The sequence below is a fragment of the Aphelocoma coerulescens genome, chromosome 7, assembly GCF_041296385.1.
Source record: "Aphelocoma coerulescens isolate FSJ_1873_10779 chromosome 7, UR_Acoe_1.0, whole genome shotgun sequence".
NCBI classification, from domain to species: domain Eukaryota; kingdom Metazoa; phylum Chordata; class Aves; order Passeriformes; family Corvidae; genus Aphelocoma; species Aphelocoma coerulescens.
In genome coordinates, this window is record NC_091021.1 from 34,453,618 (window position 1) to 34,597,796 (window position 144,179).

Genomic DNA, 144,179 nt, shown 5'->3' on the forward strand with positions numbered 1-144,179 from the left:
TTCCCACCTTGTAGTGGTATTTTCTCTCTGGCCTCTGCTGACAAAGGGGCTGCTGGTGCTGGATGTCCAGGGCTGTGGAATCCGTGGGAAATCTGCGGAGCAGCCGGTGCTGTCTGAGCGCAGGGAGAGCTTCAACAAGTCCCCACCTGCAAACTCTGCTGAGACACTTACAAGCACAACGAGGTGAAATGCAACAAGCTGAGGCGTGTGGATGTTGGGGTAAAAGGATGCCCTGACCTGCTGCCCATCCCATTTCAGAGCTGGGGAAGTTGTGCTGTTGGTGGTGCTGGGCAAAGCCTGCCTGTCACATCACCAGATCACACTCACCTCTAATTAAATTCAATTCGCTGCTTCTAGAGCTAAGTAGAAACACAACCTCCCAGGAATCACCATTTCTGCTAAAAAGCAAGTCAAAAATCACAAAAGAGTGTAGCTTGGCATGCAAAACAAAAAGACAACTGTACAGACACTGCTTTTTTTCTTTTAAAGAGAAACCAATACACAAGTCTAAAGCAATCACCAAGTTTGTGAAACAAAGTTTGATGGGGTGCAGAGGACCAAGTGCATTGATGTTAAGGATTTCACAATCCCAGGGAGGCATCCCTCGGAGCACTGTAAATGAACTCCCACTCAATCATTGTAGAGGAGACAACAAAACACTCATTTATAACACAGCACAGCATCTGCAGGTAAAACCAGTCTCTGTGAGGACTCTCAACCAAGAACAGATGAGTTACAGCAGCTCTTTCGAAAGAGCAAGAGTGTTTCTGTTGAAGCCACCCAGTGCAGATGAGGCCCGAGGCAATGGCAGTAACACAAGAAAAAGTGGTAACCCAAACCAGTCCATAGAAATTGGTCATCTCCAGTGGTTAGTGCCTATTTCAGAGGAAATAGATTGAGAAGCTGATAATTAATATTCACAAACTAAGTGACAAATCATGACTGCAGTAATTGCTGCCTTCTGAGTAAAGCTATAGATCTACTAATTTGCCCCTTACACAACAATACACTCCTTTGTTAGAGCCTGCACTGGATGAGTCCTGTCAGGCTTAGTACAGGACTGCATCACTACTCTAAGAGGGAGACCCATTTGCTTTAAAGTAATCACAATTAACAAACAGTTACTGTGGGCTGAGAACTGATTTCTCACACATCTGCAATGGGAAACAATGAGCCTTCAGCTGCTTCTAGAATCAGAAGGCTAAAACACAGGCAAGCCCAGGATCTGTACCTGGAACAAAAGCTCAAGCTGGGCAAAAGAATTAGAGCAAAGGGAAGTGTGTCATATTCATCAGCTTTACCCTAAAGATCCTCTTGTTTTCTCTTAAGGCCTATTCCAGTTCCTAACTTGAGAATTTCATTGACTTCACTTGGGCTGCGTGTCAGTTTTTTTCACTTTTACTGCATGACCCAGATTTTAGATACCATGCTCATTAATCTAGTCCAAATACAAGTTAAGCGTATGACAAATTATTTCCTCATGTGTATTCTGTTCTAAAATCAGCCCCAAAACAGCTTAGCAATTCGCATTGTTAGCATGCTTGAAAATTTCTCACTTTTTGTCTTCAGACATTTTTTGCTACTAATACAATTGTCCCTTCAATAAATACACTTATTTAACTAGAAGAGAGATCACTAATAGAAAAAGAAGTTTTAATCCTACACATATCCACATAACTAAGGAAAAGGAAGTAAGGGCCCAAATATATCAATTTTACTTTGAAGGACTTACTAAAAATCATAGACTAAAGAAGCTTATTTTCTTGAAGATGATTTTTTGGTACAGCAATATCTGACATCAGTGTAAGGCCAGCAAAACTTCCTTAGTATGCAGTGAGGTGCCTGGAGTACTGCCGTAATTACACATTTGGCAGGATGCAAACTCCTCTGCATTTGTGAGCAGCCTGTTAGTCAGAGTGCAGAATGTAAGGGGCACAGATCAAAAAGCAGGCTTAAACACCACATGGAAAAAAAAGAAAGCAAGGAAGGAGCGTACATGACTACACCATCAATGGTCGACTGATCCGATCCCTCTGCATGTGGCAGAATAAAATCTGCTGGAGCCAAATCCCTTCCCTAAACTCTCATCATTCTTGAAGCTGTGAATACTCACCAGTGCTAATGTAAATGTTGTCAGGCACCCAACCATCATTTCAAAAAGCACCACTTCTCTCAGAAGTGTGTTCCCCAGGTCTCCCAGCACGCTCTGCACTCTGTCTGTTGTTAGACTGCACACTCCTTGGGCCACCAAGCGTCAGTTTTGCTGCCTCTTACAGCACTAAGCACATTACTGAAGCTTAGCATCCATAACTATGAAAAGCAAAGCAAAATCCCACAAGTTAACTTTGATGTGGTTGCAGATCCCAGTCCTGTTCTGACATCAGGAAATTGGACTCAGGAAGGATTTGGGAAGGCTGTTAGAAAACGTGGTGAAGACATTTAGAGCTCACCTGCTGAGGGACAAATGGGAAACTTGACATAGTTTACTACAGTTTATTTAACTTTGTGAAACCTCTCCATGGGCACTTATAATCAGTGACTTTAACTCGCCTAGGGAGGGTCTCTCCTCATAAATAAGTTGTACACAAACCTGGGCTCCAAATTTCTGAATCTCTAATGGCTCTACATCCGCTTCCAGGTAATGATGATAGCTGAGTCCACTTTAACATATATACATATATATATATAGAGAGAGAGATATATATATAGATATAGATATATATACACACACACACACAAAGCCATGCCCACACAGGGAGTTAGCATGAGGAGAAACAAACAGCATGTCATCAATTCACACTCTGCTGAGCAGCACTCTCAAGTGTCAGATGGTGATGACAACAGTCAGATCTTCAGGGCATGTGTACCTTTGTCATCAAACTTTAATCCAGACATTCTCTGCCACCTCTGAGCCTTCAGATAGCTTTTCTTCCATGTAGCATGGGGAATGTGCAGGCTGGCACAGACTTTTTAATTTCTAGTTTCTATGGGGTGACAGCACTGTACCATCTAAGAAGAGAATTAAAATGCCATCATGCTGGGTGCATGCATAATGCCATAGCGAGAAATTCTGTCTCATCTCCTACCACTGAATATTTATACAGAACAAGTCACTGGATTCCCCAATGAAGTTTGGGGTTCTGCTGTGTTTGTGATTTTTGCATGTCTGTAACAAGTCAATCACAAGCCTAAATTACTTATCTCGTTTGGAGATGACAAAACCCCAGGGAACATCTGCCTCTCATGATCCAAAAGCCACATGACAGCACATTTTATCAACACTGGATACTTCTCTTATAAATAGGTTTTAAGGGAAGCTAGGATTTTTGTTTCAAATTTAACTCTTCCTGGAGTATCCTAGTCACACTCCTTCCTGCCTGTATCAATTTCCAGTGCAGTGGGGAATGTTTTTACTACAGTAAAATCTAGGACTTAAAGGAAAACAAACCATACTCTGGAATGTATTGATAGCTGCATGTAACCAGCAATAACGACTCTGGAACTGATCACTGGATCAGGAATTCATCTTGGCCTTTCAGAATAGAATGTGATGAACTAGGTCCACCCAGGTTTTGTCACCGCTATTTTAAAACAGAAATCACAAAAACACACAGTATCCAATGCGTTCTTAGATAATTCATTCCTTTGGTGAAAGGAAACACCACTGATCTTTTCCTCAGGAGTTATGTTCCCAGTCTTCTTACTAAAAAGCAGAGACCAAGCACTGGTACCAAGTTATATTACATATTCAATCATTCTGTTGGAAGGAGAATGTTTGGATGTACTCTGCCAATTCAATCCAATTCTCAAGCAATACTGTCCTTCCTTGCTATTAAGCATCTCAGCCTCCCAGTTTATAATAAATGGAATTGGAATCCTCTGTCTTTTACCACAGCATTTCCCACTGATTTAATCAGTCTATTCATATTTCTTGCTGACCTGATTTTTCTCCCCTTTCACTTTTAAATCCTCTATTGACTTGAATTAATCTTGCAGAGGGCTTGTATGACTGGGAACTCATTGAGTTTTGAAAGCAAGCTCTGGAAGCTCACAGAAGGCCTTCTCACACATCTATTCTCGAAAAAAAAAAAAGGTTAAATGCCAAGTGAGAGAGGTAGTCAGGTGCCATTGAAAAAAAACACAGCCCAACACACACAAGTAAGAATGAAAGTGATGGTTAAAGCAAATCTGTTCCTGAGAAAAAGCTTCAGTTTGGGTTAAAACTCATTTGGCTGAAGGAGTACAACTTTGCACAGGAAAACTAATGACAGAACTGCTACTAAAATTAAGGCCCAGACAAGTTTGACGTGTACCATACTTGGGTCCTGCAATAAGGTCTCTCACTTCATGCTGTGCCAAAGGCAAAATACAGACAATGCACTGCAAATATCAAAACCTGTAACTAGCTACATTCCCTGTGCCTCAAATAACAACATAATCCATTAAACAGGATCTGATCACAGGCTGATACTTTTGTCCCTATCTTAAAACTGAAGAATATCTACACAACAGCTACCTACCTGTACATACAAGGACACTTCAGTATGATATAGGCTCCTGCTGTGCACCTAATACAACCTCCCTAAATTAAAACTTCTTAGTTAAGGGACTGTGAGCAGAGGCCACTCCAAGCTGCTGCAGTTTCATGTGAAACACACATTTATTTCCTCAGACTAATTGCCCCTTCTTAGCTGCACTCAGCTGAGGAGACAAAGAGGCTGCAATTTTGTGACATAGACTGAACATTTGTTATATAATAAATAAGCACACAAGGAACATAAATTCAAAAAATATTTTGTAATAGTCAGATACAAGCCCATGTATGCTAGGAAAGAACCCATTTTTCTGCAGTGGAAAGTGTGGAAACAAATATTCACTGGTGCCTAGAGAAATATGAAATGGCCCCTCACCTTTTTTTTCCCAGGGTAACACTCATGGCATGGAGTAAAACAGTTCTTCCAAGTACAGTGGTTGTACTTGACACCTCTACTACTATTTTATAGATAAGAAAATTCTCTCAAACTGGGATCAAGAAACAGCATGACACTACAGAGCTGAACAACGTAACACAGCTGTGATAGAGATCCCTACTACTGTTTGCCTTTCATACTGTTCTTTGCTTTTGGGTAGTGGTGCCTGAAGTGTGGTCTGTGGATCACAGCCAGCTAAGTCAAGTCAGGAGATCTGTAGAGCTGCATACTTTGCAGCAAAGAATTGGACAGAAGTGAATGTTTCCCTGAGAAATTTAGAGGCCTAATATTGACCTGTAAATACATGCTCAACACTCAACCCCTCCTCTCAGTTACAGGGGAACATTATCAGAAAGCAGCATTCTCCATGTAAAGAGCAAGGGTTCAGGTTTCAGCTGAAAATAGAAAGGTTATAAATGGCCACAAGCTAAATTTTCAACCAGGGGAAGATACTCATCCGATTACAATAAAACTTCTTGTCCCTTCCTGTGATTAAACCATTTGCCTGCACTATTCATACCACCACAGCAGTATTTTTTTATCTAGAGAGGTAAAAGCCAGCACATGCAAAATGAGCAGCCATTTGGCAAAGGACACAGTGCAAGTTTAAAGGCACAGAAGGAGTCATTTAATAGCAGAAATGTTATTAACAGGTTTTTATCCCATGATTTTTGCTAATTTGTTCTCTTCTTTGTGTTGCATTCATGGTTTTTTGTGATTTTGGTTTTTTTTTAATAGATTGCTAAGAGCTTTGTGAGCTTCTGTCATGAAAAATACTGTGTTACTATTGTGCTAAGACAGAAACAATCAAAAACATTTTTGCTTAGGTGCTTAGATGTAAGGGAAAAGGTAAAGGAGAAAACCATTTCTACTGGATTGACTATTGCATTTAGCAAGTGTGCATGTAAAGATGCTTAGGAAGATGAGTTTCATATTACAATGAAAGTTACAGAATCTTTTTGCCTATGCTGACAATTGTCCCCATTACTACACTATTGCAACAGCTGTTGATAGCAAACTTATGAAAGTAGGAATCACAGAAACTGGTACATTACATCTCATTTTCCTTCTTTATGCTAGTGCTTTGACCTTTGAGAGTTAGTGTAGATTCTTGGACTGATTATATAGCTGTGAGTTTATGTCCAGTATCCACTGAAAGTATTTGCAAGTTTAAAAGAAATAATTTTCACCTTTAATTGCAGCAGTGTCGCGGGTTGAGTTGCTAACCTATGACAAGCAGCAAAACCATTACCTTATTACTATTCTTACTCACATTGAAAGTGCCAAAGCTGCTGTGGCAAACTGCTCCTTGATAAAAAAACTGCACATGAAGCTGCTGAAATAGCCATGCAGTACAGTGTGGGCATTTAAAAATGAAGTAAAAATGTTATTCACACATTCAGATTATGAACAATGAAAAAAATGAACTCTCTCCCAGCCAAAACCAGGACAAGCAATAATGAGCACATATTGGTTTTAAAGGTATTTGGTGAATTAACTCACACAGTTTTTATTTTTTTTTTCACAAAACGATCTCATTGTTTTAAATGTCCTTGAGAGTTCTATGCCATTAGCTATCTGAGAAAACGAGATGCTCTTTTCCATCAATATGTGCATGAAATCCATATCAGATTTTCCTTTGAGAAGCTTATGTCAGTCAATATGGTTTCCATACACCACTGTTTTCTGTACTGTAACAAATTAAAATTAAATATCTGGTGAAGAAGACAAGAGCTGTGCACATGCTTTTCTGACAAAGAACTGTTTGCTGTGTATTATCACCAATTGTCTTCACCAATCTCGGGTCATGGGAGCAAGGGGAACAAGGAGCAGAGGACAACAGAAGTAAGAAGAGGAGAAGGAATACATGCAAAAAAGGATTCAGATAGGCCTGAGCATGGCTTCCACCTCACTGGCAAACTGTCCCTTACAATCTAAATAAGCATTCTCCATGTCCAAGGGTTGCTCCCCTGGAGCTTGAAGAAGACAACTCCTTTCCATGAGCCAGAGCAAATGACAGGTCCCCTGCAAATGCTCCCCTCCAGCAGCATCTCTGCATGGCCACAGCTTTGCTAAGTTTTATAGCAATGCAAACACTGTTGATTGCCCAACCTGACAGCTCCAGTTCCTGGCTGCCACAGTCTGCTTTGCCCTTGAGACAAACACCACAGTCAGGACCATTAGTCACTCTGTTGATCAGAGGAAAAGCCTGGCTGAATTAACACAATGTTAGGATCTAATCCTGCCAGAAGAGTGAAGAGAAATTTCTGGTCAAGCAGATTTGCCACGCTGCATGTCTGTGATTAGCTTCACTTTAGCCTGATATAGTCTAAACAGAAGTGACAGCTAGGAAAGCTGGAAACCCAACCTAAAAGTGAGGGGATGGGCCACCTCCTGAACAGTGATCTTCCCACTATATTAAAGCAATTAATTTAATGTTTGCATTGAATCACAGCAATTACAGTTAACTGAGGGGGAGGATTCCTGTTTTCTGAAGAGCCAAGATATAAATGGTATCCTTCATTCTCCTATGTATTTATTACCTGAGTTGTCAAGAACTCTTGGGTCTATAAAAGAGGTACCATTCGTCCAATTTCTGGTTTTGTTTGAAATGTCTGACTTATTTGGTCCATACTCTATGTCATGCTCAGTCAAAACATCTTGAAAAGAATTAGAGATAATAAATTTATGCTAAGCCTTTGGGTGTTAATTCTTATTAATCAATTTGGCCTGTAGGGAAAAAGCCTGTCCTAAGCCTGAGACCATGAAGATCTCAGGTCTCTCAGATTCTCAACCATGATGACAAGTTAATGCAGACTACATCCACAGCACAAGTTAAAAATCAAATAGCTTCAGTATTACATTTGAGTTGGTGCAGCTAAACTATAACTTATTTGCAATTCCAAATCATTCAAATCACTTAGGGGCAGTTTGGTACAACACTCAGAGTCTGTACAAGAGTCCTGATCACTGCAGAGATGATACAAGAAAGGAACACTTGCTGCTGTAGTGATCATCTCTGGAGGCCATGCCTTTCAGAACTGTACAGCTCCCATTCAGAGCATTTTGCTCGCCACTTGTGTTTCAAAGTGAAAACTGAGCTGCTGGAACACTGAAAAGAAGTCAGAAAAGAACCTTGGCTATTTCTCAGTTTTAGATCCCTATAAGCATACAAATATAATTCACTTTCATATGTTAAATTGGAAAGGGGAAGACTTGAAGTTTCAAAGGCCTATTTATCTTCCTTCTAATCTGCCCTGCTTGTTCCCCGTGCAGTAAAACTCTTCCTGTTATCTGCTCCTGTCTATTATCACATTCTCCAACTCCTCTCAGTGTTTCTGACCTTCACCTGCATGTGCTGCTTCTCTCATCCCAAGCTCCTCCAGGGGATGCCACGTCTGCACTGAAACATGTAGCTACTTTTTTGTAAACTCTTTTTTTTCCTTACAATCCACATCCCCTGCGACATGTGGAAACCATGAGGCGACTAAGGACAGGGCTGCCAAAGGGAATCTGGGAAATATGTGATAGTAGAAAGAACAACAGTAAAATTTATTCTTCATTGATGAGTTTTTTGGGGCATTTCTGCACTGTAAAGTACTACAGCACACAGGATGCCTGAGCTACTGCTGGATGGAGCAGCTCTGAGGGACAGAGCTAATGTGCCTGAGCCCAGTGCCGTGCCAGGAGGGTCACAGAAGGAAGTTAGTGTGTCTTCAAGAGAGCATCCATCAGAGTGTAGAATTTCAGCAGCAATTGAGCAAATGCAATGCCATTAAAGGTAGCAAAACTCACGTGATGCCTTATTTGTAGAGAGTTTTTTTCTTAAGGTCATAGGTGCAGGCAAACAAATGCTTTTTCTAGTAAAAACCCACTGATATTGAACTTCTGTTGGAAAACGGGGAAAGGAATTGACATTTCTTGAAACAACTACAATGCAGCAATTATTCTCTTTTTATGGTCTTTTGACAATACAGAAATTTGTATAACTATAAATTTAAGTTTGAGAGGCCTCCCATCAGTGGAACAGAAAACCTCCCAAGCTGAGCTTCTCTGCGCTCCCAGCTATTCCAGTGAGCTCTGAAGTGCTAATTCCCATCTCAGGAGGCAGAGCAGAGACCTCACTGTGCACTTCAAGGCACCAACTCACTCCATGGGAAGTGACCAGGCACAGAACTTTAGGGATAATGATCCGGGTGTGACCGACTGCCAGCCCTGTCCCAGAGGTCACTCCCACAGGCTCCTGTGCGTGGTCAGCTCTGCAGCATCACAGCTATTTTTGAAAATGTAAAACTCCTACACTGATGGGATTACTTGTAATGCTGTGTAGTGAAATCAAAACATGAATTTTGATTGTCCATGTCCTGAATTTTTTTAGCTAACCAGTGCCATAAACTGCATTTTTATGACATCCTCATCCTTGACATTTTGACTTCTATTTTTGCCAGGTGGGTTTCTTAATGACCAATTTCCAACATGCTCCCAGTGACTCAGGCATCATTTCTGCACTAGTCTGATCACCCTGTCACAAGTTCTCGCTCACACAGAGATCTCTACACCCACCTTCCATCTCAGATTTGGGGCCATATCTTACTGGCTGAACAGCAGGAAAGCATTAGCACTAATTATAAAAATGTTTTTCCTCTGCTCTAATTACAGTGACATCAGCATTCTATTAACCTTTAAATTACTGGTATTTTTCCAGAGAGAACTGTAATGAAAAGCAGTTAAGAAGAGGAGTTCCATGATTTCAGAGCAGAGAAAAGAAACCAGAGGTGCTTTATACTGGTGCCAGTGTAAAACCCTCCTGACAGCGCTCTGGTACTGATGGACACCTCTGCCTCTCACAGGCCAGAGCCTCAGCTTGTGTATATTGGAACAGCCTCACTGGTTCTGGCAGCCTGGTATCCACAGAGCACAGATTTTATTTCTCAGTCTTTAGGTCTCCTGGGCCACCTGGAGCTCAAAGTGGTATTGAAGGTACCTTGCCACTGAAAACAGTGAGGAGTTACTGTCTTGCATGTGTTCCTGGACAGATAGAAATAAGAATTTTTTCTGGATTTACTTCAATAAGAACATAAATCAAATGCTGAAGAATGTGAAAAAGAAATAATTTTCTTTCTTTTGTGACAGTCCAGTTTCATCAGTTATAAAGTTGATTTTATTCCATTGATGAGATTCCTTATTTTTTTTTGCAGCTGGTCTCAGAATGGAAATATCTTTTCAAGAGAAGCTAAGGGAAGAAGAGGTTGGCAGAAAACCAATTTTTTTGGAGCAAGTCAAACGAAGTAACGTATATTTTTGTGTATTCTGAAAATTATGTTTAACATTTTAGTGATGCTTAGTCAGAGGAAATGATTTTTTGTCCCTTTAGGCTTTCCAAACACTTCATTCTTTTAAAGGAAGTCTGTGGAAATACTTCCCATGAGACTATGAATACTCAGGAAAAACAGGCACCATTTATGCTGATATATATTTTTTTATTCAGTTGTTTCTGGCAGAGGTGCCTGTTCCCCAAATACACCTTAGCATCCAGACACACAAAAGCAAGCACTTCTACAGTGATGTAACACAAATTTGTGTTCACAGTAGCATGCACAGAGGTTTGGCACAGGAAGAACAGAAGAGAATCAGTAATGAAATAAAATAACCTTTTTATCTCATGCACAGCTAGAAGGAGCCCAATGCAGTTGATTCTTTATAGAAACAAAATTGTTCTCTTCTTTCAATGACAAGAATTGCTTTTGTAGATGCAGTTCTTACTTCAGTGTAGAACTCTGCTGTGTGTCCTTTGTAAATGTGCTCAGTGTTATCACTTCTAAGTTAAAGTTTCACTAGTTTTCACATTGATTTGTGGCTAACATATTTATGCACATATATTGTGAACTTCACACAATCCACTCCTGAAGAATGAGATCTGGGTAAAAGAGTTCTGACTCACAGAATTTCTTTTTTTTAATTAGAAGGCAAACCTTGTTTCCTTTTCTACTGTGTCTTTCCAAAGAACTCTTCCAGTGCACGTAAATATTAAAAAACATTTGGACCAGGTGAAGGGAGTGCTACGACAATAGATCTCAACTGAGACTCAAATCCTTGACCTGAATCAGGCAGAGAAGGGACCTAAGCCAGCTTTCTTCTCTTGCTGTGTGACAGAGCCACCATGCCAAGGATAATGCTGGGTTGATTCTCTCCCTCCGTGTTTGAAATTCCAGGCAGAATTTCAGAGAATCCTTCATTGACCAAGAATAACTGAAAGTGGCCTTCTCAAAGGAGAAGTTTCAGCCTTTCCACAAAACAGTTCTGTCAACTGAACAAAATACCATGACCAGTGGACTTGTACCATTTCCTAAAACAGCCAAGAGGCTTCAGGACCATGATATTTATTTTCAGAACTTTATACTCTTAGAAACCTTAATCTTACTTCATTTCCTTGAGGGTGAGAACAGTCAGAGTGAATTTACCACAGGTCAGATGAAGATTAGAGAAAGCCAAAGGCAGAGAGGAGCATGGAACCACAGTACAACCCTGATGGCTTTAGGAACGTGGTGTTTTCTGAGCCTTGGCAGAGGTGACTGACTTCAATACAGGAGCTCTTAAATCAGCACACACATTTATTGGAAATGCATGTGCAAAGAATTTCCTCCTAATGAAGCAAGTAAAAAGAACTGAAATTGCTTAGTATATACCTTTAGAAAATCTTACTCATCTTAATATATTGGCACTGCTACAATTAATAGCCTGTTTGAATTTCCCTTACAGTTTCTATTACAGGAGGCTCATAATTCAGTCACAAAAATCTTACTCTAGGCTGAAACTTGTTATTTAGGGTCTGAGCTTGTTTCATGCAGCTTTTCTGCACAACCCAGCTTACCTCCCACCCCCTAAGAGTAACAGAAGGTGCTATGGGGGTTCCTCAACACAACCTGCTGGTAAGGGGTCAGCAAGCTCAGGTGTTAAGTTTGCAAGAGTGCATTTTTAAAAGAAACCACTGGGTCTCTCCAAGAGCAGATGGGGTAAGAGCTCAGGAAGTCGTTCTTCTATCTAAATCTTTAAACACCATCAGAGAATGACCCTGTTCAGGGACAGGTCAAAAAAAGTAGCCAGAGAGAGAATAGAAACAGAATCATGTCTGGTTGAGATTTTTACCATGGTAAAAGGAGTGATGACTTTGGGATTCTTTCCAGATTGGTCATTACTGTTCATTCTGGCTCAGGCTGTGACTGCAAACAGCAAAACCAAATCTCTGCAGGATCAAACCACTTTGCAATATAAATCTGTTCCACACCAGCCACAGATGCAAACTGCACTCCTGTTGAATTATCCAGACCAACGAGGATGCTTAGAAAGGTTTTCTACCATGACACGAAGACAGAACATCTTAACTGGCAAATGCAATCTATGTGAGATGATGGTTTGCAGAGGGAACACAAGACTTTTCTGATCAGGCAACAGGAGTTCAAAATCCTAATTTACTACACCCTCAAATCATTACCCCAAATGAAAGGTGTTGAGTTGCATCCCACTTCGCATTTCCTTTTCCTTGAGGCATTACAGGCTTGCTACACTCTCACTTTTACAACAATTTCTTTGAATGTTTTTGCTAATTTCCTGAAATTTACATTCCCACTCTTTGAACTCTCTTAGGATTTTTGAAAATTCTAAAGAGTCAGAATTAAAAGCTAGTTTTTGGTTGGTTTTTTTTTTTTTTTTTCTGTTTTAATTTTCTGCAAAACACTGCCAGAGTATCCCCTTCTACTATTTTGCAATAAAATTGCATGAAATTGGTAAAGGTGACTTAATACATCATTTATCATACTATTTGCAAACCCACAAGGATAATGACTTTTAAAAAGCAAATCATGGAAAAATGAGTCATAGGGAATGGTCTCCATCTATTAGAGTGGATCTGGCAGTAAAGATCTCCAGTTTCTATTCCCAGCCTTGCCACTTACAGTATCACAATGAAAATCACTTTCCTTCTCTGTTCTGCATCTTCCCCATTTGTAAAACATGAATATCGTGACTGACTTGACAGAGAGCCTCAGTGATTCACTTAATCAAAATGCTTAACTGAAAAATATATATGAACCTTCCCTGAGGAAAAGAAAATAAAACCTGCAGTTGACATATTTCCCAACAAGAAGAATTGCAAGAAGAAAATGAGTTGTAAATGATAATTTTTAAGAACTTTACCAAACTGTAAAGGTTATGACCCATAACATCATGCTAGAACACAGATGACCATAGATGAGCACTGAATAGGCAGCCACCAAGGAAGTTGTGTTTACAGGAATCACTTGATCAGAAAACAGTGTTCTTCTTCAATTTTATATGCACCATGTCAGACCATGATGAGATTCTACCAATTCTTGTGCATTGATGCATGTTCCTCATAAAAAGGAAAATCTCCCAGGCTAAATAAATCCACATACTTTAAGTCAGAGATTGGTTGAGTTTTTCATTAGCCTTAAAATTAACCTGTTTTGTAGGGTCTTACACAAAATTGCTCTCCTTGCATGAGAGACAATAACTTCTCACTTGTACTGGTTTTTTTTTCAGTGAGATCATTGAGCCTGGATTCCAGCTCCCTATGGTATGGATGATCATCTTCAGCCTGGAGCTCCCATTAAAACACACCCTCACTTTGCACTACATTGACCTTTAAATTTTGAAGAAAGAACTAGCATTAAAAATATACTAAAAAGTCAACACTGCAACGCTTGGTTTGGATTGATACAGTTGTCTGGGTAGTTTGTATCTGTATAAGAGTTAGAAGGTGCATTTCTGATATTCAAAGGGAGAGAAAAAACCCAACTGAACTAGAAAGGTTTATAAATTCTTGGATGAAATGATATATTTTTAATTTGAAGGCATGTCTCTACAGCTCAGAAACTTTCCTCTACTGTGACAGATTGGAGAACTCCAGTACAATTTGTCTCTTCAATCTGTCCCTGAAAGAAGATTCTGGGGGAAGATTTTCAAGTGAAGAAACATGTGCTGTCTTCTTTGCTTTTAGCTTATATCCAAGCCACTGAACTGAGAACATTTTATGTTCTGTCAGTTTTAATGTTTGTTAGTCCACTTCTGTAATTGTGTCACTTGTGAGATTCTGTTAGAACAAAGACTGGGGGTTGTAAAAATGTCAGGGTGAACATAACACAGGAATTCACAGAGAGCTTTGTATTCACAAAATTCCCAAACAGAGGAGGTTTGGGAAGCCCTCTGGTTTTCCTGGACAGCTTTGGCAACTCAGGCTTTGGCCTGTCTCTCATGTGGAAAGTGGAACCTGTTCCTTATTCCAGAGCAGTGAATTCTGCCTGCTATTCAATATCAAGGCACAATTTTTCACTATTGTGGCACATGTTCCTTGATTCCCTTGGCCAAATATTTTATTTGCCAAAACACTGAAGAGAACCCAAGTTATTTGTTGTTTTGAGTTACATTTTGTCTAGGTATTAGTCAAAAATATCAGGGAATGAGAGGAGTCAACACATTTTGTAAGAAATATTCTGTGTCTAGGTTACATAATTATTTCATTTTGGTTTTTCATTAGGAAACATTTTAGAAGTCACTTTAAAGTAAACGAAAAAAGCAGAAAAAATTTAACTCAACTTGATTTTAGAAAAAAAGTGGCACATTTCTATGGTAGATCAAGTTAATGGCTCATCTGAGATTTACTCAGCTGTTCCGGGAAGCAGTTTTCCTGGAAGATAGGGTATTTCTGTGACAGTTGCCAAAAAGTTCAGGCAACAATACATCATCTTGTGATGAATGTTTTGATGGGCAGTGCATTGATCCCTCAATGCTGAAGTTCTCTTCTGGTGGTCACGTGTCAGTGGCTTATCAGTGTTGCTGGAACAAGATTGCAGCTCTGCTGCTCAGCCAGAACCCAGGTTGTTACTGGTCTTAAAGCAAAGTGGCAAAATAGCACCCAGGATGTTATTTTCTGGATAAGAAGTGTCCATTTCAAGAATCTAGTCATGCAACTTGTGTTTCTTGGTAGCCTCTGAGGGTACTTGCACGTGCTTCAACTTCCATTTTCTTTAGGGAGCAAACACTGGGATATTTCCTCTGCCCACACAACACTCAGTAATATTTTGGGCTGAGTGTTTTAGCTCCTGCTTTTTGTGTGTTTTCTCTGCCTTAAGAGTCAGTGTCTGCTCTCTCAGACAGTGCCTGCCTACTCTGCTTCCCTGTTCCCTTACCTTGAACTTTTGTGATTGTTCTGCATTAATGGCTATTAAGGTTTTGATCCTTTTCACTCTGAAGCTTCTTTCTGTCTTAGGTCACAGTTCTCACCAGACACTAAATACTTATTCCTGTATTTCAGGCATTATGCCTAGTAACAGGGTCAATCATTTTATGTCCTTGCTTCACAATGGGAAAGCACAGAAATAAAAGAATAAGAAAAATGAAAAACCATTTTATCTTCATTTGTTTTTCCATCCTCAATTTCTGTAGGTGTTGCAGTTCTGCCTTGTTAATTGTATTTCCTGCCATGTTGTGGATGCCATAAATCTGCTCAGTGACATCAAATTTCATCTTGGGAATGCTGAACAGTAACAGCTCAAGCTTTACAACAAAATTGTTCTTTATCTGCTACTTACAGAAATCCCAGAACTGTGGCAAACATCTGAGCCGTGCATTTAGATTTGTACTGTCTGGTCTACACTCTTCTGTCTTTCAACTTGTACTCCTCATCTAAGTGCCATCCAATTTACATGAAAGACTCCTTACAGCACAGGAGTAGAAAAAGCTTCAAATGTTGCAGGTTTTCAGCCATAATTGCTGCTCAACTTTAGCCTTTTTTATTTTATTATATAAATTATGAGTGGTATTAGTGCTTCATGGGTAGCACTAACATCACTCATAATTTCTTTCTTTCAGGTGAGCATGGTCAGCAATAGTTACAAGCAGGGCCTGCACCTCTAAGGTTGTTTGGGACTCAGAAGAGCTAATTAAGGCTTTTTTAACCAGCATGCCATACTATATAACTGCAAATTTGCTACGAATAAACTGTGTAACGTCAGGAGCACAAGTTTTTCCTTTTTCAGCATTGTCCCTAACTGGCCCCAGAACCCATTCTGGCAGTTCTGTGCTATGAAGCCCAGGACCCAAGACCTCAGAGGCTTCCCTTGTCTGTATAAATGAGTTTGCACAAACCCTCTCTCTTCTTGCATTGCTCTGAAAGCCCTGTTGTGGGTGTATCTGCACTCTGTTAGTCTGTGCACGGGGAGACAAACGAGTAACGTTGACCATTCAATAACTAATTCTCTGATAAAGAGGCCAGCTGAATGGAAAACAGCTTTCCATTTATTTCAAAGAAGAGTATTGATAGACTTACCCTTTTAAATAAGAACAGAAACACAATACCACCACCCACGTTTCTCATAAGTAAATATGTTTGGCACTGATGAGGAGCTCTCATGAATCAGTTCTTTAAGCTCCTCTTGTGATTGTTCATTTAGGTAGAAAAGAGCCAAATTCCCAAGCTTTGGTAAAAGCATTTGAGACAAGGTGCCCACAGTTAAGAGATAAGAGCTATCCACCTCCTTGCAAATGAGCAGCCAAAGAACTAGAAACAAGTGTGAGGTGATATTAGCTGAGACCAACAGCTGGAAGTTTCCCTCTCTATTTTTGGGTTCTGAGGTAGCTGTAATTCCAAGGAATTAACATTTGTGAAAGGTCTTCCTTGCATAAATATTTTGAAATAAAAACTAAAAAATCAATCTCAGTAATGGTTGATGAAGCTTTGTCAATGAAGACTGATCAAAGCACTAAAACGAAATCATTCTCTATCCAGATGTTATGGAATTCAGACTCCTTCCTAAAGTGCTGGATGAAAAATTAGAACTGATTTCTAGAACAACAGAATACCAAAGCAGCAAATCAAAAGTATTTCAAAGGCACTTTGATTATCTGGACTACAGTCATGTATTGTACCAATTGATCTCTGCTTCTTTCTTGCCAAGTATTGTTTCTTGTCTCCAGAATAAACTGTCCAAATTCAGGAGTAACCTTAAAATTGCCGTTAGGCAGAGACGACTCAGAGAAAAGCCTCAAGCTATTCCATGCTCATGAGATCACAGCTCCCCATGAATCTCTTCATTTTGAGGAGATGCTGCTGTCATCTTCTCTTCTCTTAGAACTTGCAGGGCCAAACAGGTGGTTTAGGTGACAAATCTGATCCTTGTGTTCTTAGAAGATATTTTTTAGAGTTGCAGCCATGACTGTCAATGACTGTCAATGACTTTGAGATAACACACTTCAAGTTTTGCTGGCACTTAAAGAGAATTCAAGCTAGTTATCCAGAATGATCATATTTAACTGCTTCCTTTTTAATTATCTACCTCATAATACCTTGAAATACTAAAATTCAAAGGACATTCCAGTATTTCATTACTGAACAATTGAAATGCAAGATATCTCTCTGGATTGGTACCTACCTGGTCTTTTTCACCAAGACTCACTAGGGAGCTATTACTTATGTCTTCTGAATTTGAACACAATATCTTGCAATTGTTCCACAGGGAATTCCTGCTTTTTTGATATGACCATTACTGAATCTCCTTCTATATGAATAATTCTGTTGAATTCAATAGAGAGATGCTCAGGCATAAAACAGTCACATTAAAATATCTGATTCTAAACATCAAGTATTTAATTTGAAGTATTCAAAGTATGAAAGAAGAAAGAGTTGAGAGCAATTAGGCACCTGAATTTTGAGTTACAAGGAAGTTTGGCTTTTAATATATGCTTGGGAAGACTATGGCAAATTCTTTTTTAATGAAGAGATACAAAATGAACCCACATGTAAATACAAAAATATCACGTCTTTCCAAATCAACAGTGTCAATAGACTTTTTTTTTAAAAAAAAAAGAAGCTGCTTTCACCTTTTGATATAAGTGGGATTTTGACCTAAGCATAAGGTGCATGGGAGTTTGCTGTATAATATTCAAATATTCATCACTAATTAGCATTTGTGTTATGTAAATTTGGTAAAGCAGTTGAAAGCTGAAATCTCAAATGAAGTTTGCACCCAACTACAGTATTGCAAAAGGATTCTAACACTGTTTTACCACTACATGATCTGATTCAGAAGACCACTGTCTGCCCTAACCTACCTCTTCCTGACCAGCAGTTTTAAGCTGCTGAAGAGACTCCAGCAGATCTCCATCAGTGAGTAATACACTTGTCACACTACATTATTCATCTGAGATTTTGCTCTAGGAATAGGATACTTCCATGCTGGTCTCTTGAATCCCAGAACAAGGGGAAGCTATTCATCTTATGAATCATAATATGTCTAGAGACACTAAATTCTTGCCAGCAAGGAGAAATGAACTGGATGAAAACACCAACAGTGCAAAATCTGTGCTAAGGAGAACTACAGCACTTACAGCACACATAGATATGTAAAAAGGTGTTAAATCTCTATAGATGCCAAAAGAAATAAAAAATAAATAAGAAAAACCTGTATTGTCTTAAAATGAAAAAGTTTGCTTCATCAAAATTTCAAATATCTAGCAGAATTCTGTTAGGAATTACCACAGGGCTGTTCTGTGTCCCCAGCTTGGGGTTTAGCATTTGCATTGGGATCCTTCCAATAATCCTGAAAGTTGTTTGGTTTTTTTTCTGGTGTTCAGAGTACGCCATTTGTCCTTACATCTATTCACAAGGAACGGGGAATCTCTTATGCACATCTCCAATATTTCTTAGAGATGAAATTCAGTGAGCCCATATATTTGCACTAAAATTCAGGAATCATTCTGCTTAGGAGATTTTCCTACAGAAACTCAAACTTATTGCACAGGTTATGTTATTTTGACAATTAAAGATGTTGTTGTACACATATACATCTAATATTGCTTATTATCTAGTGTACATGGTCCAGCAATTTAAAATCAACATTTTTTTGGAAGATAGTCACAGTCTTACACTTTAACTATTTAACTTTATTAAAACCATATGACCAGATTAATTACAGATAATGGTGATGAATCAAGCTGTGTAAATTACGACTTTTGTGGGGATGGTGAAATTGAAAAATTAGAAAAAATAGCCACTAGAATGCTTTCATTTCTCAGAAAATAAATATGAAAAACAATTTATGGTCAAATGAAAATGATACACAGTAAAATCATGTTTCATTAGGGATTAATTAACTTCCTGAAATAACAGAAGCCAAGCCATGTGTAAAATATGAAGGCATGAGCTTTAAATTTAATATTTCTCCCATATGTATGATTTCCTACCCAAAAAATCGTGCAATAAGGAAAAAAAAGAATAAGAAAATACAGGATGTTTTGGTGGAATAAGAACTGAACAAAATAGGCAATTTCATGTGTAACTCATAAATTCATGGGTAAGTTATTGTGCAACAATCAGTAAATATCCAGTTGCCTGTTATGCATATTTCACAGGTCTAAAAATAGGCATTTACTGAAATGACAATGCTGCTTTATTTTAGTTATTATTAAAAGTTATGTATTTAGTGCTCCATGCTAAAAATGTTTGGTTTGCAAAGTATGGCAGAAAAGCTCAGTCCTATAAAATGCTACATTAGAAGGAATATAGGGTTTTTTTACCATGCATAGAGCCAATTAAGCCAAGTCCTGTCATGAAACTGAAGAGAATTTGGGGAATATTAATATTGAAATGTGCTCTTGTGAGCAGTATAATTAAGGACTTTGTTTATCAGCTGGGAAGCAGGAGGCTGTTTTGAGAGGCAACACCACAGAATCTCACAACCAAAAAGGGTGATAAAGTTCAAAACAACTTGTGTTCCTGACAGAACTGAACTGAGGTGTGGCTTTTCCTCTAAATGTGCCTTAGCAGCTTGATCTTCATTCAGTGAAGAATCTGTTGATTCTTCTGAGAGTCTGTTCATAGGCTCTCTGAGCCAACTGAATTGTGTTCAGATGCTGGGCATATCTCCATTTATAAATAATGATGTTTGGGGCTTTCATAAAATTCAGAACTTCTTGTTCTTCTCTCTATGAAAGTTACTTTTAAAGCCATTTTAAAAGCTACTTAGTATTGAAATGAGGAAAAGACTGCATTTGGCTTCATTACCAAATGTATGAGTATAAGCCACAAAGCAAAATTTGCTCTTATTGTTGCTTTCTGGTACAAAAAGAAGTTTCCACACTCTCTGAAGACTGTAGAAGGGAAGACCCTTTGTGTTTCAGCGCTGTTTGGAGAGCAGAAGGAAGTAGAGGAGGACAAATCTGGCATAACATTTAAAACCATGGGGTTTGATTTTACTTTTTTTTTTTTTTTTTTTTTGGAAATGAGAGGAATGCTTATTTGCAAAGAATTTTAAAGAGGTTTTCTCATCCTTTAGCAAGACCTGAAAAGAGTCTATTAATTTCACAAAGCAATAAAAAAAAAAAATCATCTTTCTCTGAAGAAACTATAAAAAAAAATGTTACCATACAAAAATGTCCAGTTGTGGCTGTCAGGCTTGTGATTTATTGAGCACATCAAATAATACCCCTGGTTTGCCATCTCACTTGTGACCCTCAGTGACCCCGCAATGGCAGTGAAGGGAGAGTAAAGGAGAAAAAACCTGGGACACAGCACATGGTTACACAGCCATCATGGTTGTGGAGTTCTGGCAGATATGAATGAAGAAAAACTAAGTACAAAATAAGAATATTTGTTGGGGTGCATAACTGAAAGGAATATGGTTGTTTTTTTGGTTTTTTTTTTGGACAAGAAACTGGTGATAGCACATTAGAAAATACTGAGGAGGAATAAAACAAAGATGGTCAGTGACTTGCAGCTCATCATTCTGCAGAAAAATTATTGTCATGCAGTAAGTTTTCTGCCATTATGAATTAAAGAAATATCCACAGGAAGATAGGATACCTGCTTTGAAGTCCTTATTCTTTATTTTAAGGCATAACAGTGAATAGAGCAAACAGAAAAAGAAACTGAGGGAAAGGAACATGACAACACAAAGCAAATTCTATTTAATAATTCTTTTTTTAACTCTAATAACATATAAGCACCTCATGAAATAAAATATTTTGAAAAACCGACTAAAACTATTTGGGAAACATTTTACTGTCTTATGGAAGTTAGAAAACTGAAATGTTTTCATATTTTGCACGAAAATCTTTTCAGTGTCTATTTATTTGTTTTTAATGGAAGAAGAAAGGGAAGCTCACACCCAGCAGCTGCTGAGCTCAGGCGAAGTTTGGAAGTCCCAAATTCAAGTCTCTGCTAAAACCAGTGTTTGTTTATACAAAGTATAAACAGAGAAGACTTGGTGGTTACAGTAGCTTGGAGGTTTTTATCTGCGGTCAAAGATAGAAGATCAAAATTCACACTGAATCAGGAAAAACAGAGACTTGCCTGTGACTCATCCCCCACTGCCAGGCTCTGTTCCACTGGCAGGAGCACTTCACTCCTCCAATGCCACCCTCCTCTCTCAGGAGAAACTGCATCTTTGCTAAATCCTTCCTGCTACAACTAGCATATATTTCACAGTGAAGAGTACTGGCTTCAAAACACTGACCTTTTCAAGTGAAGACCTATTCTGTTGAAACATTACTGAATAATTTCAGAGCTGTATCACTACCTTGTAGGAAATCAGTTGTTTATTGTGGCTTAACAGTTTTATTCTTTACTTTTCTTTTTCAGAAAGGAAGCCCAGGAAAATATCAAAATAGTTTAAGGTGGAAAAGTCACTCTAAATTAAGTGACATCTTAGTGCCCTGGAATTTTAAATTCCAAAAAGCAATTCAAATCCTGAAGCCACTATATTATAAAAAGACTAAAAACTTCCCTGCTGAAATTTTTCAGTCTTTTAAAACTGCCCATAAAATTGTGATTTATATCAGCTAGATCTGCCTTTGCATTTACTTAATGCAAAGTCACCCATATATCTTGGCAGTACATTTGCAGTGTTGTCTGCTGGCTCTGTTAAAAGTAAATAAATAGGGTTGGTTGAAATAAGATGCTACAGATTTATCATGATTCCTCCAGAAAGTGCTCACATTTGGACAACTGGCTGGAAAAGAAAACAGAAATCATGTGATATAGCCCTCTCTTGGGTTATCTGCCATTAATTCTTCTAGAATACGCTAATAAAATAATTATACTGATTGAGAAAATAGATTAAATCAATATTCCCGTCTTTAATTTTTTCAAAAATGTTATTTTAGTGACACAATCCTGTTGTGGATCTTAAAAACCTATTGCAGCAATGTGCTTACATGCATGTGTATAAATGGCTCCTTTCACCAGAAATATCTCAAAGAGATTTATAATGAATCTGTAATTAGGATATATAATTTCACCATTGAAATGTGACTACTTATTGGGTAGAAAATGACTTCCACTCACAACTGCATTTTGCAAATCATTTCAATTCATGTTTACATATGCAAGTACTTCCCTTAAATCTGTGGGAGTAATACTAAAAACAATCTATTTACAGGCCCTGAGAGTTAACATCACCATGTGCAGCAGCTGAATTCAGCTCACCTCGTATCACAAAGCAAGGGTGAAGAAATCTCATCAATAACCTAGAATAAATTCTCTATTTCACATAGAAGCACAGGAAATATGATGTTTAATATTACAGCAGACAGAATTTGTATTTTGAAGGGTTTATCTAAGGTGAAAGTCCCTACAGCCTGAAACTTGATCACACCCTCTTGCCTGCCCAGACTAGAGCACTTAAAATCTCCAAATACTAATCCTTTTATAGCTGTATGTGAACATGCTTTCTTAATCTTTCTAGGAGAATTCTTAAGTAAAATTATTTTAGAGGTCTTTCACATTAAAAAACCCTTCCCCACACACAAATGTGTGCAATGAGAGTTTTTTTCATAATGAGAAGTGATGGGCAGTCTAAATAGAGGAGTCAGTACTGCTGGCTGTGTGTACAACTAAAAGCAACTACAACAGCCATTGTGCTTTGTTCAGATTTCTTTAGAAATAGTTTCCCAGGCTGTAATTTGGAAACTAAATACATTTAGTGTTAGGTTTTATTTAGGACAATAAACTAACATGGCATCGTTCTATGAAAAGCTTTGGAAAGTATAAATACCACCAAGGTCCTGCCAGAAAATGGTGTATATTGTAAGAATATATTCCTGTGGTCCTCCTGCCTGGCCTGAGGAAGCATGACCAGGGCATTCACTCTGGACCCAGGAAAGTTTTGTCTTCACTCCGGTGTCTGCCAAAACCTTTTTTCTGGAGGTGTGCTTAATGACTGCACCCTGCCTTGTTTTTCTCTACCATTTTCTGTCCTAATTAGATTACAAACTCTGGTTTTGGTAAAACCAGAACGAAGAAACTCTGGCATGAAGGGTCACTTATCTCAATTGACCCACTAAGTGGTGCCAAAATGCAAATCACACTGATGCCTCCTGATGTGACAGAATTCCACCTTAATGTTACATAAGAGGCCAACGCTACATGTGGCACTTCAATTTAGCACTGAGAGGGTGCAAAAACGGGAATCTGCGGGGGAATAGCAGGGAACAGGACTAAGCAGTGGGTGAAAAGCACAGGAAAATAAGTTAAACTTCTGCTAAATCCAAGTGGATACTCCAGATCTGGAAGGTGGTAGTGGCTCTACTTGGTCACAATTTACACAGCCTGCTGTGGCATGTGCCCACACCCCCACAATATTGTATATCTGAGGGTGAGCAAAGGAACTTTTCAGCCCAAGGGATGCGTGAGATGTAATCTCACCTTTTGACTGCTGGCAAATATGCATGTTTTCCACAACTTCTGTTAATGATTCATCTTTGCAGACTTTCTCTGGAGTGGGATTTAAGGGAGATGATGGTTACTAGATACAAAGATTCACTTGACTCACTGTTTTTCTTATGTGCTAAGTTACTCTATTTAAATCCTAAGATTCCCATTGCAGACTCTTCATTTACAACTAGGAATGCATCCCTGATTTCCAGTAAGAGTGACTGAATTCTGCCTTGTGAAAGAATGGACATCTTTCACTTCCCAGTTGCAACAGTGTCTCTAATCACTGAACAGTTCACAACACCAAACATCCTGATACTCTGTGTTCTATTTGTGTTTCTCACAAATGATGAGTGTTTAGTGTTTTCTTCTAAGTAGTGGGGCACATAAAAGCAGCCTGGTCCCCCTGCAAGAATCCTGCTCACTAAATGGAATAAGTCCTGACTGTAGATGTAAAGCTATTTCCTACAAGGCCTGGTGTGAAAGACTCCAAATAAACAAAAAACGCTGAGACATCTGAAAATGCAGTTCAGTGCTGAACAGGTTCCTGAAATAGTTCTGAGAGAACTAGTACTACCAAAGGCAGTATGGCCCTGTCAGTGCAGTTTTTCTCTGCAGGATGAATTATCCAGGGCTCTGAGCCTCACTAATGCAGTTATATCGATTTTGAAACCCCACTAGCCTGGGTATCCTTACACAGCACAATGCTCTGTGTGTGTATTCTTAGAGCTCATTCTCAAGAGAAGCAATTAAGGTGTCACTGGGTCTTAATTGTCTCCATAGAGGATGTTTTCTTTAAAGCCCTGTTTGTTTGAAAAACAAAGCAAAACATACTGCTTAAGTTTTATTTTCAACCCTCCACAGGGAATTTTGCGGTTCTGTGTATGTAATTTACAAATTATCGCACCATTTATTTTTAGAAGCAACTACTTCAATGATGTAGAGAAATTCACCTGGTTCTAAAGGAAACAGATCTGACCAGCAGCTCTCAGAACTGCTGGGTGGTTGAACATGTGAATATGAATGTGTGGAGGGAACAGAAAAGTCCTGGTCAGGGGCTGTGGACTGAAGGGCTTGAAGCCTGTGCCTGTGCCAGCCAGGAGCAGATCTGTGGGCAGGGTGAGAAGCTGAGAGCCCAACACCAGCCCTGTACATGGGGGAGCAGTCACTGAGGACTGGCTCTGCTCCAGCTCCAATACTGGGGAGCAGATGTAGCTCGTGAGTGTCAATTTCAGGTCAACATCATCTGAAAAACAAAACAAGAAATAAATGTCAATACGGAGTCCTCAGAGGAGCCCTGCTGACCCCTTCGAGCAGAGGTCCAGAGGAGGGCAATGAGGATGATTGGGGGACTGGAACATTTCTCTTAAAAGGAAAGGCTGAGGGAGCTGGGCCTGTTAAGCTTGAGAAGCAATAGCTGAGAGGGGACCTCACTAATGTGTATAAATTCCTAAAGGGGGGTACCAAGAAGATGATGCCAGAGTCTTCTTGGTAGTGCCAAGCAACAGAAACATGGAATGGTTTGGGTTGGGAGGCAACCTCGATGATCATCTTGTTCCACCCCCCTGCCATGGGCAGGGACACCTTCCCCTAGACCAAGTTGCTCCAAGTCCTGCCCAACCTGGCCTTGGACACCTGCAGGGATGGGGCAGCCACAGCTTCTCTGGGCAACCTCTGCCAGGGCCTCACTACCTTCAAAATAAATTTTTTCCCTAATATCTGGTCTAAACCTACTCTTTCCATCTGAACTCATTCTCCCTCGTCCTGTCACTACCTGCTCTTGTAAACAGTCCTCCTGACTTCCCAGTAAGTTCCCTTCAAGTACTGCAAGGTCACCCCAAAGCTTCTCTCTTCTCGGCTGCACAATCCCTTTGTCTCAGCCCCTCAGGAGAGGTGCTCCATCCTTCTGGACGGGCAAGAGAACACGAGGCCACGAGAAGGCGCAGGAAGCTCCACCTGAGCACGAGGAAGAACACTTTTCCCGAACAGACTGCCCGGAGAGGGTGCGGAGTCTCCCTCAGCGGAGACATTCCCGACCCATCCGGACGCAGTCCTGCGCCACGTGCTCTGGGATGGCCCTGAGTGCCGCGATGGCCCGCTGCGGTCCCCAGCATCCCGGGAGCGCTCACCCACAGCCCGCGGGCGGCCCAGCCCCGGCCCAGCCCCCGCCCAGCGCCCTCCCCGCCCGCTCCCGCCCCGCCCCGCGCGCGTTCCCGGATGGAAGCGGCGCGTCCCGCGGCCGCGTGACCGCTCCCTCCCGGAAGTGCGGCGGGAGCGGGAGCGGAGCCGTGCGGGAGCCGGGAGGTGCCGAGCGCGGGGCGGGCACGGCCGGGAGCAGCGGGACTCGGCGCGGGCAACGATGCGGCTCCGCCGCCGCCCGGGCTCGCCGCCTTCGCCTCCCGCCGGGCGCCGGTGACCGTCACAGCGTCCCCGCCCCGGCGGAATGAGCCCCGCCGCGCCGCCCCGCCAGCACCGCGATCCGGTACGTGCCGGGCCGGGGCTGCGGGGGGGAAAAGCTTTTGTTGTGCCCTCGGGCCCGGGGCAGCGCCGGGAGGTGCTGCGGGAGGGCCGGGCTGGGCCGCGGCCGCCGGGGCGGGCGGTGTCGGCTCTGCGGGGTCCGGGGATCCAGGGATCCGGCGATCCAGGGATCCGGCGATCGCTGCCTCGGGCTCCCGCAGGCCCGGGGTGAGCGCTGCCCGCCGCTCGGCCGCGGAGAGCCCCGCGGAACAGCGCGGTGTTTTCCGCCCGTGCCCTCATTACCCCCCGGTGCAGTTTGTTTTTGGGAAGTTCGCGTCTTGTAAGAAAGAAAAAAAAGGGGTGTGTGTGGGGGGGGGCCTGGTTGGTCGGAAGGTTGTTTGCCGTCTTTGGGCTGCGGCAAAGTTTGAGGGACGCTGTGGCAGGGAGTGAATGGTGTGTGAGCAGAGCTCCCCTCGATTCACCGGGCTGCGCGCACCATCTTAGACGTGGTCAGGAAGTGAAGTTGACTCAGGCTGGGTTTCACCTGATGATGTCGTCTGCTGAAATTCCCGGGAGTCCGGGGGAATTTGCATCACACCGAGGCTGTTCGAGGGCACAAGTAGGTGAGAAAGACTGTAAAGAATGGAAAGCAGCAAAACAAAGGAAGCAGCGTGGGTGATATGGATGAGCTCTCGGTATTTTTTTTAACTGTAGGGTACTGAAATCAGCAATCAGTTTTAATACTCTTCAGTTCTTTTCTAAAGAGATGCTAAGAGTTATAAAAATAGCGTTTGAACAAAAAGGATTGTTTCGAACCTCCTGCCAGGAAGAACAATCTGTGACAGAGTCAAGCTGGGTCCTTCCTTATTCTTATCAGTTCTGCAGAAAGCATTATTTTGATAGATATCCCATATGGTTACAGGAATTTTTACCACAGTGGTTCTGAGCTAAACCATTTGTATGACTGCCAAGGCATTTTGTTTTAACCACTAGAAAAAAAGGTTTAAAAAAAAAGTCCCTTTTTCTGTTTTTACTAGAAGTTTTATTATTTCTGGAAACAAATATCCCTGTTTAGAGGGGCACTTAGCAGTTACTGTCACTTCTGAAAGTATTTTACCTGGCTTCTCTCTCTGGGCCTTCTGGGATGTGTGGCCAGGACAACCATAAATGTTTGTGAAGGATTTCCAGTGTGTGTCTGTTGCATGGTATTTCCCCCTCACTCTGTAAGGGGATATTTACTCAGGAAAGGGAAAATAATTTTTAAACAATATGCCTTTTGTATATAAAGCTGCAAACTTGTCAGGCTTTGGTACATCAGCTGAAACTGCGTTTAACTCTCTTCTGGAAATCTGAGATTTTAAATATCCAGAAATATCCTTGGTGTTATATTCCCTTGAAACAGCTTTCTGCCAAACTTTTAACTTTGGTACTTTGCAGTCTGCTTTTAAACTGTCAGTGAAAATAAAGAATTACATTCTGTACTTGCATAGGCGGCGCAAGCTACTTGTTGCTATTAAAAACTTGTATATGCTATAGACAAATATAAAATGAATTTGAAAAGCCACCAAGTTTTTTTCCTGGCCCTAGTCACTGGTTTCAACTGTCAGTGCATGCTGTTTACAGTTTTGCATGTTCAACTGAAATTACATATTATAAAACTACTTTTTTTCCTCTTTTTTTCTATAGGTTGTGTTTTGCTGTTGATTTTTGTGCCTTTGAAAGCACTTAAACATAAATATACAGGAGAGAGAATGACACCAGTTGTCATTATCAGCATAAGTTAGAGTGCAGAAGAAATAGCTGAGGACAGCAGTAGGTAACAGTTGGCTTGCACCTAGGTCTCATTGACTTCTCTCTTCATTCATTCCTCCCAGGTTTTCTGTCTGCATTTGCTGTTTTTCCAGCCTTTCATATACAGTCTCTTCACATCTGGTCACGTTTTTTCTCCTTGCATCTCACACCCTTGTAGAAGTGGTGGTAATGAGGAATTTGTGCTGTTGAATGTTTCCAGGCCCACAGCGTAGGCTTCTGTGTGTCTTGCCTTACAAAACTACCTCAGCCTGCTTTTTATGTTATATTTTCCTGTTGATGACAAGTGGATATTTTTGGTGGTTTTTTCTCACAGTTTTTGTGACAGGTTCATATGCTCCTTATGAGCATTTCTATCTCCTTGTCAAAAGCAGTCTGCTTCCTGTGTATTTAGCAAAACCTGGTTGAGACTAAGGAAGTCTAAAGTGAGATTGTTACACTTCCCAGAAGCAGCAACCTGATGTAGTCATAAAATCCTGGGATCTTCAAAATACTGTATTCCCAATCAAAGCATGAAGACCATGCATTTTGTTGTGTATGTCCCGGGCCCTGCATTTTTAGGATGAAATAGAAGACACTTCCCTCAGTGCTTGATTAATGCCTGTCTGTACTCTCCAAGAGGCTCTTGTACCTTGGCTCTTGGCACTGGCACAGGTTGCCCAGAGCAGCTGTGGCTGCCCTATTCCTGGAAGTGTCCAAGGCCATGTTGGATGGGGCTTGGAGGAACCTGGGACAGTAGAAGGTGTCTCTGCCCATGGCAGAGTTGGAATGAAATGATCTTCAAGTTTCCTTCAAACCCAAACCATCCAGTCATTCCACGATTCCCTTTCCCCTCTACAAAATACATGCATATTCACAGGAGACCTTCCTTCCTTTGATTTCTTGAGAAACTTTCCAGTTCATATTCCTGTGACATTCTGTTGCTTCTTTTCCCACTCACATCAAAAGGCTTCCTATTGGAATTGTCCCTTCAAATGGAAGTAGGAAATCTCTCATTCGGTTTGTGCTCGGTACTTAAAAGAGATTTGTTGCAACTCTGTGAGAGGTGGAGGTATTTTAGTGGTGGTAATTTAGATGTTCTTAACTGAGAGAAGATGGTTGCTTGCTTTAGTTCAGTGGGTTTCTTAAGAAGTGTGTGTAACTGTGTTACAGAGAGTGCATAAATGTGGGGGTTTGGTAATGTTTTAGCTATTCAACTTGTGTGGTGGAATTTTGGCAGAAGTGTATGTTCAGTGTTGGAAAGAGCTTAACCTAAAACCCCTCAGCTTTAAACCTCAACTCTGTTGGTTTTATTTTATCCAAGTTTAATAGCTTTCCAGTGTGGTTTTTGGTAGCCTGGTTAAAAATTATTCTTTATCAGCTACAAGGTTTTTTATGTTTTGTACAAGGAATCACTTTGCAACCGTGCATGTATCTGTCAACGTTGTTGTGATGAGTGTTTGCATATAGCGTTTGGGAAATGTAGTGGAAAGTGAGATACTCTTTCAGCTGATTCAGAAAGTCATTGGCATGGAATAACCCAGAGAGCTCACATGCCCAAATTCCCTGAATTAGATTACTTATCCTTGATACTGCCTTGCATCTCCCAGAAACCATTTATCACTTCCTTTTTTGGTGAAAAATATTACACATGCTACTTTTAATTGTAACAGTTTGTGTCAGCTCATCCACCGAGGTTCTCATGACATTTGCTCTTTGCACTATATTGTGACTTGAATTCTTAAGTAGTTCAAAGGTGAAGTATCATTTGATTTGTAATTTACCTGGCTGCTTTATAGGAAGAAGAAGCAATTGTGTGCCAGGAAGAATGCAACAGAGTAGCTCTTGGCTAGGCAGTGCTGCTGCTGGTGGAGTAAATGTCTCCAGCAGTTGGGAAACTTCCAAAGTTCATGGGGTGGGAACCTCTTATTGTTGTGCAGTGGAAAGGATCACTGGGTGAAACTTGGGAGCCAAGCTTTCTCTTGGCCTCCTTCCTAGTTGTTCCTTTAATGTTTGTCCTCTCCCAAGAGCCTCACTTACCAGTTGGTCAAGTCTTTTGCAAAATCGATTCATGAGTAGGGCTGTGAGTGGAGATGAAGGAAATGGGGGGGGTATGACTTGTACTTGATGTCTTTCAAATGCCTTGTTTTCTTGTGTACTGAATGTTCAGCAAATTAATTAGACTTGGGTGTCTCTAAAAGGATTTGGGGTGATTGCCATCAGCGGTTGCTTCCTGAACAACTGAAATTAGGTGTAGGTGCAGAACTCCTCTGGCCTGAGGAACAGCTGGTGTAACTTTCTCCTCTGGTGTCCTACTTTCTAGCTCTCTGTTCCATGTTGACTTTTTCTTTGGAAAACTTCACAAAAGTTTTCATTTTCCTGGCTTTCTTTATTCATATTCGGTTTCTAATTGATGAATCTGGTTTCTCCATCAACATGGCCTGTAGCCTCTGAAGGACAGATGATTTCAATACACAGCATTTAAGTTAAAACTCACTGGCTTAAGTTGAAATAAAATCTAAACACAAGTAATTTGTTGTTCCAAGCGCTTAATATATTAATCTAATTATTCAGATTAGCTAATAATTTCTTTAAATTCTTTAAGAGGAGACACATGTTTACTGTCTTCAGCACAGAACACAATAGGGCTCTGAATTACTTCATCTGTAGACATTACCTCAGCAACAAAACCAGCACTCTTTAGTGGCAGTTTTTCTTAAATTTTAAGGCAGATAGATTCCTTGTTAACTGGGATTAATTTCAGAGTTACTTGTTTGTAATCTAAACTCTTGAAGATAATACCAGAACTGTTTTGAAACGCATATAGATAACAGGTGGTTAATATAGTTTGCTTCAGCTTCAGGGATGGAGCAATATATGAAGAAAATATTGAATTTTAGCTCCTTTTTGTAAGTATCAGATGTACCAGTGGGCATATTGATATTTGCATATCAAATCGAATACCTGTTGCTGTAACAGGACAAAACAGTCATTTTAACTAACGTGTCTGTGCTGTGTGCAAAGTTAATTGCAGCAATTATTTGTGTACATCTGGATTTATTCCTATTTTTAGGTGTTTTTTCATGCATTTGGAAAGTTCCACGTAGAGTCTGCATGAGCTTATTTAAAGTCATATTATTTCAGTTCTGAAAATGTTATTCTGGAGACGAAGTTGTCTGAAATCTCTGGCTGATGTGTGTGGTTGCAGGTTAATGTGATGCATTGCTGTCCTGACTGTCCAAGTGGGTGTGATCTCACTCTTGGGTCTGGCACTGCACTTGGCATATGATGGTTTCAGAGGAATAAAATGTATGAAATCTGTTTTCAGTGGGTTTTTCTGATCTCTGCAGAATATGTCAAGGTAGATTTTTTTCTGTTTACTTACGTGCATATAGCAAACAAATTTAAATAAAAAATGGCAGCAGAATAATTGTGTTGTGATGGGTGATATAGCTTCTAAGAAACTGAAACTTCTTATACTGAAGAAGTTTGCATAAATACATTTTTTGTGAGTTTTGCAAAATCCACGGGGCAGGATCCAGGGGAAAAAATACAGTAAATAAAACCAAAAGATTTGAATTAATACTGTTGCATTTCATGAGAGGCTTGTGATTAGGGGAGTTCCTGACTTGTTTATGGCAAAAAAAATACCTTTTTAGTAACATTCTCTTGAGCTGTCGGTTTTCCCTTAAAAAAAAAAAACCAAAACAGAGGGATGGAGAAGGAAGGCATGATGGAAGTGAAAGAAAATCTTCCATAGGCAGTAACCTGCTCAAAATTTGTGTGTGGCAAACTTTATATCCCGAGTTAGTTGTTATGATTAGTTATATTAATAAGATCATGAAGCAAAATCCACCTTTATTCTGTAGTCGGGGGTTTTGAATATTGTTTTACAGGCCAGGCGTAATTTTTAATGTTTTAAATAGCAGTTGTGTTTGGAAATGTGCCATCCCCTCCAACGAGTGTGAGACTCTGCTCGCTGAGTGCTGAGGGGAAAGATATATGGCAGTAACATCATCAAGTGTTAGTCTGGGTTACTAATAAATTGCAGTGTCTGAGCTTTCAGAGGTTTCCAGAGTCACTTGTAGAGAGAGGCTCAGCACTTGGTGTTGGCTGACTTCTTGATTTCCTGATAGTAAATTGCATTTTTTTCCTTCTGTTTGTTTTAGTGCTCTGGGAGAGCACTTTTCTGTGGCAGCACTGCAGGCACTGCTCTGTGTGTGACGAGATGGCCTCGTTGGGATGATTCACAGCAGGGTTGTGTCTTCTGTGGATGGAGGCAAAGAGCAGCAGACTCAGATCTGCTTCTGGTCTGCCTTGTTTGACAGCACCCAAGATGAAACCAAATCTATTTACTCCACAGCCAAGCCACCCCAACAGGCCTGTGCCAGTCTCTTTGCCTTGCTACTTACTTGGGAAATTTTCTTCTGTCTTGAGCAACTAAGACTGTGCTGTAAGGGGGGAAACTTACAGGGAACTGCCAAACTTTGAATTGCTCTTGTTGTGGAAAAGGATCTTAAACAGATTATGTCTGAATGGTTCTTAAATCCTAAAGTATAAGCAAAACAGTGCCTGGGTGTTTTTTGAACAATAGAATGGTAGAAGGTGTACAATGTACTTGTCTTTGAAATTCAGAAGATAGTTTCTGTTGGACTAATTTGTGAGCTGGACTTGTCCTTCCAACTCAAGATATTCTATGATTCTATGAACTTTTAGGATTTTCTTTGTCTCTGTGGGTCTAAACCAGTTTAGCTGCAGTCCAATTCTGAGAGGTCAAGTTTTGCTTGCATTGATGGCTTTTAGAGGTTCCTGCTTCATACTCACCAAAGCAAGTGTGTGTGCAGCTCTACCTCTTGACCTGCCTGTCTTTCTTAGGATGTGTCTAATCAGCTGTTGTGGATTAGTTCAATTTCAAGACTGTTTGGGCTAATTAGCATCAAATGCAGTTTGGTCCTCTGGCAGAATTGAGTTTTGGGCTTTTTTTTTTCTCGATTTCCTAGCTTAAAAGTATCAGTTCTTTTTTTCTCAAGGTCTGACACTCGGGCATAGAGCAGACCTGAAATGAGCTGTGACTCTGAGAATCTCCAAGATGCAGCTGTGTGCACAAATGTGACCACTGGTTTGCCGTGAGAGGTAACAGGGCAACAAATGGATGATCAGCCCCCCTCCTGACAACATCTGTGAGTATGAGCTTTTGCCTGCTGAAAGCAGTTGTAGCAGTTCGATGTGAGCTTTGCAGGTGATGCCAGTCTGCAGAGGTTAATGAGGAGAACATCGTGCTGCTCTGTACAGCTCCTCTGCAGCAAATGAAAACACCTGTCTCCAAAGAGTGTAGGGCAGTGCTTCTGGCAAACCTTACAAGTTTTAAAAGTAAAGAAAACCAAAACAACCCAAAGCACCCCAGACTAGCTGTGAATCTCCTAGGGAAAGATACTTTCTTGTTTGGTTGAAATCAGCTTTCTGTTGGCTAATACAGACTTCTGTTCCAAGTGCAAAGAAGAAAGTTAAGATTAGCATTTTCAATTTGGTGAACTCTTAATTGTGCGTAACTAAAGCATTTAGGGTAAAAATGTCTTCACTTAATATACTTTCACATGCTAATGATTTGTTGGAGTAAGAGTAATGGAGTGAAACTAAGGAGGGGGAAAGATCAGTTTGGCTGTATACCAGGAAACAAACCCCAACAGCAATAGATTATTTGAATAGAATAGTTTCCCAAGAGGAATCGTGGTGGAAATACCCTTATTTTGGGTCCTGTAAAACTAGACTGGGCAATGAAAATGAAAAATGCTGTAAGAAATAATCTTGCATTTCTTCTCCAGGGAAATGGATGGATGACTGCTGTAGGGAATGGTCTGGGATATCTAATACAGAGCACAGTGGGTTTCCTGTATTACAGAACAATAATGCAAGGCTAATGCTGGGGGATTTTTATCAGTAAGCTTGGCTGATGTAAACTAGACAGCTATAGCTCCAGCTCTGCTGAGCACTTGGGCTTTCTCTCAGCTGAGCTAAAATTCAACTTTATTTTTCAAAGGCTTAGGGTAGGAAAGAAAATTTAGAGAAAAGCCTGAAAATTTTCAGTTTGTACAACTAATAGGTACTATCTTGCTAATTTTGAGCTGCTGACTTCAGTGTTGTCAGCCATAGGTACACCACCACCCTCCTGAAAAGCTGGGCATTTCCCATGTGCTGGGTTTTGCCTTGCTGGGGCTTTTCTGCTGGAACCACCACGGGGATGTGCTTTTAGATTCCGGAGTCTTAGTTGCAGCTATTTTGAGATGTCTGTGACCCCAGCTGCCTGCCCTCTCTTTGCTGGAGTTTACTGTCCCTGGGCAGGGGTGACAGGGTGTATATGGAGTGTATATGTCACAGTCCAGTCCATGGTAGTATTTTTTTCTCACTGGAACAGTGTGGAGAGAGTCATGAATTGGCTCGTGCTGTGGCTGCTGGTTGTGTCTCCTGGCAGAGCACAGGCTTCCAGCAGAGCTGTGGGATGGCAGGGGTGAGATGTTAAGGATGAAGCGCACAGGAGCAGCCAGAGCTTCTGATTTAAGCCCCAGAGCCTGGGTTTGTGTAAACTTGGTTGCTGTTGTGTGGTTCCAGAGCAAACAAATACTTAAATAAGCATTTTTTAATATCATGTTCTAAAAAAGCCTCAAACCTTTGTGACTGTTACGGGCTGCCTCTTCAGTAAGTGTCATAGGGTTTTCCTGTGTGTAGTCCAACTGCTGTTCCCATATTTTGCCCCAAAAAAGGAGAAATTTTTCATGTTAGAAGTACTACAGATAATGTGAAGTGTAGTACATCCTTAACCTATAGGTTTTCTAACTTAGGGATGGATATATGTGATTGCAATTGTGTAAGGATGAGTAATTCTGTTCGCTCAAATGATGCAGTGATAGATGGGGATTAAAATCAATAAATGCTAAACACAGTATTTAAATTTTCTTAGGCATATCTTGAGTCTGTTTTCAGAGAAGATAATAACTGAACAAATTGCAAAACTGCCTGAGCTTAATAGACCTTTCAGACATCTGTTACTGTGTTGTGGATCATCCAGCAGGAAACTTAGTTTAATAGTTAGCTGTTTAGGTAATACAGCAGCAGTTCTTTCAAAAAGATCAATTGTGAAGGGATACAAATCCTCCTAATTAAAAAAAACAATCCTATTTTTTGCAAAGTTCATTTTTTTTTTTTTTTACTTACTAGTAAAAATCTTAGGAATTTATGTAAGCATAATTGGCTTATAAGACAAACTTTTAAACAGAAAAAAAAAAATTTCAAGCCACAGGCATTTTATGCCACTGAATAAGTGTGAGCCAGGTAGTGGGTGGCTGTTACACAAATCCTTCTGTGATCAATCAGAAAGGGACACAGCTTTTTTCACTCTTAAATAGTTTGGCCTTCATAAGCTGATGCTACCTAGAACTGTCATCCAGCTGGAATATTGCTTCACATGGTAGACTGCAGGAGTAACTTTGTCTTGGGCCTTGGAATGTCCACTTCAGACATAACTATTTTGATTGGCTTTGTTTGTTTCCTTCATTTTTATATTCATAAATGTACTCTTTCTCAGCCAAGAAGTGATGATGGCGTTTTTCCCAAGAATTTGCCTTCTCTGTAATTGAAAAAACAAAACTGATTCCCTGAACAAATACTGATAGATAGTTTTACATGTAACACTTACATGCTAATTATATAATACTATGTAATACTTTATTTTCTGGTGATCATTTTATGAGAGGAAATGAAATAAGTATCTCTGTAACTAGACTAGTATCTCTGTAACCGTTTATTTTGAGTGGGTTTTTGGGAGCTGATTTTACTGAATGAAAGACTTACTTCAGATTTTTTTTTTCCCCAAAAAACCAAGCCCTGAAAATTTCACAAACTGTATTTGGTTTTGGAATTATGTATTTACTAGGAATAAAAACTTGGAGGAATGGGGTGTTATTTGTCAGTTCAGCTTTAGAAGGTGATCTTTATTTCAGCCAGTGATAAAATATCAGTATTTCCAGAGAAGGGACAAAAAGTTAATTCATAACAGCTTTGTGTTTTGTGCAATGTTCTGCCCTGCTCAGGAAAAGACTGTCACCATCCAAATGGAATATGCAGTACATGCATGTTTAATTTGTTGATGTGACCCAAGAGGGAACCACTTTGATCCTGGAGGCTCAAGCCCTGGGAAGAAGGGATGCTGGAAGGAAGAGGCTCAGCAGGAACTGATCACCCAGTTCACAATGTGCTTTTCTTCTCGCTCTTGAGGGAGCAGGACAGGGTCACTGATTTGCTTGGAGAACTACCTGTGGGTTGGGTTCTGGCAGGCTGGATTTGACTTTCGGGGTGTGTTGGGTACTCTGCAGAAGACAGTTTGTTTAGCCATTGCTACCAGCAATTTGCTGGCTGCAATCCCTCACTGAAACACCGAGATAAACCATTGCTATGGTCAGTGGTTAATGTGCAACACCTCGTGTGCACCTGCTCCACTGTGACTGCCCTGACACAACTCCTGGGATCTGCTTGTTGCACTGAGCTGCTCCTAGTGAGAGAGCTGGCCCAACATCCTCTTAACAGGGCTGTTCTTGAAACAGGTTTATGAAGTGTTTTGTGGACTTATTATTGGGGGTGTAGAAAATTCTTCTTTGTGTCTTCCTATGTATGTGGTGCTTTCTTAATGAGCTAGTCACTTTTTTCAGTAAAAAAGCTGAGATAATTCCAGCACAAGATGTAAGAGACTGGGAATGTGCTCTTGTCTAGCTCTGAGAGGTTGAAAAGTAACTTTGTTTAGAATAATGTTGATAAATACTCAATTTCAGAGAGGGAAACAAGATAATGTTTTTGAAAGTCATGTTATTGATGTTGGAAGTCACTTTGAATCTTAAGATCTCATTTTAAAAGTTAGGAAAGTAGAGAGCTGATCCAGCTTGTGATGAGAATCTTTGTAAGTACATTTTTTGGAAGGTAGCCTGTGCTTTCTTTACACTGTGTGTGCAGGTAATTAATTAACAATAATCAATTTGAGATGGCTTTAAATTTAGCACAAGTATTTGTTTGACTAGGAGAGCTCTTCAGCTAATTCCTAAATAAAATGTGCTTTGAGAAATCCCCCTTTTTCATCTTATTTCTGCCTACTGCTCACTGTAGGAGGATCAGCTCCTCAAAGATCCTGAGTTAACAGAATCTGGTCTATTTGCAGAACGATTATCAGGTGAAGCCAGTGCCTTCCTTAACAGACCAGTAGAAGAAGTGATAAGCCCATCATGTTTGGGGTCTGGAAGCACAAGCAAAGAACCTTTGACCTTTTCTCCTTTTTTTTTTTTTTTTTTTAAGTAGGACAGTGAACACAAACTGAATTAAATCATCACTGACTGCTGTACAACATTCAGTATGAATATATCACTTCATTAGAAAAAACCCAAACAAAGGAACTTGACACCCTTTAAAAATACATCTTATTTTCCTTTTGAAAACCAGAAACTTCATTTACCCCATCCATTAAAGCTCATTTTCCTGTTCCCAGTGCATGTTTGCCCTGATGGTCAAGACATTTCAGCCTGGCAGAATGGCCACACGGACTGGTTTGTTTAGCCCTGTCCAGACAGGCACAGCACTGCCTGAAAACTCTTGGAGCTATTGTCTGATAATGTTCCATCATTTCTGCTGCTTTGTTCACGATAGCCTGCAGAGTAATAAATGCAGGTTCTAGCATGAAAATTGTCCCTCTAAGTTGTTTCATCCTACAGATAGCAGACCTGTCTTCCTGCCCTTCACTGATTTAATTCCTCCCAGCCATTCTCCGACTGGTTTTGTGAACTGCAGCTCTCTCTGTTCCCAACCATTTGGTCTAATAGGCTGTGATGAGGGGTTGGTACTTGGAAGAACCATTTTGTCAGGGCTGATGACAGTGGCTAATCAATGATTCATAAACAATGTCTTCAAAGTAGTATTTAGTCTCCTCCCCATGCAGAGCACAGTAGAACAAAGGGTGAGTGTGTAGTTGCATCTCTGTTTTCACCTTCAGGGTCCCCTTTGCCCTGGTGACCATTGGTGGCCACTCAGCATGGTCTGACAGTCTGAGGACTGCAAAAGACCTTCTCAAAACATCTCTGCACTTCAGGACAGCATCTTTAAAGCTTGTGTTCTTTCTCACCTTGAAGTTCTGATAAATGTCCCTATGACCTCACCCAAATCCCAATTAACTGATTAAGTAAAGTGAGGGACAGATCTGCTTAACCATTTCCATCCTTCTCCCCGTGTTTTGGTACACGTTAACAGAGCATCAGATGCTCTGTTTATTCCTTCTCCATTATTCAGTTTGTTTTGTTTGGTCCCTTGCTTTTTTTAAGTTGTGTGCCCACGTGTACTAAAAAATACAAACAGCTCCTCAACGCAGACTCCCAGTATCAAGGATTTAAAGTTACTGCTTTCTGCCAGTTTTCTCAGTCTAAAAATGTGATTGGCATAGTAAATCCTTGCAAAAAAAGTGAGGTGGAAATCTGATCCTAAGAGATGTACCAAAAGGTCATGAAAATCAGTTGTCTGGTTCTAGTACTGTAAAGGGGAAACTTTACAAAAAGCTGAGGCTATTCAAAAGGACCTGGGAAGTGTACTTAGGTAAAATCAGGCCTTCCTTAAATAAAGGCCCTGCAGCAGGTGGAAGCAGCCTCTGAAGTAGAGATGCCCTGTGTAGATCAGGTACAGAGACAAGGCAACAGATGGACCTGAAAATAATTGCAAATAACTACCTTTGCTTGGAATTAAATTCTCAGTGAATCAAGATGATTTAGCTGTGAGACAGGAGTGGGCAGATAACTCGTGGTAGCTGGCCCAAGGTCACTGAACACTTTCTTAAAAGAGATTGTGTACAGCAGTTATTTTCAGGCTTTTCCAATTTAGAAACCACTTCAGAGCAAATTTGGCTCAGATCTGCTGTTCCTTCATGGTTACTGGAAGCTGACTGGTCTAATGGACTGAAGAATTGAGGTGCAGATGAGAGACGAGACAGTCCTGTGCATCTCATGCAAATGACAGAATAAGGAATGTGCTGTATTTCTTCTTGCTTTTAGCTTTGGAGAATTGAGGAGCAGCAAGCAGGTTCAGTAAGGCTGAGGTAAGCTGTTCTAACCCTTTCAGGATATGGTTTTTTGTCAAATCTGTTGCGTTTGGGGAACAGCTTCAGTTGTTACCACTGAGTAGGATGTGCTTCCAGAAATAAGAGTAATATAAGTGCTGATATTTGCTTTACGAAAGCGGAAGTGGATATGTATCCTTCCCAGGAATTGTACTCTGGGTGCTTCTGTACAGAGAATCAAAACCAATTGTAAACATGTAAGCAAAAACTCTGTAAATACAACATGCACAATATATGTGTTTCCTGCTTAAAAAAATATGAGGCAAACAAGCTCAGTTATCTTAAATTTAGGGAGCTGTTTGTTTTTCATTTATGGAAAGTACTAATGAAGTACTGAATGCTGCCACAAATACAAGCCTTATTTGGGGAAAACTCATTTATTAAAGACAGCTGAATTGTATGTATGATTAGTTTTCAATGTCTCAGGGATCCATATCTTGCAGGAGACCTATTCAATATTTTGTTTTCACCCTGTCATAGCAGATGTGTTGGTAGAGATTCGTTAAGGGATATGATTATAAAGCATCTGCTTCCTCATCTGGTGAAAACTGAGAATTAGCTTTCTTTTCAAGGTCTTATGTGAATCAGAGCAATCCCCTGTCAGGAGGCTTTGATGTGGAAGGGCCACTTCATACTGTGAGTGAGAAGCAGTACCAGAAAGGCAGGTGGGAAGACATCCAGTGAGGATCATAGCAATTCACACTACAGAATTCTTCCTGTAGGAATAATAAACTTGTTCACATCATGACTGAATTGTACGTGCTCTCGCAGTGTCTTTTTACCAATGTTTGCATAAAACCTTGTTTCTAAGTGTTGCTCCGTCCCTGGAGAGTTCCATCATGATTAGTGATGTGCAATCCCATCTTTTGAGGAAGACAATGAATGCTGTTCTGTCACAGTGAAAAAGAGCTATACAGTGAAGCAGTCAAATGTTGCAGAAAGATGGTTGCTTTTAAGTGATAGCAGGGTATGTTTAAAGAAACTTTCTGTACTAAGAGAAAATGTTTTGTGGCAGAAATAATTGACTTTCTTCTGGTTTGATTAGGGTTCATTTCACTTCTTAGCAGTTTAATGGAGCAGCTTAAGTGAGAGGCTGTGCTTGTGACAGGAACCTGTCTACAGCTGAGAGCAAACCCTCCCTTGAAGGAGAGCCAGCCAGGAAGCCAGAGCTGCCCTCTCATGGGCCCACCTTCTTTCATGAGCCAGGCCCAATGACTGCTCTGTAGCCAGGTGTGAGGGATCTGGGCAAGTGACTCAGTTCCTGATGGGCAGAAGGAGTTGTAGTGCTCTGTTAGGTGGTGATAGTCCATAACTTTATTTGTTGTTGGAAAGTTCTGCAGGGCTGGGGAGTTGACTGAAGCTGTTTTCCAGCTTTGTCCTTTGAGAGGGATCGAGCACATGGTTGATTATAGTTCTTCAGCTGTGTCTGTTGGTGTTAAAGATAGAAGGCACCTGTGAAAGAAAATACTACTTGAAGTGCAGGTTTAATTTCTTACCCTCCATTCAGAAATCTCAGGGTTGTGTGAACCTATTCTACTCCCAGGTGGCTGAGTGTTCTTCTGAATTATGTCTGGGTGGAAAACTAAGGCACTGTACTAATAACTGAGTGCTCTGGGTACTCTGCAAATCAAAGGAGAAGAGCCTGAAGAAAGTTATAACACTTCTGGAGTGGGCAAAGTTGTAATTTGCAAAGGAGGTGTCAAAATAATGTCATTAGTGGTGGCGTGTGCAGAGGTGCTTATTTTTATAAATTGTTGTGTGAGGGCTCAGCCTGCAGGTTTTGAGCTCCAGTGGTTGTTAATGTGTGACACCCAGCAGAGCCATTGTCCTCTTTTCAGGTTTAATTTTCAGATGCATCATGTAGTAAACACAGTAATAGGAGTTTTTGTGTTTCCCACACCTCAAAAAGGATGAACAAAATGTATGAATTACTTTTTTTAGGGGAATTGCTGAAGTTTGGATTGCTCTCTTGATACTATAAACCTGCAATAAGTGGCAATGTCAAGGGTTCCCACCCCACCTCCTCCTGGGGAGATGTCCAGTGGACCTGTGGCTGAAAGCTGGTGTTACACACAGGTAATCTACATAAATTCCAATGGCTTTATTTTCTTTTATTGTCATAATAATTGCTAAGAAAAACCAAATTAAAGTTACTGACATATCGAAAAATTATAGCTGACAGCCTAAGTAGTTCTCATAGTTAATGCTTGGTATGCAAGTTAAATTTTCTTAACATTTTCTGATCTTTTGTTCAGGTTAAAGTAGTAAAATTTTCGTACATGTGGACCATTAATAACTTCAGTTTTTGCCGTGAAGAAATGGGTGAAGTTTTAAAGAGTTCTACATTTTCATCAGGGCCAAATGACAAAATGAAGTGGTAAGGTCTTTATTTGAGCAAGTGCTTTGGTTTTGTTCTGGGTTTTTTTTTACTCACAAAAAATGTAAAGTTAAATTACAAATAAATATTAAAACTTGGACACTTCTTGGAGTTTTACTGTAGGTATGGATTGGTTCTAATTTCAAAGTGTCGGCAATCACAAGGGAAATCTTTATTTCAGTAGCATTTATTACTGTGTCTTGTAAAAGTATTTCTGAATTTATTCTGGGTACCATTTAAAAATTACTATTTCTTCTTTTTTTTCAGGTGCCTGAGAGTGAATCCAAAGGGATTAGATGATGAAAGCAAAGACTATTTGTCATTGTATTTGCTTTTAGTCAGTTGTCCAAAAAGTGAAGTCAGAGCAAAATTCAAATTTTCCCTGCTGAATGCTAAAAGAGAAGAAACGAAAGCCATGGGTAAGGGGATATTAATGTGGTTTTGTAAGAACATCCTGAAGAACATCAGCAATGTAATTTTCTTCAGTTGAGAGCAGAATTTAATACTGAGATAAAATTTAAAAATACCTTTTTTAAATTTCCTTTTAGAAACTTAATTATAAAATCCTGTTCATGTTTCACACGTTTCTGATCACTGAGCTGTGTTCATTCTATCCTGAGCAGTATAAATTACAGCACGTTGCCAACTGCTGTTATTCCAGGTCCTTGTCACTTAGTTTTTCCAGTAGATTATTCTTGCTTCCTGTTAGTAGAGGTGTATTTGCTTGTTTGTAGCTACAGTGGAAGTGTTTGATTTCTATAGTTCATTAGGATAAGCATATGTGGCTGGTTTTTTTAGATGTCCTTTACAATATTTTGGTCTATTTCAGCTGATTTGCACTGTAATCAGTTTAAAAACATGAGCCATGTACCCAAGGAATTAGAAGACTTTGAAATAATTGGTGATTTGATTTAATTGTTGTGTTGATATGAAAAATGTATGGAAAGCTCTTAGTTTCACACAACCTTCATTGGAAATGCTTTTTGGGAAAGCTGGGATTTTTGTGAAAATGAATAATTTAATCCTGATCTGCACTGAATTTGTGCTGCTTCAACTCCTGTCTGTGAAGAATATCTCTTACTTTTCTTCCCTTTTGCTCCAGGACTTAAGAGATGTTTCAGGCCCTGTTTTGTTGCAAGTTCTGCATTTCTTATGAAAAGTCTATAGTTCTGCAGTGTTTATAGCCAAAGTTCATGCTATTTCTCCTTATGTAACTAAGCCCACTTGTAGCCTCTAAATTAAATCCATAGAACTGAGTTCAAATGTTAAAATTAAATTATTGGACTTTTTGGAAGGAAGGCAAATATGTATGTTTCACATGCATGTTTCACTGTATTAATCCTCTTACACTGATGGAGGTGTTTTCTTCAGTCCCTGCAAGCTTCTTGCTTCTGGAGCAAAGCTGCACTTGTGTACATTTGGAGAATCATTTGGAGAGTGTGTACATTTGGACTTGACACAGTCCAGGAGTGGATTGGTGTTTGTAATAAAATGTGAAACTGCATCAAAAACTATTTGGAGATAATGACAGAAGCACAGAATTGTGGAGATTGCACAGGAGCTCTGGAGGCTGGCTGGCCCCAAACCCCTGCTGAAAGCAGGGTCAGCCTGAGCAGTTTGCTTGGACCTGTGGTGCTTTGAGAGCTCCAAGGATGGAGACTCCACAGCTTATCTGGGCAGCCTGTTTTAGTCTTTAGCTATGTCCTGCTTTTCCTTTTTCACCTTATGGGGTTCATTGTGGGTTCTTGTTGATTTGTTGTACCCAGGACCCCCATCTCCAGTGACCTGATTGTTCCTGACCAGTAGGTCTGCAGCAAACACCCAAATCCTGGCCCATCAGCTCTGTTGGTTCATCATCCCCTGCAGTGCTAAAAATCCTATGAGTGGGTGTGTCTTCAGCTTCTGCAATAGTATGTGTGCTGTGTTTGGCACCACAGGAGTTATAAATATCTTTTCACTTTGGAAATTACCAACAGAAGTCTTATTTCTTGGACTCTCCAGCCATTTGCCATCTGCTTCTGTAGATGCTGTGCATTTACTGAGACAGGAAAATGATGCCCCACTTCCAATGTCCCTTGTAAATGGATAATTCATGCATAGGCTGCTGCTTCAAGGGGTGAAGCTATGTATGAAACAGAGAGCAAACTAACATTTTAACTTTATTAGAAGAAAAATACATTTGCACTTTTATGCTGCTCTGTTTTTGCTCTTAATTTTGGGGGTTAACACTGGTTGTTGCTGCTAAGAGTGAAATCTAAGTCCACAGAATAAGGAACTGGGCTGAATCTAAAAAAGAAATTTTTGAATCCTTTTGGAACGTGATTTTCTGAATCTTTTTCATTCAGTTTAATGAGGTTAAAAGTTGGTGAAAATCTGAAAACACTAATCCAGATGCCAAAAAAACCCTAGACAATATTTTTTTAAAACGTGATTTTCTTCTTTGGTATACAGATTTTCAAATGTGAACAGTGTTGTGTGTTTGTTGTGTCGCCCTCAAAGCCCACACTGCACTTCAGTAAGTGCATTTTCCTCTGCTTCTGTGCTCTGTGTGAACAGGGGGGTTGTTGAACTGGGAGTGTGATGAAGTGGCAGTGGTAGAGACCTCACACCTCCTGCAGTGTCAGCTCCCAGGTGGTTCTGCAGTGTATTCTGAAAATACAGTGAAAATCTCGACAGGATATTTTGCTTGATACAATCCTAGTGAAGAGCTGTTGTGAATGTAATTTTTCCAGCTCTTGGTGGTGAGGGCAGTGTGTGACACGTGTGTGTTTTCTGTGGTACGTGGTCAAGTGTGTTCCAGTGATGCTGCCAAGGTCAATAGAGCAGGGAAGTCTGGCTTTGCTGATGGCTTCATTTTGGAGGTTGTAGAAGGAATGATATTTTAACAGATTCTGTCATGAAAAACATGTTGCTTTTATTACAAACTTCTGACTTAAACTTCTAAATTGCTTTTTGGAAGGCTGAAGCATCTCTGCATACAGCAAATGAGATGGTGATGTGTTTTTTGCCCAGCTTTCTTGGAATCAAAGGAAAGTTTTTTCTTAAAGAACTCTTCATGAGATCCCTCCCCACTTCCCTCTATGGTCTTATTTCAGAAGTATTCTTGCTGTCTTAATTTTGAACAATCTTTCTAAATATAATTCAGAATGTGCTTTATCCTGCTTAGATTCTCAAAGCCATTTCCAAATAACCTCTTTCTCCTATTTGAGTTAAAGTATATGGTGCTCTTTCCTGTGGTTTAATTTGCGGAACAAGTGGCCACTTTTCAGTGAGCCAGCCATGTAAAATGTGTGATCTTACTGAATTTACATGTGTTTGCACTGAGATGACTGTGGGAATTCTTTTTTTGGCTGTGAACATTAGAACTGGGAAAAAAAAGTTAAAAAAAAATTCTTGTAACTAGGGCTAAAAGGTAAATATAAGTAATATCTTTTAATGACAAAAAATAGTTAACTACTTGAAATCTTTTATTTCTGTTTTGCTATTTTAATGCTTTTACTGTATTGCAAACTAATTTCAACCTGTGAAACAAGATTTTCCGTTTCAGGAAGAAGTCAAACCACATTGTTATGACAACTGCAGAGCGTTGTCAGGATGGGTTTGTGGTGACAAATTCATTGTAATGGTGCTTCCCTCTGAACAATTCCTGTTTTGACACATTGGCTTTCTTAAACACTCACTGAAAAAACTCCTTGTGCTGGATGGTGCCAGAGAGATCTAAGGAGATGATATGGTTTGAATTGCAAATTGTGCTCTACTAAGTTCTATCAAGTGTTTTATAAAATAACACTATTACAATATTAAAAAGGTTTTAATCCATTCTGTGTTTTCTAGAAACGTGACATGTGATCCAAATGTGTGAAATTGATTCATTTTTTTTATTAACACTTAGCCTTGATGTGGAATGAGGTGTTATTTGTTAATATTTTCCTTTAACTTGCTGTATTTGTGCACAATTTTTTATCAGAAAGCCAAAGAGCGTATCGATTTGTGCAAGGCAAGGACTGGGGGTTTAAGAAATTTATCCGAAGAGATTTTTTACTAGATGAAGCTAATGGTCTTCTACCAGATGACAAGCTTACATTATTTTGTGAGGTGGGTATTCATTTTTCAGTAATAAAATTTTAAATAAAATGTTTTCTGCTCTAATAAGGAGAGATTTATGTTTATTTAAGCAGAACATGCTCTAAAATTGTCTTCTGAAATCTAGAAGCTTGGTAAAATATACACTGCTTTGTCTGCATTGCATTTTGTTCTGTTTTTTGGTGCTTGTACACTGAGGTGTAGAATGTTGAATTGATCACTTTTAAACTGCTGGACTTCTCCATGAACTTGCCCCAGTTACATCAGAATCGACTGTAGAATTATTTATGCCAAAGGTGGCTGGTGTGTGCTGTCCACAGAAATGCTATTTTACTGAGGTCACTTTTATTTAAAGAAGTTGTGTTTGGAATTAGAGGATTGGTTTTCACTGGATAAGCAGGAGGAAATGTTCACATACTGGTTCACATTATAAAAGAAAACCCAACTAATTGTCAGAATCTATATTCCTGTAATATCCTAATTGATGGCTTTAAGCAATGAACAGGTCTTTCCAGTAAACTAAACACTTTATTTTTGGGCTAATTGTTATATTTTGTTTTCTGAGCAAATGCAAGTATCTTCTAGAAGGTGTGTTTGATACTGAAAATTAATATTGAGAGCTGTAGTATAAATTTAACTTCACGGTGTATTGTGGGTCCATTCTTCTATAATGTCATTTATGTTCATAACCTAAATTTTCATATTAAATTTCAGTAAAAAGCTTAGTGTTAAAAATGGAAAGTAGAGAAAGTAGCAGTGTAAGTGGACTGTATGTTGAATATACATTGGCTGGTTATCTGGGCTGCCATAAAGTGATTAGTGACTTAGGAGGATGATAGATGCTCTAACTGCTAATAAGTTTGCTTTGATCTGTGTATTTACAGGAAATGTGTAAAATTGTCTTGGCAAGATTACAATTTAATTATATGTCATTATGCTGGGTAGGAAGAATAATTGAAATGTGGCCCTTGAGACTAAATATTGCAAATATAGTGCATCTTATTTTCACTTAAGACAAGTTAAATTAGCTGCATGATTAATTTGTTTTGAATACAATTATTTGGGTGATAAAAGCAGATATAACAAGTGTTTTATGGTTCTGTAAAGATACTTTTGAGTATTTTCTCTTCTTAAGTTGTCCTCTTAATGAACATTTTGATGTAAATGAGCAGCTCTTAAAAGTAGCATTTGGTTTTGGAATAGATCACTCTAATTTTAGAGATTAAGTTTGTTTAAAAAATGTAAGTAGAAGAAATACTGAATTTTCCACAGAGAACACTGTTATTTAAATTCTGATGCTAATCACTGACAAAATGTCTTGATGTTTTAATGTGAGTGGTTTTTGTGAAATGTTGGACCTACTGTGATTATAAATGTGGAATGAAGTAAAACATTTAGTTGTTCACAGCGAGTGTGTTAAAATAACTTCTGGCTTGTTTCAGGGTGAAGGAAAAACTTGGAAATCCAAATATTTTAAGAATTTCTTTCTTTGGATGTGTGATATCAGCTTTTCAGCTGTCCTTAGAAATGACAGGTGTTGTTTGAAGGACCTGTTTCTATAGACAAGCCTGAAGTTTTTGTCCTTTCACAACTTAACTGTTAAATTCCAATTTCCATGTTTGCCTTCCTACTTGTTTCCTGTTTGGAAAACTGGCTTACCGCTTCTTAAGCCTATATTGCATTTGGCTTGATAAAACTTGTCAGATGTAGCAGGTATTTAGTGAAGGTAACTGATCACTGACTGTTGGTTGGCCCTTCTTCCTGTTGGGTTGCAGGAAGATTATTTGGTTGTCTTTGGCAGCAAAGATACTCATTCTGTGTTGCCAGAGGTTTTCAGGATCATCTGGATATGCCCTTGGATTGGAACCGGAAGGGTTGATAAGTTTAATACTTTGTAAAGTCTGGTGCTGCCACCAACAAGTGACCTAGTGATTAAATACAACCTCAGTGTTTTAGACACACTGTTCTCTGTTTGACTGAATTTCTCCCTTCCCATATAATCCAAAAGTACTGAAGCCTTGCAGATGTTCCATTTGCTAATGGAATAGCATATTCTCTGCTATCACAGATCTCTTACCTGGCTTAGTAGTCTCAGGAATCACTTATATCACCCTTACTATTGGATTACCGCAGATTCAAAATCAAGAAAATCATGGACATTATCCTTGTTAACTGTCATCACACAGAACTTGTTTGAGTTGACAAGTTTTCAGTAGTTATATGGTATTAACTTGGTTGGATTTCAGCTTTATTTAAATTAATTATAAAGAGTAAGAGTATGTGCTTGATTTTAGGCATGCCATCTGGGCAAGTGAGATATGAAATATCAGACCCCTGGAATCCTTTGTATTTAGAATCTTTAAAAGACAATACATGCCAGGCCACTTGGACGGGAGAGAATTGAATTAAAACCTTGCTTGGGTTATATCTTAAAAAGATGATTTGTAATAAATGCTTGTGTTGCACATCTCTCAATAGATACTAGAAACTTTTCTAAAGCAGAAGTTTGGAAGGTCAGAAATCAGTTTAAGTGCACTTAAAGAGTGTGTAGGTGACTTTCCCTAGACACTGCCTGTAGCTAACAGGATGATGCTGTGTGGACAGCTGGGATCATGAACTTTGAGTCAAGGCTCTGGAAAAGCATAACTCTCCTCTGGCAACAGAAGATGAGCTTGGCTAAGCTAAAACTTCTTTTGTGTGTATGAATATGTCCTGAAATCACTGTGTGTATGGAAACTGGGAAATAGCTCTATAGATTTTTTTCTGTTATAAATGTACAGTCTTACTGCGAAAGGGAAATTTTGCTGTGCTTTGGGTTTCTTCTGTTTGTTTTTTTTTTTTTTTTTAAGGTGGAAGAATATAAAGGAATTTCTTATATTCACAAGGGGGTATGAGATGATACAGGGAGTTAGGCAGTGATTCATATCCCCAAGCTGCTGTCATAATTGGATCATCCTCCTCCTCTTCTGGTCTGGAGTTTGGTTTGCAGTGCTCAAACTTTCTGTGAAGCTTAGCTGGGCTGTTTTTGCTTTATCCCAGATTTATTCCAGATGCCTTTGGAAATCAACCAAAGCCCTGATCCTAGCAGTATCAGCAGTATCATCTCTTAATATGTAATCCTAATTTTCTGTATTTGAGAGATGGAGTGATCAAGATGTTGTCGTATGGCTCTTTACAAAGGTTTTATTCTCAGGTTGTGCTCTCAGACAAGAGAAGCAAAACCTGCTTAGCTCTTCTGTTTCCCCAGCACACTGATTAAAAGGACTTAGTATGTGAATATAACTGAAAAAGCAGCAGGGAGTGCTGCTGTCCTGTTTACTTCCTATATGAAAGACTTAAACATGGGAATAATGGCAGAATATTCACTTCAAAAGCACATATTTCAGTTTTCTGAACTGGTTCTGTGCAGAAGCTACATCCTGTGAGCATGCATTTCATTATTGAAGTTACCTACTACATCTTGTATTTTGAAAGTAATGGCTTTTAATCTTGTTTGGAAAACAATTACTTGTGATTCAGGCCTCACCTGGACTAAGTAAAATGAAAAAATGAAGGAGCTGTTACTTGCACTTGGTTTGCATTATCACACTGCAGGTTATGTATAAACGTAACTGTCAGTACAATAGGGATATCGTATTAAAAAATCCGTGGGTTGTTCTTATGAAACTTTTCCGTGACCATGTGATCCTGATGGTCTGTATAAAATTTTATATTGTGTATATTTTGCTCAGATGTGTGTGAAGTGTTGAACTGTTAATTTAACTCTGAAATAGCATTAACTTTTTTGTGTTCCCACTGGTTTTCTAAGAACCCTATCTGTCCTTATTTACTTTGGCATTTCTGTCAGGTGGTATGTGGTATTGTGCTCTTTCTTTTTGTTTTGGTTGGGTAAGTACACAATATTAGAGTCTCTAAGTGAAGCCCTGTTTGTTTAAATGTCACTTAAAAGTAAACTGTAAAGCATTAGCTTATGGTTCTGGCCTAATGCCAGAAGCTTCACTGTTTTTTGCTTTGCTTTGGAATTGTTGGAATTCTAGCAATAGGTACTGTGATTTAATTATTGTTGGCATTCAGTTATGAAGGAGTTGTCTTGCTGTGATTTTCTGTTAGGTAAGCGTGGTCCAAGACTCAGTAAATATATCAGGACAGTCTAATACAAACACTTTGAAGGTACCTGAATGTCGACTAGCAGAAGATTTAGGGAATCTCTGGGAAACAACAAGATTTACAGATTGCAGTTTTTATGTAGGAGGACAAGAATTCAAAGCTCATAAGTCTGTCCTTGCAGGTACTTTCTACTTTTGTATTGCTATTATTTTGTAATTTCAATTGCTGTAAGTTTAACATTTGATTATATTTAATAGTCACTTTTCTTGCTGCAGCACGATCTCCAGTTTTTAATGCAATGTTTGAACATGAAATGGAGGAAAGCAAAAAGGTAAGCATTACTGAAAATGTTACCTGTAAATATTTGTACCTTGTGAAAGAGGAAAACATTGCAGAAAACTTGAGGTAGTGCAGATTGAGGAGGATGAGGGCAAGAGGGACAACTCCTGAACCTCTCCTCATCAGTTCTGAGGGAATTTGTGTAGAAAGAGTGGAGACGTGCTGGAGGATTTGGATTTTTTCAGGTGCTTGTGTCTGCCCTAGATAATGTTTTTAAACATTAGCTACTGGTGCAATTGACCTGAAAATCTCTGCCCCCTTTTTGCCTCAGCTGATTGACTTGACTAAGGTTTTGCTGTAGAGTATTAAAGTGTTTTTTATGGTAACTAAGAAACAAGGGGTGAATTATGACTGGAATTAAGCCCTGAAGCAGTGGAACACTTCTTTTCATTCGCAGCTTCTGCAGGCACTTGACCTGTGTAAGTGTTTTGGATGGGTAGTTACCTAATCAGCAGAGCGCTGCTTCTGCTTTTACGCACTTGATGTCTCCCACAGCGAGGAGCTGTTTGTGTCTTTCTTGAAGAAGCATTATCAAAGATGGGTTGGTTATAGGCAGAATCTATGAAAAGGTGAGGAATTGATCACCTCAGTGAAGGGTTATGATAGGTGATCATTATTTGGTCTTGAAAGCTGCAAGATGTCACTTGTGTGCACAAATACGTCAGGTGAACGTGGTGCTGTGGTATAGCTGAGGGTCACTTCTCTTCACTGAACCTCTCCAGTCTGGAAACTTTCACAGCTGGAATTGGAGCATTTTATTGAGGGTCCTGGGCTGAAAGAAATCCAAGCATGTTTTAGCTTGAATAATGTGCCATGCCAGGCCCTTGCCTTCATGTTAGCAGTGGATCCCCAGTGCAGCCCTACACCTGCATACTGATAGGAAACCAGACCATGTACATGCCTTGTGCCTGGGATTTTTATACTCTGGTGCTTGCTTCTACATCTTTGACATCATTTCCTACTTCATTAGTTGGCTTATAAGGGGGTACTGTTACAGGACAGGTCAAGCCTGCAGTGCCACTGTTAGGGCAATCTTCAGCTGTGTGGTGGCTGTTCGATGTGCTGCTTTGTTTGCTCTTGGATTCTCAGAACAAAACCTGGGCTGTGTTGACTCAATTTAAGTCTAGCCAAGAATGGCTCAGTTTGTTCTGTCTGCTGCTCTGACCTCAGATATTCCAAATACATTGTTGTTTGGTTGGAAACTCAGAAGCGTTTTTAAATATTCCTGAAACTGTGTCTTGATTTTTATGTACAGTCTGTGTGATAGACTCCAGAGTTATGCATTTCTAGGAAAAAAATTGCAATTACTTTGAATTGCTGAAGCTTTTCCAGCTGGTTTCTACCTAACTTTTAAGAGCTTTTTTGATTGCTTTCAGCTTAACATTGTTGAATGTTACCTTAAATTAGTAAGGATTTTGAATGGATGGTGAATGAAGACGTGCAGTGTGCATGCAGATGATACTTGATATTCACTTGGAAATATTCACTTGGAAATTGTAGCTAAATTCCAAAGACTTTTATTGATTCTTCTTCTTTACCAGAATCGTGTAGAAATAAACGATGTAGACCCTGAAGTTTTTAAAGAAATGATGAGATTCATTTACACAGGAAAAGCACCAAACCTTGAAAAAATGGCTGACAATTTGTTGGCAGCTGCAGACAAAGTAAGTAATTGACTCCAAAGTTCCCATACCTGGTGTTTGCTTGGGGAATATTGATCTTAAAAAAAAAAAAAAAAAATCTTATTTTCAGATTGTTTGATACATATTTTGCTTTTTTAAAACATGAGAAGCAGTTCTCATCAGAAATGAAGCTGCTAAAGAACAGACTTTTTTTAGCAATAGAAGGCTGATAAATCTTTTTTTTAAAGAGAAGTGTTTCAGATATTTATTTAGTATCAAATTTTTTTAGAAATTGGAGACCATTAATATGATTTGGAAAATGGGTTTTTGAATAAAAAGTATATTAGTTTTTTGTATTATTCAAGAAGTTTTATCCAAGTTCTTGAATTAACTGTGCTTCCCTAAAGTACTGCTACTTTAGACCTTTCATCTTTTTGTCTTCCCTACGAATGTAATAGTTCTAATCTTTCATCTCTTCTGTGTTGGGATCTTGTCTACTCTTAAAATTGTTGCTCTTTGAAATACTTTTTCTGCTGTGCTTTTTGAGATGAAGGGATTTACAGCAGCTCAGCAATTAAGGTTATTTTTTGAATGCTGGCCTTGATTTAGGGCGTAACTGATAAATGTAGAGACTATTATAAGGTAGAGTTATATGATTGCAATATCAGAAAATAAAAATGAAACCTCTTCAGACTGTGACATCCTTCAAAAAAGAAGCACAGTTTATTTGTGCAAAATATAATGTGGGAATGCAGTTATTTTACATCAGATTTCTTGTAGGCTATATCAAAGGTATGAGGGAAATCAAGAAATTCAGAGATGAGTTGGGACTAAAATTTGTTTTAAACAATGTAGTTTGATGAAACTCCATTGTATCATTTCTTTCCCCTCACTTAGAGATGTGGACCTGCTCAGTGCTGATTTGGTTCCTTGCTCCTCCTCCCTTACCAAGCAGATGTGAAAACAAAAACTTCCAAATGAGTTATTTTTGTTCTTTTAATAAAAATTTTGTCAGCAAGGTATTTAATTAGTTTGTGTCAAGCCTAATGCTTGTGTTACACCTGGGGACTCTTCAGTGCAGCACATTGTGCTTTGCAGTACCTGTGGGGAAGTGATTTGATGTTAAGCTTGGGAGGCACCAAGCCTGGCTGGAACTGTCTTAGGAACTGTCTTAGGAACTGTCTTAGGAACTGTCTTAGGAACTGTCTTAGGAACTGTCTTAGGAACTGTCTTAGGAACTGTCTTAGGAACTGTCTTAGGAACTGTCTTAGGAGCTGTTGGGATGAGGGCAGAAGGAATGAGTTTGAGGAATGATTAGTGCAGTTTTTCTCTCTCTCCAGTATGCACTGGAACGGCTGAAGGTGATGTGTGAGGAAGCACTCTGTAGTAACCTCTCGGTAGAAAACGTTGCTGACATTCTTATCCTCGCAGATTTGCACAGCGCTGAACAGCTAAAAGCACAAGCAATAGACTTTATTAACAGGCAAGTAATGCTCACCAGTCTCTAAATATATTTATGTTTATGCTTGGTGTACTTTTTCAATATTAGCACAATTCTCTCTTGCAGGTGCAGTGTTCTTAGACAACTTGGGTGTAAAGATGGGAAAAACTGGAATAGCAAGTAAGTTTCCCTGCCCCACGATGTTCTGTACAAACACTGCTAAGTAGACTGCAGATCTTAAGAACTGTTGCTTCATTTCCACACTACTGAGGCCTGTCACTGACTGTAAGTAAAGTAGGATTCAGCAGATGCTACCCCAGTTATGATTGTGACTCCCCTTTTAAATGATAGGGAATGTTAACTGCCCTCCAGTGTGAGATCCTAACAATAGCTGGTTTTCATTCCCTCTCCCAGGGGCACAGTGCTGTGAGATGATGGAAGCAGCCTTTATAGAGAAAACCATTCTCTTGAGTACCCAGGTTTGTGCCTGGAGGAGTGATAACCCCAGTGTGGTTTTGAGACTTGCTTGGGTCAGTCTGAGCCTGCAGTATTTCCACAGAAAGGAGGGCAGTTGCTCTCTTTGCCTTCAGGGATGTGTCTGTGCACCTTCCCACATGCCAGCACAAGTGCTCTGGAGGCCACACAACTCGTCAGTCAGGTCCCTCTGATTCTAAGGGCTCCTGCCTACACTGGAAATAGGTTGAGACTGTGTGGCTCAGGCTCTGGCACTGATTGCAGCAGCTCCAGTGAATCACAGAGTGGAAGACAGCCAGCTTCAGGATAGCTGGTAGTAGGTTCAAACAGTGTAAGGGCAGTGGAGCCCTTCTTTCTTACCATCAGAGTCTCCAGAGAACTTAAAGGCTGTATTGTACCACTTCGTTGAAATTATTGCTTCTCCTTGCAATAAAAAAGACTTCACAGGCATAATGATTGATCATGATGTGGAAAAGAAGTGGGGGTGAAAGGTAAATAGTAAAATACCAGTAATAGAGATAAGTCAGGATCATAACCATGTAACTACTTGATGTATTTCTTCTCAAGTGATTTGGAAGTTCCTGAGCTGACTTCTTGTCTTGAATGTTTGCTAGTTAACATGCTGGTCATCTTTGCTTCAGCTGAAACATCTGCAGTAATTCAGGGAAATAATATGAGAGGGCCTGGCTTAATTTACTGACTCTGGGCACCAGGGAGTCTGAACTTTGGTATTGTTTCTCAAGGCCTTTACCTTCACTGACTTGCAGTAGCAGATTAAAGGCTTGCATTAGAAATCTGCCAAAGGTGTTTTAGAGATCATGTGGTGTAGAGGTCAGCTGATAACTTTATGCTTGATAATGATCCTGAAACAGCATGGGGGTGCTCATGAAAGGCTTTTGAAAATGCAGAGCAATAAGAACTTGGGATTGATGCATCAAAGATATTAGTTCCAAATTACAAATTTATCCTGTGTCAGTATGGCATGCATTCCAACCAATGTACTATTTTTCATGTGCAAAGTGAATTTTTTGCCTTTTTTCTATATTATTTCACCAAAAAGTAAATAACACTGACTAAATACATAGTTTTTAATCTCCTGTGTGTCAGTGTGATACTTGCTGAAATCTGTTGTTGCTTTTGTGTTAGTTAAAAATCAACAGTGGCCTTTGACAGTCATTTTGTTGAATGTGGCCCATCATCTGCATTGAAAAAAGAGTGAATATTCTCAGTGTGCTCCACTGGTACTGGCAGTGCAGGCTCCTGGTGAAGGGGTCTGGAGCCAGCCAGCTAATCTGCCTTCATGGCTCTTTCTAGGAGATGAACTACATCCTTTTTGCTGCAGTTACAGCTGATTCAACTTGTCATCCTTCTCTCTCCCCAAATTGAGCATGCCCTTTTATGTAATGAGATTATCGTGTCTTCCCTTGTTTTTTGTCTCTGCACTAGACCTCATTTTCTTCCAGTTTTCCTCTTTATTGTTTTTCCTGAGCAATTTCAAGGTGGTTATTCTGACACAGTTCTCTAGCTGAGCTCTGGCTGGTACTGAGTAGAGCAGAACAAGTACCTTTTGTCCCACGTCTGATTGTATTTCTATACCCAAATTGCAAATGGCTGCTTCTCTCTGTTGGCATCCTCACTAGCACCCACAGTGTGCTCCGCAGTGTTTGACTGCCCTTCTGCAGCACTTCTGCCTTGCCTGCTCTTCTCCACTGTGCATTTGGTTTGTAAAATTGTGTGACTGTTGTTAATGCTTCTGTTTTCAGCCAAGCAACAGACATAATGGAAACAGCAGGCTGGAAGTCCATGATCCACTCCCACCCTCACTTAGTAGCCGAGGCCTTTCGCGCTCTGGCGTCTGCACAGTGTCCACAGTTTGGCATTCCACGCAAACGGCTAAAACAGTCCTGAAATCTTCCATGAACTCTAGAGAAATTGGACTGACTCCACTCCTCCTTGTCCAGAGGTGTTTTCACAAACCATAACAAGAGTTTTTGTTATCCGTGTCCACAGAACAGGAGCTGAAAAAGCCTATTGTTTGCTTTTCAGATGGATAATTTATGGTTTAATCCTCAGCTTTAAATTAGACTGATTACTCTAATTCACTGAAAGGCCTTAAATTATCTTCAATGACTCTCTAGTCCATATAGTCTAATGTATCTTGATTTTTTTATTATTATTTTTTAATGTGCCTTGTCTTTTTGACTAGGCTCTGCAGGATTGCACTAGCTCCATAATGCAGTAAAGTTGATAACTGAAGATTAATTTTTGAAAGGGATCTTCCATTATTTTCAGAAGAAAAAAAAAAAGATTATAGTTTGGTCCTGTGCTAACTGGAAGGTTTTGACTGGCCTCTCATTAAAAGCACTTGAACCAGAGGCACATCATGTACCCTAGGCAAGTGCTAAATATAGAGCCTGTTTACCTTCAGCAAATGCCTACAGGCTATTTATGGCAATATACTGCTTTGAACATAATTTATTTTTCATTGTGGGGGCAAATATGCAATGGTTTGGCCCAAAAATGTATTTTCATTACAGTTTGTAATGCTTATTGTGTGTGTATCAAAGCTGTCCCAGCGGTGAAAAGAAACACAGAATAAACCTCTTGCTTGTGTTTCTTCCCGGTCCATCATTAGTTTACATTTAATGCAGAACTGAACGAGAGGTAAAAGAGTTCAATGTGAAAAGGAATAGTGTTGTATATGGAATAAATATATCCCAGTGTGTGGTTGCATAGAAAAGTCAAGGATGCGTAGAACGACCAAATGTAAATTGAGGAAATGGGCCAAATGGATTCTGAATATGCACTTTTAATGTGTAACTTTTGTATGTTGTGTGGTACATATATATTTTGCTTTTGATGAATTAATGAGGTACAGGTAATTGTGGCTTAACTTTTTAGATACATTTTAAGATGCCCACAGCCACATGGGATTTAGTTTTGTTAGAAAAGAAAGGCATGTCTTTTTAAGACTCAATTGAAGGTGGCTATTGCAAGCTTTCATATTTAAGTAACAGAATATTTTTGCTTATTTGAAAAAGGCATGTGAATGGTGAAAACTTTGAAGGGATTTTTCCCATCTTGACGTACGTGCACAGCATCCACGAACACCTGGGGAGGCTGTGCACACATCGAGGAGTATTTCCCTGAAATGTCAGATGGTATCTGCAAGCAGAGACTTGCTCAGTCTTGCATTTCAGTTATTGTACTAGCATTGTGGATGGTATTGAAATTCTGCATAATGTGAAAAAGATGAAACATTTGTAAACTGCTTGTCACGGGCCAGTTCTTTATTATATGAACCTTAGCTTTAATATCAACATCCTCAGTGTTTGATAGCTTTGTTTACAATTGGGAGGAAAAGTCTGCAGTAGTGCACACTCTAAATGTTCCCTGAGTTCTTGCATTGAGTTTACTGTAATAGTGATAATATGCTGTATTTCTTTCTTTTGGGGGGAGAAGACTTGGGTTTTGCTGTGGGGAACGGGAGATCTTACCTAGCTTATAAACCTCTTTGCATAAGGGTTTGAGTTTGCCTATTAAAAAAAGTCATGCAGGGAGGAAAGAGGAAGAATTTCAGATTGTTTCTCCATCCTCATTTCATTGAGATTCATCTGACTTGCCCTGAATTAAATTTTTAGAGGAAAGAATATATAATTTCATACTTTGGCATCTAGTAAGCCACTTACAAAGGTAATTTGGAAAAAAAAAAGCCCAGTCCCATTTTGAAGACTAAAACCTCTAAATATAAATTTTTTTCTTACTCTCTAACTAAATCTTTATGATGGCTAAAGTGTAAAATTGGAAATTTTAATCATACACAAGGCATCAAATTATATATTTACAGAGATTTATCGATTTTTAAATATTTATCTAAGATAAGGTCTCATAAGCATTCTCCACAACAGGAGGTGAAGGTGTTTATTCCAAAATTATGATGTTGTTGCTGCACTGTATAATGTGTTGGGACTACAGCTCCTCATCCTCATCACTGTAAAACTCACAGCTCTCACGTGCAAAGTGACTTGAATATTTAATGCTGTAATGATTGCCCAGGTCAGCCTGTTCTGAAGTAACAACTTACAGTAATCAGATGGAAAGCTTAAGGATTTCTAGAAATTATTTTTGTTTAAAGCCTAATAGCACACTTTGTACCAAAAAAATGTCAGACTCTGTGCTGTGATGTCATCTGCATCAGAGGGTGTCCCCTCCTCAAGCCAGGCAGTGTGAACCATGTGTTACCCTAACAGGAAAGAGCCCTCTGCTGATCCATCTGTTTAGATTGGACTTTATTTATTTATGTTTTCAAGTTCTGTCCGATCTTGAGAAAAAGGTAAAGCAGTTGCTGTATTCTTAAGTGAGTGCACTAATTATTCACCTCTTTAATTACCCACATGCAGTGTTCTCACTGGAACGGGGCATTGGTAATTACAACCTTCCCCTTGGATTCAGTAGCTCAGTTTCATTCCCCACACCTCAAGAACTTGCCCTTACAGCCTCACTTGGAAGTGCAGCAGATCAGGAAGGATCTGATAATCAATGGTCAGGTTTTTCCAGGCTGAAGTCTTGGGGGTTTTTCCTAGTTTTCCCGCCAGGTTAGGAATATGCTGTATGAAGGTGCCATGTTTTGGCTTGCCAACACTACTCTCAGATAGATGTGAACCACCACTTCCATGCTTTTCTGGGGAGAACCCTGCATGTGTCCTGTGCGTGTGTGACTGTGTGTGTGTGTGTGACTGTGTGGTGTTTTTTGTCAAGGGTGACTTTCTAAAAATAAGGACTCAATTTGCTGTTAAAATGCTATTATGTATTATATATATATTTTTTTTTTTTTCTCCATTCAAACCTCTCCTAAGGAGATGCTTTGGGTGGAAGTTGCTTCAATAAATAATCCTTATTTCCTAGTCCATTTACTGCATGCAGAAGTATGAACACATTGTGCCTTTTTAGGAAACTGTGGCAATGAAGGGAAGATTTAACAGGGTGCAAGGTCTTTGTAAAACATATTTTTAAAGGTGAAGAAGAATGCTCTTTGGTACACAACTGTGATGGAAAAGTTACAAGTTGCATTTGACCTCTGTTGCATGTTGATTCTTGCTTCCTAAATTCAATTTCACCGAGGTACAAACTACACAAACAAGTGGAATAAGTATTACAGATACAAGTTGAGTAATGGTATATTTTTGTGAAATTGTGGTAATTGCTGTTACAAGATAAGTGTATGTTAAAACGTGATAATCATGGATACAAAGTTACTCTAGTTCTGATGTTTTTTCTAAACATTGAGTATTTAGTATAAAATTCACCTTTGCACAGGAGATCAGTAGAAGACCTACATGGAGATTGTATTCCTTTTAAATCCTCACGGCAAGGCTTCTCCCTTGGGAGAATAAAAGCCATGTGCAGTATTTGAAACTGTGTTTCATAGAAGGCAGTGAATTGCAAATGTGAGGTACTGCTACCTGAAATGTTGTCAAATTTTGTCGAATTTTACAGTTGGTTAAAATTCCTAAGCTTAATTGATTTTTTTTTTTTTTTTTTTTTTTTTGTAATTGACAAATGGAATGTTACCTGTCCTCTTTGGTGTTGATAGCATATTTAGTGCAGAGCTCAGCTCTTTAGCTAGCCAGGACACTTAGTCTCATATCTTGGCTTCTGCTTACAGTAAATGGACTATGTTTGTAAAGGGAATTCACTATTTCAAGTGTTTTGCAAGGAACTTCACTGTATTTGTAACCTGGTTTTTGAAGGCTTAAGATCAATGAGTCCTATTTTAGAAGTTAAACCAGTGAAATGACTTGGACCTGTTTTGGGGTGGAAATGATAAAGAGAATTCAGATATGTAAACAGTTGTATCAAACCATCCAGCCTTTTTTTATCAGCTGATGTTAATGGTGAAATACTTTTTGTACCTTGTTGCTGAAAATATTTTTGCGTTTCAGCACATCAAGTTACAATAAAGTTGTTACTTATACAGAATGTGTCTGTCTTTATTTGTTGTGTGTATCTGCATTTGTTCCCAATGGCTGCATTTGCTTTGAGAAAGGTATTTTACCTGCACTGTCAGTCTAGTGTAAAATATGCAGCTGTGCTTTTGGAAGCCTCTTTTGGGGAGGATCATCTTGCAGCCTTGCTCTGATCTCCATTAACTTGGTTATTTTTCTGTTTTGACACCTCAAAGCTGTGAACATCTTAACTTGCCTACCTGAGAAGTGTCTCCCTTTACACAGACTCTGTCAGGACTGGTGGGAAGAAGAGTTGCCACTGTGGTGATGAAGATGGGCTTGGTGGGTTTGAAATCTGCTTTCTTCTTCCACCCGCCTTCAAAACCCCTCATCCTTTGTCCTGCCAAAGAGCACAGGCTGCTGATGAGCACATCCAGCAGGAATGCTGCTGGCATTTGTTACAGGAGGAGTGGTATGTAAGAGTAATCTGTATGGGGAGCTCAGGGGTTTAATATGGTTATAAATACCTTGCAGTGGTATGTGGGACTATTGATAGGCTGCTCTGTGGATGTGACTCTGGGCACGCTGAACTCCTGAAAATGCTGATGTCAAGGTAAGTTATTTTATTAAAAGTGTGTGGCTGGGTAGGTCCATGCAAAATTCTCCAGGTGTGCTTAAAACACATACATCACTTAATTGACTTAAATGATCCAGTCTAAGATTCCTCCTGGGGTTTATATCAACAGTGGCATAACTCACACCCACAGGCAGCTCAGTAACCTCTGAGGGGAACAGGACTGGCTACCACTGTGAGTGGTATCAGAATTATTTCTGCAATCCAAGTGTTTGATCTGAGCTTCAAATTCCAGGTAAAAAAAAATATTAAACTTCATTATTTCTCTTTTTAGAAGGCTCTATTTTTATCCTTTCTGAAGATGGTTTTCTTCAGAGTTGTTTATCTTGCATCATACAAAAGTTTTCTTTGTTATTCAGCAAAATTGATTCAATGAGCATTGATTTAAAAAAACACCTGTTTTCTTTCTATAGTGAATTCCAGTTTTTTGTGTGGAAACTGAGCACGTATAAAAAGCTTTTTCTCCTTTTAGTTGAATATTGTTGAAAGTATTTTACAGTGTTGGTCCAGTCCTGTGTATGTCCTTCTCTTTCTTTGAAAGGGAAAAGCTCAAATATTGAATCTCAAGTGGTGATAGAGGCTGATAGAGTAAAAACCATCTCTTGCTGTACAGAATTGCCTGTCCTGCCACGTGCTGAAGAGCTGCTTTTATATTGAAGTATTTCAGAGTGCAGCCTGAGCAGTCAGGTGAGAAATTAAAGTTGATTAAAGTGAGTCTTTGTGCCATATTCCAAACTTCCTAGTATTAATGGTTTTCTGTGTTTTAGGTGACTTCAGTTACAATTACTATTCAAGGTAGAATATCACCCATTCCACTACAAATTTTACTTACCAGGTTTATTAAGTAAATTGGATTAAAGATCCAGCTGCTTCCACACAAATAACTTTGCTCTTAACATTGTGATAGTGTGCTAACAGAGGAAATGCTCTTAATTGCCACTTAAAATTATTCTTGAACAGTTTATTTTTCTGCAAACTTCTTGGCAATTTTCCACTAGAAGAACGTGTTTTTTATTGTCAGTTTTGAAGATTCCTTCTTTGTACTCTCAGAGAAAGTTGGAAAAAATACAAGGAGCCGAGTGAAGCATTTCAGATGTGTGATGCAAAGGAGTTGCTTTTTCCATTTCCAGCACTGCACCAAGGGAAAAAACCCAACCCAGGCCCAGCTCAGTGAGAATTCTGGAGTGCTTTGGAATGGCATTCCAGGGGGTGTCAATAAGTTATATTTTAAACAGTATGTGAAGCTGGTGCTCTAAGTGTAAAACTGGGTTTCTCATGAGTCATGTACAAAGAGCAGAAACGAGCCTGTGATTTTGAGACTCAGGAGGGAAAAACAACTTTGCAGAATTTGCTTGGCCTTGGCTTATAGAGAAAGTAGCAGGAGTGTTTTGAGCTCTTGGTTGAAGTGTTCTGAAGCAGCCTCAGAGCTGCAGCAATACCTGGTGATCATCATCCCGTCAGGCACGGAGCAGGGGCTTCTTTGAAAATGTTACCTGACACCAACATTTTTGTCTTGCATTCTTAGCAGAGTTTGGGGCATAACAATATTTTCGTGCAGGTGCTGTGTTTCAATCAGGGGTAGGTGTATAATGAGTGGAAATCTCTGCTTTGCCCAACTTATGCATGTTTCATGCGTTGGCAGTGATAGTCATGCAGAAAATAAATTACACCATGTCAGACTTGGTGCTGCTGATCAGAATGGAGGCAACTGGTGCTGCATTTTAAGCAGTTACAGTTTTTGACTTCCCACGTTTCTCCCTGCAGTTGACTGAGCCATTTCAGTTAAAAAAGGTGAATTTTGAAGCGTGTGCAAAAACATTCTAATAGGGTGAAATCCTTAAGCATAGAAGCTCTAACTCCAGGCTGGCCTATAACCTTAATTGCCACATAAACTATTCATATTTTCCATTTTTAAGTTGGTGACTTTTCTGTAAGCTTTGAAATTAATTTTATGTATTATGTATACAATTTTCTAACCCAGCTGTGTTTGTTGAATCTTGAAATTTTAAAACAAACCACCTACTTGCTACTGAAGTGTACAGCTAAAATGTTTGCCTTCTGTGGCCAGCAAAGACTTAATCTTGCCTCTGGTAGTTGTGCCATCCCCAGATAAAGAGCTGTGGTGGTCTTTGTAAAGCCCACACCATATGTTTTTAAATGGAGAAAAAAATGTCAATTAAATGGTGGAACTTGTCCCTGTCACCTCTTGCAGATGGGCTGCTCTTGTCAGACACACACATGAGGGAGTTCTTACACCACCAAGCCCTCATTCCCCCCTCACAGCAGGACTGGGGGTTATCGTGCTGGGTCAAGAGTTTGTACCAACTCAACTCAAATGGGGGAAGATTATTCCAGGACCACAAATAAAGGGACATAAAGTATTTGCATATTTATTGGCTGTTCTCGTCAAGATGAATTTGAGGTGTAGGTATGGAGCAGGGTGGATATTTTTTGAATGCAACTTTTCCTTCAAATGCCTTGCTGTTCATCTCCTGTGGGTTTTTTGAATGTGTGCTGGCACCTCTCAAATAATGTAAATAAATACTAGATATCTGGTGGACCTGCAAGTGCTTTATAGTGAAATTCCAGCAAGTTCAATTTTGCTTTGATTTAAAGAAATGGAGATGCAAATTTCCTTGTGACAGGTCCTTTTAGCAAAAAAATGTGTGGTGTCAGATGTAGTTACTCTCAGGACAAACTATAACAGGGGTTAAATTGTGTACTAGGTTAGGAAAATATGCAGTATTTTACCAGTAGTGCTAGAATAGCAGGCATCTACTTCTGACAAGCTGACAGACCAGAGAATTGAAACTTAATGAATCTTAATGCTTTCTGTCATGTACTTCAATTTTCTCAAATTATTTCTCCAATTAGTTCTAGTCTTTGTGAAAGAATGATTAATGATAATTAATGCATTCTTATAATTTGCATATTCAATCTCCAGTGTTTCAAAAAAAATACAGATTTGTGTATGTGGGTGAGGCTGGTTTGTCTGTTACTTCTTTGGGGCGCTGGGGTTTTTCAGATTTTCAGCTTTGTATTTCCAGTTTACAGGGAGAATATTGTGGATGCATTAGGGAGTTTAATATGGTCTTGCCACATAAATAATTTGGGCTTAACCTAGGTCTTCAATCTTTCCTGTAAAGACATCCTCTCTTTAGTGGATAGGTAGGGAATGTGGGGGTGCATTGGCAGGAGCTCAACTCATCCTTGAGTCTGCATCAGCTTTGGGAAACATTTACATCTGCAGTTTGGCAAAACTGGGTAAATCCTGGAGGGCATCTGCTCTTCTGAGGTTGGTTTGTGTTTGTTTATTTTATTTTATTTTTAGAGTCTCTGTATGCCTCCTCCTTTACGTTGTCATTAAGTTTTGTTCTACCCCTGACACATGCACATGGAGGGATTTATCTGAATGTGTAATCATACGAATTTTGTGTTTAAAATCAGTAGCATGAGATTTTGAAAGTCATTTTGTTTGCATAGGAGCTCAAGCTTTTCAGTGCTGCTCTGCAGGTATCCAATGTTTGACTCATTTAAAAAAACCCAAAACCTGCCCCAGCTCTGGGAGCCTGCAAGAGTGGCAGGGTCACTGTGTCTGGAATTATCATTTCTTTGGGTAGCTCTAGAAATCCTTTTTCTTTAGATACACATCAAAGACATGGAGTGTTGACAGTTTGAGCTACTTTTTAAATCAATTAATACTTCATTCCAGTTGTTTTGCCACTCAGTTAAATATGTGGTGTTTACTGGGGCAGTGTGTCCCAGTTAGATTCACTGCTGAATATTCTGTACAAATTGTAATTGAAGTACTTAAGCAGAGTATAAAAACTGGCTTTATGGAAGAATTACCCTGAAAAAAAATAGTATGGGTGTTCAGAACGTGTTGATTTGGTAACCAAGGTACACACTTAGCAGGGGGCTGCAGTTTTCCAATAAGGTATTGGAATATTCTGGGCAGTTAGAAAAAGAAGCAGAGGTAAAAAGTGCAGGTATTTTATGACTTTTAAGGAGAAAGGTTTAAAGGGCCAGATTTTTTTTTAATAATCAGCTGTTGAGGGTGTTCCATGTGGCATAAAACTCAAAGCATTTTGAAATTGGGCCCATTTTGTGTAACAAATACATATACACTCTTGGTCATAGTCATGCTATGAGGAGTTGTTGTATTTACTTTGTCAGTGCTGTCAAAAGAATCCAAATCTTCCCTTGTTGCTTGCTTGCAGAGAGCAAATGAAACATTTGTTCCTGATTCCTCTGGATAAAAATATGTAGGGGAAGGTGCTGTTGCACTGAGATTGTCTTTAACAATAAACCTGGTTTGTGTTTGCGCATGAATTTCCAAGATGGAAAGAAGTTTTTCCTGGCATGAATATTCTTCTTGATTCTTTAGAAGCGAGAATAAAACCTGGGGCTGGCTCAGCAATGTTCAGTGCCACTGGGGCAGCATCAGTAATAAAAATAAGCTTATTTAGCTGTATGTAGAGATTCTTACCACAGAACCATCAGTAGTGCTGTCATAGTTTTGTAATCTTTACTTCTTGTAGGGCTAAACGTGGTGAGAATTGGCTTCTATTCCTGCAGCTACACGGGGTTTACACAGCTGGGAGGGAAATGCTGCCTTGGAGGGAGGCAAAGGGCTGAGCTGAGGCACCACTGCTCACCTGCCCACAGCTGGTATTTGTGTTTGTGCTTGTCAAAAGCTCTTTATGCTCTTTAAATAGTGAAGCTAGGGGTGAAGTGAAGGAGGGCACTTGTGTTTCCCACACCAGTGCCCTCCTGCAGGGCAGCAGGAACGAGCAGTTGAGCAGCCAGAGGAAAAATGGGGAAATTGCAGTTTGCTTATGTTGTGATTTCCTTTTTCAAGTCTTTGTCAGATATTCAGAACAGAAGATTCATTTAATAATCAATAAGCAGAGGGTGATGAGTGCTTTTATTTCCAGTGAATTTGGGCTGGAGGGACTTGGTGCCCCTTTCACATGGTAGGCCAAGCATTCCTTCCCATTCTTGCCTTGTGGAATTAATGTTGTCCCCCCGTCCTGGGTATCAGCTGCTGGGAGTAGGTGAAGGGAAACAAGAGTGAGAAAGAGCTGCTGGCTGTGCTGTGGGTGCTGGGCTCAGTAACCTGTTCCTGAGTGGGTGGGTGGCAGAGCTACTCTCACTGCTCCTGGGAAGAACTGCAGAAATAATTTGGAAGAGAACAGGATCTTTCTTTGGTCCTTGCCCCCAGAGCTGTGTGCTGACATGATGGGTGTCCTTCTGCAGCCTGGAAAAGGGATTTGAACAAAAACACGTGGAAGAGCCTGGTGTGATGATGGTACAGTTTGTTTTCTGAAAATGTTGGTTTAGCAGAATATTGCCCTTATTGCAGAAATGCCTTAGCCAAATATTGTGCATATTGTGAGCTTTAATGTGCTTCTGTATCCTGCAGTAGATTGAAATGTCAGTCATAGTCTCCATATTTCACAGTCCTCTCAAATCCCCGGGGAAGGTGCACATGTCTTATGTTACTTATGTCCCACCAATAAAACAACCCTCTAGGAGGAAATCTGTGCAGGCCATACAGCAAGATGTCAAATTAATTGCACTGAAATAATGAGTTAGCACCAAATGCTAATTAAATATTGATGGAAGTCATACTTTCAATTATCTTCATTATGGCACAATGTTTTATGTAGACATGAAGTGCTGGCAATGTGGGCATATATTATCATTAATCTTGTCATATAAAAATATTAGTAATTTCTCTTCTCAAAAATCCACTGTAAATGTGCTGGAGGTCCATGTTTGGTATCTTTTTGACAGAGTAGATCTTTAATAAAGTTTTTTGTGTTCACCCCTTTTTCTTTTGAAGGAGCAGGGCTGGAAGGGCCAGCCTTGAGCTCAGGGAGGGCAGGGCTGTAGGGCAGCATAGCAGAGAGAGGAGTCCAAAGTGTGACTGACAGCAGGAGATGGAGCTGAAGCAGAGGGGGACTGGTGAGTGAGATGTGATCCAGGATGTTCTTCTCTTGGGAGAATGGGATGGGCAAGGTCTGCTCCCCTCCTCATGTGCATTAGCACTGAGGAAAAGGCTTTTAAGCCTAAGAAATTAGAGGATTTTTTGAGAAGGACTTTGTTACTCAAAAACAAAAGTCCAGGACTATCTACACTGGTCCCAGGAAGAATCCTACTCAAAACCAGTTTTATATGCAGTTGCCTTTGGGGAAGATGGACAATTTGCCAAAAATTCATGGATCAAACAGGTACTATAGTGTGCCTTGTTCCTCTGAAGTCCCTTTGAGTTCTTCTAGAAAAAGAAAGAAAAATCACAAATGCCATCCTAGAAGTTATTTTTCTTTTAAATGGAATTTCCTTTTCATCCATAAATATACAGCATAAACCCAGGTGAAAATTAATCCTTCCTGCAGATTTTGAGGAAGGGAAAAGCTTGTACAGGACTGCCTTGGTGGGCCTTCTTTTTCAAGCTGGACTGGAAAAGAGGTCTTCTGCCATCTCTGCATGAAGCAATGGTAAATTTGTGCTAGTCTGCAGAAATGCTGTTCTTGTGCCTCTTGGCCATAACTGGCAACTTCTGCAGCAGGTGAGCACGAAGGACACTCACAGCAGTGACTGTGGGATGTGCCCATGTGTGTGCCTGCGTCTCCATGTGGTGGATGGGCAAAAAAAATCCCATTCCCAGGAGTGTGAATGCTCTTTGTCACTTCTGAGAGCACTGAAAGGTTAAGAGTGGAGACAGGTGGGCGACCATAATTAGGGAGGAGGGTGCAAAACTTTTTATTGCAGTGAGTGCAGCCTTAGTGCCATTGTCTAAGTGTAATTTGTTCCTAAAAGATGACTCTGAGATTATTCACCCTGGAATCTTCCTGAAATCCAGGGAGAGGCGTTTTCAAATTGCCAGTGGTGAAGCGTGGCAGAGCAAAAGCAGCACTTGAGCTGAAGAACAGATAATGCCCAGCAGAGCAGAACTGCAGCAGCAGCTGCTGAGGAGGTAATTCTGTGCTATAATGATTCCAACTTCTCCCAAAAACTATCGCTTTGCAAGTATCCCTCACCTAAAGTACAGAGCTTCCCCAGACCATCAGAACAGAATCTCTCCACATCCTGAGCATGTGAAATTAATGACTGAATATTATGCTGAGAGCCATTTAATTAAAAACACTTTCATTAATAATGCAGTTGGAGAGTGTATGTGTGTTATGTAATTAAAGATAGTACATCAGTAAATGATACTATGCAAAACCAATTCAAAAAATTCAAATGAGTTGGTGTAGCATAAGGAACTTAATTCAAGTGGGAATAAAGTCAGTGTGAAATAAGCTCAGAGTTTTTTCCTGGAAGCTGCAATTAATCTGCTTCTGGCAACACAATTCAATACTCGTATCTTAAATAAGGGGCTGCGCTTGTTTTAAAGATAACTGGGGTGGGGAATCAAAATAGATTTCTCTCTCCCCTCTTTTTGCCAAGTATAAGTATCCCTTTAATGTCTGGACACTGATGAGCCTGGCTGGCCTCGAGCCTGAGCAGCCTTGCACACCATTCATCTGTGCTGCTGCTTTTGCTTGGAGCGGTCAGGTTGTGCTTGGCTGTGACAAAAGACTGTGGGCCTGGTATTTGTAGTATTTTTACTTTAAAACCAAGTGATGGAAGTGGAAGAGAGAGGTTATTCCCTCGAGGCAGATCAATCTCCCTGTGTGGCATTGCCTTCAAGAAGCTGGGGTGAGCAGGCATCTTGTTTTCCCCGGGTACTTTGGCTAATCCAAATCTTCCATGATTGAAGTCAGAAATGCCTCAGTTAAATATATCTGACACGAGAAGTGGATTGGAATTAAGTAGCTCTAAGTACTATATAATAAATAGGCTTGCTTATCATCTTCAATATGGCAACTTGAAATGGTTTTTAATCCTTTAGTTTACCTGCTCAGAAATCTGTTAAATATTCTGTGCTGCCAGGTTAGCAGTGCTCAGCATCACCTGCTTCAGACGCACTCTTCCACCACCTCTTCTTCTAAGGAGTTAGAACTACTGGCTTAGAAGAGACTGACAGCTGCTCTCAGAGCAGTTCTCCTGCTAAGCCAGAAACACGTTCTTATGCCCAAGTTAAATGAGCTTGATGTGTTTTGAAAACCTGAACTGATTTTTTTAAAGAGATACTTTTGTCATTCCCTAGAACAGCTCGGGGTGAGTTGCATTTCACCAGGGGCTTTTGAAATGTGGGTGGAAGGGGGTGTAAGTGCTGTGCACCCATCTACAGCCTCATTATTGGGATGTTTCTCTCATGGCTCTTTAGGTGTTTATCATTTCAGTCACAGAACGGTTTGGGTTGGAAGGGACCTTCAAGACCCTTTCATTCCACCCCCTGCTGTGGGCAGGGACACCTGCCCTAGACCAGGTTGCTCCAAGCAGGATCTCTAGCACAAAAGATGCCAAATCTTGTTTCCCAGGAAGCAACACTGACTAGAAGTTCAAAGCAAACACCTTGATAGCTTTAGGTGGGGGTTGTTTTTTTTGGCCATTTTAAACTTCAGGGCTAATCCAAATAACCTCCAAGTCTCATGTGTCACTGTTCTCTTTCCTGCCAGTCTGGAACCGATTATAATGGATCACCTTTCAGGAAGATCAGCAGCTTATTTGGAGCTGTTAAGATAAGGTAGCCAAGGCTTAACTGGCTCGTAATGATGAAAGAGCCACGAACTGTCTGGGAATGAGGCAAGAGAACAACAAAATGGGATTTGCATCCGAGGGGGCTGAAATGTAGGGCTGCCAAGGGCAGATGAGCAGGATGAGGACTGAGTGTGAGGTGCTGGTCTGCCATCAGTCTGGCAAAAAAGCTTGCCTTTTTTTTCCAAGGATGGCTAATGTGAGAGGCAAGGAAAGCACTGGGGTGTCTGAGGAGGTGATCCAGGGGCAGCTGTTGCATGGTGGCTCCTCCATCGTGGCCGTGCTCGACTCCTGCCGTCAGGTCCTGTCCTGGGGTGCCCCTGCCCTACTCCCATGGCCCAGCTCTGGATGGGAACTCCCAGTCTGGCCTCCTGACAAGCCAAAAGAGACCATGGTCTCCCCATGTGCCAGCTCTGTGCTTCCCACATCGCTCCTTTCCTGGTAGCTGGGAAAGGTGGTTGAGCTCTTGACTTGCAAGGGAATGCTCATCACCTCTGAACACTCACTATAGCTCAGCTTCTCATGTCTGAGTGAGGAATCACAGAACATTCTGAGTTGGAAGGGAGCCAGAAGGATCATTGAGACCAACTCCTGAGTGGATGGCCCATAAGGGCTCTAACCCACAACCTTGGTGTTATCAGCACCGTGCTCTGACCAACTGAGCTGCTCTCAGTGTGCATTTTCCAGAAAATGAAGAAAATACATTAAAAAGTCCCTGAAGCAGTGGAGTTTTTTTCCTCCTCTGTTCTGGCTTGAGAGAGCTGTGCAAGAGACTGTTTGACCTGGTTGGCTGTTCCATTACTGTTGAATGGGAAGGTGCTGATATTTCTTTTGGCATCTGTTTTTGAGTCCCACCACTGTTTATGCAGGTAGGATTTTTTCTTCTCCAACTAAACTGTTTTCCCTTGACTGTGATTGCTTTTTAATTGGGCTGCAGCTGGTGCTGGATTTGTGCTGAGCTGGAGACTGAATTACATCTTTGGAAAAGCATTTTTTTTGGTGATTTTTTTTTTTCTTTCCTTTTAAAATTCAGTCAGGATGGCTGGGGATCTTGCTTGAGAGTACCAACAGCTCTGGCCTTGCTTCTGACTGACAACCCCCAGTACTTGGGGCTGGAGAGCTGTGCCATGGAGCTGGTGGCAGCAGACCCGGCTGTGTCCAGCGGACTCTGTTCAGTTCCCATCACTCCTGGCTGCAGATCTGAACAGGTTTTGCAGCCCCAAGCTCAACATCCCCCCAAGGGAGGTGTGGTTTGGCACGAGGTAGGATATTTCATGATAATTCAACTCTTCTGTAAACCCACTTTATTTGGCAGTTCTTTAACAAAGAAGGACGCTGCTCCTGACGGACGCATGCAGGAGGTGCTCACAAGGGAGAGATGGGAATGGCAAAGTCTGGTTTTTCAAACTAGACACCCTACAGCTAAAAATCTGCTTGATTGATGTGTGTTTCATTGAGCTACTTAGTGTAGTGCAGCTTGTTATTGTCTTTTCGACTGTGCAAATTTGAATAGAGACAGTGCTAATGACGAATCATTATTATACTATAAATAAAACATTATCCAGATTATGCTGGTCAACAGAGCATAAAACAAATAGCAAATTCTAATGTCCTTGAATTACAATTTAAAAAGAAAAGCAGCACAGGATGCTTTTTGCATGGAACACCCTTGCTTGGTTGCTGTGAGAGTTTTTCCAGTTGCCTCAGGATCATCCAGGGATTTGCTCATTCACCATTACTTGGTAAATTCACCCTAAAAAGCACATGTGCAACCCCAGGGAGCTTCTGGCACACCATGCTCAGCTCTCTGCTGTTCTGTGCCCTGCTGGTCCCTGTGGCACAGCTGCTCCTTGTGAGGGCCTGGCACTGCCACATGGTCCCCATGCACTGGGGAGCTGAAGATGACGCCGAAGAACTCACAGCGGGATGGAACCACTGGTGAGGGCTACAGGGAAATTAGGAATCTGAAGGTCCAGAGGCCAAAATTCTTCAGGGGGAAAGGAAGAAAAACCCCAAATTGTTACTTCCTTCTTCAAGTGGGAACAATTAAAAAACTGTGGGTGTGCACAGTTCCTGCAGCTCTGCAGAGAGTGCTGGCTAAAGAAAAAAGCTGAGGCTTTATATGTTTGTCATGAATGAGCTTTTTATTGGAATTTTTTAATGTATATCCATTGGATTGGCAGAACAATAGGAAATGTATGTAGCAGGAAGTTTATATATTTAATATGAACTCCCCAGGGAAGTGGTCATGGCCCCAAACCTGCCAGAGCTCAGGAAGTGCTTCAGGCCCAGGGTGTGATTCTTGGGGCTGTCCTATGCAGGGCCAGGAGCTGGACTCCTCCATGATCCCTGTGGGGCCCTTCCACCTCAGGATATTCCATGATTCTGACATTTGTATTGATATAAATATGTGCAAAACTATCCTGTGGAGATTGGGATTAAATAAAGACTATATATTAAAAACTTCTAGATTAAGTTACTTCAGTTGTAAGTTGTCATTGCCCACTCAAGACACTTTTTAAAAATGGTATTTAATCATTCAAGTTTTTGTTTTAAAATCCTTTGAATAAGAGCCATAATAGTAACAATTTGAAATTTGTCTGAAATAGTCACCTGTTACACAGGAAAATGTTTTTACAAATACGGCCTGTTCCGTGTGAAGTGAAATCACATTTAGTTTTGTTTACATGGGCAGCGTGGCATTTAACCTAATCAAGCCTGTCATCCTTGCATTGTATTTTGCTTACCCTGCTGGCTATAAATAATTTCTTCTTAATCAGATTTTGACTGCAATAAGAATGTAAGTGGGTTTTTTTTTGCCTTGATGTTTTTCAAAATTGATCTGAAAGAAAAAACAACCACCTGCTTTTAAGTGGATTCGTAAAGTACTGTGGTCGGCAGAAGAGTGGTGGGGACCTCTTGGGTGTGATGGAGTTTGGTATCGGCTCCCTCCCTCTCCTGGTGCTCCAGCTGCCAGGCTGCCTCCTTGTGCCAGCACTGGCTGGGAGGAGAGTGGGGCAGGTTTCTCCCATGGTTTGTCTTCCTGAGGCCTGGAAACCTCAGCCTGGGAGGTGCCACAGCCAGGGAGGAGGAGAATCCAGCTCCCCTTTGGATGAGGAACTGAGCAAGGGCTGAATCAGCTGCGAGCTGCCCTCTGCCAGCGTGTTCCTGCTTGGGAATGTTGTCCAATTTTAACTTTCTCCTTCACTTTTAATGTCCCTTGTGCAATTATTAAACAGTTAATGACGGTCTTCGTCAAAACATGTGCTTCATTTCTCAAATATCATAGGATGCTGCTGACCCTACTCTGCCTAGGCTTGTACACTGCTCACTATAGCACACATTTAAAAATCTCCTAGAAAAACAAACTCCAGCTGGGCAAAAATGTTCAGTGACATGTTGCTGTGCCTTAGTTTTACTTTGTATCTTCATACAGGCAACATTTAAAACCAAAAATTAAATAGGCCACAAGCAAGTGCCAGATTTAATAAACTTTCTTTATTTACATACAAATACATGTACACATATGTTCTGTATATGTGCACATATTTAAGTGTATATACATACATGGTTTCCACATACTCTACAATAAATAGCATGTAGGGTTTTCTTTTAATTGCCTACAGTGCTGAGTAAAAATACATGGCAATAAAATCATGGCTTACAGCTAAGTTACAAAAGCACCAACCACTGAACTCGTAGCAATAAATCCAAGCTCATGTACAGCTGGGGCGAGGACACGCTATACAGAATACAAAGTAGACCAACTTGTAGGAATTGACAGGAATAGGCAAACTAAAAACATCATTAGAGACCAGGAGAGACTGTATGAAATAAGATGAAGGAAAACATTTAGATTATTGATCAAACTAAACCACACATTTAAATTTGTCACCTAAAGAGAAAAACAAATCACCCAGTTACTCGTATATCTTTAACAGAGTAATTTTTTTGTGTGAGTCTTTACCGAGGAAATCAGAATTAATCTCATGAGTGAGTCCTTCCGAGCTGCCCATGTCACTTGTCTGTGTGCACATCACCAAACAGAGTATTTCAACAGTGCTTTATTTGAGCTGTGTGTAACTTCTTGAACCCTGCATGTGAGGCTGATTGGAGGACCTGTGATATAGATCTGTCACAAAGGACCAGGGGAGCAAATTGGCAGCAGCAGCAGATCAATACCCAGCGAAAGCACAGGGGATGATGCTGGAAGCTGCGTGGCCAGAGCCAACCACTCCTGACTGTGCTGGGACAACACCTGGTGAAGCACAGCCACAGCTGGAGCCTCCCTTGCTCTAACTGCAGTGTAGGGAGCTGGTTCTGCACTAGGGGAAAGCCTGGCTGAGTGTTTATATTAACAGTTTCAAACCTGCTTTATGAGGTGAAGGTGCATAGATTTTTGTTGTTCTCTCTCTCTGTCATGGCTGATACTTTGACTTAAGGTGTGCAGTGCAGTGCTAAGGGAACAACCGGTGCCAAGAGGGAGAAAGCTGCTTGTTCAGGTATCATCCTTGTGCTGTGATGTGTTTTCCTTGCTGCACTTTAATGCTCAGAGGCTGGATGGCAAAATAGTTGTTTCCTTTGGCTGAAAGCCAGACTTCAGAGAATCACAGAATGATTTGGGTTGGAATCTTAAAGATCATCCAGTTCCAACCCCTGCCATGGGCAGGGACACCTTCCACGAGACCAGGCTGACCTAACCAGAGATTATCTTTTTATATATATTTATATTTTCTCTGTTGTTATTTATATATTCTCTGTTGCTGTAAAACTAATACTGGGGAGTGTGTGTGAATGTGTGAGAGGAATCAGACCCACTGGTGGGCATGGGAGGAAGGAATGTACACCACACATGCACACACCTGTGGGGTCTAATAAACTAAAGCTCATTGAGGTCTAATTACATCATTGCATATCCATGGGTAGGAAGTCTGAAGGAAGAACTGCTCACTCTTCAATGAACACCTACAGCTGCTACAACTCATAAAAATGCAGATTTCTTTCCTTTTTTTTCATAGAATTAGCACTTCCTCTTAGTATTTGGACTTGGCTACTTGAGCCCTCTGTGTAACATTCTTTATGAAATCAGTGGGAGAGCTGTTTATTTGGAGTTGAGTATGAGCAGCTTTGAGGCTGCTTCATCATTTGTTTTTCCTATTGTCACCTAAAGTTCCCAATGAGAAACAGGACCTGCTATGTGCTGTCCAGTCCAAGTAGAAGACAACCTCTCTGCCACGAAGTCTTTTAAAAAAGTGATTTTCAAGATCAATGTTCATTAAAAACATAATTTTGTTTGATTTTTGTCACGTGCCTGCCTGGCAGTTCCCTTACGAATGATGAGAGAGCTAAAATGCAACGGTCTCGAACGAAAACGATTGTTACATAAACAGCCGGATTAGTTACGCTACAGCACGAACACAGCTACAGTTTGTAGAGACTTTTTAACCTGATAGGAAAACATACTCTTCTCCAAAAGGTTAATGGGAATGCTCGTTTTTCTGAGTGCTCCCCCAGCCCCAGGCTGGATCAGCCGGAGGACAGGTACGGCGTCTCGCTGTGGTAGTTGTAGTCGGGACAGACCTTCTGCACCAGTTTGTAATCGACGCTGTAGAAAGCGATGTAAATGCAGATGACTTTGAAGGGTTTGGAACACAGCCAGGAGACATGGCTTTGGGTCTGCTCTTGGTAGCAGATCTTGGAAGGGTCAAAGTTGCACAAGGCAGTTTTTTTAGCGCGGTCTGTTTTCTCGTACTCGATGCGGCAGTTGAAGGACTTGGACTCCTTGGTCTCCAGTGTGGACTGTGGAGATGGTTCAAACTCGACCACTTTGGAAGGTGGCACCAGGCTGACAGAAACATTCCCCAGACCCGTGGAGTTATGCCGGAAATAAACGCTGAAGGTCCCATTGCCGTGATCGACGATTTTCCCCGTGATCAGGAGGTTCAGCTTTACAGTTTTGATGTTGGAGTGGAAGTCGCCCCATCCAAACATTTTCTTGAATTTCCCAGTTTTTACTATAGGTCTGCGTTTAGTTCGTGCCAGAGATTCCTGAACCTCCGTGATGTTGGACAACCAATCCCAAAAGTTTTCTATGCTGTCCGAGTAGGACACCTGGCCGTGTTTCAGCACTGGAGATGGCTTAACAAAGAGGCGTAGAGGGTTGATGATCCTGGAATGGACCACGTTGTCAACCAGTGTCTCTGCAGCATCCTTGTCTTCCCAGTCCAGCACATCCGCGGCTTGTACAACCCGACTGGCGTCACAGAACACCTGCTCCAAAACAGAAAGGGAGAGCTGTGTAAAGGGTGGAAATAAAATGGCCAAGACACAGAACGAGCCATTAATATTTATTTTTATACCAGCAGGGTCTGAATCAGTTGCCCGGACCACTGTAATGAGTAATTTTTACTGCCCTATGTTAGCTCAAGGATTTGACACAAAATAGCTTATGGAAGATGTAAAAATCTCAGTAAGAGCCATCCACGGGGACAAATGGATAAACCTCTGGACAGGCTGATGGCTGTGAAGTGCAAGAGCAGGCAGGTGCCCCATGTTCACAGATTTGTTAGATGAAAACATGACTGAGGAATGTGGAAACCCCAAAGACCAAAGTGGCCCCTCTGCTAAAAGATGGAGTGAAATAGCACAGGACATTTTCCAGTCCCTTTCTTTTTTCCCCACTTAACCTTCCAGCTGATTTAGGCTTAAAATCCTGTTCTGTTGGTGTAATTGCGTCCTAAACTGTTCATAGTACATTTGTCTTTCCTGGTGTTGCTTTTTCCATTTGATCCAAGCTTAAGTCTGCACGTTTGTGCCCTTAGTTTGACTCAATGAACATGGCCCTATTTTTGGTGCGCTGGTTTCAGCTGCTCAGCTGCCTGTGCTTAGCAAGGCCCAGCCTTCCAGAAGTGCTGAGCACTCCCAGCCACACAGCACAGCTCAGTTTTAAGATCCATGACAAGGCCAAGCTGAGTCTGCAATCAGAAAGCAAAACCTCCTTTTGGTAGCGACAGAATGGCCTTAAAATTTCAGAGTCAAATACACAGGTCTCAGAAAAATTCCCAACTCTGTGCAGACACACATTTCCCTGGTGTGTTCTTTCTGGCAGAGAAGTCCTGCTGGAAATGCAGAACCCAAGGGTATGATCCAGAGATCAGAAGCAAGATCTGTGTTTCAACAGGCTGGAAATGATTAGCTGACTTTTCAGGTCCTTTAAATCTTGAGTAGAAGCTTTGGAGAATGCATTTTCAGGGTTTGTTCTGCTCAGGACTGCCTTACACCATCACCCTAATGTACAAAAGAAAAACTTTTTCAGCTGCAACTATTCCTACAAAGTGTGTGAAGAGAACAAAGAGATGCTTCAAACGGGAAGAAGAAAGAACGCTGTTGTCCTGCCTGTGTCCCTGGTGACAAACGGCTGCTGGCCCTTCCTCCTGGCAAAATGCTGCTCTCGCTTCATCACCGATCCTACAGTGCCAGGATCCAGGTGGTGGATCCCAGTACAACTAATGCAGGGATGGGGTTTTCACTCTCCAGCAGCAACATTACGGGGTGCAAGTTTGCCTAAAGCAGCCAAAACACAGAGTGCAGACATGGAATGCGTGGGGTGGGATTTTGTGCTTCCTGTCTCATGAGGGAAAACTGCAATGCTGGGCTTGCTTTTCCCTCTGCTCCTGATCCCAAAGGGTCTCCTACGCCTCTGGTTCCTCACAGGGTTCTGTTTTTACAATATTCAGTTGTTATTTCTATAAATTGCAATTTTTCATTTCATCATCTGGCAAAGATTAGAAACCCCAAAGCCCTTAATCTTCACTGGGGCCTGTTCTGCAGCAATAGGCTCCAAACCAGAGCCCCAATCCACTGCCACGTGCCCTTCCTGATCACCCCCAATGCAGTAATTAAGATGAAATGTGGAACAGCAGCAACATTCACAGCTTGAATGTTGAAAGGTGACCATCACAATTGCTAAATCACAAAGTCACAGAATGGTTTGGGTTGTAAGGGATCTTCAAGATCATCCAGTTCCAAATCCCCTGCCATGGGCAGGGACACCTTCCAACCTGGACTTGAACACTCTCAGGAACCTATTCCAGTGCCTCATTGCCCTCACAGTAAAGAATTTCTTCCTAATAACTAATCTAAACCTGCCCTCCTTCAGCTTAAGGCCATTCCACTTGTCCCATCACTTATTTTTCACTATAAATAAATCCATGGCTGTGTGGAAAAGCAGTGGCCAGGTATGTCTCTGCAGAAATACCTTATTTCATTCTTCAGATTAAAAGCGGGGGAAGAAAAGACAACAGTGATCACTCTCAGTCCGAGACCTTGTATGTCAACTTCCTGCCTCTATCTTATATTTTTTTTTATGGCTGAGCTACGAACCCAGGGAAATAGGAGATTCTAATGGAAACAGTGACGGATGCTGATCTGTACCAGCCCGAATTGCACTGTCATAATGATGCTGGGGGAAACATCGCTTCTGCTGTGATGGAAAGCTCCTGGTGAAGCTCTGTCATGTTTATGTGTAGTTCTTCAGCCACTCTTAAGCCTGTCACCAGCCCAGGATCAGCTGTGTGATGCTGAGAACGCTGGCCATCCCCACTGCCAGGGAAATCACTCCCCTGCTGCAGAGAAGTGACTCTGCTCACATGAAGCAAGAGGTGCTGCATACGGTCACCCATCCCAAATCTGACTTGAGGCCTTAAGAAGCACCAGAAAGAGGCTTTTCTGCTGCATTTCTAGATTACAGCTGGGCCCAGGGGCCTGGCAGTGCTGGAATACCAGAAACTTTCCTCATTTGCATGACTAAATGAAGTGCTGTTTAAAATGCTAATAACCACTCAAACCATGGGCACCTACAGCTGGCATTGCTGTTAGTAACTGACTCAGAGGGAAAAGTGGTTGGAGATTTTAAGGTGAAATATATAGAAAGGAAGCTGCTTGGTTCACAGGAGATTCTGGCTTTGCTGGTGTCTGCACCCAGCTCTGACTGTCCTCTGGCAAGGGCACAGGAACACCCTCAATTGTCCTCCTGGGCTACTTGTCTTCTGCAGTGTTTATTGAAATCTGTGCAATGGCACTTTGGCTTTTCTCCCCTCGCCTTTTACGAAGAGATCCAGGGGACATTGAGTCATGTGCTCAGTGTATGTCTCTTCTGGGGGCTCTCACACCAGATGAGATGGCAGAGCGCTGCTTTCCCAGCGGCGCCTTGCTGAAGGCTCTGATAGGAAAAGAAAAAATATGTGGGTATAAGGTTGGGGATGGCTGAAGGGTGGGAAACATTACACATGCTAAAGCCAGGAGGGTTTGCCACATCAATAACGTATCAGGGCATGAGTATTTCAAGGCCATGATGGTGAAATCACAGAGTTGCACCTTGCTAGACTACTGCTGCTTTTATTTATGTATGTGTTACACCAAATGAGGTTTACTCATGGGATAATGAAACACAACGCTGAAGCTACAGTGACCTGGGCTATTTCATGTGGCAACAAAACAGCTTTCATAACACAGGAACGTGAAATCATTGATAAATTGAATTATAAGGATGCAATACTCCTGTTTAACGCCCAGACAGCAATCCCTAGGCACTGCAGACAGCTGTACCTTATACTTTGCTTGAGTATTGTTTTCCACCTCTTTTTTTGAAGTATTTTGCAAGGCTGTGGGATTCTCCAGTCTTGCACAGCCTTAATTCTTGACTCTGCTCCATCCTAGCGCTGCCTTGATTCACTGATTTCAATACAGGGGTGAGATTCAGGAGCTGACAGAGCTATCACCTCAGAGGGCTGTGGGGAAGGGACCTCATGGCTTGGGGTGGTAAATTGGTTGTGTTTTGCAAATACTCACTAAAAAGGTGTTTAACAAAGAACTGCCTGCTTCTGCTCAGTGCCCGCTGCAGCAGCAGGAGCGAGGGGGCATTGTTCAGAGATGTGAATAATATCGGTGCTTTTGTAATGTAAAACCTTTGTGGCGTGCAGATTTTTTTTTGCTGTTTTGAACAAAGCTTTCTGCAATATAAGAGAACCCAACTCCAACACTTGGTTTTCCCAATGCCCTTCCCTCGCTGGCTGCATTTTGCCATTAGTGAGGAAGGGCCGATGGCTTTGTTCAGCTGTTTATTCACATTGCTTAGCAATTTCCGGGCAATAAAAAATCTGTATTAAAAGAATGCAGCACATGCTGGAAAAAATGACTTCCTCAGCATCTTTCCATTTCACTATAATGCATCTTTATAGTGAAAAATATTGCTGGTAGGGTATTTGAAAAATACCAGCTTAGGGAAGTTAGTGTATCCATTTAAACAGATGGCTATTGCTGGAGTTCTCCTCCGCTGCACCGGTGTTTTCCCATTCCCTCCAAACCATCAATTTCCAGACAGAAATCACCTAACCTTTTTCCCTGTTACAGAGGCTGTAAAATGGCACCCAGTTTTACCCTAAAATTAGCCTGTGGATATTTTCCAGGAAGAAACACAATCTTGGCCCCATCCACAGCATCTCGCTGTTTTGTTTCGCTGCGTAAACAGCGAGAACAGCTCCAATCAGTGCAGTGTGGTTTATATTTATGGAGTTCTAAACTTCAAACCCTTGGTTCTTCCTGTGCCCTCCTCTGACAGATGGTGATTGCTCTTCAAAATCTCCCCCTTCCATGCACGATCCTGACCATGGCAGAGCAGCACAGGGTTAAATAACATTCCCTGTGAGCTACTTCTGAGAAATGAGCTTACACTGATGAGACACCGGTATCAGTAAATGCTCTATTTTCTTCATTTGTCCAAATTTGGGTTCATTTGGAACTCACTCCCATGTCTTTCTCTGTGGGCAAGGCACTAAATAAATGCAGGTGTCCCCATGCAAGAGTTAATACTTCTGGTGCTTTGGGAATTTTATCCAGGTTATTCATCAATCACCAGCAATCATTCCTTTAGCTTCACCCCTGCCAGGAATCATTTAAAAACTCTCAGCAATTAGCTGGGATGAATTGGTCTGTTGGAATAAACAACTCTGAAGCACCATTCTGCTGCTCACTGGGAGCTTTTTATCCCACTGCTGGAGAGGAGGGGTACCACCACTCCTCTAGCCTCCAGTTTTACCAGTGAAAAACTCATACTGGGGGAGGATTCCAGTGGTCTCCTCATTCCCTGCTGCTTCCATGCCCAAGTGTCCCATGTGTTTACACTCGTGCCCCCTCTGCAGCAGCACAGGACACTTTTCTGGGTTCCCTGTGCTGATTTGGGAGCCTCACAGGCTGTGAGATAACATGGCCCCATTGAGTGGCTGCACAAAAGCCCCAGTTTGAAGGGGGGTGTGTGGTGGGGAAGAGAAATAACTGCTTTTTCTGTTTGAAAATTCAGTGATTTCAACACATTTATCACATTTTAAATAATTTATGTCTTGACAAGGCTTATCAATTTTGCAAAGCACACACATTAACCAGATACAATGATCTCATATTAGCTTTTTCAGCATCTTACACTGGAGCCCAGAAGTATTAATAAAAACTCAGCCCATCATCAATTAAATGGAAAAAACCCCATAAAATTGTATTCCATTATAGTCTTTTAGTCTTTTTCCCCCCCCAAGAAAATGATGATAGGTTCTAATAATTCATCACAACAAGCTGAACTTGAACTTTACTGATTATTAATTTTTTTTTTCAAAGATAGGGGCTGTGGAGGGTTTTATGGCTGCAGATGTGATTGCTGTCAGGAATGCTGCGAGGAATTTGGGAGTTAAGCAACATCTTTCAGCAGGACTGTAAAAGAGTGCCATGTTTGTTCCATCCAGGCACAGCCTTATTTTCCAGTATGTTGTGGAGTTGCTTTGCAATGAAGCAAAAAGGCCAAGTTGGATGTGGCTTGGAGCAATCTGGTCTGGTGGAAGGTGTCCCTGCCCATCCATGGCAGGGGGTTGGAATGAGATAAGCTTTAAGGTCCCTTCCAACTCAAACCCTTCTGTGATTCTATAATCCACAGAGCACTGAGCTGCTGGTGGGTGGTGGGATGTGAATTTCCAGAAGAGAGGCTGAACCTTGTAACTGAGGGTGCCCTCACTCCTCAGGCACCCAAAATGCCTTTCTAGGTTCTACAGCCTGCCCCTTGCTAAACTGTAAATAAATAAACACCAGCAGGTTCTTGTGCCTGGTTTTCTCTCTCCTGGGGCAATGACTGACTCTTTAAAACACTCTGGTGCGAAGGTGAAATTAAGTCAGAAATTCAGAGTTCACTTGCTTGATTTCTGTCTCATTTTGAAACAGATGAGAAAGGGACTGTGGAGTTCAGCATGCCAAATCCAGCAAAGATATCCATTATGGGGGGAAAATGCAGAGCAGGGAGTCGGGGATACTGATCTCTAGCTGGACAGTGGCAGAGTACTCAGACTGCTCAAAGTCCCCCAGACAAGTTAGGGGGAAAAGTTTTAAAGGCTATTGCAACTTTCTTTCACTTGTAAAAGGTGATCAGAAATCCCCTGTTCAATAACTAATAGAATGGGATGATTTTAACATTTTTAACCTGCCTTGTGTAGTTAAAACTACGATGATAAGATGCTTCAGCAGGAAAGAAAGCCTTCATGACTGAACCTTGCAGCCCATTACATTTTCTGCTTGTAAACAGAATCATTGAATCATTAAGGTTGGAAAAGACCTCTGAGATCACTGAGTACAACCTATGACCGAACACCACCTTTTCAACCAGACCATGGCGCTGAGTGCCACGTCCAGGCTTTCCTTAAACACTTCCAAGGATGGTGACTCCATCACCTCTCTGGGCAGCCCACTACAGTGTCTAATCACCATTTCTGTGAAGAAATTCCTCCAAATGTCCAACCTTAACCTTCCCTGGCACAGCTTAAGACTGTGTCCTCTTGTCCTGTCCCTTGTTCCCAGGGAGCAGAGCCCGACCCCCAGAGCCTCCTTTTCTGTAGCTCTGTTCCCTTCCCTGGACATGCTCCAGCCCCTCACTGTCCTTCCTGAATTGAGGGGCCCAGAAATGGACACAGCACTCAAGGTCTGGCCTCACCAGTGCCCAGTCCAGAGGCAGAAGCACTGCCCTGGTCCTGCTGGCCACACCATTCCTGTCACATGCCAGGTGCCACTGGCCACCTGGACACACCTGGGCTCATGTTCAGCCAGACAGGACCACTGAAAGGGGCTTTGCTATTCCTCCTCAAACCATCTGAGGGAGAAAGGTCTCTGTCTACACCTGCATCTACCTAAAGGCCAGGGAAGGTACAGGTAGAAATCTTTAGTTGAAGGAGAATATGAGAAGATAACATCCAAATAACCCACAGACAAAAATACAAAACTAAAAGGGGTATGTTGGGAGAAATTTTCACTACCTGATACAATTTCATTGCATGTTTTTTAAACAAAATTGATACTTCAAACTCAGTATATCATATTTTACAGGAAAAAAAATCCCCACTTTAAAATTCTCCAATTTGTGCAAGCAAACAAAACAGTATTTTACTATAACAGCACTTTGGTAAAGAAACAAAACTGGGAGGAAGAAGCAGCAGAAGAAAAGAGTGAAAATTAAAAATAAAGCCTGCAAAGATTTCCTATTTCAAAAATATGCCTTTTTCACAACCCTGACAAGTAGTTTTAGGTTATCTGAAGTGTTCCCTCCAGCCGCAATTGGATAAATTGCTTAAAGCATAGATAGCTTTTAAATTACATCCATGCATTGAATTGATCTACCTTTTTGCTGAGAGAACAGAAAATTTGTTCTGAGAAATGTTTCTTGCCAAAAAATGTGCAGCAATTCTCATCTTGAAGACTTCAACTCTGTGTTTTTTCCCCCCATTAAATCTAAATTAGAGATCTTTGAGATAAAAATTATTTGTACGTTTGTAGGGGAACAACGCTTAAAGTTTTTTCTTAAATATCACTAAATAGTTTTAGTTCTTCACTATATATGAAGCATCCATTCTTGAAGGGTGGGGAAGTAACAGAAATGTAAACCTTTCTGTGAAGGGTCTGAAAAAGTCTTGTATAAAAATATCTCATTGAGATACAGTAGATAAAGCTTAGATTATTATTATATTAGCACCATATAACCCTGCTGATTCTCAAGTGGTTTTTTCAGTCATTCTGGGCATTTTCTTGAAATTCAGGCTGAATTCTCATAGTCTATTTCACACTGAGCTTCACTGGTGCTATGGGCACATGTATTTTCTTATGGGGCTGAGACTTGTGCTTTTAAGGGGGAGATCTGGCATTTAGTTATTTTTAGCAGACATTTAGAAGATGATCCTATTCACCTGGAAACCCTGTGAGATGGGCCAGGTGTTTTCAATCTACACTGAAGTTGTGCTGCTTGCAGGTGCAGCTCATGGAGTCATTTAGGTTGGAAAAGACTGTAAAGATCATCGAGTCCAACCATTGATCCAGCACTGCCAAGTCCCACTAAACCCTGTCCCTAAAAACCACGTGAGCTTGCAGGACCAAACCCCAACCCAGCCTCCTCTTCCCACAAAGGGAAGCAGGAACACTCAGCCCCTCTGCCAACCCAGCACCTGCCCACCAGCCGTCTGCTGAACTTTACAGTTAATAATTTCCCTCCTGCTTATTTCCTTAATGCCTGGGAGATTTCGCTTTATGTTTGCCGGGATCAGTTCATTAAAATACTAATTTCAAGCGGTAATTATCTGTGTGCGAGCGCTGCTGGTGGAACCGCTGCTAGTGCTGATATGCTCTCAGCTGCAGGAGACTTCACAGATGCTCAGGTCCCTGGAAGCTCCGGGCAGGAGTCACCGTGGTGCTCAGCTGGAGGCTGGCTGGCAGGGATTTTGGCAGGGGGAAATGTTTTAAGAATTATAGTTAACTCCGAAGGCTGTTTTGCGTGGCAGGGCAAGTGCGTGAACAGAAAACTGCTGTATCTGTTAGAAATGAACCTGACTTTACTGAAGTTGTCATGAGATTTTGTATGCCTTGTAAAGTTTAAATTAAAAATCAATTATGGAAGAGCCCTTAATCTCCTCTCTGGAGTTGATTCATGTTTGGATGCGAACTCTGAGACCCCGATGACCTCCCTCAGTGCTAAATGCGACACAGCAAAGGCTGTTTTTTCTCTCTTTCCACTCATGTGCCATTATTCAATTTTTTACTGCATTATGAAGAGGAGAGTTTTAATAATCGAGCCAGATTAAAAGAATGAAAGGATGCTTCTGACGAGTTAGAAACAGAGAGAAGCTGTGCATTTCTAACAGATTTCAAGCTCTGTATTATTACAACGCGTAAGAGATGATTAACAAAGAAAAATATTACAGTTATCTACTCCCTTTGAGAGCTTAACTAATGAACCTCTACCAGCTGCTCTTGAAAAATCAGTAACACTATCACTATCAATTTCAAGACAAAGCACAGCTGACAGATGTTTGAAGTGATAAATCAGGCTGCACAAGGATTAAAATAACAAGCCCCAAATGGCCTTTAAAAGACAAAGGTGCTGCAGTGAACTATTTTCAGCCACTTTGGATTCTGTCAGAAGTTAGATCACTGATACAATTATCTTGCAAAACAGTAATGACCAAATTAATATGTTATGAAAAATCTAACAATGGTGATACTTGAGCCAGGCTTTTGAAAAGAACAGGTTTGATAGTCATTTGTGCTTTTAATGGCAGAACTGAGAATGCCGTGCTTCCCTGAATACTACTTCTGGGAATGAGTGATGAAGCATAAAATGTAACTGAATGGCATTTTTGTACATTTTAATTAATCTTTTTTTAAAGCAAGAAGTTACATTTTAATAGGTAATGAACACCATTATTTAAATCAAGCACAAGATTTTTGTGTTGCTTCACTGCAGGCTGCATTTTCTAACAACCTGCCAGTGACATGATGGAGATAAAGATCCCAGTCCTGGAGAACAGCCTGTGTGCTTCCAAACTCCACTGCCTTTAAAGAGAGACGACTCTAGCCAGGGGAGAGTGACCAGAAACAAATCCCAAGTTTCTGGCCTTTGCCTCAGCTTTCACAGTGTGTATTGTCAGAGGGTGCATTTCCTCCCTAACCCTCAGCTGGGTTAGGGAGGAAATGCTCTGTTTAAAGCATGAAAAGGTATTTTTCTGGCACCACTCTTGGCTCAGGCAGGGTCACCACAGAGCCCAGCATGGAAAGCTCCCAGTGGAAAAGAGCTGCCCTAAATGCTTTCAGCACTGACATCCCAGGAAAGCTGTGGTCACCCCAAGTTCCTGGGCATGCTCCTGCTAAAGAACCAGTTAACAGGGGTTATCCAGTGACTCTTGAATTCCTCCTGAATCCTCCCGCTGTTTGAAGGAAGTGTGTGGATGTATCCAAGAGTCCATCAGCTGAGCAGAGGAGATTGACTAAGTCTCAGGTTAAAAGCTCTCTTCCAGAGAACACTTGTTCTTTTCTTCAGGGATGATGTTTCTTCCTGGAAATCCTGCTGCCCACGTGTGCTTTCGTTAATGCACCCTGAGCGGCACAGTCAGACCCGAGCTCTCTGGGAGCTGCTCTGTGCATTCGTGGCATCTCCCTAAGAAACATATTTCTGCTTAAAAGCTTTGTGACAGAAACACGTGGGAAGTGCAGGAGCAGGCTGGATTGGTACTGACAGAGGCACAGGGAGACCCACTGCTGCTCAAACAGCGCCTGGTGTTGCGGATCAGGCTGCCCAGGGAGCGCAGCAGGGCAAACCTGAGGCTGAGGCTGCTTTGGAAATGCAGCCCAGGGATGCGAGGGTCACACACTGGGGAGAAGCTCCTCCACATCTTTTCAGTAAGATGGAGGCCCAGGAAAAGCCTGGAGGTGAGCACTGCCCCAGGACTGCACCAAAACCCATCCCTTGCTGGGGAAGCCCTTTCTTGCTGCCTTCCCCCACCTGCTCCGGACGGCAGCACAAGTTTGGGATGAAGACCAGGCTGAGGGTTGTCCTCCTGCCCACCACACAGCCAGTGTGGAAGCTGGAGCTGTGCTGGAGCTGCCTGTTTCCATGCCTGCTCACAGCTTGTGTCCTCCCCACTGAATGCATGGAAGGCCACAGCAGTTTTCTAAATTAAATTAAAATTCTTTTTCCTTTTCAAACCACTTAGCATGAGGTAGCACACTGGGGCACTTGGAGGTATTTCACTGCTGCCTACACACATGCATGCATGCTGCTTTCCTAAATGAATTACTCTCTTAAAGAAGAGAAAATCATTGACCGAGGCTGCCCGATTATTAAGTTTTAAGGTGAAACAATATTAGCTTTTGCCTGGCAGGAGCCAGCCACGCCTGCAGCCATTGTGTTCTTCATAACAGTGACTTCATACTGTAAGGTCCTACTGAAATACAATTTTAATCCTTTTTAATTCATTCAGCCATTTTTTTTTGTCCACAAGAAGAGGAAAATCAGAATTCCTTTTCGGAAAAAACAAAATGACAGGTTTGAGACACTTTGAAAATGACAAGGTTCAAATTTGAAATCCAGTCACACCATGTAAGTTTTAACAAGGTTTAATTAGAAGTTGGTCAGTCATCTGCCCTGATACAATAAATCCATGAGTTGTGTTTAACAAAGGGAGATGAGTTTGACACCTAGTTCGCCTGGAAGAATGTCACAACATGTGCCTGGTTTGTTCCCTTGAAGGAATTTACCAAGATAATTAATATCTAAGATCTTTGTAAATGCACTGTAAGAACAGAAAGAGGATCTGAAGACAGAAGGGCTTAGATCAGATGAAAATGTTATATTCTAGCACAATAGGAGTTAATACAAATTGCTGTAATTTGCATGCAAAAATATAATTTCAAACCTATTTGCTCCACATCTGTATCAAACAAGAAGGGAGCACATTCAACACATCTTTACATCTTCCAATCTTTCACTGTGAATTACATTGCACATAACCCCAAGTATTAATTTGGTCTCATTCCATGACGCATTTGATGTATTCCAATTGGCATATAAAGAATAACATTTCCAGGTTGTGTAAAAGAACTGCACTAGCAGGGTGCTGGCAGTTGGTGAAACAAGCCCTGACAGCAGATAAATCATCTGGGGGGGCTGGGGCCAGGGCAATGGCACTTTAGCATGTTGCTGTTACAGCACTCGTGTCTGAAACATATACCCCCGAAAATGTACAGCCCCAGAAACTGGGCAGGAGGAAGTGCTCTCTTCAGAGGCACACTAAGGTGTTTTACAGGAAAGGCTGTATAAAAGCATAACCTGAGAAAGTCTTCCCTGTGTTAGCACACATAATGCAAACTGGAATGCAAGTATCAGTGGATCCAGCCAGCTGGATCCCAAACCTGAAAAATCCCCAAAGGGCTGAACCTGAGGTCAGTTTAGGTAAGCACTCAGTGAGAAATCTCAGCTCTGTTGGCTTGCTTAGCTTCACTTACAGCAGACTTTTTTTCCCCCAAAAAGTTTAGCTAATCATAGAATCACAGAATGGTTTGGATTGGAAGGGATGTTAAAGATCATCTTGTTCCAACCCCCTGCCATGGGCAGGGACACCTTCAGCCAGGAAGGTTCCATGGATACTCCTGTTCACATTCCCTAACAAGCCCTTTGACTGTTCCCTGCTCCAGGACTTGACCAGGCACAAAACCAAAGTGTTCCTTTCTTTTGCCACTATTCTTTTTTTCAATTGACTACAGTCTTGCCCTCCCTGGCAAATAATGAATTTGCTTCCAAAACAGACTTTGCTAATTTAAGATTTACTCGGAAAACTACCTCTCTGCAGTAGTCAGTTCTCACTACTATTTAAAAAGCTGAATAAACCAGTTCAGAAGGACCCATAATTGCTAATAAGACTTATGGTCACTGCTTAGTTCACACACTGACTGAACAGGACAAGGCAAGGTGTTTTTCACTAAATTGTCAAATTCTGAGTCTGTATAAGAAACCTAAGCACTGGTCATGCATAGGTTTGGGAATGAGTGTTAACAAGTGCCCTGAGTAATCTCAAACCCCAAACATACAGGGGTTAGGAAGAGCAGGTTTTTAGAACAAGAGATGTGAGATGCGAGCTGATAAAGAGAAGCTACAAGAACTGGTGATGTGTAAGTGATGCCAGGCTTCAAAAGTCACGCAGTGCTTCCTGTGTCTAATGTGTGTTTTCCCACAGATTGTGGAGATCAAAGGAAGAAACAAATCTAAATGTAACTGCCTAGACCAAAGCTGGTAATAAGTGTATGACAGACATAAAAGCAACTCTGCTGTAAATGTTTTAAACTGTCTCCTGTGGATACAAAAGGTGGTTCTACAGGGACAGGAGGTAATTCCCTGTATTAAAATTTAATGTGTTGCCCTATGTGATCAATTACAAAGCTATAAATATGTATGTGCGTGACTGAATCAGTAATAAAAATGTGATTTTATAAGTCTCTGAGTCTCCATGATCAGGCCAATAAACTTGTTACATCAAATTACATTGCACCTTCTGATAGCTACAGAAGTGCCAGTTCTTGTGATGAACCATTTCAGGAAGGGCTTGTTTGTCTGTCCTACCTGCCTGCAATGCTGCAGGGATAAGGATAAATGGAGCACAGCCCTGTGCCACTTCCCTGTGTGCCTGGATCAGCCACTGGTGCAAACCTAATCTGGACCAGTCACGACCATCAGATTCACCAGAGTATAAGCAAAGTAGTCTGCTACAGATTTTTGCTCAGAAATTGGTAAATATTGGTTTCCCTGTTCTACTTAGCTGGGTTTGAGGCTGGGAACGTTCCAGCTCCTGTTTGAGGCACTGCAGCTTCTCCTATCCACAAGCCATGTGTGGAGGAGAGCAGGATGGCTGTGCTCAGTGAGAAACAAGGATTGCTATCACCTACCTTTAGGGAACAAGGAGCTCGATTATGTTACTTCACTGAACAGAGTTAGTATTTCCAAATCCCGGTCCAGAAAAGGATGTCAGCAGATCTCCTTCCAGCCACAAAGTGCAACACCTCATTAGTGCAGATAAGTTGTATGTCCTATAAGATGAGCTCTGGTTCAACTTTGCTCAAAATTCTGCAAAAATTCAGACAGCTGAATATGGATCAAAATGTCCAAAACCTTCTGATGTGCAGTTCATTGCTGCTCAATGCTTGTGACGAGATGTTTTCTCTGGAGTGACAACAACATGCTTCACTTGGCTGCTTTTTCTCATCTCCATGGTCACTACATGGGATAAACAGGTTGGAGGGGGGAGGAAGGGTCACTATGCTGCTGGTTTGCTCCTCTCTCTGGTTCAGGATGCCGCTTCCCCGGCCTCGTAGCCAGGCTCTGATGCTCCCACCACTGTGTGGAAGTACTAAAAGGTCAGATCAGGTCTGATGGTCTACATTTAGAGAAGTAGTTGATTTCCTGTACAATAAGTCCAAAGCTAAACACACTATACTTGTGTCCTTTTTCTGTAAAAAGGTCTTGCATTTTGCATGACTGTACAAGGAAAATATTCCCTACCAGAAGTCAGACCCGTGCAGACACCCATGAGTTTCAGTAGGAAGTAACAGGGAAGCAGAGCAGCTGCAGGTTTAACTTTCCCTGTCTGACAGCTACAGGTTAGGAACACACAAATAACTGAGAGGTGTGGATGTGGCAAAAGTGAATTGTAGCACCAGGGAGGCCTGAGAGAATATCCTCTGTTGCAGAGAATGGCAAACCACTGCCTTTGGCTTTAATGGTTTGTAACATGTGATAAGTGAATGAACAAGATACATGTTTTTATTGCCCTACTTATGGCTTCAACAGAGCATCTCTTCTTTTTTTTTTTATCCTGTGGCCAATATTACAATTAACTTTGGTATATGGTCTGAGAATTGATAAAAAACCTTCTCAGCTGTTCTGCACAAAATACTTCTTACAGAACCATTCCTTTCCCGATTCCCTTCATGCCTGTATTATTTACAGAGCAAAAAACCAGAGGGAATCAAATCACACAACCTACAAAAAGAGTGGAAAGCAGGGCCTTACTTGCTCCCAGTGGTGAAGAAATGTAGTGTTAAGACTTGAGACTCATTTCCAATTTTCTGTGTTCTACCATGGTCTCTAAACAGCGCATTATCTTGCACACCAGATGTGCAGTTGTATCTAGGAAGTACAGGGTGGGATAAGTATGGAATTTCAGCCCTATTTCTTCTTTTATGTTTTAAGTAAAATCCTTATACTGATTTTAATTTAGGTTTTCTTGTTTTTTGCATGCTTTGTGGGGTGGGAGAGAAGTGGGGAGTTTGATGTTCAATTATAGAAATGGAAAAAGGAATCACACGGGACTCAGAGTATTTTAACTCAACAACACAATAAAATCAACATCCACACCTCTAATTTTATTTAAATTGGTGTAAAATTAGAGTATAGAAACAACTTAAGCTGCTGTGATTAACTCCACTTAAGTGGAATTTGCCCACAAGTCAGCAGTCCCTTGGCTGACACAAGCTGCATCTGGAACTGAAATAAAATGGAGAGATCTTGACAGATATTTGAATCACTGTCAAACACTGTTCTGAAAATACTACTTGGATATTAAGTAATTTGAACACATTACAATAGATGTTACTCTTATGGTACTAAGAGGTTTATTATTATTCTTATATTATTATAATAACAAAAATAATATCATAATGACAATGATGATAATAATAATAATAATAATAATAATAATACTGTTCTGTCTCAGCTGAGAGTTGGTGACCTCACGAAGGAGTCAAATGGTGTTGCAAATGCATGTTTTTCATGTGTGAGCAGCCATCCTGGAAATAGAGGACATAAAACTTTGCACCAGGGTGGATACAAGACCCGGATCCAGCATGCTAATTTTCTGGGATGTTAATAGTATTTGGAAGCTGGAAGGTGGAATATCAGCCCAAGGGAAAAGAGAGGCCACAGAGGGAGAAAATTAAGTTTCTTTCTTCAAGGGACATTTTTGCCTTGCTGTTTCTCCAGGAAGGTTCCTGTGCCTGCCAGGAGTCACAGAGCACTCCTTGGATTCCAAGAAAGGTTTCTGTGGGCTTTGACAACACCTGAACAGCAGCGTGGTGCAGTTGTTCCCTGGGTGTGAGCGTGGCTTCTGTGGTATCTGACAAGATTTGGTTCCTCACAGGATCAAATGGCTGCTCACCTCTCAGGGAGCCGAGCCTGACACGCAGTGCTTGCAGTCATCCACAAACAAATGAGCTAATTAAATTTTTTTTTTTTTGTGCTCTGGTATACTGCATAGTCCAATTAAGTTCCTAAGCCAATCATCTTGAAATAAATCAACCATATTGTTACATAATTCTTTTTAACAAACAGAGACATCATTATATGAACTAGGTTCTAAGGGTGCCAGATGCTCCTAAACAGGGAGTCTAATTTATTTTGTTGATTTTAAGAAGCAACCCATTCATGTGTGATAGCTTTTGTCATCCAAAATGCTAATTCTTGTCTGAGTTTAAAGTGTATTTCTGTCTTTCGCATCCATAAATGAGAGCACAGAAGAGCTAAATATGGACCCTCTTTAATTACCCCTCATACAATCACATAAAAATCTTGTCCCAAAACACTGAATAAATGTCCTTTTAAACACAGCTAACAGAACTGCGATAGAGGCCAAAACCACTTCTCAAAATTATAGCACCCAACATGAAGAAAAAACATCTGATCTCTGAAAACAAAGGTTTTGCTGAAGAAAGAGCACTTGCTGAAACATTAGCACTGTGTAATGGGAAAAAAGGGATGGATTGGGTTCCTGGGAAGCCCATGGTGCTGCCCAGTAATTACGTTCAACCTTAGAGCAGAGCAGAGCAGCCTGGCAGAGGGCTCAGAGGCTCTGGCAGACTGGAAAACCTCATTCCCTCTGTAAAAAAAAAAAAAAAGATTATGTGCTTTCGATTTGATTAACGTTTCAAGGATACTATTAAGGGAGACGGGCAGCAGAGATGTTCCCTTCCAACACTGCCAGTGACGCAGGCTCCTCCCGAGGAGAGCAGAATGCACACATCCAACCTGGTAATCAAGCAAGCCTCTTTTTATGTTTTTGCCCTTGGTTAATACTTCTTTTTCTCCCAGAGAGATTATAGAAAACAAAACAAAAAAAAAAGTGTTGGTTGTTTTTCTGATACATTCATTGGAGGGTTGAGTGAGTCACACAGAAGTCAAGGTATGCAAAGCAGCTTTGGTGGCAGCCCTCTCTTAACCTGCCTCTGAGGGTTTCCTGAAGAAATTGCTCTGGACCATTAATAACCTGCACCCTCAGAGATGCACAACAGCACTGAGGGGAAAGAAATGGGGATTACTGAATATCTTCTGTGCACCTGTGCTTACCATTCTGATTTGTTCCTGTTTATTTTGGACCACAACAAAACAGCCTTGCTTGGTATTTTCACTTGGCCAGTGATGATTGAAAGTGATTTCTCTGGATAAAAGCTGAAGAAAAAACCCCCGTGGTTTCCATTTGGACATTAGAAGGTTGATGTGTTTTGCTGTCACATTCTATTTTTAAATGCATGACACTGCACAGGTGTTCAGACTCCAAATCCTTAGCAAAATCTGTCATCTCTCTGCAGCTTGTCACTACATCAGCTCACAGACTGAGGGGAGAACAAAGTTCCTGTATGGCACAAAACTGCAAGTGCTCGACGACTGTGGTTAATGATAATTTCTTTCCATAGCTGAAAAATATCCCTACATTTGATAAGTTTTCAGATGTCATAACTGCTTTGAGGTTCATCTCAAATTATTTTTCTACAAGCCCTCGATGTGTAGGACACAAACTAACAAACTAAAAATGTGAATCATTTTTGCAGGAGCAAAAGTTGTTAGTCTGAGCCGAAGAACAGGCTGGAGTTTTACCTCTGTGCTTGCTCTCCATAAAACTCTGGGTGAATTCAGAAGGATGTGACTTACAAAGAATTACAAATCTTCTTCCCATGTCTGCCTTAAGCATATATTATTTCTGTATCTGTGGGCATTGCTAAAATGTAACATAGAAAAGAATTTAATAGTCAGTATTTTAAGAAAACCATTCTTGAGTTTTTACTCAGAAAAAAAATGGGGCTAACCCACACTAACGCTGTTCTTGAATTGTTTGTTGAAGTTTATACATTGCTAACGTAGAACAGTATACCACATTCAAACTGTAGAAAAAGGTGGGGAATGAAGCAGCTCTTACAGCACTACCCCAGAGTCATCAAGGAAGGGCACATTGCTGCCCCACCATGGGCACCCTTGTCCACAAGGAACATTTCCTTCTGCCTCTGTGGGGCAATTCCCTGCCGATATTGGAAGACCAAACTCAAGACCTACTCTTCCTAAAGAAACCTGAAGTGAACCATCCATGTCCTTCTAGCTAAATTAGAGACAAAATTTTGAATGAAAACTATTCCTTTGCATATGATTATTTAAATTTTGGCTTGATGATCATTTAGCACCCATTACTAAACAAAACCAACAGTGCCTGTCTCAGTGATATCATATTGAACTCCAAGGAATCCATTTGGCTCTTGCACAACTAATTCAAGTCCTCTGAAGTTTTATTCTATTCCCTACGCAATTCTTACTATCAGTCAGAGAGAGCAGGGAATTGGGGTCTCCTGAGCAATCTGAACCCAAACATGGCAGGGAGGGATGGCTGAGTGTCATTCAAATGTGCTCAAAGAACCAGTTGATGTGACTGTGGGGCTATTCACTATCAGGTTTGAAAGGTTTTGAAGTCTGGGAGAGGGCGCTGACAGCCAGGAAAGACCCCAAATACAGGGACTGTTTTCAAAAAGGCTAAAAACAATCAGGGAGATTACCAGCTGCTCATACTCGCTTCAGCCCCCTGGGAAATCATGGAGCACATCCTTTCTAAAGTCCTATGTGGTAAGAAAGGGGAAAATGATGACTGGAAATAAACAGCATAGATTTACCACGGATTTACTAAATTTACTGTGATTGACTAAACTGGTTGCCAAATATTTATCAAAAAAATCTGTGGATGAGGAGAGAGCAGAGGAATGTCACCTACTTTGTCCGGGTTTTTGACACAGCCTCCCAAGCACTTCTGCCTCCAAGCTGGGATGTTGCTGCCTTCATGAGGGGTCGACTGAGTGAAAAGCAGCTGGCCTGAGGCTCAGAAGGCAATGGTTAATGAGTCACACTCTAAGCAGACATCAGGAGGAAAGGGGGTCCTGTTCTTCTGTAAGATTGCGGACTGAATTCACAGATGGACTTTGAATCACTGCTCATAATCACTATCACTACTGAAAAGATTTGACGTAGTTACTGGAAATCACAGCATAACAGAATAACTCCCCCTGGAAACTAATCTTCCCAAAGATGATTTAAACAATCTTGTTTGCTTCCGATTTCATTAAGAAGTTATTTTCAAAATATATTGTTGACAGTTGTTGATGTTGGACCAAAGGTGATTATATGAACTATAGGCTTTGACTGGCAGCATATAATTGAATTTAGCAATTTTCTTCCCTTGTTTCTAATGTACACATTCCTTGACACAAGTCATATTTGTACTGTGTGGTAAACTTAAAGGACAGCGTTCACCTGCTAACTTCCCAGGATGTGTCCTACATATACATACTGAATATGTCACAGGATGAGATGTTCTTCCTTGCTTGGCAATACAGCCAGGACTGCTTCTTATTTGAGTTGTCAGGAGGACAGTGCACTTCTGGAATAGATGGCTCAAAAGCATTTTGAATAAAACAGAATATTTTCTTGCCTGGTAGGTTTCAAAATGTCACAGAGCAGACATACAATTAGCACCATGTGAAAGAAGAATTGAATCTCAAAGGTTAACTTATGAGATTTGTATTTATATTTTAAAAGATTAAAAATTATTTTAACCCTGTGATCTCCTGGGTTAATCTTTCACCCTACACTTGGATGCAGCACGTGCAGACCTCATTGCTTCCAGGATTATGACACACCACAGAGAGGGCTCAACCAGTTGGCCCCAGAACTGAGACCACATCACAAAATTAGCAACCAGATCAGAAAAAGAGAGACAATTATGGGCTTTTATGAGTTACATCAATCACTTGGATGTATTCATATTGTCTTACAAAAGATTAATAGATATATAGAACATTAATATACTTTTACGGCAGTGTAATTTATAAAGGGGAAAAAAAACTTTAAGGAAAAGCTGTGATGCAATCTACTATTAATATTTTGCTGAGGGGGATGAGACTGTTCAACCACTCACCTTGCAAACACTACTTAAAATTGACTAAGTACGGCCTAGGAAGGTTATTCTGTATCTTATCCTCCAGGGTCAATAATTCTATACTGGGAGCCTCCTCTGAACTGATTTGTCTATATTTCAGATAGGAACACACTTTGATGTTCCTAACCAAATTGGTGCATTTCCCCCACACATTTATTGTTCTTATTTCTAACTGCTGAAAGAAAAACTAGCACCTTCTCTAGCTCTTAATGGAAAGCTTATCTATTAAAGATGATGACTTATATGAGAAAAGGTGGTGGTTCCAGGCAAAAGCACTATTTTACAGACTACTCTAAATGTATTTCTTTCAGTAATAGGAAATTTGAAGCAATATCAGGTTTATATCAACAGAACATGTGATTCTTTAATAGCATATTTCAACAGCTTTTCTTACACGCTGACAGCTACAAAGGTTGTCACTACTTGCAAAGAAACGTCTCCCTTGGGAATATGAGGGGTATTTCTTTAATAGGAAATTAGAGACTGAGCAAAACATTTAGATGTACAGTCTGTTTATCTGTATCTCCTGCTGTTATTTTTCTTTTCAGACCCCATCAGTTTTACTCAGAGCACTGATACCCCTGAAGAGCTTGCAATGGAAATAATTCATTGGAGAGACTGGTAATGTTGTCCCTGAGCTCTGAGCTGACCAAAACCTCCCAGCTGTATTCATCCTGCTTTTTGGGCTTGTGCTTGTGAGCTCATGCATGGTGCTAATACAGTCACGTAGTTCACATCTTCAGAATATTCAGAGAACACACACAGTGTCCCATTCTCATGGGCTGGCTGCAGATGTCCAGGAAAAACCCAACCTGTGTACATCACATGCCCGTAAAAAAAAATTTGGCAGTAAAAGCATCACAATTTGAAGTAGAAAAAATAGTCCAAGAGAATTATTCAGAATATAATGCCTTCCTCCTGAATCTAGCCCATTTTCTTAACCTGAGAAATTGCCAAATCTCCAAGACTCCTCTGTGTTAGGGTTAAAAGATCTGTCTAAGCAAATTGGGTCAGCACATATCTTTCCAGTAAGATATTCTTTGAAAACCAACAGTAAAGAGGCAAGAAAAAAAAAAGTAAATTACTCCAAACACTCAGAATCAGTAGAAAAGATCAATAAAGAGGCAAAACTTGCTGTGACTCACAGTGCTAATGTTGCAGTTCTTTGAGGAAAAGGTCCCCAGGAACAGGCAAATAATGCAGCCTGAACAAAGTGTCTCAAGAGTGACAGAAAAGAAGATAGCTAAGCATAAAGGGAAGGAACTAAGAAAACTTTGTGCATAGTATTAGGAAAAACTAAACAATATGATACCATCAGCTGTGATATTTCCTAGGAATTATCATGGGACCTTCTAAAAAAACACTAAGAAAGAATACTAGGAAGTGTTCACGATCAGCAATCCTACATCACAGGAAGATACTGGGTAGCTTTTCCAGGTATCCATCTGATAAGGAGAACAACAAAAGCAGGGAGAGTTTGACAGACAGCAGATGCAGCTCCTCCCCAGTTTCATAACTGGTGCCTAAATCTATAATCTCTAAAATCACACAGTAAGACACATGACCCAAGTAGTCCTTACATTTTAAGACTGTAAATTCCCTTTGGTTTGTTTAAGGGCAGACCTCACCAAGCACCCAAGCTTCTAATCCATGTATGGGCTCTCCCAGGACACAAGCCCAGGCATTCCTTCCTTGATTTCTGTTGAAGGATCCAATCCAGGATGTGGTTTTCACACACTTTTGGCTAAGGTTGCAAAATGAGGACAAAAACGCTTGCAGTGACGCTCCCACCACTTTTTATTTTCTAGTGTCTCTTTGCAGGAACAAGAACATCCTCAGGTAGGTGAGGAAAAGTCACTTTCCTGCTCTCACGGAATTTGTATATATTCCACCTCCCACCAAAACAAATGAACAAATTTGTACCTATTGTGTCTTTTCAAAAGGTAGATCCAAGCAGGTTTCAGTTCTGTTGAGGGCAGGGACTGAGCACCTGCTGTACAATACTGTCTCTCCTGATAAATTTGATACTGTCTTGAGACATCCAGGCTCACTTTCCCTTCTGTCATCCTAATTAGGGGATGAGCACCGACTTATTTGCACGGAGAGAATGGAGATACCACCTGTTTATTCATTAGTCATTAAAAGCTGTTCTACCTTAAGCCACCCAACTACCTTTAAAAAGTCTGCTAGTCCAAGTGAAAGCAGGCATCCATCCAATCCACGTTCTGGACCTTTCCTTCTTTGTGGGGAGCTGGCTGAATTTCATTCTCTGGCACCATACACAAACTGCAGGTGTTTAATTCAAAGTCATGATATCGATAACCTCTGTGTTATCTTTTAATGACTGAATTTTCCAGAAGCGTGTGTAGAAAACTCCTGACCACATTTATTAAAGATGTTATTCTCAAACTGAAGAAACAAGGAAAAGAACCCAAACCAACTTAATTTATGTAGGTTTTCTTTGCCCCACTAAAATTGATCACCATTCCTTTTCAAGGTGAGTATTTTGAGGAGGAGTCTGAACCAAATCAATTATACAACAGCCTGTGTTTCCATTACAGCCAAGGAAAGATTAAAAGCTCTTTTGCAGCCTCTACATGTCTGCCCGAAACACCAAAATGTGGCCACCCCAGGGAGTCCTGGTGAACTTCTGATTGCAATGGAGGTGTATTTTGGCTTTCAGACTTGTTTCTATTTCAAATATTATTTTAGCCCACTTCCTAGAAAAATCAAGCTTCCTGTGATGCTGTTGCCCATCACTGAAATAACTGTTCAACAATTCTGCGCACTTCAGTTGGATCAGAGCTGGTGATCCAAGGATAATTAAATTTCTGTTAAATAATTGTAGTGGATGAGACAGAAATAGGGACATAGGGCACATGTTCAGCAGGCTTTATTAATAACTGATCACGGACTGAGTTTAATCTCAACACTCCCTGAAAGCATGGAAGGATATCACTGGTGTAGGACAAGTCAGTCGATGACTACTGAGTTGTATTATCAGGACTACAGTTTCAACATCTAAACAGAACAAAATTCCATCTCCCTCACAGTTACCAGCATTATTGAAAAAAATTAAAAATAAATCTAGTAGTTACTCTGGACTGGAGAGGATAATACAATCCATCAAAGCACAAGGAAGATACAATAACTATTGTATTTGTCCCCATATTAATCTTATTATTCCACAAAAAATATAACTGTGCTGTTCATTAAAAGAACATTGCAAACTCACCAGAAGGCAAATTTCTGCAGAATGGTGCCCTTAGTCATCATAAATACAAAGTTTGCTGCTTTAAATTCATTCCTTCCCTCATTGTTCAACATAAAGTATTAAAAACAGCAACACTGAACCCTCAGTCTAAGCAAGCAGAGTAACAGATCCCATCCAACACCCACAAAAAGGTTTTGTTAAATAAAATATGGAGTTTAAATTCCCTGGTTACTGCAGCGTTAGGCTGCCCATTGCTGATAACGCACGTGTCACACGTGTCTGAATAAAAGGATTATGGGGTGAACACCATAAAATGGATCTGAGAATGAGGTATGTCATGTTTTTTCATTCTTACATTTAGAGGCATTTTATTTAATTTAAATCAAATAGGTCCTAACTCAACAATGCATTTATTCTCCTGTCAGACACTCAACACATTGGTATTTTAAGCTATCCTAGCTTGGTACCAGGAACAGGACATTGAATTCTAGTGAGAAGAAAAACAAGAAGAGACTTGAAGAGTGAGACGGATGAGAATAGCATTCCCACTCTTTAAGAGCTTTAAGGAAATGCATTAACTATGAATTCACCAAAACTGATGTAAAAAAAAAAAAAAAAAATCTGGGATTATGGGTTCTAGAGGGAAGAAGAAAAAGCATAAAGAAACAAAAAACCTTCTGTGCCCCCATGATGGTAATGTGGTAGAAATGCAGTTTGTTGCATCTCTTGGTCTGGATCTAAGTTCTACACACCACAGCTCACTGTCACAAGATGACCTTCACAGGGAGAGGGCATCCCTACACAGAGGGGAAAAATATGCCCTTTAGAGACAAATGCTTCTTAGAGCAGAATCTACAACATCTACAGTTCTATAAAACTTGCTCCTTAAAAACCAATCCCCACATCATATTCCAGTCATGTGCTTTAAAAGTGGATATCCACTCAGACTTGGAATCGTGACAAATGAGTTAAAAAATGGGCAATTTGAAATGGAAACACTCTGGAAATACATTATACAACCTAGGACCCAAAGCTGATAAACCTTTGGATTGATCTGCTACCAGAGAGCTTGGACAGAAGACATCAGCAAAGGGTGAACGGATGACCACTTATTGATTCTGGAAAGGTAGCTCTAACTACTTGTTTCCTGCAAAAAAAATTCAAATAAAATGTTTTAAAATATATTTTAAAAAATATTTAAATTTTAAAAAATTGAAGGTGAGTAGTAGAAAGGAAGGCAGTCTTTCTACCTGCTCCTGGGCTGCTGTACTTTGGATCAGGGGGCAATCTCCAGGAAGGAAAGGAAAGCAAGGAAGCTGCTGGTTCTCCCAGAGGAACTGAGCATCCTCTGCACGGAAAAAAAACTTTGGGAAGATGGAGCACGGAGGGAGAGAGAAACAGAGGGAGCAAACAGGCAGCTCACAGCAAAATGCAGCTTAGAAAAGCTCCCTGGAGGGCCAGAAACTTCTTCACAGCAGTGAGCAGACCCAAGCCAGGGGAATGCGAAGAAGACTGATGGATTTGTCATTCAGCACAGAAGACAGTGAAGTTTGATTCAGAAGTAACTCAAAAATGGATGTTTCCAGCACTGGAAGACTAATTCGATGCCTGGAAGTCGACACAGCGGCTCAGCAGAGGGAGGCAGCAGAGGCTGGCACACAGCAGCGGCTGTACCGCAGGATTTGTCCCAGCCCCACAAGGAGTTTAGCATCGCTCTTTTCCTTGCCTTAAATGGTGACAGAATTTAAAGTAGTCAATGGGCAAAACTGAATTGGTTTCAAAAGAGCCAAATGTTTCAATCACCTAATTTAAAGTGCCCCAGGCTAACACACCCGGTAAGTCAGTGGTGCCACAGTAACATTATCTACTGCGAATCTTTCCACAAAGCTGATTAGCATTTTGTTAATGAGCGGAAAACAACACAGGCTTTAGCCCTCTCCCTGCCACACAGTTTCTATTGGTCCAGAAACTGAAGGACTGGGCTTCACTCCTGCCTTGATCCACATTATGTCACTCCAAAAATGCTCCTGTTGTCAGCGAGCTAAGATCAGATTCAGCAGCTCTTTGCCTTTGTACCGAGATGGGCCAGGGAAGGAGAGAGTCGGTTATGCAGAATATTCTTCTGGTCTACTGGGGTGAAGATTAAGAAATTTGCCTCTAGGCTCGATTTTGTTTCTTTGGTTTCCCAAAACAATGATGACAAACGTGTAACACATCTTGACTGTAAAGTGCCATGAACATTACAGTGCATTATAAAATTAGTTATGTGCCTATTCCTGTAGTACAATTTCATAGGTTTTCTTCTAGGAATCACCCAACTGCTTGGAGTAAGGAGAAAATTCAACTTGGGAACACCTTGCCTGGGTTGAGGCTCCCAATGGCAGAGAAATACACTAACTAGTAACAGCTACAGCTAAAGGATTGAGAACAAACCACTGGCAATGAGACCCTGAAATTCCCACTGGGAACAGGAATTCCAACTTTGTAAACACATGTTATGAACAACAGAATCAACCAGCAGGTGCTTGAAGGAAAAGAGAAACAGGCAGCATTAAAGGACAAAAAACTTCAAGGTCCCATATTTCACCCTCCTGGGTTTCACACACTCTGTTATTGTGGGAATATTCCTGGTTACTGTCAGTCTGTCTGTCCTTCTCATCCGGCAGGAACTTCTCAGGCTCACTCCACCTGCCCACAGGGCTCTTTTACATTCATCATCTTTCTCTCTCATATTCACTTCTTATTCTGTCAGCAAAGTCCCAGGGCGTTTTTTTACCCCCCAGGTCAGCCTCAAGCACAGCCAGCTCCTTCTCCATTAAAACCCCTTAAATCTACTTAATAGCAGAACAAATACAGAAGCACTTCTATGTACAGTGTTTTATTTTCCTACATAATGGGTGAAGTAAGATGAAATTAAGCTTGTGTTTATACTGGTGATTGATGATATTAGAAATATCTGGCCATCACCTAAAACAAGTACTAAAAGGTCAAGAAATTCGCAACTGATCATAAACATAAACCAAAGATGCTGGATCTGGAGAAGCAGAATGAGGGCTTTTGGAGTAGCCTCAAATCTGCACAGTAATGATACAATAACCATAATTGGCCCCAATGCACATAAAACCTGATTTTAGAGACATTAGATTCTTCGCTTTATTTTTTTATTTCTCCCTATTCTTTCATTTTCACTTCCCAGCTAGTAATAGCTTCTATTACTACCAGTCATTTGGAACAAAGAGAAAACCTATCTCAAGAACTACAGCTCTTACAGCTCTTTAAATCTACCTTAAATTATAATCACTCGTTCCAATTCTATATTTACAGTAAGCCATTCCAGGGAGAGCAGAGCATCACACCAGCACTGAAATCCCTGCTGCAAAGACAAAACAACTCAGTCTTAACTGCTGACCCAACTTCATAGCTGTTCATTTCCTCCCCACTCCTAACTTCTTTCCTTGAATCGCTTTGTTAGGTGCAACTGAGCTTACAGCCGACACAGAACTCCAGCCCACAAAGAGATTCCCTACAGGAAAGGAATTAGCATTGTTTTCCAAGTCCTGACCTGCAGACTGGACTTAATACACAGTAGTGATGCTCTGCTGGAAGCTAAAACTGCCTAGCAGGTCCACCCCTTATTTTCTTTAATTCTGATTCATTAAGTACCTAAACACACTACACAAACTATAGCTACAAACACAGTGGGAAATTGAGCGAATGGAAACATAATGGGAACGACGAATGGGGTTGGGGAAATAAACAAACATATTTAAGATTCGAAGTGAAAGGCCAAAGCTGCCTCAAAATAGGGTGTTTGGAAGTCACGTTCAGGATGAATTTATAACAGCCATGCGAATGGGAACTTTCACCTTCCTATTTTCCAATTCTGCTAGATTTGATCCAGTTCTCCAAGATATGATACAGGGAAGATTTTACAGCCGGTGTTTGTGCTTTATAATGGCTACAGTGAGGTGGTGTGTTAACGTGGGCAAAAATCAGGACAAGAAGACAGATTAGCAGAGCAAATGCACTGTCCTGTGAAGGGCGAAGCACAAACCCCAAAAACCCCCTTCCTTTTTTTGTCACTGCCTCTGGTTTTGATACATTGAGGAGTAGGTGTGAAAGATCCAAAGCGACAGGCTTCCCTGAGCACCAGAACAGCTCACTCTGTTTCTGACCAAGACGCAATCCCCACCTATGGAATCACAGCTTTTGTCTTAAAACCATTCAGCACAGAGTAGCACTGGTCTTCCCTTACTGCAGCTCTTTACCAGAAGCGCCCAAGAATTACCACGCCTTATTCAACACTCGGACCAAACAAAGGTCAACACCTCACCCGCAGACCTCAAACAACTTGCTGGCACCCCAGTGCAAATTTCCCGTGTCATGTGGAGCAGCTCTTGCTTCTCCTTGTGCAGTTTTGTTTGCAAAGTGTTGATTAAGGGTATCAATTTTAACAGTGCAGGAGGAATTTGGTGTACCTGGGGCAGAGTTGCACTTCTCTGATGCTCTTAATGTCCAGGTCAGCGAGTGTTTTCTGCTGCCCCCTTTCAGCTCCCATTCCTGAGTTCCCTTCTTGCAGAAACCAAAGTGCAGGAGGAAAACCAGAAAGGTGGGAGTGGTAAGAGCATCCTATTTTAGCACTGGGGCTTCATCAATCTTTCCGTTTCACTTTCCTGTCTGTTACACTTACAACACAGCTCTGATATCTCTCAAAGTGCTTTACAATGGCAGAAAAATTCCTTGCGTGTTACAGATGGAAAGATTGAGACTTGGATTTTACGAGCCCTGTGCTGGGGAAGCCTGGGTGTCCTGTGGCCTACTGGACATGAGTCAAACAAGTCTTGCTGTACAGATTTTACACAGGATCTGTAATCTTCCTGTGCCCCAGTCAACCTACAAACAAACTGAAAAATATCAGTTACCAGTTTCACAGAACTAGGTCAAAAGATGTGATGTAAGGACAGGCTGACTGGTGAACCTCCTGTGTAAACTAAACCTGGCCCCATCCACCTTAAGACACAACTCCTCGTTCAGGATAATAAATTCCCAATCTGCTGAAACCAGCAATTGTTGATCTGTCTCCAGCTGCAAATTACCTGTAATTCTTGGGTTACCTACATTACTTTATTACCCAAGAAAGAGACATAGGCTTACAATGCCTACAGCACCAAAAAAAATTACCAAAGTAAGCCAAATAAAAGGTTGGGTCCAATACATTTTATGACAAAGTTCTCCCTGAAATTAAGGGGGGGGATGGAATTTCATCTGTGCATTTCAAGATGACCAGAGGGAAGCATTTACCTTTCTGAAATGGAGCTGAGAGTCTTGCATGGTACCTATTTCTGATTCTCACTGCAAGGGCATGCTACCTGGACCACATTTGCAAGGCTATGGAGACAAAAATAAGTAGCCAGAAGGAACACATCTCTGTGTTTCTACACCTCACAGGGTACGTGTATTTTAAATGCAAAGGCAGCTTTAGCTCAGCTTTTAAGATATTTCTTCTTATGAAGTGGTATCTTGTACTATAGCAAATATTCTTTCAGCTCAAGTTGTAGCAGAACCTTAAATTCTGTTAAAAAAAACCAAACCAACAAAACTCTGCAAAAATTTTGTTTCATTGTCAAAAACTGTTTTGGTTATAGTTAATTTCAGCCCTTGAGATTCCAAGGCAAACAACCTGTCATTCAATTTCACTCATGTCAAATGCTATACTTCAAACCTGGGGAGAAAAATCCTAAATTAACAACCTTTGGGTTTTTTCTTTCCTAATTATTTCTCATCTGTTGGGGGAAAAAAAATCAACTGCATTGAAGGGTTTGTAAAATGATTGATTCCTAGGTTTCTAATGCAGCAACAACTCTGCCCAGCACTAATGTTAGAATAGAGTTTATTGATAGAATGCTGAAGCAACTTTGATTATAGGCACTGGAAAATGCTGCTGTGATCCTTTCTTAATTTCACACCACAGAGAAGCAAGAATAAACCCATAGTTACAGTGCCTGATTACCCTACAGAACCACAGGTCCTGCCTGGGAGTGTGTGTGTGTCTGTAACTACACCTTGCCTAGACACAGGGATAGGGACAGCATTTTTTTTTTTCCTCCAACAAGAATTGTTTAAAATGACAAATAATATTCCCAGGGAAGTAGAAGCAGCCCCCCTTCCTTAGAGGTATTTAAAGCTGACTTAACAAAACACTAGCAGGCATTTTATAAACTGCACTATCCTAATGCTTCACTCACTTCAATTCTCAACATGTAGAACTCCATTACTTCTGAAAAGATAACTAATAGGGCATTCAGCAATTATGTGACAATTGGAAAAGCTTACTGAAAATTAATAGTAAAGCAAGAGTACCTATTAATGATAACACAACACAGCAATTTTTCATCTTCTTATCAATAACAGCTCAGACATGCATTGACTGTGCATTGCAAATTGTTGTTTTGCTCCATATTGTCAACAGAAGGAAGGTAAACCTGACTTTAAAAATGAATGTATTTATACAGGAGCAAGTTAGCATCTTAACCTGACTCAACAGCAGCTTTCCTTACTGCTTAATATATCTAGATATGCAAAATATTTTAGGAAATATGTATGTGCTATTGTTGCATGCATACGGGTACCCCATCTAATGATCAAAATAATAATCTAGAAGCATCCTACAAAAATACATCTATGCTGTATTAAAAGTACTAAACATGAACTTCTGACTGAACATTAGATACAACATACAAAGAATCACCTAACATTGCTTTCAGAAATTCAGTGAGACACTCTGACATAATCTCCTCAAATTTATGAGGTTTCATATGGATTTCATCCTAATTTATACATCTTTAAGAAGCAGGTAAGTAGACAGCACACTTCAGTATTTGAAAGGCAAGACAGCATTTGAAGTTCAATCTATTAAAATAAAAAGCACTTCTCCCTTCACTGAAATGCAGGGCCAAAATATTTCCCATTCCAACACCTCTGATTTTATAAAAAATTAGATTGCCCCATCAGGAAGGGTTTGATGGTAGCATTTCTGGCTTACTAAAATGCTGTTGTATTGCAACACTGAAATCGGGTTTTTTTTTTTTTTCTTGGCTGAAATGCTGAGCCTTCACTGTAGTATTAATATTATCCATATTGATTTTTGGTTAAAAAAAAAAAAAGAAAAAGTCAGGAATCAGTAATAACCAATGCCTCCCTTCTAAACCTGCTAATCAGATTCCAGGAAGCCACCAGTGCCTCCAAATTCTGGCCAGAGAACAAAGAATAGCACAGACTTGCATTCAGTGCATTACTACCAACATCAAGTATTTCTTAATTTATAATAAGCTGTAACTTTAACCAGATGTTCTGGCAAGACCATGTCAAAATGCATTTACACAACTTTTCAGTAGTAGGTTAGCATTAAAAGGTACACCTATAATGCCTCAAAAATCTCACACATTCTCATTTTACTTTACCATTTAAACTAACTTATATAAACTATAAAACTAATTTACTCCAAAGTCTTGTTGGTTTGTATCTAAAGAATGCAGAAAAAAATGAATCCTTCTGGGTGAGCTGAGTGCCACATCCACCTGAGAACCTGCAGTGGCTATTTATGATTTTTGTTTGATTCAAGGCAGCAACTTTGCTTCTTTCAGTCAGCCTTCACTCACAGCATATAAAACCACAGCAAGCAACTTCCCAACATCATCCATAAAACGTTGCATAACAAACCCGATCCCTGATGGTACAAGTTTCAATTGATCAAAGGAGGGTGCGAGTGAGTGAGAGAGGTTGTAGGTGTGAGGAAGGAGTTTTTATTTAGTTCCCTTCTGCTCAGCAACTTTGTAATCCATTTGCTGCTCTCCTTTCCCATCTCTCACCCCTGCGCGTTGTTTAGGTTGGAAACGGGGCTGCAAGAATGTGAAGAATGTAAACAGCCTTTTATTGTCCAAAAGGATGGGAGTGTGAAAGAAATGTGCGCCTTATCGCAGGGCTGCAGCTCGCTACTTCATTGCTATGATAAAGTGCTGGAGCAAAAAACATTACACGACAAGCACAATCCAAAACCGGATTAGAATTTGACATAAGCTTCCTCAAAAACTAATCAATCACCTCACGCTGTAATACTAGACTCCAGTTCTTAAAGGAGGGTGTTTAATCCCTTCAAGGTTTATTACACACTCCCTATTGACTACTTCGTGACAAACTTTCGCTTCCAAGGCAGCTGGAGAAGAAAGGCATAACTTTTGCAGCAAAGGTATTTATGAGAGTAACACCAAAACTCCCCTCAAAACAGCAAGTGTAGTTAAAATGTCTTTTCGAAATAAAAGTGAAGATGGCCAAACTCTTTTGTAAGTACGTTTTTTTCTCTTTTTGATCTCTCCCGCCTCATGAACACGAGCATCAATCCATTTGTCTCCTACCATCAGTGCCCCACGAACGAGAGGCATTGCGCTGGCGTGGGAGAAGTTGAGCTCCTCGCCCGTCTCCAGCCGCGCACCTTTCTTTGCCTCCCTCCCTTTAGATCTCCGAATTTCGCAGTCTGCATCTCACCTTGCCGCCACGTCAGTCCCCGCATTCCCCCACCGCATGCAGAGGAATATTCAGCATAACACCAGCAAGTCCCACAGTTTCTGACAAAAACTAAGGAAACGCCTGGGGTGCGCTGCAGCAAGCCGAAATTAACGGGGGAGCTTCCCGAGCGCAGGTGACTCTACCTGCACACCCAGCTATGTCTTGCACACCAAAAAAAGGCGCTTGAGGCCAGCAGAAAACTTTTCGGGAGCGGGCAGTCTCGGCGATGCTCGGCACACACACATCCCTCCCATCCCTGCCCGCGGTATCATCCAGCTCCGCTGCGGCTCCCGGCGCATCCCGGCCCCGGGGCCGCGCAGCGCTCGGGCACGCGAATGTCCCGCATCCCAAAACGGGGCGAACAGAAGCAAACCCGCTTAATTAAAATAAAATAAGATTTTTTTTTTTTTTTTTAAAGAAGGAAAGGATGGAAAAATAAAGAGAAAACCAGGAATATGTTAGGGACTGTGGGAGGCAGGTCTGGGGGGTCTGCTCGGAACCGGGCTCCAGAGGGGACCGCGCCCGCCGCGCTCCCCGGCGGAAAGCACCGGTGTCCCCCAAGCCCCCCGTGAGAGTCGGGGGCCGCGGGGATAGAGACTTACGAGCTGGAGGACGCCCTGGACCACGACGAGGGGCAGGGGCTGCAGGGGCACCATCCTGGCTGCCGGTCTAGGCGGCGACTCCCCCGGCGCGGGTCTCGCTCATCGCCGCTCCGGGAGGAGGACGGGGGGCAGGACCGAGCGCAGGGACACGCCGCCCGCTGTCCCCGCTCACGGGGCGCTGCCAGGCAGCGGCCAGACCCCGGCACTGCCGCGGCGCTCGGCTCGGCGCTGCTCGGCTCCGCGGGCGGCCATGGCGGGCGGGAGGCGGGATGAGGCGGGCGGGAGGCGGCGGCGCTGCCCGGCTCCCCCCGCGGGGCACGGCGGGGCCCCCTCACAGCCAGCGGCCGGGCCCCGCCGCCCCGCCGCCCTCCATGCGGGAGGGACCCGCAGCTGAGGGGAGCGGTGCCGGGCTGGGGAGCGGTGCCGGGGTGGGGGGCGGCGCGTCCCCGCCGGACGCAGAGCGGACCCCGCTGCCCCGGGCGGGGCGGCCCGGCCCTCACGGCAAGTTTAAAGAGGCGGCGGCCCCTCCTCCGCCCGCGGCCGCCCAGCCGAGCCTGGGCGCGCCTCTGGGAGCCGCCCTGAGCTGCCCGGCCCCGCCGCTGTAGGGAAGCGGACGCGGCTGAAGAGACACTCGACGGCCACCCCCGGTCCCGGCTTTATAGTGCACCCCTGTCACAGCTCCTTCCTCTGTAGGGATCTGCCCCCGGCACCCACAGGCGGCTGGGCAGCCACGGTCCTTGTGGGGAAGCCAGACGTGTTCTTGCTTTCTAGATGTGAGTAGACACGGCGGGACGGCCCGGGGGCACTCAGGCTGCCCCGGGACACTGAACCTGTCCTGGGGGCACTGAGCCCGCCCTAGGGACAGCACAGTCACCTGGGGCCGGCGTTCCCTCGAGCAGGCACAGGGTCATGGTCAAATGGGCTCCTTGTGCAGGGCCGCGGGGTCTGGGTAATGGTGTCCGAGCTTGCGGGGAGCCCAGACGGCTGCAGGACCCATCTCCACAGAAGTCACTGAGGTTACTTCCATTTAATAACATGATTTAATGAATACTCGCCAGATCCATTGTTGAGATACCCATGAGCAGGCTGAAGCACTTGTCCCTGTGTTTTTGAGCTGCAGGAGTGACAACCTTGTAAGGTAGCAACCTTGAAAGGGGAAATAAAGTTTTGGGTGCAGAAGGCTGGGTGGGATGGTGACCCCAGGCAGGTTTGGAACATGTGCCATGCACACCGCCTGGACTGAAGCAGTGCCACCACAGCAGGTACACCTGTGTCAGGTGTGGCAGTGCCCTGTTTGCTTGTCAGTAATTCCATGATGTGATATGTGAGCTCTCTGCCGCTGGCTGAAGTGCAGGTAGTGGTTTCAGTTTCCAAACCCTGCCTGTCATTTGCAGATTACTTTCCTCTTAATTCTCAGCCTCATCTTCTTACTAGGTCTGTGTTCAGGTTACATTTTGACAACCCTTGTATTTTCAACTGCTAAAATCCTTGTCAGTGGAAACAGCTGTGCAATCCCTCTTGTGGCACTTGAGAGCAGCCATGATTTTACCAGATAGTGATTGTGGTTGTTTGGTTATATCCCACCGGTTCCCTTCTTAGCCCTGCTGCGAAGTGTCTTGTAAAATGTATCATGTGGGTGTGATTGAGCCACAAGTCACAATCACTCATTTGGGTTTAGACAAGATGCTTTATCTATAACAAAGGAATCTACCTATAAAGGGAACAACTTCAAATGAGTTCATTTGCAGTAGATTCAAAGATTTAGAGAAAACTGAAATAGTTGCGGTCACAAGTCAATGTATTATAATGGAATTAATGTAGTTACTTTTTGTAGCAGTATTCAAAAGTTTGTTTTCATAGAATTATAGACTCTCAGGATGGTTTGGGTTTGAAGGCACCTTAAAGTTCATCTTGTTCCATCCCCTGCCACAGGTAGGGACATGTCCCACTACTCCAGGTTGCTCCAAGCCCCATCCAACCTGGCCTTGAACACTTCCAGGAATGGGGCAGCCACATTTTCTCTTGGCAACCTGTGCCAGGACCTCACCACCCTCACAGGGAAGAATTTATTCCTAATCTCTACTCTAACTCTGCTCTCTGTTAGTTTGAAGCCATTCCCCCTTGTCCTGTCACTCCAGACCCTTGTCCCCAGTCCCTCTCCAGCTCTCCTGGAGCCCCTTTAGGCACTGAAAGGGGCTCTGAGGTCTCCCCAGAACCTTCTCTTCCCCAGACTGCACACCCTCAGCTCGCCCAGCCTGGTTCCAGAGCAGAGCTGCTCCAGTCCTCAGAGCATCGTTGTGGCCTTCTCTGGACTTGCTCCAACAGATCCGTGTCCTTTGTACCTTAGAACACAGAGCTGATGTGATACTGCAGGTGAGGTGTCACCAGGGTGGAAGGGGGGAGGATCCCCTCGCTCGACCTGCTGCCCACGCTGCTCTTGAGGCAGCACAGGACACGGGAGAATTCCTGGGCTGCCAGAGCGCATTGCTGGGTCATGTTGAGCTTTGCATCAACCAACGCCCCCAAGTCCTTCTCCTTGGGGCTGCTTTCGACCCTTTCTCCGCCCAGCCTGTACCTGTGCTTGGGGTTGCCCCGAGGTTACTTTAGCGGTCTTCGATCTGTTGTGCCACCATTTGATATCCTGTTTAATACATACTGACCAGAAAAAAAACCATGTTAGGATTTACCCGTATAGAACATAAAAACGCTGCTAAGCGTATGTTTAATACTGAGAAATGGTACTTTCTGTGGGGCCGAAATCGCGTTTTTCGCACTCAATCCCGGGGTCCTGTGGCGAATGGACACAGCTCGGGCGCCCTCTGCCGCCCGCAGGCGGTACCGCGGCCCCGCTCGTGGCGAATCGCTTTGTGCAGCGGCTCAAAAGGCTCCTAAGCCATTAGTCAGAATTGTGAAGGCTAAATTGGGATGAAGTATTTAGATAGATCTCGTCTTTAAAAAAAAAAAAAAAAAAAAAAAAAAAAAAGAAAGAAAGAAAGAAAGAAAATCTGCGCTCTATAAATTCAGGGAAAGCTCAGTTTCTGTAATTGGCTTTTAATGGAACAATAGTGTTTAAACTAAAGTACTGCAGTTATATCCTATTAAATACAAACGGAGTCGATTCAAATGACATTAACTTTGTCACACAAGCTACCAGAAGCCGGCCTGAAATCATACTTTTTCCAGATTAAGTAGCAATAAATAATTGTAAAGCGCTTTGAAGATGAGAAGCATCATGCACAGTAAGTGCTAAGTATTATTGTTATTTGCATTACTTTGCAGAAAAGTCACAGTAGTCTGGCTAAGAAGAGAATGTAAGGCCTGTGCTTTGCATTCCCTGCTTTGCCGTGTTAGCATGATCTTCAAATATCATTTAAATGGGGATGGACAAATTTTCTGGTCTAATTTTAAGGCACAATAACTGATAGTTGTTTCATCTCAGGAAATAATGGTTGCATACTGCAGGAAGTAATCCTAACCTCTCTAGAAATGGATTGATGAGCCAGCTGTGGAAAAAATAAACTACAAGCTCAGGATCCTGCTAAGCCATCTTGGCTGCTACAAGACAGTGAAAAATATCTGATTAGCACATGATCTCTAATGCTTGTGCAAAAAGTCAGTAGTAATTTTTATTGCTTTATGAAGTAATTTGTCTGCACAAACAAGTTAAACCTCTAGTTAGCATCAAACCCATCTGTTTTCAACCTCAATTCAAGTCTCAGATCTCATTCCTCTGAGTTAATTTAAACCACTGACATCAGCTTTTACTTCTCTTAGTCCTAAGACTCCTCACTCTGTTTCCAGCTACTGGGAACGGTGGACTGGAAAGAGCTGCCTGTGTCATTCAGTCCATCTTCCTTAATGGCAGACAGTGAAGTGTGGGGTTTTTTGGAAACTCTTTAAGATCAACCTTTAAATTAGCTAGTTAGGAGTAGGGGAGTTTCATGCTCCAAAAATTTAACACCTCTGGCATTTGAAAACCTTTTTCTAACCTTTAGTTTTCAAATATATTGTGTTTGATATCTGTCTCCTCTCACAGTCAACGGCTTTATGTTAATGAGCTCCTCTTCCTCCTTATGACAATGTGTAACCCAAAAAATTTATAAGGTATAGAATCCCTCTCAAATTTTATTAATCATGTGAGCCAGGCAGTCTCTCTCAGGCAATAGCACTCCATTTCCTGTGTTAGTTGTGGGTGAGCATCCAAATTTAGATGCTGGAGTCTTGTGGAACATCATTAATGCCTCATTTTTCTATGTTGGAAAGAGAATGTTTGATACATGGTGTGGCTGTATTTTCCTTGTCTAGAATGCATCCCCATCGTATTTTCTCTTGATTATTCCAGTTGTTCCAATGTGTTATCCATTCTACTTCACACTACTGCCTGCCTGCTGCCTCTGTGTGAGTAGCATATTTCAATAGCAAGGTCCTACCATTTATTCTGGAATTGCTAATGAATTTATTGAATAGCTAATTAATTTATTGAATAGTAGTAGTCCCAAAGAACAATCTTTGAAGAACCCTATTAGTTGTTTCCTTCCAGACCTCAAACACAACCTGTTAAACCATACCTTACTCTCTTCACAACTTTTTCCTAATCACCCTCTCCAGCCTATCTGTTTTGCTCCATGACATCCAATCATATTTTGATTGAAGTGCTGATAAATTACTCCATTTCTTTTGTCTATAAAATTAGTAACCTAATCAAAGAAAGGTAAGGAAATATTTGTCATCCTAGAATAATCTTCCTTTCTGAAAAAACACCCTTAAAACAACCCAAAACCCAGATGAATCTATCCCATATTCTATTTCTGTGTTTCCAAGCCTTTTTTTTTTCTCCTTCAGGTTGCTTTCAACAGCTTTGCATATTTCTAAAGCTCATGTTTGCTGATACTGTGTTTCTCTTCATATTCTTAGGGATTAGATTTGCATTTGCTGTTCTACATTTATACCATTCCTGATTTCATAGCTTTATTACTGATCTCCTCTGTCTGACTTGCAGATTCCTACGTTGGTTATTTCAGAGTTCAGAAGTGAGGATTGTCCCCTTCCACATCTCTGCTTGTCTGAGCACATCAGCCTTTGGAATTCCATTTTACTGGGGGTTGTAACTTCCATTTTCTCCTGCTCTTTGGTTAGTAATATCTGCCCTATGATTCAGGATATTCACTCACGTTGAAAACTAAAGTTGGAGTTTAATTTGAGGGAGATTGATTTCCTTCCAAAGAGAGAATGCCTTGGGTTTTTCCCTTTCCATGTACTTTTGGATGAGGCTGAAGAGTCCTGGCTGCTTTTTCATGTGATTTTTTATGGCTCTCAGTTTATTGCACTTTCTGACTTCTAATAAATCCATTAACTTTGATTGTCAATATTTTGCCTTATTTTGGTGGTCTGTGCTTATCTTTAAATGCTAAGCTATTTTTTTATCTAGTTAGGACCAGTGCACTTGGCACTGAGACATTAAGAACCCAAATTAAACTTCCAAAGTTTTATAAACTATTCTAGAAATGTCAGAACAGGAAAATGGGAAAGATTTTGGAAGGTACATTAAAGAGAAGAAGTAATGATGAAAAGTCTGCTTTCACGGAGAATGGGTTGTCTGTAACTGGTTAAAGAGAGCTATTAAATAAAATTGTTTTTAAAAGTCATACTAGCTGGAGTTATTGCATGCTAAATATTCACAGAAAGCAATCACAGCGTTTGAGGGCAGGGTGACTGCATTAACACCCTTGGGGCTTTTTCTCTACCTTCAAAATATTTAATATGTTTTGCTCATCAGAAATTGATACATTATTTAATCAGTTAATTTCTTGCACAGGAACATTTTCTCATTTAGAATGAACCCTCATGTGAGATTCATTTATGCTGTGGCTACCCTGTTTAGTTTATCTCTAAGGTTCTAAGTTCTAAAATTGCTTTAGTTTTGAAGTTCTGTTTTTGTTTTCAGGGTTTTTTTGAGAATCTAATTTTTTAACTATTTCTTTTCCCATAGAATATGTATAAACCATAAACCTGTACCATGTGTTTTATATTTAACCCAACAGATAAAAGATGCAAATCTGCATTATGACAAAAATATCTGCTGTGTAATTCTATTAAAAAAATACAGCTTTATAATATGGGGAAAAAAAGTCTCAGAGCTGTGCTAAAATTTTGTCTGTGACTTGAGAGATTAAATTTGCTATTGCATTCATTTAGTACTGAAAAAAATACTCTTCAGTAGATGCTTCCAAATCCACTTCCCTTTCATTTTTATTACATTTCTAAGTCATAATCTCTATATAAAAAGATGCTTTTTTTATTGGTACCTTTCATATAAGGAGTGATAAGAAAATATTGATATAAAACATGTAGAATTACTAATATCAAGGTGAACACTGGCTCGTTATAAAAGACAACTCAAATATACTATTTTTAACATAATTTGTGCAAGGGATAGAAATAGCTTAAAGGGATGATAAGATGCCCAACTAATTTTTTTCAAAGATAGAGAAAAACATATCACATTATGCTTTAAAGAGACCCCATGTGGTTTTTAAACCAAATTGGCCAAAATAGGAATGCCTTTATTTACATAATTTCCAACATAAGTGACTTGAATCACTGATGAAGACGTTGTGCTCTGCATCTATTTTCACACTGTTTATCAGCAGATGTCAGATTGTGTTACTCTTTTTTTATTGTTCTAAACCTAGCCAGGCTAGAGCACAGCACATGTCCCAGTGGCCTTTCGTGCCTCGAGAGATAAAATTGTTCATAAAACATCCAGAACGTGCCTTCTGTTATCAGAACAATTAGAGCAGGTTGACAAATGCAGGAGCTCTTAGGCTAACTACATAATTGGTTATTTTTGAAAATTGACACAAATTCTTTATTTTCCTTATCATCTTCCACAAAGCCAAAGCAATTATTCACAAGACATTTTTGTATGCTGGAGGAACAGGGGATTTTTTGAGATTTCCTCCTGTCAGGCCACTTTGAAGGAATTTGTGTTTCCCAGATCCTGCCTGTAATCTAGGCAGCTGAGGTGGAGAGTCAGCACAATTCCTTCCACCTTCCCTTTCAGTTGTGGCCCAGGTGGAATCAGAGCTGTTGGGGGAGGAGGGAACTCTGGAAGGTTTGTTCAGGAGTGGGGAATCCAATACAAGCTTTTTTTTTGTTTAGAATCCAGACCAGAACCACTGAGGATCTTTGGATGAAGCAATGCTTTGACCCTCTGGAGAAACTGCTTCCCTCTAGGGATGAAGAGTGCAGGAAAGGCAAACTTTAGTTTCTGGCACAGTTGTTTTGGAGAACTGGCAGAGATGCTGCAAAGGTTTGTTCAGCATTGGAATAAATCAGAGGGCCTCTGGAGTCTTCCCTGAAACAAGGTAGTTTATATTGTTGTTTTTTTGGTTTTCATTTGCTGGGATATTTTTTAAAAAGTCTGTGATCTCTGGAGACCAGGTGCTTGAAATTAAAAAAAATGGGGGTTTAAGGAAACCTGGCTTGGAGAAATTGTTTTGGTTTCTTATTTGACCAGAAACTCAGGGCAGGGCTGTGGGTTTGCAATAAAGTTTGGCACATATTCCAGTCAATGCTGTTTTGCTTTGCCTTTTGCTCTGAAACTCATCTCAATAAGGGCAAGATGTCTAAAAATGTTATAGTGAGACCAGCTGGGTTATCTCAGGAAAGCAGCAGTGATTTATGAGGGACCTGTGGAATTCTTGTATAAGGTCACACTGAAGTTCTGTGTTGATCTCAGACTTCACCATCCAGCTGAGGGCACAGACAACCTGTATGAAAATTGTAATACAGCAGGGGATGTTACATAACCTGTGAGAGAACTGGAGCAGAGTAAGTTTCCCCAGTTCTGGAAAGTGTGGTAGAAATCAGCCTAGGATGGCCTCGAGGTTACAGGTGTCCGAAATTGCATCATGGGGTATCAGCAATATCATCAGGCCTGATGCTGCTGGACTGAACAGGACATATCCTCCCTCTGCTCCCTGGAGACAAAGCTGTAAACTTGGTGTGACTGGGGGATGAGGAACACAGTGTTCCTGCTGGTGACTCTGAAGAGCTTTTCTTTCACTTACAGCAGAAAGAGGCATATATATGTCTTGTTGCATTCATTTTTATCCACTGAATCTTTGACAAATCTATCATGCTCTCATTTTTTTGCAGAGATCTGTCAATTTTTTATGGTTGTAAAACTAAGTTGAAAAGACCTGTGAAAGCCTGTGCCAATTTTAAAAGTTTCAGAGTTATAGAAAGAAAGATTTGACAGATCAATTTTTCTTTTCTTTTGAGAGTGGAATCAGGAGGGAAGAAGACAAGAAAATATCTAGGTGGTTGAGAAAAGTTAGGTTCAAATCAAAAGACATTCTTCAGAAGTGTTACCAAAATTAAAACCCTAACATCCATCTTTGATCTGATGATTAGTGGAGGCAAGAGCTACTGTAACTTTTCAGCCAGCAAATGTCATCAATAAAGTAATGGATTAAGGGAAATAAACTTTGTGGGATTAAATTATTTATAAAGGATTGGGATTTCTTTCAGTCATGCTATTCCCTCCTTATTCTCACATCACAGAAAGCACTTTGTAGCCCGATTGCAAATATTTAGGTGTAGCAAGTGGAAATTTTCAATAGTGTTTTCAAAATTCCTCATAGGAGTCAAACCCATTGGTATAAACAGGTTGTGCTCTGTTCTTTCTCATCAGTAGTGATGCTCCAGTCATTTCAGAGCAATAGTGGACATAAATATAGACAGGTGGAATCTGACATACACCGACTTCCTCAAGGTTATGTCAGAAAGCTTTGAAGTTACCAGGGATCCTTGTTTAGTAATTGCAATTTCCACAAGCTGACAGCATTTGTGACAGTTTTCTAGAAACACTTGCCATAATTAATTTTCTGTGACAACCAATATTCAGGATAAAATCAATTGATACAAGTGCTTAACAGAATAGGTTTTGCAAGACAAACCTTACAGTAAAGAGTAGATGGGTGCTGGGACGTTAAAAAGAGAAAAAATAGTTTTGGTGAGGAGGCTTATGTCTGCTCTGTTTGTCTGACCTGTTGTCCAGAGATTTATGTATTTCTTTTCAGGGGTCAAGAAGAATAGCTGGGATAACATAGAAGTTATATTTAGAAGTTGGCTTACATTTACGGTGTCAAAATATTGGAACATTTTTAGAGCTTTCCATCCGAGAAAAGGTGGAAAACAATTTTTTAGCTGTGCAACTGAACAAAGTAGTGGGGTCATGCAGTTAGATGTGATTACATGGTAGGATAGGGAAATTTCTTCATCTCACGAGAGAGAGAGTGTCACACATAAGGTTGTTATATCCATGATGACTTTTTTATTTCCTGTGCTTTTCCTGTATTGTCACATCTGGCACATGTTGCCTAGGCTGTTTGCACACACAAAACTTTTCTTGCTGCTGCATTCTCAGAGTGTGCAGGTTCTTATCCATGAGGGCTGGCAGTGGTTTATCCTGCAATTGCTCATCAGGGCAGAGAGAGTTAGCTAGTGCCTCTTCCCTTCCATTTGTGACTACCTAATGAGACTCAAAATATGATCAGCCACTCTGTAGATTGTGTTCAGTATTAAAAGCAAATCACTGACTGTAGGCAGGAGGTCATTCAGCATTGCCACTAACAGCTTTTGATATTTCTGCATTAAAACCCAAGCCAGGCATTATAGGCACTGAACCATCTGCAGGCCTAAGTAGGCTTATTGTTGCTTAACTTCTTAGTGCAAATGGAGAGGTCTGTTATGTACTTCAGTCTGCTTTTGTGTGATCACTGCTCCCAAGCAGTGAATCCTCTGCTGCTCTCACTGCTGTGTCAGAGTTGAATGAGATGCAAAGAGGTTCTTTTATTTTATTAAGTGTGTGTTGCTGCTCTCTGCTCCCTCGCAGCAACGGGATCTGACAATAAAAGTGATGGCTCTTCATAAGAGAATGTCAATCGTTTTCCAGAATAGCCTGTTGTCCCTGTAACCCTCCTCCCAGCGGTTCAGCTGTCTGTGATCCAAGATCCAGCATGCACACAGCAATGTTTGTGCAGCCCCAGTTCAGACTTCTGAGAAACCTGCTGACCTGATGGCAAGAGCTGGAAAAGCCTACACAGAACAGAGTTGTGCAAAGAAACAAGGTGAAACTGCAGAGATAAGGTCGGTGAGAAGGGTATAATTGGCAGCTCAAGGATTCAAAAGAAAAAAAACATGGAAAAACACACAGTTCTAAGAAGAAGACAAGGAGACCTAAGATGGCAGCTCTGCAGCACCAAGGTTCAACCTGTCCCAAGGACAGAGAAAAGCCTCCTCACATGATCTACCTGGCTGGCAAATGTTGTTTGGAGCAGACATCTGAAGCCATCTCTGGAGCAGTGAAATTCTCAAGCCTTGGATTGGTAGCTCATTAATCCTAGCAATCATTTTTGTGTATCAGACAATAAGGAACTGGTTTGTACTTCTACATGGTGTGTCCCCTGCTTCCCAAATCTCTTTGTGCCCGTTAGAAGTTGCCTAAAGTGACCCAGAGTGTGAGTGTTACGTTATGTATAATTTGACTGCAGAGCAAACTGAATCAAATCATGCCTTTGGTTTATCTAAGCTGATTATCTCATGCCTCATCTTTTTTCCTCCTTTTTAATTCCTATTTCTCCTTCAGGATGAGGCCAGGTTATTAAAAACAATCTTCAGACCTTTTGTGGTTTTGAAGCTTGGTGCATCACCGCTGGCTTCTGCATCTGTGCTGCCTCTTTGTAATCCAGGCCTGATTTTTGAGGTGTGGCTGGATTTCCAAAGCATTGGTGAATGTAGGGAAAGTACAAGAGGGACAGATGCCGTATTTGAAACTTTTCTGGCAGTGTCAGGACTGAGAAGTTGCTTTATAAACAGTTAAATGAAATAATTCTGTAGGTACAAGAACTTGCATAAGGACAAGGGCTGCCTAATGCAGGCGGTGTCAGATAGTACACTGTGAAAGACTGGATGAAACCTGAGACATTTTATTTAACAGTAAAGTTATGAAGGCTTAAACAGAAGAGTGAAGTATTTTGTTCTTGATGTGGAACAGTTCTAACCTTCTAGCTGTGGTAATGTTGGTTATATGGTGTATAAAGTGCATTTCCACCTCCAGCACTGCCACAAAAAGCAGGTTTCCAACAATTTTCCAAGGTTGAATCTTGCCTGAGGTTTCTGTGTCTGTAACAGAGACTTCATCAGGACAGCACTCACTACTGGGTCTGGTTGGACTGCTGAACTGAAGGTGCTTCATTGCCAAAATCTTCCATGGATGGCATCTGGCACAACTGTGGAAGCTTGCTGAAGGTCTGGTACACTGTATATGTTATTAACCTAAACAAATTATGAGGACTGTGGAGCTAAAGGATGCTTATAAGGGAGCAGTCATATAATGCCTCTTGGGTGAAAAAAGCCCTAACTAAATACCAGCTTGTCTGAGTAGAATTTAAGAGAACTTTTTAATGATATCAAGCTTCTTTTGCTGAAGGTCTGAAGGAAAACTGGGAGATACAGGCACAGCAGGCTGCCAGAGATTTTGTCCCAGAAGGTTATCCAAGACAAGACTAAATCCTTTCCAGACACAGACTCAGAAAAATGTTACATGTAGTAGCCTAAAAAAGCTGATTTCAGACACTAGAAGTTGCACATCCATATGAATATTGCCAAAATTAAATATACAGATTCTTCCTATTCACATACTTCTCTAGAAATTCATTCTCTTTCTAATTTGTAGATCCTACTTTTGCTTCTTAACAGTGAGGTCAGAGAGTGAGAATGTGACTCCTCATAAATTTTGATCTGTTGTTTTCTAGCTGCATTTAGGTACAACCTAAACATTTGAAACTGTCTAGATCAGATATCATTACCTGCAGCTCAATGGCTGTTCTTTTAAAACTGGAGACAGCACAATGATCTTATTGCCTCTGCTAGATTGTGCCTTAATTTCTTGCATGTTTCTAGGTCCAGAACTATTTCCCCATTACGGGTTCCCATTCAAATTTATGCCAAATTCTGCTTATTTTGATGGTATCATAGTTTGTCCCTACAGAAAATATTAGTTGCATATCAGATTTATGATATAGATACATACTTATATCTATATAAATATCTATAATATGTATATTATATATACATACAAATATCTATACAGATATATCTTCCATATACATATGGATATCTGTGAAGAACCTTCTTCTGTTATGCAACTTCATCAACTCTACTTCTGCTGTGTTAGTTTTCTGTAACACTGAGTTTAATCTTTGAATTTCTAACTCTACAGAAAACTCTCAACATTTCTGAGGGCAGATGAGTTAGACTGGTTCTAGTGAAGGAGGTTTTACAAAATCTATCTGTGCTATGTTCCAGCAGAGGTTAAACTGGGCTATAATGTGAGGAGGCAGAAAGCTGGCTTGTACCTTTAGGGACAGCTGGTGAATTCTGGCATGCCTGCTCAGGCACTATTAGCACTATTTAAATATATAATGACACTAGATCCTGTTGCTCCTCTTTTAACCTTCTCTTTGTTAAATGCTGCTTCAGAGAAGATTCTTCCCTTTCCCCAGTGTTATGATACATTGAATTTATTAAGACCTGAAGAAACAGGGGAGAAAACAACTGTAATGAGAAGTCAGGTGGAAATAGAGATTAATGGTAAGGTAATAAGGAAAAAGAGGTCATAAAAAAGAAATCAGAGGATGGGAAGAATATTTATCAAAGACATAAAGAATTGTGTTGTCAGTTGCCATGTTGAGTATAAGGTGTGCTCAGAAACTGCAAAGCAATAGTTGCAAGTAGGATATATTATGGCAGCATTGGAACCTGGAGAAGTGGAAAATGTACTGTATTTTCCTGTGTTTACAGTTTTAGGTTGATGCAGACCTTTTACTGCCATTCTTCCCTGTAACTGATGCCTTTTAAATTGTCTTTACCTTGGGATCTTTAAATCCCATCATCATTTTACTCCATTAATACTGCTTAGCAATACAAAGGATTTTTGCATCCTTGTTTGTAGTTCATCTGTTGCAATTCAGAGCACACTGAAATTCAAAGGCATATTGAAATTTGGACTTTTTGAGATAATCTGTGGCAATAATTGCCTAGTGATGCTCTCCATGGATGAGCAGCTGGTTTCAACTTCTGTTCCTTGACAGATGGACTTTTGGAGATTAAATAATCTGTGGAGCTGCCAGGGGAAGCTTGGGGGAGCACATGCTCCTCCTGACAGACACTGAGAGTCCTGGGGCAGCAGGACTGGGTAGGGAGAGGCCCTGATCTGGGTGCCCAGAGCTCAGAGGCTTGGAGGACCCTGTGGCTCAAGCACATGAGCCCACCCAGGAGCACAGGATTCCCAGGCAGTGCTTCCATCAGTGCTGTGCACTCCAGCTATCCAGCCTCCGGCATGGGAGCCATGGCCACTCCCCTCACAAGCTCAAAACAGATGGACTTGATGCTTTAAAAACATCTATGAGCTCTCACTTGTCGGAAGGCCCTTCTGAGGCCTTGTTTTATTAAGATTGCTTGTGTGATATATTGTAATTTGAAAGCATGACATTGTTTGACAGAAGGGTTTTCTTTCCCCACAGTGCTGAAGCAGTTCATACTTGCAACATGGAAAAAGTGGATTTTTAGCTGCTTCTGTGGGACAGAATAAGGCTAATGAAATCAAGTCAGATAAGAAAAACACACCAGAAACCAAAAATAGGTTCTTGTTTCTTTAGCATTTATTTTGAAACGACCAAGTAATTCTGGCTGTAGAACCAACAGGACACAGGGGATGAGTGAGCTGTTAGTGGATTCTTTGCAGTTTTATAAAATTTTCAGAAAAAATACACTGTTAAACTTCTATATTGTCAGAAGCTGAAAGGGATTTATCAAGGTAGGAGAGAGGAGGCTTCTATCCACTGTGAAAACTGTTATAAATACACCCTAAACTTCCTAACCTGAAAGAACCACATCGCATAAATTGAAATAAACCTTGCATACAGAAATGTACTTTTGTTATGTTGCCCACAGCATCCAATATACTTACTCAGAGAAGGAAACTGTAGATTGCAAGTGCAAATAGCAGTGCACATTTTCTCAAGCCCATTTTCGTTTTCTGAATGTAAAGAATTAGGAATTTAGAATGGCTGCAATCTGTATGTGGCACTTACTTGGAATTTGTTTCCTTTTAAATTATCATATGAAAACCACTTGAGAGAGCAGTGAAATTTTGGAATTCATTATTTTAAATTTTGTTAGTTGCAACCCCTGGAAACACTGCTGCATCCTTTTATACAGGGAGGAAAGTGAGAAAATATTGTGTATGTGTGTGTATTATTTGATAGCAGGAGAAAAGTACCTTGTGTAGTCAAGAACTGTGAACAGGCAGGGATAAAAGAATTGGTTTTGTTGGTAGAACTGATGTCTTGAACTTCAGATACAGGGCTGGAATTCCAAATTTACAAGCCTTTCTGAATATTTGTACCAAGAGACTTTGTCCAGATTATCTCTGCTTTACAAAAATCTTTTAATTTCTGCTACACATTTGTTTGGGGAAAAAAAAAATTCTCCACCAAACACCAAACCAAGAATCAAGGAAAACGTCACAGTTTGAATCAGGCCCTGAAGGATTTTGTTGGAGACATCAGTACAGTATTTTGCTGGGAAAGATATGTAGGGATAAGGGCTTACAAAGACCCAGCTGTTTCTGTCTGGAAGTTTGTTTCCCCTGTAAGAATTTTGGCAGAGTCTGTGAGCTACGCAGCCACATGCTGCCATCTACTGACAACAGGCCTCTGCAACAAATACTGGGCACAGAATTCCAGAACTTCTGTAAATTCATATGCCGCAGGAGAAAACCCAGTAATTGAAATAAAAACTCGAACAGAACCAAAAAAATTGTTTGGAGTAAAAAAAACTTTAACGAAGGTGGGTGAAACAAGTGCAGTAAATCACAATTCTACACAACTCCTCAATATGCAGGATGTAAAATTGTATTTCACGTGGGAGGAAAAATACGGGAGAGAAGAAACAATTTCTTTATGAATAAGTTTCGTGTCTCTCCTAATGCACTAAAAACAAGAGAAATATTCTGCATTTCCCTCAAGGAAGGTACTTGAGGTTGAGATGGTTCTACGACTGTGCAGCCAAAGGCGACGGTTGTGAGAACGTGTACAGTAAACAGGACTTAGCTTGGAAGGGGTTCAGTGGGAAAAATGACATTTTTAATCCCCTCTGAACATTTTCAACTTCTCATACTTGGATGAGTAATGTGTCTTCCCACTTTTAACTCTCTCTTGGGACCAGGTCTGTAAGGAATGAGGGCTTGCATATATGATGTGCAGTTGACACATCATCTGGGGAGAACATGAAAGCAACAAGCACTCTTCAGTGCTTTTAATGAATTGTTCTGAAAACTGTTTTTCAATGCATGATCTGTTTTGGTTTCCCAGGCTGCTGTACAAGATGCTAAGGCAGGGAGCAGGAGGGAAAATGCTGTGTTTCTATGACAGTTTCCTGCTAATTTTTCCTAAATATTTTGTATGTGAATGAAGAAAAAGATGCAAGTCTTCCTTAATTTCAACGAAAAAGGAACCTATATAAAAATCCTGGCAACTGGATGTTGACCAGAGAGTAAAATCCTTCTGTTTATGATCACTGCTGCCATCTGCCATTGGAGAGCTGATGTAGTTGCATTTGCAGAAGAGGAATCTCTCTCCAAACTGGTGAATGTGAAACAAGCATTTTCCTAAAACAGCTTAAAATCTCTGTGTTCATTTAAATATTTGGTGTCATGAAGGTCACATTCTGTCCTGTTTCTTGTTTAGGACATATCCATTTTTGGAACTTCCTATCACGTGTGAATGTATGTTTTTGAATGAACAGGTGCAATGCTGACACAGGTTCTCCTATAATTTGAAATAATGAATTTATTTGCTAAAACTTACAATTCTGACCATCAAGGAGCACTGGCAAGCACTTTCATGAGTAACCTTCAGTATTTTTTTCCTTGTCTCTATCAGAATACCATTAGAAACACTAACTATTTTAGACAGCAGTAGATAATATCTGTGGTTGGATAGAGGAGTAAATTGTTTGATGCAGATAAAAGATTAGGAATAAGACTTGTAGGCTGACTTTCCTTTGATGCATGTTGGCTCCCTTTTAATTTTTTTGGTGTTATTTTACCATGTCAATACCTGGATTTTGTAACACTACTTTACAGCTGGGTATTGATAGTGTCCAGTATGTAGCCTGAGACCTGGGCAAAAGCTGGAGAATTGGAAACTGGACTTCCATGTGCTCAAAGTTTGGTTGGGGAAAGGCTGAGCAGAAAGAGGAATGTGTTCTGTGGTTCTGTGTTTGTAAATGCTGCCAGCAAGGTTTGTAACCAGAGCTGTTTAAATTCCTGACACTTCTGGCTGCCTACAGACTGCCAAATCACAGCAGTGATCTGGGGAAGGTGTTGGTTATGGAAGGTTCCTCCCTTTTTGGTGGCTTTCTCTTCCACCCTTGTTTGGCTAAAGAAGCACAACAATTCCTGAATGATATCCAGCTGCTTATCAAACTTTTCCATAGAAACTCAGCACTGCTGTGATGGACCAGTTATCCAAGGCTGTGTCCTGATTCAGTTTCAGAGTAGAATTGCACAGGACGTGTGGACTGGTCAGCAGGCAAACCTGGTTGCCATCCAGGTGGATTTCTTTCTATGTATTTGTTTGTATCTGTTTGGAGGTTAAAGGATTTGGCTCAGAGATGTCTGAATGGGGGCAACCTGCTGCCCTCAGGCAGCAGAGGGCTGCATTGCTATGGCATAAAAAGACCAAGCAACCAACGGACCCTTTTGCTTGTCCACCCCTTTGGGCCCTTGCTTTTCTTCCTGCTAGAATCTGAAGGTTGGAGCTGCCTATATAAAGTTTATCACTTTGTTCAGACTTTCAGGGTGAGGGTGAGGACATATGAGTATCTTCCCTACTCTTTTTGGGTGAAGTCCAAAACTGGGTGGCACCTGTTTTCTAGATCTGGATGGGCTGCAATCCAAGTTGATAGTTCATGGAAATGTCATGAACAGCTGATCTGGAAGCAAGGACTGTCAAAACACTCATGGCTTACAACCTTAAGCCCATTTTTAGCACCAAACAAATAGTGTTCTGTTATACTGAGCAACAGCAAACCTTCTGTTTTCTTTCTGTGATTTTGTCTTGAAATTTTGCTGTGAGCTGTATCAAATACTGCTGCTTTTAAATGTCAAATGCATATACTGGTACAGTCATAAAATTAAGCCTTGATCTGAACCTGCCCTACACCTGAACTCAGGTCTGATTCAGGCTATTTCTGATGAACAAAAATAGTAGGAGTTAGACTATGAAAATGATACAAGCTTGTTCTAAATTGACCTCTTACTGAAGAACATTTTGAAAGAAGTTAAACTCTATGCCATGATTTTTGTAAGTCTTGCTATAAAGGTACAGATCAGCCAGGTACAGAAACATGTAAGGTTTTACTGCTGTGCCCAGCCTGGTGGGCTTCTCTGGTAACAAGACAAGCTCCTTCTAGTGCTAATCAGGTTTTAAGCTGAGGGTTTGGTTAAATTTATGGGGCAGAGTGTTTTATTGATAGAAGAGCTTGCCAGACCTCTTTGGCAATGCTCTCTTTTCACTTAAAGACCTTGGTGTAAATCTTTTTAATGCTTCGGCTACAAAAAAAATCTGAAAGGATCTTTCCCCACTTCTTACCATTGCACTATCATCTGTGTAAATCATCTTGCTTACTCATTCTCTTAGCTACTTTAGATTGTTAGTCTTAATGACAGGACTGCAGTAAAAGTAGGGAAAAAAAGTATTTTAAACTGTCATTAGTCCATAAAGCTTTGATCATTTATAGTAAGTGGGAATTCATCTTGGACTTTTAAGAGAAGGGAGAGGTCAGTCAGAGCATCCCTATTCAGTTGTGCACCTGTGTAGTGAAGCACATCTCAAGGGAAAAATAGAAGGTGGAAATGTAATTATTAAATGTCCTAAGACTTGGATACAGCTAATTTTTGATTTATAAAATATAATGCAAGAATAAGAACCTAGGGTTTTTCTCCTTGAACTTTTCCTGTACTTGAGAATTGCATATTTAGAGTAAGAGTTATTTTAGTGAACAAAATTTTGCAGTAAATAATTTCAGAATTATGATTGTTATCATTCAGCAATTCCTAAAATGTAAATGCTGTGCTTATTGTAGTAGTGCAAAAGGACTTTTTGTTTTATATTCATTACTTGCATTTATGTTTAATATCTGTGACAATGTGCGGGAAACTCTTGCAGGGGGAATGTGGGTGCAGTGCAGAGAAATACAATAGCATTAGCATTTTTCTAGTTAAATCTTTAGAAAAGCTTTTAGTGAGACAAAAAAGCTTTTTTTCCTGGACCTTGTGCTATATTGATATGAACTTCAACCACAGCCTCTGTGTTTGCCAGACTTTACTGCTACTGATAAACTGCAATGCATGACCGGACCAAAAGTATTCTAAAAAGAGATTTTTGTTGTAGTTTTTAAGATATATCATTTGACAGGTTAAGAGTTGGCCACTTGAAATGCCAATACTTTATGTATGAATCTCTTTGAACTTTCAGATGAATTCTGGATTCCCTGAAAACATTTAAGTACTGCTGAAGTGTGCAGGTCTCTTTCAATTAAAAGACCTTCAGTGTTCAAAGCACTGCATAAGTATTTAGGAACTTGTCTCTTAAAACAGAGAGAGGTGCTTTGTGATCATTAATGAGTATAAGTTGTTTTATATGCTGAACTATTGGGCTAGAAGTATATGTGTATTCTGGTTGGTTTGTTGGTTTCTTTTCTTTCTAATACATATATTTTATAGCAAACCTGTAGATTCATTCCTGCCGTTCTGTCAAGCATTACTCCAGTTCACTCAGTGACTTTATCCCACTCTTTCCAAAACCCATTTAGACTATTTTTATAGTGCTCAGTTTCAGCACAAAGAGATAATTGTAATAATCAGATGAAAATCTGATTATCCCTTTTAAATTAGTAGAATATATAAAATACACTGTTATACCTGCTACAAAATGTTAATTTTGGTATACTGCTGGACTTTGTGTAGCTGCTATATTTGTGAAGCAGTGCAGCATGAGACTTTGGTGTTCTGTGCTTTCAGTTTGCTGTTCCTCTTACATAAGAATCAGCAAGGTTTAAGAGGAGTAACCATCCATGCAAATGGAACACAACAGCACGTGAACTCTCTTCCTTAAACATGGCCACAAATTTTGGGCAAATGCAGGCATTGTTTTGAGCAGAACAGTACATGGTGTGCACTATGCTGAAGAGCTGTGCCATGTTTCTCTTTCCCTGATCGTTTATGAGAAGTCAGGTTGCACAAAAGAAGAGGCAAGCACTGGGTAAATATCCTTATTGAATCTCAGCCTGGATTATGAATAATTATTTTGAAGTATTACAACTCAGTTTACAATATATGCATTTCAAAGGTCTTGTTCCTTGCTTGCTTTGTTTAGCATCCTCACAAATAGTTTTTTATTATTGATTTTGTTGTTGTGTTTTCCTACAAGGTTTACTAGATGTGCTGGAGGTGTCCTTTGTACAATTTCATTTTCTTTTATTGTCTCCCCTAGGACATCATTATCCTTCAAATAAGCACAGAAAACTGTGTTCTCCTTCTCCTCTTTGGATTTATTCCATACTCTTTATTTCTATTTGAATGACAAGACTGGTCAGGGAATTCAGAATCAAGACTTTGTTTCCCATTCTCTTCTTTGTCTAATGGTATTGCAACAAATATTGTCCTCAAGGTATTTAATAAAGTGAGACAGGAATGCATCCAGACAAAACAGAATGCCACATGTGAGTGGCTGGAATGCATCAGATCACACATGATTTGAAAATGTTCCTAAACTCAAAAGAGATGGTTTGAAAAGGTTTGCAGTCAGAATTGCTCTATGAGGAGGAAACATGTCAGAATTCGAGTAAGATATCCACAAAGTAGGAGAAAACTCTTTTGAAGTTTATTCTTCTTGTGGATCCCTTATTCTTTTCTGTCCTATCTTTCTATGAATAATACTTTGCATTTATTAAGAAAACCCCTTCGAAATGAAGGTTTAATCCAGTGGTGCAAGCAATTTCACTTCAGTCATGGGAAAGAGAACAAAAGAAAGTCTTCTTTCAGCTTGTTTATCCCAAAGGGATGGATGGTTTCTGCCATGGTTTCAGGAAAAAGAGATACTTGGATGGCACATTTACTACCGACCATAAGATTGCAGTGAAATAAAAAAAAAAAGAAAGAAAGAAAATTAAAGCACAAAAACCTTTAAATTAAAAAGCTGAGCAAGAAGAACTTTCATCCTCATTTTATTTGTTCTCTAAAGCTTTGACTGCTGGAAAGAGAAAAAAAAAATCTGTATTTCAGCTGGAGTAGGAATGAAAGAGAAAATTGTCAGACCTTTCAAAAAAAAAAAAAAAACCTGAAAGCAAGCTGAAAGTCATCCTCTTAGTGCAGGATGTCAGGGATGATCTCTGCCTTAATTGCAAGGATGCAAACAGCAAATTGCAGAGCTGCTTGACTTTGGTGTGTCACATAAAAGCAAAGTCAGACTGTGCCATTGCAAAAAGTATTTTCTTCATTTTTAATTTTTTCTAATATAAACCAGGTGTACTCAAATTTAATTGTTTGTTGCTAGTCTTGATTTAAGCCATGAAGTCCTCACTCTACTGGAAGCATCAGAGAAAGGTTTAAGTGAGAAGCACTTTTAGTAAAACTATTGCTGTTCCTCTGCTTTGGTATCGTGTCAAACCCCTAATGTTTACTGCTTTATTATGCATTTGTGTTTGAATGAGCAGCTTAGCGAGGCTCCATCTGCTCCCTTCTGGCGGAGTCCAGGAGGATGTGAAGGATTCAGTTTCAGTGTTTGAAGAGTAGTAGATGACTCCAGTGCTGTGGCCAACACTGCCTTCCCTCACTCCATAGCTCTGCAGATTAACTGGCATTAGTGTGAGCATTCACAGCTGCACATGGAATATTACAGAAAACACCAGGGCTCCATCTTCCACTTCCATATGCTCTTTTGCCTACAAATACGGGTAGAGTCTTGTTCTGCTTTTCCTTTTTTCTTCTTCTTCTTTATTTTTTTCCCTTTGTATTTTCACTCTTGAGAAAGTGCACAAGGAAAAGCTCTTCTGGCCATTGTACAGGACCATCCTTTTTGTCTCCATTTGTCTGCATTATATCTGCATTTTATAAAACCTTTCAAAGTGTGTTCTAAAGATTCACAAACTACTGAGGTCAGACTCATGAATTTGTAGCTTCCAAGTGATTCCACTCAACCTTTTAAAACACACACAGTGTGTTTTCTCTTTTCAAGCCTGAATTAGATTTATTAGAGAAATCATGCTATCAGACTTTATTAATGGTGACTATTGGACATGTTCAATTTGAGAACATCAATCTTTACGTTCCCTTTGGAACATCCATTCCTCAGTCTCATTGCAGGTCAATACCTTTACTCAGACCCTGAGTATGGCCATGCTGGTGAGTATTCAGAGGTTAACTTGGGTGACTCAACCTAGAACTCTAAACTGATGCCTATTTCCTTGTTCTCTTACATATTACTGAAGAATATTTCTAAATTTTGCTGCAGACTCTCATTCTGTGTAATTTTTTATAGTTTTCACCATTTTCTCTTGGATCACATTTGATCCTGAGGAGGAAGCAGCTTTCTTTGCTGAAAGAAAGGTCTTTTTTTGTTTTTATTCCCCGTAGCCTCTGCATATTTATAACATCATTCTGGGGTGGGTTTAGCTCAGTGTGAGACTCTTTTTTACCAGCTTTTAATCTTTACTTGAAGCAGAAGTGACAAGTATATTTTGAATTTAAACCCCTTCTAAACCTAAAAGATGTTTTTGGCCCGGTAATAGGCAGTAGTTTCAAAAGGTTAAGCTGCCTGGAAAATATGACAAGATGTACTTATAAAATTAGGGATGAATCCAGCCTGTATAAATTCAGGTTTTTGATGTACATTTTAAATGTACCACATCATGCAATTTTAAATCAGTCTTCTATGCTGGCATCCAGACCTGGCATAGATGACAGGCAGCTGCTGAGTCCAGCTCTTGTTTGTACTCCTGCAACCTTTGCAGAAATGTCATGGCTGGGCACAGTGTTTGGTGACTTTGAAAGAACCCTTCTTCCTCTGAAAGGAAGCATGAAGAATATCTCAAAATTAAGTGGATTTTCCCACTTTGGACCAGGCATAACTGATGCTGTGATATCGGCCTGAGTCTTCAGCCAGTCTGAACCACCAGCTCAATGTTGTGACCTGCATTGCACAATCCCTGTGATATTGGGGTGTCCTGCTTGCTACCAAGCCAGACATCCTCCACGTGCTGCTTTCCTTCTGTCATTTAATTCAGTTCTTCCTCGGTGACGAGGGACACAGACCTCTCCTCCCTCTGTGAAGGACAGGCCACCAGCAGGGAGTCACTGCCCTGCACGGTCTGCAGGCTTGGTCCTAAGGCACTGTAAGTATGTGAGTGCTGGCTTTGAGAGAGAAACAGGAATTCAACTATCAGCTACCTAATGTCATCCTTTGGCTGACTTGGCTTTGTCTGATAGCACAAGGAGAGCCAGCAATGTGTAGTTTTGCAGCACGCTGAGACACAATCCTATTTTGGATGGATTCTGTGTACTGCTGCAGGGAGCTGTCGAATTGTTGTGCCATTGCTGGTTGTACTATTTTGCTTGAGGATGTGCACAGATTCTGTCTAAACAATAATTAAATTTCATTTGCAGGGGATGGCTGAATGTGTGGAAAGAGAGATAAAATAATCAAGGACACAATTATTCACAAAATCAATAGAAATTCTAATAGTCTTATAAAGTACCTCTTCTTTCATAAAGCTGCTGGGTTGTTCATATTTCATATTTTTCTCCTGTACAGGTCAATTAAATTTTAGGTAATTAAATACACTTTGTCACTCTTACTCGCCTTCAAAGGCTACTGTACATCACCAATTTATATAAACTCAACTTGCACAGGCTATTTTTAACTTTCCATACTTGAACAAAGTGCCTGGCTGTTGACCTTTGCAGGGTCACACCTGTGCATACTACTGACTAATAGCCAATTTGTTGCTCTGATCTGTGTTCTACATGTTTGATTAAACCTGCAGCCTAATCTGAGTTAATTTTATTTGAAGATAGAGAATTATTTTTGCTGGAAGATCAGGGAGGCTTGTGTTAACAAATAAGAAATTTTTGCTGGGACTCAAAAGTGCCTGACAATTTTAAGAGGAAATATCACTATTCTATTATTTTGTGACTTTTTTAATACTAAAATTTATTTCAGAATTGCAGTACCTCCATATATATGAAAATCTAAAACAGTGACACTCTTAATTTAAAACTATTAAACCTCCATAATTTCAGTGCAGTATAAGAGATTAAAATTTATCTTTATGCATGAACTAATGATATCTAATTATCAAATACCTGCTGATATTGTCTTCATTCACTGAAAGTCAATGTCTAAATGGATTATATAATATATAAATATTTTCAGATCATCTATTCATCTGTGAATCCATCTCTTTCCACAGGTCTACTTGCCAGACAGAAACAGGCCCCAAAATAAAAGCATATAATTCAATTCCTTCATTTTAATTACATATCCAATTATAAAATGCAGAATGATACAAAGATTAACATACAGAAATATATTTATTTTTTTCATGAGCTATTAAGCATCAAGTTATTTCATGAAATGGTGGGATATGAAGATGGGCAGAACACATAGTCCAACTAAGGCAATAGACTGCAGCACTGCTGTTACTGTCAGTCACAGGTTTAAAATACTCCTCATCACAAGCCTTTCTGTCAGCAACCTTGAATTAAATTCCACAAAGCTCCTAATTAACAGAGAAATGTACAGTAGTCTCTTGGAACCGGAGATTTGTTGCTGTACGAAGGACTTGCTAAATCTTGCACTGATTTCATTTGGAGATGAGCTCCTAAAGTAAGAGCTGCAAGTTAGTGTGTGTATTATTATTACTCACGTTATGCTGCCTGCATTAGAATTATTTATTTTGGCAGCGTCAAAGAAAAACAAACAAAAAAAAGCCCTCACAAAACCAGATGATTTCTTTCTGCTAGATTACAAACAGCTATCCAAGAGCCATCTGCAGAGGGCTCAGGCACCTCAGAATATTGAATGCTTCAATTTCCTCTCTGTTACTACATCACAGTGCTCAAGGCCGCTTCAGTGCCTATTTGTCATGCTTGTGAGCACCTGAAATCTGATTTTTCTTACTCACCGTGCAGCCTACGCAAACACCAATATAGAAAGATCCATAATGGGATTGGAAAGTTTAGTGAACACGACACTTAATCAGTGCCATGAAATTTGTTTTAGCTATACTTTCATATACAATCAGAACAAGAGGTACTATTTTAATTTTCCAAGGTGACATAGAGTTATTAGAAACCTATCCTTACATATTGAGGCAAACTGGGCTGTAGGCTTCCTTTCTGCCTAAAATGGGAGAATAATGGAGTACCACTCCTGGAAAAAGTATTGGGATTGAGACATTACCTGGTGTAATATTCCAATTCTGCTTGGTAGTTGACCTGACAGGGATTCACAAGGAAGCTCAAGCCATATGTCATCAAGTAGCCAAACAGAAGGGTTTTTGTTATTTTCTCTGCACTGAGATTTCCCTTCTCTTTCCAGGCTCCTGAGCTCTCCCTTTCCCTCCCAGGCCTGCGTGTGGCTCAGCTGCTCTGCTGACATTTGGTTGTGGAGCAGCAGTTGTGCGTTGGGGACCCGCTTGGTGGAAATGGCAGAACGTGCTGTTTTCAGCTAAGTTACTGAAATGTGCATTTCAATTCTGTGTCTTGGGAGTGGAAAAAGGAACAAACACACTGAGCAGAGTGTCTTCTTTCCCAGCTCCTCCTCCCTGTGCATGGCTGGTCTCGTTCAGCAGGGATGCAGTAGTGTCAGTGTCTTTATGGAAGTAAGCTGGTAGAAAAAACATATTCTCTGTTCATCCTTCTTAGCTGATGTTCACCCCTATAAATTATTCTGCATTAGTTGGATCATTTTCTCAATTTGGAATACACAAAGATGATCCCTCTGTTCCTGCTCCTCTTGTGTGGTTCAGGTAACGGTTGATCTGGAAGTACAGGCACCGGAGGGTGTTTGTGTGAGTGTAGATGTTGATGCTTGTATGCATTGTGATTTTTATTCAGCATCTGAGTCCTAGCAAACTTTCCCCCATAAAGCCTTAGTTTCATTTTCAAAGACCCAAATCTTGTTGAAAATCAAATGAATTTGGATATTGAGAGGTAAGTTCCAGCAATTCCCGACTGTACAGTTTTAGAAGGTATTGTCTTTGCCTGTGGCAGACTAAGGGACTGGCAGAGCTGGCAGAAGGAATCAGAGCTTTAACCACCAGAACTGTCTAATGCACTCTTTGAAACTGCCAGGGATATATTTTAAGCTGGTTTATCAGCCCAGGAGCAGTGGTACCTACAAGATTTGATCTGTTTCTGCTGGTACAGACAGAAACTTTCAGCAGATGGAGGTGGTGAGCAACAAATTCTGAATCACTGGTTCAGCAATTACCCAACCTTGTCTTTTAACAGCTTTGATTTTCTGCATTACTTTGACTCTTAATCTTTCTTTATTTTTTTTTTATTTTTAAATTTTTTTTAATTTTTGACATCTGTTAAACTACTTGTGAAAGAGAAGCAGATCTGGAGGGTAATGGAGTGAAATTATTAGCCTTTTAGAATCAGATGATAATTAAACCAATATAAGAAGATCACTAACTATAAATAATGCCAGTGAAAATAAATTCACTAATTCTTATTTACATTATGGAGACTTTTGGACCCCTTTGTACTCTTTGAGGCCATAAGATCTTTAAAGTCTGTAATGGAAATGAGAACAGGCCTTTTAAACAGTTTTAATTAAGCAGTTTAACCATCTTAATTAACACATTTCAAGAGTGGAGGTGTTTTCCTAATGGTAATGATTTTTCAAGTAATTTTTCCTGTGTATTTCCCCTCCTGGGGAAGGCTGGGCCACTTGAGTTTAGGCAAACACACCAAGATGGCAGGGAGAAACAATCTCTGCAGAAACAATCTCTTGCAGTGCGTTGGTGACAGCTGCCATGTGCCAGAGGATTGTCTCGTGTGATGGAGGACATGGCAATGCTGAGGCATTTGCTGGAATGCAGAGGCTCCCCATAACGTACAGTTTGTTTCTGCTCCATCTCGTTGCAGAGGCTAAAATAAGCACTAACATGTTTTATGTAGCAGAATAGTGGTCTTTGATTTTTCTGCTGCCTCTGGCTGGATTCAGCTCTATTCGGTGCAGTGCAGGAATGTGGTGGTTTGCTGTGGTTGGCCCTTTCCCTTTGGGTCTGTCTTGCTGGCCACTGCTGGTGCTTCAGTGGGCCTGACCTATGCTTGGCTGCTCCAGGGTTGGTGTTTAACACTGTTGTAGATACTGAGCGTTCCAGAGACTGCCTCTTACATCAGCCAGAAACTCTCACTTATGCTGTTATCTTTCACAGCACCTGTTATTAAAGCCTGGCGTTTCCACTCAGGTTTTCTTTGAGCAGTGTGGCAAATAAAAATAATCGGTTGCAGTGGTAACAAAACAACACACAGTAGGGCCTTGCTCCCTGCAGCCTGGCCCCTGTTTCCCATGGATATATCTTGAATCTCTTTTTTATACCTCTTACCATGATGCTAAAACTTCTGTTGTGCTTTTCTGATATTCTAATTGTTGCATATGCGTGTATTTAGCATATTCTCAGGCTCCAGTCACTAACAACACCACAGGTTCTTTAAATGTTACCCTTGAAAATTTCAGGGTCTCATAACTTGTTTTTATCCAACTGCTGGTGTCTTTGGGAGACATTTATTTGTTAATAAGTACAGATATCCTCTTTCACTGTTACCTAGTTTGGCTTTCACAATCTCAAGTCCCTCTCCATCATTTAATTTGCACAGACACTGTAGTTAATATACTCCTCTCTACTTGTAGCATTCTCCAGGTTACAACTTTTAACAGATTTTCCACCTAGCCAGACATTTCAGACAGAACTCAGGGAAGTTGTAATAATTATAGAAAATATTTCCAAAAGGGGTCTTAGTGAAATATGCACCCAGTGTGGGCTTTGTTTTTCTTGCAAAGGCTTGTCATGCTTGTGATATGCAACACCTCAAAAATAATTTTCTGCCTGTCATTTTCCATCATATATTTGTGTGCTGTGGTATTCCTGCCAGGTGTGGCACTACCTGCATTTCTACATTGAAATGCATCTTTTAAAGAACATTTCTTGTTTTATTTTTCTATGAGTTAATCTCTGATTCTAATCATCCCTCCAAAGTTGTCACCTGTAAATTTAACCATCTTCCAAACAAATATATAAAACCTCTTTAATAATTCAGATTTGAGAGGTCCTTCTGATAGAAACAGGCCCGTGCCCCTGATTGTTTCTATTTCTGGAAATCCCCTTTATAGGCGTGTTGACTTTCTCTTTTCTCCAGGAATCTTTTTTGCTCTCCTCTTGATGTGCATATCTGGATGTCCCTCATCTTGTCTGGAATAATAGATCCTGGCACTGACCAAATGTATAGGTTTTTCCTGTGAAGTCCTTGCATTTTTCAAGTCATTCTTATAATTCTGTTCTAAAAACTTCCTTTCCATGCAACCCTAAGCTCATAATTTCATAAAATCATGGGAAAAACTAGATTGAAAAGGACCTTTTGAGTTATTCAATACATCTTCCATTTTCAAAGCAAGGCTGACTTCAAAGTTAGATGAAACTGGGGCCTTGTTCTGTGAAGTTCTGAGACTCTCCAAGGAAGAAGCTTCCATAGCCTCCCTGGATGTCCTGTTCCAGTGCTCCACCGTGCTTGTGGTGAGAAGCATTCTTTCTTAAGTAAAAGAAAATAAAGATTGCATCACAACCTGTGATTTATGCTACTTGTACTTTCATTGTGTGTCCCTTGGGAAAGCCTGGCTCCACCATCCTGTTGTGATGTCCACCTGCTTGGCTTTCTTGTCTCCATTTTAACCACCCCTCTTCCCACAGCCTGTCCTGGGTGTCATGTGTTCCAGCCCTCTTACTGTCCCAGTGGCTCTCTGCAGTGATTATTGTTGCTAAAGTCACCTTTGTTTCTAATATAAAGGATTAATTTGGTTGAGACTAAAGAGTGAAATGATCCTCCTGCCCTTTAGTTTTTACTGTTGGGTAAAAGGTGTTCTCCTCTCATCTTGCATTTTTTCACCTGGTATAGAGTTGCTATTTTAGATTAAAATGAGCTCTGAGAGTTCATGTTTTCTCTACTTATTGGTTTGGAGACTTCACTTCATTGCTGCTTTCATGCTGAAGATGTTATTTCCCTAGGAAAACTGAGCTTCATGGCATCCTTTCAGGATAGAGCACAGCTGTCTGATCTTATCTGGGCCTGACAGATGCCTACCCTTCCCACCAAGCTCCACTGTCTCATTGAAAGAATTACCTGTTTCTGCAATCTTTGTTTTTAAAAATGATCTGCATACATATGCTTGGAAAGTAGGGCTTATTTTAATAATGTGAAGGAAGCACAATAAGATGTTGGAGAGAGATGCCATAACAAGTAGAATTACTTTTATCATTTCCTTGTTTCATCACCCATTTTGGTGTAATTGTCTTATTTGTATTGGCTTCTCCTTTGGAAGAACACATAGCAATTTCCAAACGTTAATTAAAACTTCACAACACTACTCTGATGTGAATGTAGTAAATGAAAGAGAGTAGATAAGGCCTTTCTAAAGCAACTTTTTTCTTAAGTTTATTTTGTTACATTTTATCTATCGCTTTCTTTGTGCACCATAGTTTACTTGCATCAAGATGTCAAATCCTTGCAAAGAGGGAGATTTCTTGGCATCACAGGGAATATCCTCTGTGGTGGGCTACTGGTTACTCTTCTTTATTCATCCATGCCTTCTCTTTCTCTTTTCTGTCCTGAGGAAGCATGTGTTCCTTGCTGTACAATGTCAAGTGTGGGCTGAATCTTCAAGGTTTCTAAAACTCTGTATTATGTTGTAACAGCTAAAGGATTTCACTTGAAATAAGAACCTGGGCTGACTGGATATGAAGGTATATTCAAATTCTGAGAAGGTTTTTGAAGAAATATGTCCAGAGCAGCCAGCTGAGTCCTTCTCACTGTTAAGTAATGGCTTTTTTCTCCCCTAAGCTTTCATGAAACTCTATGGTATTTTTTATGCCAGTAATAATTTTCTCTTCTTCCCCCATAATCCTCATGTTGATTCTTTAGAAACATTTTTCTTCAATCTTCAAAGGATTCCTGGTGTAAGAGATCTTCCAGATCTCTTGCTTTTGTAGCATGCTGTCTATTTCAGGTAATTTTATATAAATTCTTTCTCCTCACCTTGTATAATTCAGTAGCTCTTACTATTAATCAAGACGTTACTACTCTCTTTTTGAAGGTGGTATTTAGGCAGTCAGTTTAGGTTTTATATAATTTATGGTGATATTCTTTCAATGTAGTGCCAACAGTCTCACAGTGCACCAGACCAAAGCACAGAATCATGGCAGGGACTGCTCACACTCTGGGCTCTTTTGCTTGTCTGCCCTGATGATCTTCCATTGATAAATCAACCTCTTCCTTTCTTCTCCCTCCATTTTGCCTCCATCCTTTCCCTCCCTCCAGCTCCTCTTGTATTTGGCACTTAGGATATTGCACAGGCCCTGAGCAGAGAAACTCCTTTTTCGTTTTCCCAAGCTTTCCACCCACTTCCCTTCTCTCCTGCCAATGCACACACATGGTGCACTCATACACGTCAATATGCTGCTGAAATCCTGTAGAGATAGATTTGAAAAAGGTAAAGGAAAAGATTAAATACTTGTCTCTTGAGATGGCTATAGAAGAGAACGACCATCTTAGTGTTTGCACTTTATTGTTTAAATTAGTAACAAAAATATTATTTATTTTAGCAAATATAATCACATTTTTCAAACAAATACAGATTTTTGTAAAGAAGCAGATTTTCCACGAAAGGAAACTTCTGTTTTGTAGAACAGAAATGAAAATAGAAGCCAACATATGAAACTACTTTGACTTACATTATGATTAATTCATAAATAACCAAGAACTATGTTCAAATGCTTCTTTAAACTTAACCAGTAAAATCAAACAACATGATTTATTCACTTTACTTCGTGCTGTTTTTATACAGTGATGTAGCAGGCTAAGTACAGTGATTTATACAAAGTACTATGCTTGGATTATTTTAACTATAATTTAATAGGATCTGAGACCAAATGGTGTATATCTCACAGTTTCTGCTTTACTCATGCATCATGTAAATTGAATAGCCAAGTGTTTACAGGAAAACAAAGCTGCAATTGGTGTCAGGCATGCTTCTGTTTGTACACTCAAACAGAATGCACTCACAAATAAGTCAGAACCCCAGTATCTGCAGAACAAGAGGCTGTTTGGCACCTCTGGAAGAACTCACATCATTCCAATCTCATCATCAAGAAAGGTACTTGCTCTCAGACACCCTCAAGATTTTGACTTGTATATTTGTGCATGCCATGAATAACGCTGCACCATGATTAAAAAAATAGGACTGAAAAGACACACAAGCTCATACAGTAAAAACTCAATAAAACACCTAATGATGATGAGCTCTTTATACATGCAATCTGAGCCCTCAATTCATCTGTGTCTCCAGAAATTAAATTATTTTTCCCTTGATTTATAGAAAACCCATTACAGAGTAACAGCTCAATCCTGTATCTTTTTTTTTTTTTTTTTTTTGCTCCTGGGGTTAGAGAAGTTTTACATTACAAATAAATTTCAGCAAAGTTAAGGATTTGTCCCCAATTTTCCTCATTTAAATACACAGAGTTACACGTATATATAAATGTTCCTCAGAGAAATCACTGTTATAATTAGATAGATATTATCTGTCTATACCACAAATATTTGGGCCACAGTGCTCTGGGGTCTAATTTCTGCCACGATCAATCAGTGTTACTGAAATTCCTGAATTATTTAGTAATTGAAACCCTGAGAAAATCTTCAAGCCCAGCTGAATTCAACAGTTTATCCTGAGTAAAGAGAGAAGAATTTAACATTACACTGAGCCACATTTAAACAGGGGAGGAGGCCAAGTTGCAAGGGCCTGCTCCTGCTCTTGTCATTGAAAAGCATTTTGCATAAACCCTTTACAAAACTGGGGAGATAAAATCACATTTAAAGGGAGAACACCAAACTCCTAGAGGATTGTAGAAATTACTCATGAGAGTAATGAGTTTTCAGCTCATACTTTGGTACAAAAATGGACCTCACATTTTGTACTCATTTCCTTTAATAACTAAGTATAAATATATCCTATTAAATCCAAATATACTTCATTTGCCAAGAACTACACTAAAAACTCTTAAAACTAATAAAATATAAATAAATAATTTTATTGTCTTTCTTACAAATTTCAAAATTCAGAGCATACTCAATGCAAAATTTTCCTAAAATTGTTTGGAACTGCTTTATGTTTTGGCATTTTAGAGTATCATATGAAATGATTCAGCTAAACAAATAAATTAGTGTTAATTGTCTATAAAGACATCAGATGCTTTGGTTTAATGAGTTCATGAGAATGCAGGGCCTAAGTGCAAGATCAGTAGAGCAATTGTAGAGCAAACAACTTTTTAAAATACAAATGTTTTCAAATAATTAAAAAAAAATCTAGGAAGATGTTTGTAAATCTCTAAACCCACGCACACAGGCTGACACAACACAAGAATTAAAAAATGTTTTGTATGAAGCTGTAAAGAGTTCCAGCTTCACGAATCAGTGCCAAAGCAAACAAAGACCATAATCTGGCAGCAATTTAAAGTTCCCTGTTAAAAGAAGATTGATGATAAAAACCTTCTAAGAACAAAAAAACTCTCAATCCAGGAAAATACACCTTGTAGCTTTTAATAACTGAAGGGACTGACGTGATGTGGGACTTTGCTTGGGTGTTTTTCTTTGTTAGAATTCAAAGGACAAGTTAATTGCATTTCTGTAGGTACAGCAGATTTTTCCTCGTTGTGCTAAAGGAAAGGTGGTCACTGTGCATTGGGGAGGGGAGAAGGGAAACTAAATACATGAAGTTGTGTGAGCAGTTCACCACAGCCTTGCTCTTCCCAAGTTCTTCATAATGACTGCCAGAATTTCCTTTGCATTTATGTAGGGGAAGAAGAGAAAACTCTGTACAGAAAAGAAAGTGGACAGCACAGTGCTGCTTGTTCAGCCCTCATGTTTGACTAAAGCAGCAAGGCAGGAGCACTGCACAGAGGGCACCAGGGGAGGGAAAAGGAGACAAGTTTTCTTTGCAGCACTTCTCAGAGTGGCACAGCACCAAGCTTTTAAAAGAGTACAGAGTGCCTCCCAAGGTAACAAGTTAAGATTAATTAAAGCCTAATTAATTATATTATAAATAGCTATAAAAACACTGCAAAATTAACCTATCTCTGTGTTTCTTAGAATCCAGCATTACTGGGGTTTAAGATTTTAGCCTGCTGTTTCACTAATGTCCAAAACTGAAAACATAACATGCTTATTTGCCTTTCAGAGTTACTTCTGAAAAAAATATGCAAGTTAGTAAACTGAGGGGAGATAAACAACCTCAGTGATGTACAGGCACAATTTGGAAACGACCTGGGTGATGGGTAAAAGCCCTTGGGAAACCCTCCTACCCCGTCCTTGCCGGACAGATTTAGGAGTATCCCGTGCTATTTAAAGGACTGGCATGACTCGCACTGTTAATAAGAAAAGAGCTTCGCTTACACTGCACTTCTCCCCTTTCCTCTCCTGTGCTGGCTACGTCCCGTGCCGCTGGGCTGCTGTGCCTGTGCACAGCCAACGATGCTGCTTTCACTGGAAGTTTTCCGACTTTCTGTGACCACCTCAAAATAATCTTCCAGTATCGTTGAGACCTCTCAAGCATGTCAGCTGTCGGCATCAGCCCCTGTCCCCAAGGACTGGCGTGCGGCTGGAGGAGTGGGCGGCAGCGCTGCGTGCAGCCCGGGCTGGGCTGGAGGCGTAGGGCACGGCGTGTTCATGACAGCTTCCCCTGACAGGGGACACTGTGTGTTTGGAAGTTCAAGTTTCATCATGCGACACAGGTTTAGGAGGCATCAGGATCAGGGCTTGGCTGCTGAGGTTTAACATTTCTCGCGCTAAAATAGCTGCCGCACCAGGTGCAGCCGTCTCAACAGAGGCAATGAATTTCATTTGCAAAACACCCTGAATAAACCTCTCACCGTATGAAACAAAGTGCATAGGCTTAAAAAGTAACTCTTTTAGGACTGTGCTATTTAAACGTAAACATGCAGCATGAGTGAGGCGATGTTACCCAGAGCAGTGGTACAGTCAGAGCAGGAGCGGTGAGAGACCCTCAGCCTGTTCAGAGTCCGGTTACGGCAGGACCAGTCGATGGTTTCTCTCTTTCTCGGTGCTGTTCGAGGGACAAAAACACAGGTTAGGAGGCACCAAGGACAGCACTGAACCGTTGCTTGGGTCAATCCCAAACCTGCGGGGGCCACCAATAACCACCCTCCCCAGGAGAGAGCTCCAAGAGAGGCGTGCGGAAGCCGGCCCTTACCCGCTGCCGCTGGTCGCTGAGGCAGAAGGTGCAGATGGACCGAGGCGCGGAGGCGCCTGGCGGCGAGCAGGGCTGCGGGGGCTGCGGGGGCTGAGCGGGCTGCGGGCAGGGCTGCGGGCAGGGCTGCGGGCAGGGCTGCTCGGTGGCCGCCGCCCCGTCCTGCCGGCGCTGCTGCAGCAGCAGCACGTTGGCCAGGTGCGAGATGTAGCTGGACGCCAGGCGCAGCGTCTCCACCTTGGAGAGGCGGCGGTCGGCCGGGCGGGTGGGGATGAGCCGGCGGAGGGCGCCGAAGGCCGTGTTGACGCTGTGCGTGCGGTCCCGCTCCCGCGCGTTGGCCGCCGCCCGCCGCCCGCCGCCGCCCCGCGCCCGCCGCCGCCGCCCCGCGCCCGCGGCCCCCCGCGCCTGCCCCGCGCCCGCCGCGCCCCCGCCGCCCCGCATCGCGCCCGCCGCCGCCCCGCCGCTCCATCACTTTTATGCGCGGCAGGTGCCGCATCGCCCCTGCTCGCCCCGTGTCCCGCCGGCCGCGCTTGGCGGCTGCTCTCGGCCGGGGGCCGCCGCCGCACCTGTCGCGGCCCCGGGCTCGGCAGCGGCTCCGCGGAAACCCCCCGCTCCTCCTCCTCCTCCCGCTGCCGGGGGTGGGGGGGGGAGGGCCTTGTCTGCGGCTCCCCGCGGGAACAGCGCGCCCGCGACCACCGGTGCGACCGATCCTTGGCGGCTCTCGGGGTGTACAAACCTCTGCAGTTTTTATCCGTTCTGCACCCCCGTATTCCATGTCTGTTCCAGCCGTGTGTGTGTATGTGTGTATGTATGTCACCGGATCGTTTAGTCTGGAAAATACCTCAGAGGTCATCGAGTCCAACCTTTGACCACTCATCACCTTGTCAACTAAACCGTAGCGCTGAATGCCATGTCCAGCTGTTTCTTGAACACCTCCAGGGGTGGTGATTCCGCCACCCCCTTGGGCAGCCCCTTCCAATGCTTGACAACTCTTGATGTGAGGAAATGCTTCCTGATGTCCAGCCTGAACCTGAAGGCTATGTCCTCTTGTCCCTTCACTAGTTGCCTTGGAGAAGAGGCTGACCCCCACCTGGCTACAACCTCCTTTGAGGTTATACTTTGGCTGGAGTGGGCTAATAGATCAAGCATGGAGGTGGATTTCATCACCTCCCCAGGCAACTCACATACAAATCCAATTTCTCATTCTGTTCAGAATGAGTGTCTGCCTCAACCATTTACTTATTAAAAGGTCATCATAAGCACTAATTGATTACACCTCTTTTCTTCATAAAAATTTGACATCCTGTCTGAGCTCAGAGACTCATGAAAGGTCATGGCACAGGTTTACTCAAATGAATCATCTCTACCTGATTAAGCAGCCTTGACTGACTCTTTTCTTGTGGTCCTGGAAGCTTATTTGTGGTGGAGCCTAAATATTAATCCTTCTTCCCAAATCAGGGCTGGATTAGCAGAGTCGTTTCTCTCCAATCATGGGTGCACACACTAAGGATAGGCAGCTGCTTAGACATCTTTGAGGGACTCATGCCCTCTCGAAATACAGCTGGTACCAACAGGAAGGGCTACAGCTCTTCAGTACGTTCCTCTGCTGGGATGGGAAAGTGCTGGTTTATGTTTGTTGCACTTTCCATTTGGGCAGAGATTGTAGGAAAAAAGTGGACAAACACCTGTGTCAGCCAGTTGCAGCAGTATCCTATCCTGGCCTATTAATGAGCAACACTACTTCCACAGGATTTTCCTTTATATTACTCAGTAGAAAGAAAGGAAAAGTCTTTTGATTTCCCATTGGATGATGTTTTGGAGATTTTTGTGATTTCCATAGCAAAATATTGCTGCAATAAAATCAGCTTGAGGTTGAGGTGTTTGATAGCACAGGCTGCAGAAATGCGAGGCTGGATGGGCAGGTGTGTGCCATGCTAATGATCCAAAAGAATTCCTTTGGGGTGAGAGCAGGATGTGTGGCCCTTCTTCATCAGATGCTGGGGAAAGCTGTGTTCAAAATCATACAGTTTTCCTAAATTTTGTGAATATAACCATATCCTACTCTCACAGTAGGATGTTCTGTCTGCTTAACCTTTCAAGAAGTAAATGATCTAGAAAATTCTGGAGTTGAATTTCTGTACTTGGAAGTGCTGCTTTTATGAAGTCTCCGGGTAAGCCTGCACTGCCCTCCATGTAGGTTTCTCCCTTTTAGTCACTTGCAATATTTTTAGAGTGAAATTCCTGTCCAGACAAAGTCAGAGACAAAACTCCCATTGACTTTAATGGAAGCAGGATTTCACCCTTGATATGTTCTGGTAGCTGAGCAGTGGAGATAATTGATTCTTTGTCAGACTCACTCATTTGCTTACCAGTGTTTTCCTGTCCTTAGCATCTCAGTTTCTTTGTTTTTTCTTTTTTTTTTTTTATCACTGAAGGTAAACCAAAACAAAATCAAGCCCCTTCAACAAAAAGAACCCTGAGACAAAACCACTACTGGTATTATCAGAGTCAGAATTTACAGCTTATTGATAAACCAAGAATGATACTCAGGAAGAAAATGATGCTGTATCTGCAGAGGAAACCAGAATGATTTTCTGTGACATTACAGCAATAGTTAATGTGGGGGTTAAAGACAAAAGGGGTGGCCAAACAATTCTTGTTCTGTTTCCAAGGCAGTTTGAAATAGTAATGCAAGAAATGGAGTGGGGTTTTTTTGGGTCGGATAAGGAGTCTTGTAAAAAGGCCAAAATGCTGGTGACTTTAATTACTAGGTTATTGATTGGGATAACATTTATGCAAGTGCTAGGGGGAGCGTATTCCTCAAGGAAGGTGCAGCAGGGCAGCAATGCTGTTATTTTACAATTTGCTGAATTGCTAATAGTGAGCAAGAATGGGGCTGCATGAATGCAAAGCAGAAGACTGGGCAATATTTTATATGCAGTGATAAGGTTTTGCCTGAAATTTGCCTTCGTGCTACATGGAGAAAGTTATCAGATATCCATTGTAAGGAAGCATTCAACAGTGTTCAAAAGACTGGAAATATGAAGTATCTCACTGATTAGTTGCAGTCTAGTGGCTGGTATTTCTTTAATTTGCCTTTATTTTTTGAACAGTGTTAATAGGAAATAAAAAAAAAAAGAAGAATTCAGAAGAAGGCAATTTGGGAAAAGCTATACCTATGAAAAGAGCAAGTTATTTAGAGGATAACAAAAGAAACAAATCTAAATTAGCAG

General features: G+C 40.9%; 3 protein-coding genes and 1 long non-coding RNA gene across 5 annotated transcripts; 2 read left to right on the top strand and 2 right to left on the bottom strand.

The window, feature by feature from the left end:
- The first annotated feature begins 25,929 nt into the window (after positions 1 to 25,929).
- Positions 25,930 to 59,495, top strand: SPOPL (speckle type BTB/POZ protein like). Of its 2 annotated transcripts, none has more exons than XM_069021262.1 (11): positions 25,930 to 26,176; positions 41,015 to 41,149; positions 41,329 to 41,450; positions 41,718 to 41,869; positions 45,418 to 45,545; positions 49,644 to 49,821; positions 49,916 to 49,971; positions 51,521 to 51,643; positions 52,942 to 53,084; positions 53,169 to 53,222; positions 55,280 to 59,495. In XM_069021262.1, exons 2-11 carry the CDS (start codon positions 41,072 to 41,074, stop codon positions 55,422 to 55,424), a joined length of 1,179 nt encoding a protein of 392 aa, XP_068877363.1. In that variant the 5' UTR covers positions 25,930 to 26,176; positions 41,015 to 41,071; the 3' UTR covers positions 55,425 to 59,495. The 2 variants fall into 2 exon arrangements, with proteins under 2 accessions (XP_068877363.1, XP_068877364.1); XM_069021263.1 differs by lacking the exon at positions 55,280 to 59,495 and adding an exon at positions 53,457 to 55,272.
- A 12,735-nt stretch (positions 59,496 to 72,230) lies between these two features.
- Positions 72,231 to 107,684, bottom strand: NXPH2 (neurexophilin 2). The gene is made up of 2 exons (XM_069021264.1): positions 107,267 to 107,684; positions 72,231 to 75,017 (listed from the first exon to the last, which is right to left on the bottom strand). The coding sequence occupies exons 1-2, from the start codon at positions 107,318 to 107,320 to the stop codon at positions 74,274 to 74,276; spliced, it is 798 nt and encodes a 265-aa protein (XP_068877365.1). The 5' UTR covers positions 107,321 to 107,684; the 3' UTR covers positions 72,231 to 74,273.
- Positions 107,685 to 107,894: 210 nt separating this feature from the next.
- LOC138113404 (uncharacterized) lies at positions 107,895 to 117,980 on the top strand. Its single transcript, XR_011152142.1, has 4 exons — positions 107,895 to 108,039; positions 112,266 to 112,397; positions 114,428 to 114,633; positions 117,168 to 117,980. It is a non-coding gene; the product is annotated as an uncharacterized lncRNA (long non-coding RNA).
- Positions 117,981 to 140,751: 22,771 nt separating this feature from the next.
- LOC138113483 (transcription factor 15-like) lies at positions 140,752 to 141,387 on the bottom strand. Its single transcript, XM_069021749.1, has 2 exons — positions 140,950 to 141,387; positions 140,752 to 140,802 (listed from the first exon to the last, which is right to left on the bottom strand). Exons 1-2 carry the CDS (start codon positions 141,385 to 141,387, stop codon positions 140,752 to 140,754), a joined length of 489 nt encoding a protein of 162 aa, XP_068877850.1.
- Between the last annotated feature and the right edge of the window lie 2,792 nt (positions 141,388 to 144,179).

Coding starts and splice junctions, on each gene's coding strand:
- SPOPL (XM_069021262.1), top strand. CDS start 41,072: ATGTCAAGGGTTCCCACCCCACCTCCTCCTGGGGAGATGTCCAGTGGA. Junction 49,972..51,520: donor AAATGGAGGAAAGCAAAAAG/GTAAGCATTACT, acceptor CTTCTTTACCAG/AATCGTGTAGAAATAAACGA. Junction 51,644..52,941: donor TGTTGGCAGCTGCAGACAAA/GTAAGTAATTGA, acceptor CTCTCTCTCCAG/TATGCACTGGAACGGCTGAA.
- NXPH2 (XM_069021264.1), bottom strand. CDS start 107,320: ATGGTGCCCCTGCAGCCCCTGCCCCTCGTCGTGGTCCAGGGCGTCCTC. Junction 75,018..107,266: donor TCCAGGGCGTCCTCCAGCTC/GTAAGTCTCTAT, acceptor GTTTTGGAGCAG/GTGTTCTGTGACGCCAGTCG.
- LOC138113483 (XM_069021749.1), bottom strand. CDS start 141,387: ATGCGGGGCGGCGGGGGCGCGGCGGGCGCGGGGCAGGCGCGGGGGGCC. Junction 140,803..140,949: donor TCAGCGACCAGCGGCAGCGG/GTAAGGGCCGGC, acceptor TCCCTCGAACAG/CACCGAGAAAGAGAGAAACC.